At 37.9% G+C, this 144179-nt stretch overlaps 3 protein-coding genes across 6 annotated transcripts; 2 read left to right on the plus strand and 1 right to left on the minus strand.

Moving 5' to 3' along the window:
• Window positions 1-5824: 5824 nt before the first annotated feature.
• VPS50 (VPS50 subunit of EARP/GARPII complex) lies at window positions 5825-90703 on the minus strand. Of its 3 annotated transcripts, XM_048305463.1 has the most exons (29): window positions 90572-90703; window positions 88161-88229; window positions 81881-82003; window positions 81199-81270; window positions 76568-76621; window positions 71068-71138; window positions 70543-70660; window positions 70411-70446; window positions 67927-68009; window positions 66275-66317; window positions 63419-63517; window positions 60292-60432; window positions 57031-57166; window positions 52298-52395; window positions 51508-51602; window positions 50763-50861; window positions 47424-47514; window positions 45729-45905; window positions 40668-40786; window positions 39221-39327; window positions 31818-31939; window positions 30739-30795; window positions 27783-27863; window positions 15762-15910; window positions 13931-14027; window positions 13626-13784; window positions 11092-11213; window positions 7988-8177; window positions 5825-6574 (listed from the first exon to the last, which is right to left on the minus strand). In XM_048305463.1, exons 1-29 carry the CDS (start codon window positions 90602-90604, stop codon window positions 6455-6457), a joined length of 2961 nt encoding a protein of 986 aa, XP_048161420.1. In that variant the 5' UTR covers window positions 90605-90703; the 3' UTR covers window positions 5825-6454. The 3 variants fall into 3 exon arrangements, with proteins under 3 accessions (XP_048161420.1, XP_048161428.1, XP_048161436.1); XM_048305471.1 differs by lacking the exon at window positions 70411-70446; XM_048305479.1 differs by lacking the exon at window positions 30739-30795.
• A 2577-nt stretch (window positions 90704-93280) lies between these two features.
• On the plus strand, window positions 93281-117345 carry HEPACAM2 (HEPACAM family member 2). Of its 2 annotated transcripts, XM_048305493.1 has the most exons (10): window positions 93281-93416; window positions 98929-99279; window positions 100412-100696; window positions 106246-106542; window positions 109419-109544; window positions 109632-109656; window positions 109782-109819; window positions 111101-111174; window positions 113335-113447; window positions 116672-117345. In XM_048305493.1, exons 1-10 carry the CDS (start codon window positions 93347-93349, stop codon window positions 116679-116681), a joined length of 1389 nt encoding a protein of 462 aa, XP_048161450.1. In that variant the 5' UTR covers window positions 93281-93346; the 3' UTR covers window positions 116682-117345. The 2 variants fall into 2 exon arrangements, with proteins under 2 accessions (XP_048161450.1, XP_048161461.1); XM_048305504.1 differs by lacking the exon at window positions 116672-117345 and having other exon boundaries at window positions 113335-113451.
• A 9389-nt stretch (window positions 117346-126734) lies between these two features.
• On the plus strand, window positions 126735-135602 carry LOC125326891 (sterile alpha motif domain-containing protein 9-like). Its single transcript, XM_048305520.1, has 4 exons — window positions 126735-126868; window positions 127053-127153; window positions 129303-133671; window positions 133730-135602. The coding sequence occupies exons 3-4, from the start codon at window positions 129304-129306 to the stop codon at window positions 134087-134089; spliced, it is 4728 nt and encodes a 1575-aa protein (XP_048161477.1). The 5' UTR covers window positions 126735-126868; window positions 127053-127153; window position 129303; the 3' UTR covers window positions 134090-135602.
• The last annotated feature ends 8577 nt before the right edge of the window (window positions 135603-144179 follow it).

A 144179-nucleotide genomic window follows, 5' to 3' on the forward strand; every position in this document is an offset into this window, starting at 1 on the left:
AGCACTTGTGCATCACCCAGAGCCCTGCATCTCACTGCAGATATTTTGAGCAATTGAAGGCAGAAGTAAACACCTCACTAAAAATAAACAGAACTCAGCATAAAGGTCTGAGAAGGAAATGCCTTTTTGAACAGCAGAGACTGCAGCCCAGCACTGGGCTGCATCTGCAAGGGGGAAGGAAGGGCTCATGGCATTACAGCCATGACGCACCACTACTATTCATGGCAAAAATTTTCTCTAGTGAAATGTAGCACGTTATAAACCACCCATGACCACCCAGCTGGTTAGACTATTTGGCTGCTTAAATATTCTAACTGTGCTGGAGGAGACAGCTGAACTAGCTGCTCAGGGCCAGGAATCAGCCCCAGGTCAAATTCATTTACATAAATGACATTTTCCTACACTTCTAGAAATAAATGGTCCTGAAAAATCACAGATGCTTAGTACTGCGCTAATAACTGCATCAGGCATCTAAAGTCCTGCATTTATTGGGGTCTGAGGTTTCAAGAGGACAGCAAGCTGCCCCAGAGCAAGCTACATTTTCACCAGGGTGCCCTTCCACTTGATCCGCCCATGCCCTGACCCAGGAGTGCTGTGCATCTCAAACAAGTATCCTCCCCAAGCAGCCAGGACAGCAAGCATGGCTATCCATGAGCTTTCCTTCAGGGCAGGAGCAACCTGCTCCACCAAGTGTCCAACCTGCTGCTTTCAATGTTTTGGGCTGTGCTGGAGCTCCTCTTCAGCCGGCTCACGCATGGTGCTTCCTGCAGAGCACACAGCAGCAGCACACACAGGCAGTGGCAGTGGGAGCAGAATGGTAACTCAGGTGTACTCAAAGCTCAGAATTCAAACCCAGATTATGACCTTATCCTCAATGAACACCCATTACTCCCACAAAGAAACACTTCTGCTCTACCTACCCAGGCTTTAGGGTCAGTGTCAATGATGGCAGAGAAATCAATAGCATGTGGCCTGTTCAGTTTTGCCATTCTTTTTAGGTAGTTCCTTACATTGCACACAAAGCTCTGTGCGTGTAAATATTTATGCTATACTATATGGATGAATTTCAAGGAACACAATTTTATGGTGCATATCTCACGTGCCATCCCTGCAGCTCTCAGACAGCAGCCCCAGAATGATTATCCTGTACAAGGATTCTTTTTATTTTAAGGCTCAAGTGACATTTCTTTTTTATTGTTTACTGAAATGCAATGAATGGGATGACTTTTTATGTATTAATAAAAATTACTAGTGATATAGGGTAGGAAATACATACAGGTACAAACCAAAAAAAGATATTCAGAAATACCTGCAGTCATTTTGCACATCTGATCATTCATTTTGTGCTTAGTGACAAGAGGTACCTCACTGCCTCTCTTCTCCTAGATCTTCAGCTTGCTCATATACTTTGTTTTTCAAAGCTCAACACATTTAGACAGTTATTTGACAACTTTAAATCTGGCAATATTGAAATCTGTGCAAGATAATCTACAAATGTAACACAGATCTGTACATCTCTGCTCTGAAAGTAGATTTTTTTCACATCCATTTCATATCCAGATCCAGAGTTTCAGACCAAACCAGCACAGCTGAGAGATACTGTAGAGATTTTGTTTAGCAGAATAGCCAAGTAGACTCGAGTTTAGTTCACATGCAACCATTTTTAATTTAGCTTGTACATGTAAACTCTTTGGGACTGGACAGAATACTCCACAAAATTAAGCAGTGGATTCACAACACAAAAACCAAGGTTACTCATGTCATCATTTGTTTCTCAAGCATGTATTTTATCATATGGCATGTGTGCTAGTTTGAAAACAAACCAGTGGGAGGCACCAAGTCAGAATAACAATTTAATGGAAATTAAAGAAAAGGGGAAAAAAAAAAAAAAAAAAAAAGGTAAAAGAAAACACTGTCAAACTGACAGAGTCAAGGTACAACCTGACACCCTGTTAGGCAGGGTGGTGGTAGCAGTCAGGTAGAATGGTGGCTGCAGTCCTCTGAAGCAGTGATCCTGTAGTAAAACAGTCTGCTCTTCCTCAGGAAGTCCGATGGTGGCTGTGTAGCTCCTGTCCTCTGGAAATCCAGTGTCTCTGGTGTTCAGCCTCAGCTTATATCCACGCTGGGATGCTTGGTTCCTCCCTCTGGGTGGAGCATCTCACAATGGGGTAACGAGTCATGAGGCAAAGTGTTGATTAGGCTCATTAACAGAAGATAGTCCGGAGGGAGTTATCTCTGAGTCATGTGGCAGGACAATGATGGGCAATTAACAGAAAGATAGTCTGGGGGGAGGAGGCAAGGAAACACTGCCCCACCTGATTTCAACAGCTGATGGGGATGGTAATAGAATACACTGCAACCCAGGACAGCATGGTACTGACTTCTGCCTACTTCAAAAAAACCAAAACACAACACGTGTTTGTGAAGTCCTGAGTATTACTTAAAGATGCTGCTCCACATAACACTTCATGATCTCATGGATGAGCAGAAGATCCTTAAAAACCAAGTCTCTGCTGTGATGAAAACCAGCTCTGGCAGTGCAAAAACAACACACTCACAAATATCCTTAAATAGCCAGCAAACACAGAAACCTTGCTGCTTGCAAACTGCATTATTTCCATATTTGCACCATAATCCCACTGTCAGTACATTTAGCCTTTATGCTATGCTGTTTCAAGCAGTGGTTATAAAAAAATAGATACCATCAAAACCACAATAAATCTGCAATTTTTGTCCATCTCCATTTGTGTCATTTACAATACAGCAGGTCTTACACAGGGAAAGACCCCAAATAAATCACTTTCATCGTAAGAAGAGGGGATCCTTATAATTTTGTACATTCTGTGACACAATAACAAGCAAAGAGCACAACCCACTCATGCCATGAAGATTTTTTGCCTTTTCTTTTATACCCATTACACCTTTTTTACAACTTCTGTATTCTTAGTGCTTTTTGCCTACATTCTTGGACTTGTTTGTTCAGCTAGGAGACTAAACATTTTAGAAGCTTCGTAGCTAGGGATCAGTGTGCCCCAGACCCCAATGTCCTCTCCAGAACACATTCTGTAAACCAAGATAGAACCATCCAGGGGAAGGTTCCTTGGGGAGGGGGGCTCACTCAAGCCTCTCATTGGGGAATCTTTGATAGATATGCTAATTAGTAAAACCTATAATGTTACACCAGATCTTTTGGGGTGTGCATTGTGGTGTGCATTTTGGTGCATTCGACCTGGACATAGTGCACCTAAGGATCCTTAAAATAAGTACCAAGGTAAAATCCCTTTTCCCCTTCTAACCATGTCTGACTCTTGATTTTAAGACCAGGAAAAGGCATCACCACATCCACAGCTTTGCATTTGGTATCTATCACAAGACATACCTTTATCATTCACATCTGCAAAAAATTAAGAGGGAATGCAAACCTTTCACTGAAGCTTTGAGGCAGCCATTGATCACTTGTCCTCTTTTGTCCCCTAAAGGAGTAAGGGCAAAGAAGGGAGGCTGTTCTTTCAGCGAACACAAGCTATAATCTACACTCCACATCAAGGGCTTGCTAAGCAGATCTGGACAGGGCCTAGTTTTTCCCACTGAAGATCAGAAGCGAGTCAATGGAACCGAGAACAGTCAATTATCTGAAAATGTAGCTACTTGCCTGAAAGCATGGAACATCCATGTGCCTACCCAGATCAGGCATTTGAATTAACACCTCTGGGGGCTGCTCTGTGTACTATCCCTTCAGCTGAAGCACTGCTGATCCAGGATGCTCTTTCTCATTAATGTCGTTCTGCTTTGAATAATTAAACCTATACTGAAGCAAGGACCTCAATCTTACACCAGGGCCATGCAAGCACTCAGTTGGCTTCCCCCTATTTTTGTCCCAGTAGCTGCTTTTTTGAAGAACAGTGTCACCATGAGATATAACTGAGAGAAGCTGACTGTAGAAAAGCCAGTTGTGTGTAAGGATAGGCTTTGCCTAACCAGACTTGAAAACTGCTCATCTGTGCTCCAGCTGAGTTTGACAAGTATCAGAGTACTTCGTGTCTGGGCACCAGGATTTAAAGTCTTCATCAGGCTAAAGAAGGACTGACAAATGCCCACTTCTGCACTGCTGCTCAGTCTTCTTGGAGACTGAAGGAAATTTTCTTCAATTATTAAAGTATTGCAAAACACTCCTCTAAAACATGAAGAATATTTAAGCCATATTCTCTACTGCAGAAAAAGCAGTTATAAGAGGCTTCTTATTGCACAGGAGAACATAGATGCACAGAGATGCTCAAAAATCAATGGTTTATAAAAAATTCTCATTATCAGAGGATGGAAACTACCAAATATATCCTTAATAAGGTAACAGTTCAGCACTCAGCAAGAACTTAGCTTCATTAGTCAGTCAGAACAAAGTAATAAAAAATATTCTGAGTTAGAATGGACCCACAAGGATCACTGAGTCCAACACCTGATTTCAAACAGGGCAACCTAAAAACATGTATCTAAGAGTGTATGTAGGCCCTTTAGCTGTGTGGCTTCCTCCTTGGCATCAATCCTGGACAGCATGGGAAGGTTCTTGTGGAAAATATAATGATTTCTGAGGCATATATGAATGAAGATCAAACACTTGCTGCTTAACACTGCTTCTTGCACATTCTTTTATTTGGGGGCTTGCTTAAAAATAACAAGTCAAACTACAGATATACTACAAAAAAAACCACTCCTGATTGCAGTTCATGCAATTGCTCACCTTGACCTTGCATTCCAATGACTACACCTCTACCTTCTGGTAAGCAATAAAATTACAGTGACCTAAGCAGTTCAGAAGAAATTAAATGTGTTCAGCTCACCAAAGCTCTGGTAAAGATATTTGAATTTCTTATTTCATCCAAGAGAAGAAAATTGAAAGATATTTTACACTAATAGTCCCCAACATGTTTCTGTTTCTTCCAGGAGCTCTCGCTCAGGATTTGACTCCAGGGCAGATACGCTGACGCAAAAGTCCACACTTTCATTTGAATCACCTTTTTAATGAGGGTGAAACTGATTCAGCTTCAACACATATGGTAACAAACCACTAAGCAAGTTTTAAACGGAACTAGGCAAGACAGCATGGTCAATAAAGAACAGTGTTAAATTTTGTTCTAAATCTTATTTCCTTTAAAATACAGATAAACAAGGAAGCTGAATACCATGCAGTCAATATTTAAAATGTAAATTCTATCATTCTTCTAAAACTGTACACAGGCTTTCTCTAAACTCACACAGTGATGCTCAGGACACTTCTGAGGAGGAAATTAGGCCACAGAAAAGAACAATTATGATGACTCCATGGGGCAATTTTCTGTCACTACACTACTGCTGACATTCGCTAAGTCCTGGTTCCCCCACATCTGAATTAAAGTACAATGGCAAGTATGAATCCCAAACTGAGCATTTACCATGTTGTACACATTAGTGGATTGCAGCCTAGGTAATTTATTTTTATTTATAAATTACCTATTAGCTCCATGTTTCCTTTAAAAAGGTCTGAGAGCACTGCAAAAAGTTTATTGTGTAATAAAAAATAAAATTCCTGAAAGTTTACATACTGAAAACAAATGTAAACCTGAAAACTCCAGTGAAGTCAGTGATGCTCTGACAAATTGATTTCTAGGACACATATGCAGTCAAGTCATTTTACTTTCCTCAGGATCATTCAGGATATCTACAGCAGAGCAGGAAACGGGAAGATTATCTTAGTATCAATCCAAAACTTCAGTCAAAAAAACATTCCAGTTCCCTGGCATTATTGCCATTTTGCATTGTTGAATTGGAAAAATAAAGTCTCACAAAGAAATCATATTAGCGTACAATTTTATTACCTTCTATTAATCTGAAGTCAATAATTTTGATATGACTAAATTAATTCTGAAATAAAAAGACATTTTTAAATACATATAAAGATGATGGGCTTTAACATGAGGGTATTTGTTTGATCTGCACTCTTAATCCACATGCAGGATACATCAATCAAATATTATACATATCCTTTCATTTTACACTGGTCCATAATACAGCACAACTTCTGAAGGTGAAAGCAGGGAAGAAAGAAATCATATTTCCAAGTAGCCCTTTTATTTCAAAAGAGCATCAATGATATATTAAGCCAATGTGTTTCTCTCTGATTTTGATTTTACTTACAGTATACACTTTTGCAAAATATACAGCTCATCAATGATACACAAATGGTGGCCCTTTACTAAGGGCAAGTAACCAGAAAAAAAAAAAAAAAGTACAACAGAAAAGAAATCTACAGATTAGAAAACTCATATTTTAGAACATTATGTCACTTCAGAGTGCCTCCAATGTTGGTAAGAAAGGTCATGCACAATGTTTCTAATGTTGTCATTAGTCCACGAGAGAAATGTCCGTGTGCTTCACATGAACAGAAAAAGGTACAAGTCAGAAAGAAAGCAACTTTCGCCAGTTATCTCTTAGGCCTGTCTATGTCATCAATGGTAGCTAACAGCTTCTGTCTTGCCTTTTTGTTGATGTAGGTGCCCAGACAAATATTCACCAGATTGGTCAACTGCTTAGTGGAATATTCCTGGCAAACAAAAGCAGATCATGTTAGAGCAGAATAAAACACCAGACAAAGATAGAAAATTTTAAAAAACGCAGACATACTCAGTGTGGATTTTACAACGGATAGAAGCATCAGTACACAAGGGAGATTTAAAGCTGTAGTTAAGTCATGTCTGGATAGTTTTCATAGTTGAGGCACAGAGAGGACAAGACTGTATTTTGCTACATGGCAGCTTATAATGGAAAATGCTTATGACTTTAAAAGTACTGGACAGAGTTCACAGAAAGTAACTCTGGGAACATGTTTATAAATCAATTTTTAATGTATTTCCCTTTCTTTGGGAGGCTTGGTGGGAAATACGTATGCAAATGGTTAAGCTTTTAACACAAAAACTTTGTTTTAACAATGATAAATGTTGGTGATCTTTTTTATTTTGATTTCCCATTTCCAATAAGCTTCTAAATGCTTCTGTCTGCAGTGTCCAAACAAGTTTGATTTCAGTACATGATAAAGGAAGAAAAAATGTCAAAAATGTGAAGAAAATAATTCTTAGCACCTGTGAAAACACCACATTTGCCAGTATTACCTTTATGTCTAAAACTATCCAAAACATAGCTTCCACCAATGAGTTTAAAAAAGTTTTTCCCTGTAGGTCATCAAACCCCATAGCTCACAATCTCTCTTGGGGCTCCAGGCAATACAAGGAAAATTCTATCAAAGACATACTTTTGCCTCCATTTCTAGTGGGATTTAAAGTAATCCCAAAATACAGATTTCAAGTGCTCCACTTTAAAAGACTTACTTTAAAGATGGGTATCTCCAATAGCATGTGACTATTACTTACACAGACCTGTTATAATTGTTAGTTCATGCTATAGTGAAAGCATCTGAATGTTCTCAAAACACAGACGTCTCAGCAAGAAATGGTGATTAAGCATTATCAAATGAAGAAAAAGCAATAAATCTTCTCCATTGTGCCATACAACTTAGTTTAAGCAATCTACTCCCAAAGGCAATACAAAACCTAATGGTGTGATCCCAAAACATAATTCTTGATGATCAAGCTGTGCATTTTGGCATATTCTGAACAGCTCACAAATGCTTTCGGTTTCCCTTTGCCCTAGTTCTCTGCGCTTTTTGATCCAATAGGCAGGTGTGACTGGCTCAGTCATCCTCCCCAGTCCTCAGATGTTGAACCAGTTCAAGCACATACTAACTTCATATGATAAAAAGGAAAATGTACATGCACACATACGTTTATATTTATACTGCTTCCTACATAGGTTTTACTGTAATAAATGAAAATATACTTATATATGCCTATATTCATTTTTAACATATGGAAGGATTGATTATTTACAGTTGTTAGCATGTTTTTATCATCATGGTGAATTTTCTCAATAGACAGGAAAAGAATGCAAATTTAATTGTTACCCTATGTTCTTTTATCCAGCATTCCATGTCATTTTCTGTCAGGTAGTATGCTTTAATGTAGGTCTCCACAAATTCCTTATCTGGAATAGGCCTAATGTCTGTTAACTTTTCTAGTTTCATTAAGAACTGTTGAAAATCCAGTTGCATCAAGGCACGTCCTTCATTGCTGCACTTCTTTACATTAGCATAACTAAAAAGAGAAACAGTGAAAAGCAAAACTTAGAAGGAAATAAAAATGAATTTTGCTTATCAAAGTTAACTTAGTCTTTTGAACATTGAAGGGGAGCAAAATTATGGTCTTAAGTCAAAAGCAGACAAGAACTTCTCTTAAGATGTCTGCTGCAGAGCTTTATTCGCAGTAGCATAACACATTTTAGCCCAGTCATCGAACAGAAACCCACTGTACCCAGTGATACTTAGAAAAATCACATTCTCCTCTCCCAAAAGCCACTAAAAATCATCCTACATTGAACAACTTACTATAAGTAGGTTAGAGGAAATTAAACCAATGCTCATTAGCACACTGGACAGTGGTTTCAAGTGAGCATGACCACTGGAGTCTGAAAGGTACCATGGCAGCTTTAGGAATGGTCACCAGGAGCTTGCTGAACCAAGTAGGAGCATCAAAGAAAGACACAAAGGTATTTGTTCAAAAACAGCCACAGCAAGCAGACGATAAAGGGTAGTAGCAGCACTGCTCATCTCTGTGAGAAGCTGATGTTCTAATGAGAACAGATTGACAGCAAATTAGTGACAGGTTAGAGGAGACAGCAGATGAGCTTAACAGCAGGGTAATACTAGCAAGGATCACAGTGGAGTGATAGGCAATAAATAAGGAAAATGATCTTTGCAGTTCTTCAAACAGATAAGGGACTGCATTTGTCAAGATCAAAGGAAATGACACTGCAATGGCCTCAAGAATGCCAGTTTCAGCTGTGTACAGGGTCTGAGGCACAGTGTCTTGAGCAACTTAATCCAGCTCATCCACCAGTTGCACCCACAAGTGACAACCCTAACTGTTTCCACTCTTCCCCTCTACCAAATATAAAACAAGCTCAGTTTTTCCATAGATTCATGAAGCTGATCCTAATTATTATACAGTCCCTAGACTATTAGGATTGATGCAAAGGAGGCAGCAGAAACATGCAGCTGGGAACTGGATACACAGCAAGGTCAGGTAAAGAATAAGAAGAAATTTCACACTTAGAGTTGGAACACAGAAAGAATTTGCAGAATGCAAAACTAACAGAGGCAAAAAGAGAGAGGACCAAGGCAAAAGTCCTCCGGAGCTTCATAGAAGACTAGAAGATGATTTTCAATAGGCCCAAGAAGCCAGCAGGGAAACAGGAGAGAACACTGAATGAGGAGATAGGGAAGGACAAAATTTAAAGAAAGATATAGCTGACTGCAGTGGAGGTAATTCTTCATTCAGTGAAGAGCCTGACGAAAGCAATGTCAGTTGACTGCATGACTGGATGAGAAACATCTCCTTCATGGCTTTTAACTCCATACATTCATTGAATTCAGAGATAAAAGAAGTTATGAACGTATTCAGAGAGTCACCTATTCAGAACACCTTCCTTCCCTTTCCACAGTGGGAAAAGAACCTACAAGATATGTAAAAATAACAGAACTGGCCAAGAATAAGAAATTCCAGGCAAATATTTGGGAGAAGATGATAATGAGTAGTTTTTACACCCTCAGAAATGGTACAGGACAAATTATATCAGCAAAGTATTCCTAGTTCACCCTGCTTAGGTGAAAGTAAAGGTCAAAGTTTCATGGTAAGTCACAAGCATGAACCTAAACTGCAGCATGGAGCAAGACATATGAGTGATGATCTTCAGAGCTAAGGATTAAATGGTTCATGTACACTGAAGCCACAAAAGATGAATGAGATGTGATGTAAGAAAAGGAAACAAGTTGAAAACAAACACAAAGGCTGAGGTAGAGGAGGTTGATAGTGACTGACTCTTACCTATTTGAAAGGTAAGAGGAACAGGGGGAGGAGAAGAGATATGCCTTTGTTTCACTTCCTTTTATTTGAGGCATGATAAGTGAAAAATAAAATTTCAAAAAGGAAAGCTAGTTGTATAGGCTATATGTCATATGAAGGAATTGAGAAGCCAGAAGCAGGTCATGGATGGATTTAGTCACCCTGAACATGAACTGATTTCTCTAGAGACTGCAAAAGGATGATGGCATGAAAACAAACAGGCATGAGATAAAAAATGATGGCTTTATGGAAGCAGTGGAAGCTGATGATCCTCAATAGGCAGCCAACACTTGGAGAAGAAGGGTGTTTTGTTGAGGTCCTAATTTAGAGCAGACAGCAGGAGAGTGGGATGGAAAGAAGTAAAATAAGTAGTAGGGAGTGAACAGGGTAAAGATAACCAGGAAAGAAGCATGGAAACATATGTAGAAAGAGTGGAAGACAGCACATATTCTATGATGCAGAAGAAGTTCTGATAAGAGCCCAAACACGTAGCAAGGGGACAAAACCATAAAAATAAATGCAGTGGATGAAAAGTCTGCAACACTCAGGCTACAAAATTGCATCTGAAAAGACTGGGACACTGATTAAAAGAGAGAGGGATGAGCAAGGTGTAGCAGTTCCTGACTAAGGGGCTCGAGCCTCTGTTGATCAAGCCAACTAAGATACCTCTCTGTTCTTGATGAATTTGCAAAAATCATATTCCATGGCTACTTTAAGATAACTGATTTTCTTCCTGGCAAAGATAAATGGCATCATCATAGAAGTACTGACAACTATATTTTAACTTCCTTCTTTGCCCTGCTGGGAAATCATAATTTTCAGACAGAAGTTTCTTTGAAAGAGTAGTGTATTTTCATATGCTTCGGTAAAACATTCATTGTCATTCTTCAGCAGTATCTAGGAACAAGACCACCCCCTTTAGGCTCAATGCTGCACCAGACTCTGTGAAACAACTGCTAAGGAGTATTTTAAGCATTGATAATTTTTAGGGTCCCCAGAAGAACATGAACTCACAAGAACACTATAAAATTAGAATTTTTAACTCTAATAATAAACATTATCATTCTAGACATACTTACCCAAAAGCAAGACTTTCATAAATACTTACCCTTCCACAAGAGTTCTATTGGCCAAGCGTATGCAGTGCTCCCAAAGGATGTTGGAGACTGGCAATGGAATACGGACTCTCTTAGACACATCATTCAACCTCCTGTTAAATTCTTCAAATTCCTGATAAAACATAAAAGATGTTTATTCCTTTAGCATAAAATGGATCATACTCTGTACATCCAACAACAGCAACAACCAATTAGAAATGCACATGAGAGAATACTGAAAAATAAGAGCAAAGCAGAGAGGCTTAATAGGCACAAAACATAGAGAATTTAATGTGTAAAGTAGAAAACATAGCACTTTCTAGTGTATCACTCACAACATTACCTCAGTGACTTTTTTTAAACGAACTGCTGCTCTGTTCTCCAGAGCTGTAGTTCTCTGTGAAACTGACACCTCTGAAAATGAACCAAGTAGCTTATCCTTCAAATGCCATTTTCACTGCCTCACTCCCTACACTTATATTTAGCTTCTTTAAGTCAATATACAGCCACTGAAGAAAATCCAGTGATGATCTCTTTATCCCTCTAAATACCTGCCCCACCAGCTTTCGAAGAGAAGCTCAGAAATATTGTAACCACTTTTCATTCTTCAACCTTCCACATTAGATAATTCCTCAGTGCTTTAGAAGGAGCTGAGAGCACCCAGTGAAAGAGGCCAAATCTAACAGTTTAGGACCACACTGCAGCTTTAGATAACAATTCCAATTACAGGAAGGCACCTCTTTCCACATGGATCATCAATGGACTGGATGGATTTGAGCTGATACTACAAGTGAGAAACTAGTCATAACTAAATGCAATTACTGCTACAATGACTTTGTGACTTAAATAAAGTGAAACGAAGTCCTGTGCCAATGATTAAAGCCTTTATCATTTAAAAAAGTATCAAATGACTTCAATATCAAGCAGACTGGTAATGAACTCCTCTGTATAACTAGCAAAAGCTATTTGATGTGCATTCTTTTAAGATCATATTTGCCCCACAGAGATTTTACTTCCAAGGCTGTTAATCTACGGTTTCTTCCTTTTCCTTTTTTTCTTACACCCCCCCTTAAAAATTCAGTAAGTGAAGAAAATCAGAAGAGATTTTTTCAGTAGAAGAGAATCTCAGTAATCAACTGGCATTTAACACAAATTTTCTGAAAGTTTAATTTGGCAAGAAGATGCAGGGTACTACAATGTCATGCTTTAACAGGCATACAGCTCACTCCTCTGAAGATGAAGATGCCTAATGCTCCAGGATAATAAATTTCTTTAACAATCCTCTTTCCCCACTTTATCTGCTTCCAACATACTATGACTGAATATAAAACTTTGTGTATGTGTGCACATGACTGAAAATAGTTGATTATTACTTTAAACACTGTGCTTACATTTGACGTCCCTGGAGCTCCAGTGTACACAGAAAATCACTCATTGCTTAGCAGTTATCTAAAAGCTTTTGTAGCAACTAGCGCTAGTTATAGAATAGAGAGACCAAAATTGGTTTTAAATGGTATTAGCTCTGATTGTTCTGAAGCAAATTCACCAGCAGTTGCATACTCACAGAAGGAAAAAGTTTTGCCCCAGAGATCAACTATTTTAAGGACAAACTGGTCTCAAAAGGTCACGGCAGCATAAACAAGGATAACCACAAGGATTCCATCAAATTCAGTGCAATGATATATCCTCTGTCAAATTCTTCCTTCTTTGCCTTGATTTTTTTTTTAAGCAGAGAAGAGCTACAAAGTACGAAGGTGTTATCCAAACTGTTATTCCACACAGATGTGTAGCTTATTCTGTGATTCACACTTCACACATCTTTAAAATAAAATTTTCAGTTTCTCTGAAAAGAATTAGTAATTAATATAGTATAATTAATTTGCAGAATTCTACCACTGCCAGAACTTCCCTCTGAAGACTTTTAGAAACATTATTTAGGCATATATAAAAGGATGAGGAAAGGCTTGTCCCAAGAACCAGTTCTGTATGCCATAAGACGTGGCAATTGTATAATGACATCTACGGAATGCAATTGACCAGTTGGCTGAATAGCTTCCCTTCCTTTTCAAATGTTAACTTCTAAATACAGCAACTTCAGTCAGATACTGCATGATCATTTTTGGTGCTCAATTGACCTACAGCTCATATGATACATCTCAAAGACAATCAGCAAAATTATTTGGAAGAGCAAATAGTGTGGTTTGGGTTTTTTTAACTATCTCCAGCTAAAGGCTATCTCTGGCCACTGGATTTCCCTCAGTGTTACTCTGTTTACTACATGTTTCTCTACCATTCAAGACTTAGACATGAGACTCATGAAACTTTTGCGGTCACTTTCACACACCATGTAGTCAAAAAAATCATCACTGAAAACAATGCTTTAGAAGCAAGAATAATGAAACTTCTGGACAGACCTCATAGTAATTTCCCATTTGTCAGGATGATGTATTGTCCTAGCCATGTCACTTTAACAGTTTTAGTGAAGTATTACAGCAATGTAGTGTTTATATAAACTCTAGCACACTATTTCCCATTAACTATTCACCTTTAAAAGAGCATCTACATATACATTGTGCTGTGACATGATTTCCTTCACATCCCATTTCACATTAGCCATGAGAAGCAGCATTTGTTCATAGTCAATGGCTTTAGCAGCAACAATCCAATAAACTGGTTTACGTAGTTCACTGGCAGTTGACACTGTCTGAAAAAGAAAAAAATAAAATTCAATGCTTTAAATTTCTGGCTAGTAGGAGCAATATATAACTATGATGTACAAGTATTTGCACTATAATGTACAAGTTTCAAATCTTCTGTATGAAAATCAGCTGTGAATTACACAATTCTGACCTGAGAATAGAACTGCTGAAGAAAAGGCTTCTTGGCAGCTGGCATCACTGCATCAAGATGAGGCTGAAGAAATTCAAACTGCTCAGCCAGAAACACCCTTTGAAAGCAAAGAAAATTTATTGTGAACTAAGTGCAATGTTTGGCATGTGTCCTTACAATTTTTACTCCACAGTTGACATATTTGGCAAAAACAATACGCAACTTTGGAAAATTTAGTCCCAAGAAGAACTGTATCAGTTGCACGCCAGCATATCAACTAGCATTCTCAATTCTGACAATTTTAAAATGTACTTGCGAACAAGAAAATACTTGAATAAAGAGACTAAGGCTTGAATATCAACAATTCATATTTCTATTTTACTGGATACACTGCAAAAGTCTGAGCCAAGGTCTAGTAAAGTCAGTGTCTTGGGGTGACTTTGTGATGTGTATCCCCTATCGCTGCCCCATGCCCAGAAATTGATTTTGTGTCTTTCTGTGCCTTTAAAATGAGCCTGAGAGGGGAGAGGAAAACCTGAGCAAAACTTCTTCAAAGCAGTTTGCAGCTTGTTCAAGGTCACACAGAGATAGAGGCTTTTTTTTTCAGCTGCAGCAGCAGAGAGAGACTGGGGAAAGCACCCGGCTTGTTTTCAGCCAGTTTTTCAGCTCCTTTTTCTTTCTCCAGAGAGAGACAGAGAGTTGAACTTTTGTTTTCCTGGGACTTTGTCTTTTTTTTTTTTTCCTCTGCTGGACTGTCTTAACATCAGAATACATCAGGAGGAATTTCCACTGAGGCCTTGGCCCTGGAGGTGAGCCCACCATCCCGTCCCAGCTCCAAGGAAGGGGAGAGAGAGATCTATGGAAGGACTCTGAAACTTTCCCAGGTTTCTCTCAGCAGAGCGAGAGGTTTTATTATTTAGCATCATTATCCTTTTTCTGTGTGTTTGTTAAATAAATAGTTTTTATCTCTTTCACTTTCTTTCGAGTAAAATTCAATTTTTCCCAAACCTGGTGGGGGAGGGGTGGTCTGTGGCCTGCCTTCTCTCAGAGAATGTATTTCTAAATTTGGCCAAACCGGAACAGTCAGTGACCAAGAGTCATGCAATTCCCACTGCAGGACAGTCAACATCAATATTAATAAATCCATCTCAGAATTTCAAAATAACATACCTAATTTTATACTAGTGAATCTATAAAATAGAACTTGATCTCATATCCCTTCTCAGGGGTAGAATTTGTTAATAACAACATAAGAAGGAAATACATTTCTATCTAAGCATAAATGGAAAAAAATATTTTTAAAACTAACTTCTAATCTTTAAGTGTCATCTCGTGTGAGGAAAAAATAATTCCCATCTGGCTCTTACTATTACTCTTATCAAATAAAAATAATTTTGTAACACTTGCATTAATTGCTGGTTATAATCTCCTCTTCTCCTGTGCTGTGACATAGGTACACTTCCACCCATTGCAAAGAACATGGTAACTCAAGCCAAACCAACTTAAACTAAGAAGTTCTGAGTCAAGTATTTAATATAAGGTGAAAATGAACCATACAGATTAAATATTCCCATTAGAAACATTGTCCTGTTAGATTTGGCCATGTATTGCCACAAATTACTGGATCATCTGCAGTAAAATTTCATTCCTTGTGCTTGCATGTTGCTAGACCAAAGAATTAAGACTCCTGTACCTTTAATAAAGAAATTACCTTCATCACTCATATTTAAAATCACATTGAGAGATAGGAATTTTTGACCTGTCAAGAAGGCTTTGGATTGTAACCACAATTTCTTAAACAATCAATAGCTTTCAGTGATCACAAATACAACGAGTACAGTAAACAACCTACAAGGATTCTGTGGCCACCACTCTCTCTGCCAAACCATATAGCGAATTGCCAGATGTCAAAACTACGAGGTGACTGAGATGTGGGCTTGGCACCTTCTCTTTTCTCTCTTCAGCAGCTGTGAGAGTTCCTGAAGGATCAGCAGACACCTCCTGAAACAAAGGATCAAACCAATTAAACCCCACAAAACCAGCAAGGATGGCTCCAGCTTCAGATGCCAGATAAGATGAAGGAATATTTCAAATTCTAAGGTGTAATTTAAATCAAGCCTATTTCTATTTGAACATTATAGTAAAATAAGTGAAAAAAAATCATCTCATGTAAATCAGTATCCAAGGAAAAAATAAATTAAAAGAGAAAGGCAGCAAACAATCTTCTCGCTACACCTTAACACCCAAACAGGCTTTACCCCAATTGCCTTTTGGGAGACTGACTTCTCATCCTTGGAGACAGCATCTTCAAGCTGACAGCAACCAAACAGAGAGACGTATCAAAGGAATGTTACTTATGCATGGGCTTTACTGCTTATATGAGCTGTGGCTAACTTAGGTAAAATACAATTGATGTTCTCAATCAAGCTACCATTCCATGGAAACTTCTATCCTGCAGACATCTTGATGCTAGAAAGCAAGGAAATATTCACAGCAAAGGAATAGAATCCGTAGTGAGAAACAGTTTATACCAGTGCCTTGTTGCAAAATTAAAGGAAAAAAATAGAGGAAAAATTCTACCCCCACATTTAAGGAATATAAGTACAAGGTACAGCTAGTAGAGGAATCACAGAAGGAAGAAATTCCTAGAGCAGGCGTACAAAGGGACACCCTCTGAAGCCTGGCTATTTCCCCAAACTGTTTCAGGCATGAAAACATGAAAACATAAAGGTAGTTCTGGCTGGCTTGGATTAATTATTCATACCATGCTTATACACAGCCCACAAGAAGATGAGAAATGCTACAAAGTAAAGGTAATACTGCACCCAGAACAGGTAAGAAGACAGGATTTGGCACTGATTTAATCAGAGCCTTTCAAGACCCTAGGGATAGAAACTGTGGCCATAGTCTACAGTCTATGGATGCTACAACGTTTCAGCCTGTATGTACAGAATGAAAACAAATAACAGTAACACAGTCCCAAAGTAGTGGAAAAAATAACTTTTACAAAAGTAAAATCAGCGGCCTAACATGGCTGCTGCAAACAGCGTAGAAATAACCAACCAAGAGGATAACAATAATGCTTAAACATAATATTTACGGTTGGACTCAAAAAAAAATTAGTGGAATTCTGAAATCACTGTTAAAAAATGGAAAAAGATAAAGCCAAAAACAACATTATGAAAAAAAGCAGCTTTCAAGTTTTTGAATTGTTTGTTTGTTTCAACTAGAGATAGAAATAAAAATAGAAGAAATTGCAGTGAAGTAACTAAGGAAGGAGGGAGAACAATAGACTCAAGCTAACCACAACAGTAGCCATTAATTTCTTCTGGGCTTCACAGCAGAGAACAACTGTGAAGAGTGACCTGAAAGAGCGTACTTGCTATTCAAACAGGTTTTTTTCAGACACTTTTGCTTAAGGAGGAGAGCAGTGAGCACCTGAAGCACTGGTGGAACTTAGTAGTGGTGTCATTCATTCTATATGTCAGGATTCAGACAAAGAGGAATATTTCATTGCAGACCTTGAAATGCCAAGAGAAAAAGTATTGCACATATGATCAGGTGAAAACTGGAAAACCAACAGGGCGGTTATTCTGATAGCAAAAATATCTGACAGACCCATTGCAGTTGTATTGCAGCAATTAAAGGTAAGGCAGGTGAAAATTGATTATGTCAAATGTGTAAGGACCTGGTGAGAATTTAAGTGATACAGGATGAGCAGAAAGATCAAAACTTTGCTGCTATAGACAAAGCAGCACCAGAATGTGTTTACTGCTTGGATGAAAGCCAAACCAAAAGTGACATTAAGAATATACCACAACTGAGAAGATAATAGCATGCAAGCTGTTAAAAGTGGTTTGAGGTGTGGAGGAACAAAAATTCACAAGTTCTACTTTAACTCTCTCGGATTTTATTTGGCAGTTTCCTCCCGTGGTGTGACAGCCCAAGGCAATAGGGAGGTGGATTTGCTAAATCAGAAAGGCTCTTTCAGTTCTGCATCTCCAGAGACGTCAAACACAAGCATAAAAATGGGCTACAGCAGATGGAACAATGCACAGTCTGGGAAGGCAGAGTTCTCACTAATAAGGGTGAGGAAGTACCTTCGGACTTATAAAAAACATATTGTAATAAGGTTACAGACATAAAAAGCAAATAAAGCAGGGAACCTTGATGGTTCCCCACAGAAATTTTGACATTAAAAACAAGGACTGCTGACTGACCAATACCATCAACACATCATTTGTAGCACTAAAAGATCTCACAGAAATACATCAATGAGCAGAAGATAAAACTTCTAAAAGAAGCTTATGGTAAATGCAATCAGATACAGTTGCACTGAGCACAGGAACAATTATAAAGGCTAGCTATAATGTTATGTTATTTGAAAAATTAACTTTCTTTGCTCTGATCTGTGTTCACATTCAGCCGGATAAACTTGGAATTAAACTGACTAGATGCTTCACAACACTATGAAGTTTGCATTCTGTTGAGTCTATCAGAATGGATAAGCAAGCCAAAAGGCCTGGATATTTGCTAAAGCTCATGTAACCTCTTTCAGAGAACTCAAAGGTATTTCCTGAGCACATCCACATGTTTACCGCAGATAGGCAATGACATCTAACCATCTAGCCACAGCAATCAATTCTCTGACAGCATTAACTAAGCCAAAGACCATATTGATTAACTATTAAAATTCCCTCTTTATCTGCCCTCTTTTCTTTTTTCACTTCATTCCATTCTGAAAAACCCAAATCAAAACAAAACAAAACAAAAAAACCAAACCAAAACACAAACAAACAAAGATGTTTTGAAGTGTTTACACAAGACAAAAATAGCCAAACCCACAGCCCACCAAGCAATGCTTATCCTTAGGAGAGACAGCGAGTGACAGAGCTGGGGGAAGAGTATCAGTAGTAAACATTTAAGAAGCTTGCTTTCTTTCAAAGACTAATTACAAATGATGTAAAAACCGAGTATTATGAAGACTTCATTTTGTATTTATCGCACTTCAGAGTTGCCTGCCACTTTGGACACATTTTAAACTTTTTTTTCTTCCTTTCTGCTTCCCATGAAGGTAAGTAACTAATGAATCTTTTAAAACCCAAAATTGTGTTGTATCTGAAGAACACAAAAGGTACATGAGAACTAGCTAAATCAAAGACATGCTAGCTTCAACTAGGGAGTCAAACTCTTGTTCAAATATCATGGCCAAATAGCATGAGCATTTCATTCTCTTAATTTGTTCTAAAAAGCAGGCACTGCAAAAGCATGATGACAGCAAAAAGGAAACAGCCAGTGCGCCAATACCCCAAAAAAGCACAAGATCACTCTGAAAGGGCCTTACTGATGCAGGTGTTTTTTCCTCCTGCCTTCATTAACAGAAGTGATCAAAAGACTGAAAGCAGAAAATAAAGGGGCAAAACATACAGGCTGGAACAGGAAATAAGGCTACAGACTATTTAAAGAAATCAGATGTTTTTCAGCGTAGTGGACTTGTTAAAGTTAACCCTTCCAGTAATGAAGAAAATCTGGAAGAAAATGTCTGCTGCCAGAGTTTCCCTTTGTGTACCACAGAAAACAATTATGAGTCCTGTAAAACTGCCAGCCTCAAGAGGAAGAGGAGAGGAGGGGAGTAGAAGCCAGAAAATTAAATAGCAGCCAGCCAAACTTTAATTTCAAGAAATGTCAAGTTACACTGAGAACATATTGTAGCACCCAGTATTAAGCATGTAGAGAGCAATACTAAAGCAGAATAAACTTGCTTAGCTTTTCCCTGCATCAGACTAGTAGGTCTTGCTGATCCAGCAGAACTGTGATATGTCAAAGACATATCACAGCCCACACAACATCCTTGTAAGAAAACTGGACAAAATAGATTTAATAAAATAATTTCAAAGTATACATGGAACTGATACAAACTACAAGGTGCTCTTTTCCTTCCTTGACAAATAGGAAAAAAACCAAAGTGTTAAAAAAAATTTTTAAAAATTATTAAAAGCGCCAGACTTATCTGAACAATAACCCAATGAACTGTAGCAGGCACAGCAGGACAGGTTAACCAGCATTGCCTGCAGACACCTTACAGCAGGTCTTGCATATTAAATTTTCTCTAGCCTTAGTTTAATTTCCTCATACTGTCATAGGAAAAGAACCGAGTTTTGTAATGCTATACCTGATAGGCATACCCAACTAGCAATTATTTATAAAAGCTGCTTTGCTATAAAGGCCTGAAAATATCAGGATGAAGCGTTAAAGCAGGCTTATGACTGCTTTGCCTATTTAAGGATTGCTAATAACAGTAGTGTGAACTACAGTGTGCGCTTTGCAAAGTATCGTTGTAAGATACCTACAGTTGAATACAACAAAAAGGTACGTGTTAGCAAATAACAGGTATCAGATGAATGGGAGCATGATACTGTTTAATTGCTGGGTATTTCACTTTATCATTTAATTGTTTACTCCCAAGAAGGAAATTTTTAATGAACAGGTAGAAAAATAAAATCTATCTGCTTAAGGAACAAGCCTCTCCTTCAACCCCTTCCTCTAAAAATGTCATCTGTAACAAGAGAACGTTTTCAAGTTTGGCTGAACCCAGTGGTAAATCTCTGTTAAGCCTTCCATCTCAATGGGAAGAGGAGATTATAAAATAATTACCTAAATTAGAAGTATAAACTATATCAGGTAATTATCTGAGTTAAAAATTTGACATTCAGTTTGCAAGAGAGACATTTTTACAGGTCTGATCTCATCATGAGAACAGAAACACTCATTTCAGTTATAAGAAATAAAGAACTTATAACTGAAGTAACTGATTATCTGCCAATTATGGTGAAATAGCTGACAGTTAATTAATCATGCATTTTCACTAACTTTAAACAAAATACTGTAAACTCCACAACCTGTCCCCAGCACACAAAGTGCTGCAGATCACACTCATAACCAATAATCTTTTAAAACTGCACTTTTTCTGGCCTAATACTTTTTGCACAAGATTCCAGTTTTAGAATCATTGTGATTTAATATACATACACAATAGCAAAAATTTTAGGTTTGATTTCATATTAATTCTAAATGTTACTGAAGAAATTCTGATCTTAAAGGAGTCAGTGGTGTCCAAAAAGCATGGACAAAATGGTACTATCTGAAAAGGTTCTGGCAGCAGAACAGTCTACAGCACCTGTGACATACCAACACTGTTACCAAGAACTTGATGTGTGCTGATGGACAAAGAAAAGCATACTAACCCCAAATGTTTACATAGAACAGGCTAGCTCTATCATCTCTGTTTATAAAACTGTAATTAATAGTTTTTGTAATATCACGAGCATAGATTACAAGAAAACAAACTGATCAAAGAAAACATAACGCCTTATTGTATTCAAAAGCTGTCTGAAAATAAGTTCAACTAAATCCAAATAGACGCTTAATATACAAGAATTTTTTATCACAAGAAATGCACTGAAGGCTTTTTTCCTCCCCTTTCAGCTTGCACATCCCTAAGTCTTCTTGAAACTGAATGCTGAAAATTATAGGTAGGGCCAATTGCAAAAGCACACTGCTTTCAAGGTAAAAGTATATCTTGAATATGTTGTAAACGTGTTAAGGTTTTAAAATGGTACTTTACAATACTCCTACTATGTTTTAAGTTGCAAGATTAGTATTTTCTTGCTGAGGGGCACAAAACTTACCAAGAAGGTAATCTTGCCTCAACCTCAGGAAAGTAAATCAAACATAAACAATGTAAGCTACTACAATGATCGCCACTCTACAGACTTTAAGAAAGCAGATCTTTAAAAAACCAAACAACAAACCATCTGGAGAAATAATGCTTCTAATATTCTATTATTTTCAATCCTTTCCATGCCAGTGATATCTTTATAGCATTATTGAAGAGCCATAAAAGGGATCCCCAAGCTTCCCAACACTTACAGCACACACATTTCACACTGTCCCCAGGGTTGAATTGATCAGCATTGCCTCACAGCAGACATGAGTGTGGATCCTCCATGTTCTTTGTCACAAAAAAAGCATGTCCTAAACTTCAGTTGGGTCAGTCCCACTGACTTCAGTAAAAGAGTTCAATAAAGTTTGCACTGAAACTTCTGGGATCTTTGCATTTCTTTTGTTTTTTAATGTTCAAAGTTAAATGGCAGACTTTTTGCATAAAAAATTACAAGAAGCTGGAAAGTTTATTTACTATCTTGCCTCAACCAATGTAACAATGCCTCTATCAGGAACCACTGTGTACTGACAGACAACTGAGAAAATGAGTCATTAACTACACCCTAAAAAATAAATGCCAAATGAGACTCCACAGAAAAGCACACACACAGGCAACCTTAGGAACCTGAACCACAACCTTGCAAAAAACCCACATAAGCTGGTCTGGTCTGCTCATACACATTTTTTACTGCAGACTTTCTTGTCAAAGAAAGTTTCTCAGGAAAAGCTGCTGCTGGTTCCCAGGTGCTCAGCTGTGACTCTGTGGGCACCTGCACTCCTCTGGAACCCGCCCATTTTGGGTGCCCAGCAAGAAGAGTCTGAAGTGACTAAAATGAGATGTCTGCAGAGACTGCTTAAAGAGAGACCAAGCAATTGCCAAAATTCAGAAAATGTATCCAATTAAATAAGCTCAAAAACTTCAGTATATTATTCCAGTCTACTTGGTAATACAGTCAAGTAAACAAAAAAAAGATGTATGAAGAACTCTAAATGAATAATGTGAGGAAGGAAAACACCTGCAGAAGTCCTAGCATAATTTCAAAGTGCTTGTCATGTCAGAATTTTGTATACACAGAGTTCTCTTCCCTTGACAAGCAATTCATACAACACCTTAAAAATTGTCATTATGTACATTTAGAAATCTTTTTTAAATAGAGGAAAGAGAAAACTCACAAATTGCGTTTTCTTCTTTTTTTCTTTAGGTTTTTTTTTTCCTTTTAAGCAGCAGGAGACCAAGTATGGATTAGAAACATTGCACAAGTTATCTTAAGCCAAATAAAACCTCACCAAGAATCACAGCTACGATTTCACTGAGGACCTTAACTACGCCCTTTAGGAGCTGCCTCCTGTGCTAGGCACAGCCATGTCAGGTAAACAATTCCACAGCCAAGACTCTCCAGAGCTTGCCATTAGTATTTTGCCAAACCATATGTAACAGGGCACCCATCCACAGTAAGTAATGCAGGACAGTGATGTGACATTTTAAGTAAAACCAAACGGTTTGTTTCCAGCACTGGGGCTAATGTAACTGAATTGTACCATTTCACAGGATCAAAGAGTCAAAGCCAAAATGGGATGGGAAGTCAGGCATGAAGAAAAAAAATTATTCCTACCAATCTTTATCTTATTTGTACAGCTGAAAAATCTTCATTTTCCATCTCTGCACCATCAATCTCTAACCTGACACTGCCAAAAGACATATACTTTCTGGGGAAAGAGTCCAAAAGGCAAAGACAGGTTCTAAGATACAGTGACCGATGCTATTTTATATCAGCAGTTCCTCCCATCTACTCTTCTATACATTGCATTGCAATGCTTAGATACTTTATTACATTGATTTATTTTCTACTGCTGTAAAACACAGTAACTCTAAGAAACTCCGTTCTAAATTTCAGTTTTGCTTGAGGAAACCTGTTTGCAATGAATTATTTATGAGCATTCCATGGCTATTTGCTCCCCAAATCTCTCTTTGCAGCAATATCACTCAAAGCAGCTATTTACATTCACAGGACATTCACAAACAACATCTAAGCAATGGCAGTATCACAATTACATTACATTTTGTGAAGATAAGGAAGCTGCTTAAAAACCGACAAAGCAAGGAATCAGAAGTAGGCATTTTCCTTCCAAAGCACAAATTACCACAACAAACTGATCACACAACAAACTGACTGATGCCTTGTACCTGGGGGCTCACAGGTCTCAGTGAACTAACATGGACATCACTATTGTGTAAAAACACATTCCTGTTAGAAATGACAAACACAAGGACATAATGTGTGCAGGTACCTCTACATACCTGACTCGGAAACTGCCAGTGAGGAGATATAAGCAACTCAAAACAGGGGCTTGTTTTGGTGTATTTAGCCTAATCTAAACCACATCTGAGTGAGGCTGAAAGAACAGCACTTCTTCGTCCCCTTTTCACTCTTCTCTTTCTGTGTTTTCTTTTTAATGCAATCTGCTTATATGAATGAGTAGAGTGTTTGAAGAGCGCTACTTTTGGAGGATCCAGAAGTAACTATTAAATTAACTCTGAAGCTGCTGCATAGCAGAAATCTGTATGAAAGCTTTGTGCTAGCTGTGGAAAGACCTGACTATGAAGTTCTGATACACATATGAAGTTCAGTACAGTGTAGCCAAATAAATCTTTTAAAGTCATACTGTTCTCTTAACTCTCAGACATTAAACTGGACTCCAAACCGCTTAAAAAAAAATATTCCTAGTGCTTTTATTTTTCATACTCTTGATTTAGCCTAAAGGTATTTCTTTAAGGCAAAGACAAGTAGGTTATACACAGAAAACTGCTTACTCAATCTCTGTAAGCTGTCAGCACCCTTCCACATAACTTACTATAACAAAGCAAATAAAGTTTTGCTAATTCGTAGGCCTGATTTCTTTTTCTTTAAATTAAGCCTGTTTATCTATCAAAAGAAATTTCAGATCATACTTAAACCAGTATCTGTATTAGCCGTGCAGAGATTTTAAAAAGAGCTATAATTGGACTTCATTATTATTAAATTTGTAACACTTTGAAATTGGAAGCATATCTAAAGCAGTAGTGTTTTAAGAACCTGCTTTCTCAATTATGGCCTTTCATCATTGTCTTCATAAAGTCCTTCATAACTGTCATTTTGATTAAATCATACAGAACATCCAAATTTTTTAAAAAGTCCAAATTAAAAATGCTTTTGTATCACAATTACAACCAGCAGGGGCACATTTACTACCAACTGAAGTGGTTTGGTCATTGCTTTTTGTTTGGGGGGTTTTGTTTACTATAATGTGGTTTATCATTTATCAGTGTAGGAGAGACATACTGACATTGAATAGTATGTATCGCAGCTGAGGTGTCACAGTATTGCCTTGCAAAGAAGTTAACAGGACTAAACACGTGTTCACATTTCAGCTATTTCCTGTCCACTGTCTAAAACATTAATCTAAACTGCAGGAGGACTTGCTGCAGTTATTAAAGTACATTTGGTTTTGCTATGGAGTTTTTGCTATGAAGTTTTAGACTGCAAAACAGTGGAGAAGTGATTCAGCTATAGTTGAATACTGCTCAGAAGGGACAAGGACCCCCAGCAGAAGCAGGAGGCACGTGATGCATGGGAAGGGATGGATGGAAGTAGAGGAAGTGCTTTAAATTGCTGCACCCTTTTGCACACTGGCTACAAGTCAGAAATTTGACTTAGTCTCTCAGTGGTCCAAATAAAAACCAGACTTACTTCTTTTCCAAGTACGGTTCGTATGCTGTAAGCACAGTATATGCTAAAGGACAGAAACCTCTTGCACTGTAATAATGGGAAAATAGAGCAGCTCCATAAGGAGTTACAGGGAATGCCTCCAATCGACCTCCATACTCTTCATACTGAACATGCTACAAAAACGCAAGGAAGAACGCTTAGTGCTTTAACTTGCCAGAAGTGGAACTCCTACACCACATCGCTTTTTCCTTCACAAAGGAAGCTTAAAATTCAGCTCAATAACAATAAAATAGTATTCTACAAAAAAGGTATCTGGTATAAACTAGATAGCATTAATTCAATCTCAAACAGAAACTCCCAGAATTCTACACAAAGCTGGAGGGGGTGGCCACTAAATCCTCCAATTATTCCTCTAACTCCTGACAATAAATATTGAGTTAAGAGGCCTTCATCCACTGATATCTCAAAAAAAGGAACGAACAAAGTCCAAGAGGAAAGCTAGAAATGATCCAGTCTAAATTACTGAAGAGTCTGGATACAGATCATGTAGTTCAACCTTCAAAGACACTGACAGATTTGTGAAATTATTCTGATCTACATGCAAGTCTGGCTGAGCTTTGGTCACAGATTCAGTATTGTCAGATTCAGACTATCTTTATGGAAATAAAATATTGGTGCTGCCATCAGGAACTGAAATGTGACAGAAATGAAGCCCTTAATAAAGGTACTATGCATAGAAGACAAGGCAACAACCTTAAATTCCCAATAGGCCAGGGGACTGAATGCTACAACGCAAACATGAATACTTTCAGAAAGCAATTTACAAAAATCTAAAGTAAGATAGGAGAATCCCTTGAGCGGTTCAGAACTGTCCTTACGGTCTTGAGAAATACCCTTTTTATGACACAATGAAAATGAACCTTGACTTCCACAAACTCTTAAAAATAAGCAAACAGTAAACAAAAATACCCAGAACACTTTTACTTCCTCGTAAATCAAAAAGTGAAAAATTTCCATTTATAGTATAAGATTAGCATAATTTCATAAGATATTAATAAATTTCATGGAATGTCTTTAAGTTAATAGCATTTAGCTATGACTTCTTTCTTCTTTCAAATCTCACATTGTATATAGCTATTAATTTCAATTGTCAATAACATTATCTGTTACAGTACTATTAATGATTGAGGAAGAAAACAAACTGCTGTTATTTTTCCATTTCACTCCTAGAAATGTTTCTTTTGTTTTTTAATCATTTTAACTGCTAAAAAAAATGAAGTCTGTAAAGCAGTCAGGAACCATCACTATAGAGAAATTTTAAAAATTAATTCCATAACTTTCCATTTTTCCATAATCTTTAACTGATTCATTTGCAAGTTCTTCCTAGAATTAATTTTTCTTTCTGCATACACTGCCTTTGAGAAGAATATCAAGAAGCAGTTTTCTGTTTTACAGAGGCCTAGGGTTATTAGTTATCTCATGCTCCCTCTACTGACTGTGTAAGAAATGGCCCCCAAACCCTCTAAGATGCTTCTCTGTGGGAACAGTTTAGGACTCGATATAATGCTTCAAGGAATTAAAAAAGCATAAAGTAAATTTCTGTGGAGTGTCAAATCCTTGTGCAAGTCAGAGTAGAACATCTTTTTCTTCCTTCTAAGATAGAAGCCTCAGAAAATAAAACCTCCCTGTAGCATCCATGGTATTAACTGCTATACAAGCCATTTATGATACCCTTAGGAAACTTCTTCACAATGTTTCAAAGGTTTTATATTTAGGTGGAATATAAGAACTTCAAACTTCCACTTCTGGTGTAGTTTTTAGCAATATTTTTTTTTATAATCTGTTGTTCAGTTGAATCCACAAAAACTACCTACAGTCTCCTTTACCATCCTCCTGTGAAGGACAGTAATCTACTGCCAGTGTGACACGAGCACCATATTTACTCCTCACATTCTGAAAATAAATCATGAAATGACTGATAGGATATAATGTAAAAAATACATCTGGGAAAGTTCCCCAAAATTAAGGAAGGACTTAGTATACTACCTCTATTATCTTGAAAAGCAAATAATCTTCAGGATAGCTTACTGTTTTGCTATTCTTTAACTGAAGAAAAATGAGTCATATATTTCTTTTTATAAAATGTGTCTTAGTAGAGATAATAACTGAATGACTCTCTTTATTACATGAACCATAATAGAAGATTTAAATGCAGAATTTCATTGTTACATTTAGCAAAATCTATTTAATTAGTTTTGTTGCACATTAGAAACAAGTGATTTCATACAATAATGACCTCTACATCATGAAACTAAGCCTTTGTTATTAGACACTGAATGTGAAAAGAGAAAAAAAAAAATCAAAAAGCCATGATGAAATATAATTCCTGAATGTTGTACACAGACCTCTATCCCACTGAGCATTAACAAAATCCAGGTACTTACCAGATCAATCAGACTCTCCTGGATTCTGTTCAGTGTGGTGCGTAATCTGCTGCTACTGAGGCCCAGTCCGGTTGATTCAAACTGGAAGACATACATTCTACTTAAGCTGGGAAAGGAAATCTCATTGGTTTAAACTTTAAAGTTGTACAGCAAAACTTAAGTTTGTAAAGACTATCTACAACTTACTTACATTAAAATTTTAGCACAGAATCATAACTGTACAAAATGAAAAGAAAATCCACAGAGGTCACAGCACTCAACATTGCACTGGTGTGAAGAATGACCTAAGTATCCTTCATGAAGATGACAGTGTATCATTCATACCAATAAAACATCCAGTACCTTTTATTGTTGTAATTCTGTATTTGGCTGCAGGACTCTGGATTTTCTCATTTGGGTGATGAGCCTGGAATGGTGCCCCACGATGCCCCCTCCGAGCCTTGCATTCACACCTCACCCAAGTCAAATGGGCTTCACTGCTCTTTCTAGCTATAAAATCTCTTGTATTATCAAATATATATCTTGCATTTATAAAAATTGTAACTACTGATCTTTATAAAACAGTCATTATTACTTAATGCCTATAAAGATCTACCTCAGACATGTGCCATCTTCATGTTCATGGCTCAGGAGTGTATGGGGCAGAATATCAGCTGAGATATATAGTTATATATACACCTGTGCTATATATATGTATTTATTTTATATATATATATATATATACATATACACACACATATATATAGCTACACTAATTTCCTGCTAAGTGCAATGGATTATACCAGCTGAGGGTCTGATGTGACATGCATAATTATTGTAACTACTTGTCTTCTACTGTTAATAAAAAACCCCAACAAACTAACACAGTTAAGAAAGTGGAAACAGGACATGTAAGAAACACACATTTAAGTCAACAACCTGAAAGGATTTGAATACAGTTCTGGTATGTGATTCACACCAAAAGGCAATTTGCTGAACAATATTTAGGGCACTGTTGTTCACTGCATTATTAGACTTCCTTTCAGTGGGCTGAACCAGGCAAGGAAGTATTTGAGCTCACGTGACCTCCTCCTCTCCTTTTGAATACAAACAGGTATAATTTAGGTCCCCATTTACTGCATCTAAAGTTTCTGATTTAAGATGTCCATCTGCCCCAATTCTTCTATATATTAAATGACAATTTACATCTGAGTTGAATTCCCACCAGAAGTATACTCTGATGAAATCTAAAACCTGATCTAGGAGATACATCCACATTTGATAAACTGATAAATAGAAATGTTCATGCCTTTATTTTATTGCAAGTGAAGTAACCTTTTTTACAAAAAAAATTTTTATCTTTCTTCAAATATTTACTGTAGAAGCATCAGTTCTAAACTGTCTTTGATTTTGCAGGTGTATGGGTGAAAAAGAAAATAACTTTTTTTCCTTAAAGAAATCCATCCTTGATTCTCCATGTTATCTTTTTTCCCTTCTTAACATCATATAGTACTTTTTCAAGACATGGACATAAGGACTGCAAATTCAAGACTGACTATTCCCTCTGTTAAGGTAAGAACAAACAGAAAAAAAAGCCCTGCTTAAATGTAAAAAACCCACATATGTTAAAAATATATTTGCAAGTTTCAGCCATTTAAGGAATTTGCATCATCAAATCTACCATTAATTCTTTCTCTTTCTGCCTTTCAATTGCTAACTTCCAATTGCTAACTTTCAATTGCTATCAGTAACTTCTACTTATTTATTCTATAATGATATATTTCTTTCTAAAAACTGGTAATTTTGAATTGGAAACATATCTGAATGAAAAAGAAAGTAAAAACAAACATAAATTTCCATGAAACTTTACATGTTCACAGTACTCCAGATTTACCAGGCAACCAGTTACACCCCGAAATCAGAATTGTTCGTCCATATGTATGAGGGAGGAAAAAAAAACAAGAAGCAAAGTAATTGTTGCTCAGAATTTTTCCACAAGGACAGAACCTCATGGCTTCACAATGAATGTTTCACTCATCAGTACATCCGACTCGCTTCATACAAGATTCTGCTATTTCTATATGCAGAACTACAGATTTCTAAATTCCACAAATTGATGGCCTAGTAAGGCTAGTAAGCAGAGCATTAAACAATTTGAAGAATATTTCTATTCACCACAAATTTTACATATCCCCTTATAGTTATTAAAAAAACATTAAGTTTACAAAGTAGTGCAATGTCCTGTCAAAAAAAATAAAACTCACCTCAATTTTTTTCTGCTAAGGAAGACTATTTTATGGCATGTTCATTAATGTCTTACGTTTTAGTGAATAGATGTTAAATACAAGGAATTCCTTTTAATTTTATTTTTGTTTTGCTCCATAATTTGAGATAAGGCAGGTTTAATTTGCATCCCACAAATAAAGAAAGTTTGGAAAGCCATTCTACTTACAACCATGTTTAATTTTTGGCAGTGAAGAAAGCTAAATACTGACTACATAGGATAATGATTCTAAAGAGGTCTGGAAAGAGCAATGACAGCATCATGAATGGACATAGAACTCAACATGTGTATTTTAAATCCCTGGTTTTCACTGAGTGGGAATGAACTCTGTATAATCAATCACTCCCCTTATGTGTGTACTAACTGACATATACAACATAACCACAAGTATTCACAAATAATTTTAAACATTTAAGGAAGTTATACCAGCATACTCTAAGAATCCCATTTGACATTATTTTCTGAATAAAAATAAAACAGGAACACTCTGAGTGGTCTAAATCACATACCATCACCCACCTCTACTTTCTACTACGGGGAGTGAGGACATTTAAGCAGCATTACAAGAGGATTTATTACAATCATAAACCCTTGTAAGCATTGTGTTTCCCACGGAAAACAATCTGTCAAAACAAATACTAGGCACACTACAAAAACATCACAATTTTACCACTCATCTGCTATAACATTTACCTGCCTAGCACTGTGCTGTTCTCTGTTAGAAGCACAGAGTGAGGAAGTCAGTATGGGCTTTAGAAACACAAAACAGGCGGGGCAAAAAAAACCCAAACAAAACAATAAATGCAACACAATATGATTACCAGAGCAACTAAGCCAATGGAAATCCATTATCTTAACAAAAAAACCTAAAAAACCCCAAACCACAAACAAACAAACAAAAAACCAAAACAAAAAACCCAACAAAACCAAAAAAACTCCCACCCATCTTGTAAACACAAATTGTAAATACATTTGTCCTGCCAAATAGAACAGTTCAAAACCTTTTAGAACCATATGTTGAGTCTGAAAATTCCTTACGATGTGCCAACACACGATGATGGATTTGGAACCCCTAAATTGTGTTACTTGTGGAGTAATTCAGGGGCCAAGAAAGGAGAAAGTTGTTTTTACACGCAGCTATTAAGACAATTCTATTGAAAGTTGATCTACGCTATGTAAAGACATTGCCAACAAGCATTTACTTCAACTACAAGATCACTCAAAAAAACGTTGTTTTCATTAATGCAAGTAGTTTGACAGAAGAATACTAGATCTGAAAAAGTCTCTTTCAAACATCTTAAACTTGAGTTACTGCTTAACTTTCAGGGCCCCCTCCCTTTTCCTACATTTGCTATTCTTATGTAAACTAGAGAAATCCATATAGAAAAATTCAATCACCTTATACTGTCTAGGCTCAAACCACCCTCCTTGTGCAGACTGTTCCTTTGCTTTGCTGCCCACTTTCTACCACTACTTTTAGGTATTTAACATTTTCTTTCCTCCTTTTCAATACTGCTGGAAAAAAGAATAGGGAATCTATCGATTCAAAACATAATATGATTAATGTCTCAGTGACAATAATGCTCCCAATACTTCTTTCCCTTATTGCTGATCTAATCAGCCTTTTCTTTCTCCTACATTCAAATCCATTCTCTTGCCACTAATTTTTCTGTGGATTACATATTAGGTAGTACCTTAAGCAAAGAGATCTCCTCTGTATTTTCATTCTGTGTATACAGTGATACGTAAAAAAGAAAAATGCTTCTACCTACCGTGTCATTTCGGCCAAAAAATGTATAGACTGCATACAGATAGTAATCAAAGAGCTGGGACATGAAGTGGATCACATCAAATGCAATCGGTTTCAGAATATTCATCATCTGCATGTATTTCCCTTAAAAATTAAATATAGAAGATCAGTTTCCTCACCACAAGTGCTAAAAAGACAGTGCCAGTTTTACCAAACTCAAAACCAGCTTTACAAAGTGTATTATTTAGCCTTCAACATTGATTAACAACAACTTAATAATAGTTTACAGATTGGGAGGTTTAAAAACAAACCTAAAATGATGGCTTAGACACCACAATTGTCTCAAGACTTCTCAAAATGTAGATGTTAAACCATACCAAAATGTCTTCAACCATTCTTGGCCTTCTAGTACCAAATTCAAAACATACAACTTTCTGGATCCTCTACAAGTTTCAGCTCCATTTAGCTAAAAAATAATAATCTGCTAAGGTAGTCTCTGGCAAATGCTATATAGAGCCACTGAAGATTTTATGTATTAGTGTGTTTATATATGCACATATGGATCTTTTTCAAGCAACAGAAAAACACAGTATAAAAATTATATGTCCAAGACTGGATTTTACTCAACAACTCCAGGAATTATGTGCTTCACATTGGTGATATAGCATTTTCTGCTCTCCTTCCTTTTTATCGTATGGTAAGAATCCCAAGTAGTTTTAAGATTTAAGTTTGAAATGTTTCCAGGGGGACAGACTGTGAGTAAAGGAGCATGTCAGTACCCTGGCACATCCAGGGAGAAGAATAATTCCTTCTCTTCATTCCTTGTCTCTGTTGTAACACACTTGACTTGGGTAAATAATTTTTTTTTAAAATAACAAAAACACCCCAACCACAGGACCTTCACCTATATGTTATGTGAATCAAATTGATCATAGGATTTGGACACCAAAAGGGATTTTTTCCTACAGACCTAGCTCATAGGGTCAATAGTTTTCAGTCATTTTTATTTTCCAGCATAGGACATGGCTCTTCAAAGGGTCATAAAAGAAGCATACTTAAAGAAAACCCTGATATTGCAGAGACCCCACATTTCCTGCTGGCTACGTCAAAAATGACATCCTACTTGCTCTTTTAGTGTTTTAAAAACATAAAGAACACGTAACAAGCTTTTGGTTACTATAGTAAAAGACAGCAACTTTTGAACCAAAACACAAATGCAGACTACCCAGCATGTAGGATACAGCAGGTCGTTTCACAAAACGTCATATTCGAGATGTGTTTTGATGTGACAGATTGGAAAAATTACAGGAAGGTGCTACAACAATTTATTTTTCTTGTAGTCAGCAACACTCCTTTTCAAGTTAATACTGTGCCCAGTAATAGATAGAGAAAATATTGGTTTAATCAGAGAAACTGGGTAACAAAGAAACAAAAGCTAGCTTTTAGTAATGGGGGAGTTACTTGAATTTTTCAAGCAAGTAATTGAGTAGGTCAGCAAGGATAACTAAGTTGAAAAATACATGATACAGCTACATAACTGATAAAATGGTAGAGCACTAGAGTAAGAATCAAGCAACAGCCTGATATTGCTACCTTCCATGTTTCTATCTAATTTAGACTCCCTATTGAATACTATGTGACTATGCTCCTGTTTGCTAAGACATGCAAGAATACATTTTATTATTTTTGGAGATTTGACACAGGTTGTAATAATTAATATTTGTTAGTTTAGCCCATTTGTTAACTCTATAATACTTAATTATTTATGTTGAGACCCACAGCACTATGAACAAACTGAAAAGTGGACTTAAAAAATTCTATTTGTCTTCTAAAAGGGAAAACCAAATGCACAGTCCAATGTGGAAATTTTTGGATGTGTGTGAAATGATGGTACTGGTACCCTAATTCAAGCGTCACCTTCATCTGTGCTATCTGAATATTCCGTACTGCCACAGGCTGACTTTTTCCACTTACTCTGTGATAAACACATTTTTAAACTTGCCTGCAACCCAAACACAATATAAGAGTGGTAAGTCACATTCTGGACAGTTAAGACTTCCAAGCATCTGTGCAGCTGGCATGAATACTGAAGGTAATCTCTTGGGCAGTGTCTTATGCTTTTCCAAAGGGCTGTGCACTGTACACTGCCCAAGTATTGTCCCTATAAAAATCTTCCAATGCCAAGAACATTTCTCTATTACTACATCACTCAGCATCTTGGCACAACAAGTGTTCCAAGAACATTTCCTCCTCGTTGCTCTCTCTAACAGGACACCAATTTTTAACGTCTACACATTTTTACCTACTTGTGCTAAAGTTACTATTTTGGGTTGAAAAGGGATATGTAAGAACATTTCCAAATAGCACAAACACACTCCAGGATCAATATCAAAATAGAAACTTCCAGAATTACTTGAAAGCAACAATTAAAGTTTCAGCAACTGAAAGTAGCTTGAATTTCTAGAGGCTCTAGATAGCTGAAACTGCTGAACATTTGCCAGATTTCTTTTGAAGTATTTCTTGCAGAACTCCTTCTGTCCTTAGGGATAGCAAGTAGAAAGTATTCTTTAAGACTAATCTATATAGAACTGATGCACCTCACAAATTAGCACACACAAATCTTTGCCAATAAATCTTTAGCAAGTCAACATGGCAAAGTGAGCTTTAAACTAGGAAAGATGGGGTAAGGGGAGAGTTATAGTGACCACACATGCAGCAAAATAAGGTTTAAGTGGGAATACCTCCAGCAAGTACAAGCAGCCAAAGACATGAGTAAAAGACAGGACTATGGGACATCCCCTTGCACTCCCACTGGGATACTCAAACACCTCTGTGAAGTGCCTGTCCACCAAAGTACACAGTGTAGGGAACAAACAGGAGGAATGTTGGGATAGCTTGTGTGACTGGAATATTGTCATGAAGGGCTACATGCTGTTTAGGAAAGACAGACCTGGAAAGCATGATGGTGGAGTTGCCCTATATGTGAGGCAACACTTGGAATGTACCAAGCTGTGTCTTGGGGTGGATGATGAGTCAGTGGAGAGCTTAAATTTTTGGGTAACAGGGCAGACTAGTAAGGGTGACACTGTCAGGGGTGTTTGCTACAGGCCACCTGATCAGGAGAAGGAAGTGGATGAAGTCTTTAACAGACAAGTAGAAGTAGCCTCATGGTCACAGGCCCTGGTTCTCACAGGGGACTTCAATCATCCTGACATCTGCTAGAAGAACAAAACAGCAAAGCACAAACAGTAAAGCATTGACAACTGACAGAGACGGTGAAAGATGCCAATGCAGAATGGTGTGTTGCTCAACCTTATGCTAATGAACAAGGAAGGCCTTGTTAGAGGTGTGAAGGTTGGGGACAGCCTTGGCTACAGTGACTATGAGATTGTGGAGTTCAGCATCCTGCATGAAGGAAGCAGGACAGCAAGCAAAATTGCAACCCTGGACTTCCAGAGAGTTAACTTTAGCTTCTTGGGGATCTTTTTGGAAGAATCCCATGGGGATCGGCCCTGCAGGAAAGAAGTGTCCAAGAGAGATGGTCAGTATTCAAGCACCACTTCCTCCAGGCTCAAGAATGGTGCATCCTGATGAGCAAGAAATTAGGCAGAGAGGGCAAGAGAAGAGCATGGATGAACAAGGAACATGTGACAAAACTCAGTAATAAGCAGGAGATATAAAGGAGGTGGAAGCAAGGACAGGCCACTTGGAACGAATACAGAGATGTTGTCAGAGTGAGTAGTAGTAACATAAGAAAAGCCAAGGCCCACCTGGAATTAAATCTGGTCAAGAACATGAAGGACAACAAGAAGGGCTTCTTCAAATACATCAATGACAAAAGGCCTGCTACTAAATGGAGAAATAATCCTGGTGAGGGGACGCAGAAAGGGCTGACATATCAAATGCCTTCTGTCATCAGTCTTCAATGACAAGACCACCCCTCGGGAGTCTCAGACCCAGGGGACCAGGAAAAAGGAATGGTGGAAGGAAGACATACATTAAGAGCCAAGATGCCACTTTGAAGTGCAAAGTGCAAATTCCATTGTAGCTAAGTCATTCTGAAAGACTATGTGATTTACGGTTTTTTATGTCATGTGAGGATCTGTTATGTGACCAATCACTCACTTCAGCTACCGACTTCTGCTGTGAGAAGCATGTCTGTCATCACCATTATTATCTTCTCAAAAGATAATGGGGTTTAAAGAAAGCAAAATCTAAGAATTTGTCCTCAAAACCCATTCTTAACACATGCAAAAATGAGGCTGAAAAAGCATTAAAACCCTTCAACATAAGAAATACCCACTAACCTATTTCTTAGGTCAGAATGATATTAATTAAGAGATCACTGAATCAATATACATAATGACATAGTCATTAATTATTCTTGTTTATATATAGCGCTTAGTCAAAATATTCCACACAAATTTAACACAAGTTTACTCTTCCTTTACATTTTAAGTCAACATGCAATGGCTTGATAGGAAAAATTAACCTTATAAATTAGTCTAATGGCTACTTCATACTAGAAAGAGAAATAATTACATTGGATTATTAACGCGAGAGAAATCTGATGAATTGTTCACTTGAAATTCAAACACAATTGTATCAGCTCCCACTTAAATTATACATTAGTAACTCATTTATGTAGTTTATAAATATTAAGCTACATTTTTTTTATTCATCTAGCTTACATACAAAGCATACAGCACATAGAAATAGTTCAAAATGGTTAACAAACATTGTCATACTCATTCAGTGGGTACTACTACATTCATAAAAAGTAAGGCAATGATTTCTGTTACTTGACTGGGCAACATAAATCTGCATCTTCATCACTATGACTGAAAAAGAGCAAAGAAAAACATATTCAAGAGGGAAAACAGTCATCCAAATAACTACTGATCTACTGTATTAACTTTTAGGGTGCAGAATTTCAGACTGTTTTGAAGCAAGTATGGAAATTACAGAAACAGAAATACAGAGGCAAAATTAAGATAAATCTAACAGAAGTGAACTGTACCAGACTAAGGTACATGATTTTCTAGACAAAGGACACAGTACATTTCACTATCTGGGATTTAGTGAAAGTATTAATTTAAAAATATTGCACAGTAAATAAGTGAAGCTAGAGTGTGTTGAAAAGGGAAGTAACTGAAAAAGCTACTAGTGGAGCTCCCAGCAATAGGCCATTTCTTTAATATTGTCATTAATTACTCTGGCACAAAAATGAGTGACAATAGAAAAAAATAAAGGGGAACCATCAAAACAGAAAAGAACTGACATATGTACAGGAGTACTTGATGACTGTTGTAATAAAAACTGGATGAAATCCAGTAGCACAAATTGTAAATCTATTCATTTAGGGGACAATTAAAAACACGCATCTTTCTACTATAAGCTAGCAGCTTTTCTCTTGGGAAAAACTGGGAAAGTGAAGGATCTGCTGGTTGTACAAGGTTGTTACACATGAATTGAACTGCCAGTACAAGGAAGCTGTAGGAAATCAAAAGAGGTGCAAAATGGAAGGAGCTTGTGACCATGATGCAATGACAGAAAAATTAGAGAATGCAGGAAGATCTCATCCAAAGTATTGCACATGATTTTGGTAAGATTATAAAAGGAACAGAAAATTTAAGTTTCTAGTGGATAAATACAGAGGATACTAAAAATCTTGGCACATTGTTTAGCAAATCAAAGACTGAGAAGAAATAGGATTGCTTTCTGTAAACAGTACACATCAAAAAACAAGACGATCTGTTAATCCTGAAAGTTTCTTTTGTCATAAGATCAAGTCAGCAGAAAATAGGTGGATTTTTTTTTTAATCTATAGGTTTCTGGAATAGAATTCCTATTAGAATGAGTGGTGGGAACAGAAATATTTTTAAGCTCAAGCTCAAAACAAGCATATTTACAGGCAGTGTTAAATGACATCTTCCTCGTGCACGAGGTCCCTTTCTAATTCCATGCTATAAATAGCACTACTATCACTCATTACAAAAACAACATAAAACACCCCAAACAGCAGAAAAAATGAAAATTAATAATAATTCCAGAAGGAGAAAAAAGCATATATATGAGCTTTTAAAATAATGTTTAATTTTGGGGTTATGAACACAATCCACAAACAGAAAGACTCCTCACATAAAATTGGAAAAGCACAACTACTGCTTCACCTGCTTGTACAATGTTTTATGGCAGGGACAGAGGCTGGAGTTTGTATGGAAGTGCCATGAGCGGTTTCCAGATTCAATCCTAAATTTTCTTAGAGCAAAACCTTATAGTAGAAAGCAGCAAACAAATCTCTCCAACCTAAGTCACAGATCAATGCCAGAAAAGTCACAACAGAATGAACTCTCATTTCAGGTCTCTATGGTAAATGCTCAAGTGAAAAAAAAGGTTTTAGCAAACCTGCAAAAAAGGTTTAGAAAATTAATTCCCAACTCTCATGCTGCCCTCAAAGACAGCAAAAGGTACTAACCAGGTGTTGGAGTAACCTCTTTTAAAAGGGCTTACTCTGAAGTGCAACAATCATTTTCAAGCACACAAACATTGAAGGCAAACCTCATTAATGTAACACATACAGAATTCCTCTCTCTTCTGCCTACTCAGATAAATTTAGCAGTTACTTCCCCTTCTCTATAAATAAAACAGAAGTCAGTAGCAGAAAATTGCTATCGTACAATTATCCAGATCATCACACAGAAGGCATGATCATGAAAAATCAATCCCATCACATCTAGAACTGGAGGCCAGTGTTTACATAGACAAGTTTGGCAAGAAAAGACCTCAAGAAGTGGCCTAGTGCAACCTCCAGCTCAGAGCAGGTCTAAAGAGAGGAGGCTGCTCAACAGCCTGTTCAGTCACATCTTGATCACCTCCAAGGACAGAGATTCCCTAAACTCGCTAGGGATTACTAGGATGTATGAGAGGGCTCTTTTCTTCTAGCTGATTACCATGCAGTAAAAACAGTTATTCTGAGTATGAGGATTTGAGTGATGAAATGGAAAAAAAACCCCCAGTCTTAAAGTTCTTACTTGTGCAACTATTCTACTTTAAAATAAAGCATTTAATAAAACACATTAAGCAACATAGAGCATTCATCTTTTTGCTTGCTATCTCCACTCTTCTAACACATTCAATATTTTAGACAAATAAACTACCATTATAGGTTAAACCCAACATATGCATGCAGATTAATTTTCCAGTTAAAAATAACTCACAAGATATAAGCAAATTTATCTATTTAATTTAAAATATTTGTTTAGTGCTTTATTTCTATTTTATTAACATTTTCAAAGAGTAGAAATAGAGCCCAATTAGGCATATTTTTCAGGGCCTTAAATATCATTCAACATATTTGCTATAATCCATAATTTTGCACAAAAATCAAAAACACTTATAAAAAACTACAATTATTCTACATACCAACAAGCCTTATTACATTCAGTGTAGTGTTTGTTAGAATAGGTGCATTCACTTTATTGAGGTTATAATCTGATCTCTTTCTGCTCCTCAGAGTTTCTCGAGAAACACTTGAAAGAAAACAAAACAAAACACACCAAATGTGAAAACATTCAAAGATATACAAACAAAATTTAGTGGAAAATATATTATTCCTCCCCCCTTCTTTCACATGACAGTATGTCTTCCAGTGCAGTATTTTATTTATGCCAAAGCACAACTGGGTTAGGATTCTAATATTTAGAGAGAAGCCTGATCTAATTTACATAGAATTGCGCTGGAGAAAGGAATTTTTGACTTTTATTTTAATGCTGGAGTTCTGCAGGCTTCTGTCTTGCCTCAACAGTCATTTTAATCACTCTGACCGAAATTCATAATTCATAAAGAGAATAAAAACAACACAAGTCACAACAAAAAGAGGCAGATTAGTCACCTACAGCTGAAAGTTACTATCTAGACACAGAAGTAATATTGAGGAAGGTTAAGCTAAAATAGTCATTAAATTTTTCATAAATGTAATGCCTGAAGGAGGCAGGAAGTTAGACTTGATATTTATCCAACTAGAGACATTTTCATTTTCTACAAGAGAAACCTTCTACCAGCTGCCATACCTCAAAATTATATTCTTAGAAAAATTTCAATTTCGCAGCACAAACCTATGGACAGCAACTCTTGTACATTACTCTGCTCTGACCCAGGTGATGGCATTCTAGTTGTCCTGCAAACCCTACATAAAAAAATGTTAGCCTGCTTCACAAAGTCTGAATGTACATCCAAGTTGTACAGAGTCCTAGACAGAAACTTGTTTTCAGATCCTTTTAAAGGATACGACGTTGGCTTTGCTTATATGAATATATATAAATAAAATACTCTTGTATATACATCAAAATAGAATATGTATATTCATTTATATATCTACGTGTGTGTTCGTAAAGAAAAAGAGAATTTAAAATTCAAAATTACTGCCTTCAAGCTATGGAAGAATCTATTTTTTTTTTCTTAACCTGAAGAAGTTTACTGTTCTGCAGAAGCAGAAGCCCAAAACTCAAACCACTTGTCTGCAAACAACTGCTTTTGACACAACAGAAATTACACATATACACAACAGCTGCTATAGAAGAACCTTCAGTTAACATCTAATCCTCACTAATCAGTTTTCCACTACCTGCTTCAGAGAGCCTTTATATGCTTTCAAAATGTTCCTTTCTTCAGGTTTTGTCTGCAATAATGATGAGAAGTTTAATGCTCCTCCCCATTCTGGAGATCTAAGTGCTGAGCCTTCTAACTATGCAGGCAGCATAATGATTATTTGATTATTATTCCACTGTTGTAGATTACACAAACTGAACTAATTAGAATACTGAGATGAAAAGCAGATAAATTATACCAAGGATGCACATGGCCTCCTTACCTTTTTATCGGGGCATCTCCTGTCTGCTCATCCACATAATCTCTTTTCAACTCTTCAGGAACATCACTGTCGCTATCATACTCCTGATACGCACTTTTTTCTTGTTCATCTGATTCATACTGTTAAGAAAAAAAAAGAAAATAATAAATTGACTACGATTATTTTTCTTATAATATTGTCACTCATTAATGTTGCACTTTTTGCACTTTTTGGCTTTAGCTTGATTGCAATACAAATAACTTTGCTGGTTGAAAGGCTGCTGACATGTTCTTTAAAAATGCAGCAGGCAAATTATATTATGTTGATTGAGTAAATATTTGCATCATTCTATTTCAGCTACCAATAGTTTGCTTTGCTTTCTAGTTGATGTATAAAGTACCCACATATTTGAGCTTTTATAATTTGCTTTATAATCTGAAAAAAAAAGGGTAATAAATCCTCAAAATTCATCTATACAGTGGCAGTAAAACAAACAAACAAAAAAACCCTGGCACTGCATAATACTTAATTATTATTGCAAGAAGAAAAAACTATTGCTTCACAAAAATACTTGTTTATATTGTACACATTTAATTAGAAAAAGAAACCAAAACAAACAAAAAAAAACTTGCAGTCTTTTTGCACAACTCCAGAATGTACCTGCACTTGAAGAGAGACTTGAAGAGAGAGACTTTTCCTTAACACATACATCACTTTGAAGCCACTTTATACAGTCAGTAGTGACACAGGTAACACACTGGCTCCAGGATCCTTAAGAACTGGCAGCCAAAACACACTAGGACATGTATTTTTTCAGTCATGCATGCCCTAGCCCCAAGTTGCTGAGACTTTTAAAGGCTAGCACTATGAAAGCACTATGTTATAAATGCAAGAACCCCCCATTTGTACAAACAAATTAAAAACAAAAACAGCTCCGGTGGAAAAAAAAGAATATAGTATGAGACACTCAAGAGAAATGTTCAGACCATTAGTATTCCCAGGCAAAATATCTGCCTTATGAACATTTTAGACAAAGGAAAGTTGTAATGAAAGCAGCTCAGTTTATTTCAAAAATGAGCCGAGGTCAGCCTTGACTAAGAGCAAAAAGAACCACAGTTTAACTAACTTGGCTGGAACATCAGCACAGAGAATTACCACCACTTATTATGCATTAAAATATAATAAATGATGCGCTGATTCAATTAAAATCCAGTGAGAGTAGAACAATAAATTGACTAAAAACTGTTAACTATAATTCCTATTGATGTAAGAATCTGACAGTTGACATTAATTAACTGTTTTAACATCATAGAATAAGAGCTATTTTGAGAATTTTTTTTTTAACTTGGAAAAATACTTTATTAAGTTTCCTCAATCTAATGCTATTAATGATCTGGAAAAGCTATTTATGAGACAAATGCATCTGTATTTTAAAGTATGCATTAACTCACAAAAATTAAATAGTGACCTCAACCTGAAGAGACCTTATAAATCTATTTTGAACATGCACAGTCTGCAGTAAATTTTAAAGTGCTAAAATGAATTCAGACATCTTGTAGCAATAATCAGTTACAAGTGTTTAGGCAATCCACTCAAACCAACCCATAGGCAGTGGTAAGATTGATCAAAGTTGAAGAGCGTTACAATACTGGAAGTTAACTGTATCACAACAAAGACATTTTAAGAAGCTACAGAAAAGAGACATAAAGCATCTCACTGATGCTCAAGATACATAGCTGAGGTGACTGGGTCCAGGGGCAACAACTAAGCACTTCAAAAGACTTTAAAATTCTCAAAAAAAGTCCTGACAGTTCTTCCCACCCTACAGATAAACTGTCAAGTAAATTAACTGTTTATGTCCCTATCATGCTACTTCTTTCTATATTTGGTAACATGCCTGCATTCTCTGGAAACAAAATTTTGCAACCTCCATTTGAAATAATTCCAATTTTCAGTGCTAAAATGTGCCTCGACCTTAACTGGTCAGCCAAGACACCGAAACACAAAACCTCAGTAAAAATTTTATCCTACATTGTCCTAAGCAGGTTATTTATCTTTCTATGTAAAGAATAACAAAACAGGTGTACCTTCTACTTTTTAAATAGGAGTCCTTTCTGTGTCAGCACTTTGGAACAACAGTCGTGAGAGACTGAAATGTTACAGGTTAATGGCTCGAACAATCCGCAATTTGCAAGAACAGCAGGTGCTCTGCTGAGGCCAGGTTTGCACACCCCAGCTGTGTGGTGACAAAACCCCTCATGTACATAAGACAGAGGGGGTGCACACCCACCACCAGAGCATGACCACAACAAACCAGCCTTTGTTTAGCAACAAGCCGTTTTTTGAGCCAGATAAGGGAAAAGGCCAAGAATAAGCAGATCCTGTGAGATAGGATAATGCTTTTTATCATGCCAATGTCCTTCCCATGAGGAGGTATCACATAAGCCTTAAGGTATTCACCCCTTCTGATAAGGCATAGCTGGCTCAACTAAGCAGGGCCAAATAGCAGTCAGGTCATTTAGAAGGGGCCACAAACCATCGAAGACCCCCAAAGTGCCCCCAGACTCATTTCTGGGGCCTTCCACCGAAGAACTGCATATGATCCAGAGTGCTGTAGCAGACAGTGTAAAACACCCCCCCAGGGGAGGTACCTGGGTGCTCCTCCCTGAATGTGAATGTCTATTAACCCAGTGAACTTTATGTTTGGTGGGTTTCACTCAACCCCAGCAGATCAAGACTGTGACCATCACTTTGACCAATGGACACTGAAATTGCAAAAATCAAGTCTCGGTTGGATCCACAAGTGATGTTATCTTTCCACTATCTACTCTTATCCTTTCCTTCTTTCTTTTCATTGTATGTTTTCTTAAATTATAACTTGATACTTTTATATATTTATATTAGTATAGATAATAACATGCTAGATAAAACTGCTACATACCTCATTTCCACTGAAACCAAATTGTTCTAAAATAAACCTGCCATGTATATGTATGTATAAACACCAATCATTCAGTGGTGTTTCACTCTAATCCATCCCAAGGGATCTATTAACAAGAACCTCAGTTACCCTGCCTCTGGAATAGTAACAGAGAGAGAAGATTAAAAATGTCAAAATGGAAAGTAGGATGGTCATCTGTGGAGTATAGTCACCTCAGTCACAAAATACCTTCATTCCAGTACCAGCCCTGGTAGATGTCCTGTACACCTACTGACAAGTTAATTAACCTGTCCTGTGCCTCCATTCACAGAGATAAATTTCTGTCTGATTTACATTTATGTTTTGTAACTCATGAAGGTTACAAAGAGTGCCAGAAAGACCTGCAGGACCACTACCTCTCATAAGCCTGCAGTGTCTGTGCCAGATGGTACCAGAAGTGGGATGCCGTAAGAGACTTCAAGCACTACTACTTCTGAAAAAAGGTTCATCTTTGGAGGAAAGAGGGAAAAGATAATATTCAGCTGAAGTCAGAAGAAGGTATTACAAGGAGCTACTGGAGAGAGTCCAGTGGAGGGCCACAAACATGATTAGGGGGTCTCTCTTATGAGGAGATACGGCAGGAACTGGGCCTGTTTAGTCTGGAGAAGACAGAGAGGGGATCTCATGAATGCATATAAACATCTCAAAGGCAGATGCCAAGAGGATGGTGCCAGGCTCTTTTCAGTGGTGCCCAGCAACAGGATGAGGGGCAATGGCCATAAACTAAAACACAGGAAGTTCTACCTCAACATGAGGAAGTGTCAGAGAACTGGATCAGGCTGCCCAGGGAAGTCATGGAGTCTCCTTCTCAGGGACATTCAAAACCCACCAGGACACATTCCTGCTCCAGGTACCCTGCCTTGGCAAGGAGGCTGGACTAGATGATCTCCAGAGGTCCCTTCCAACACTAACAATTCACTGATTCTGCGATTCTTTTTTACTGATAGAAGACTGCTTGGCAGCAATGTGACACTTCATGCTGGCGAAAGCCAACAAAACAGTGTCTCCAACATATTCATCAGCATTTGCTATTTAGTTTTTTCATCAAATGATTTCATGCTTGTAAAAACAAAAGCTTAGCACAGAGTAAGACAATGTCTTTTAAATTTTTCTTGAAGCTAGGAGAAACAGATTTCTGCAGCATAAAATGTTAGAAATGGAAAAACCGAAGGTCTGTTCTAACTTGTTTGCAGAGTTTTCATACCTCATACAAATGTGCAGATAGAAATAAAAATACCTCAACATATCCACAGTCAAGAAATGAAGACAATTCTAGCCTTCTACAAGTGTAAGTATGTGCTTACAAGTCACTAAACAAAAAATATGGGAACAATGTAGGCTCTCATTCACTAGCAGCAACCTGCAAGGTACCAGAGGAGTTTGAAATCACTAACCAGCAATTATTCTTTTTTGTTCTTGAGATGTTATCCAGTCTCAGTAGCACAAGTTAAGAAAACATTATTCATCAAAGGGATAAACAAGAACAAAAGCTTTAACAAAAACATGCTAAAGTAGTGTTTAACAGAATGGTACAAAGCTTTACATTAAAACACGTTTGATCACTGCTAGATTTTGGCAGACTTCTGAAAAAACCCACACAGTTGTTGTTCAGTTTTATAGAAGAACTCACAATAAAGAGAGTGTCCTGAGCATTTAAATTACAACTAAAAATGACGTAACAAACATCAGAAAATCCATGGCAAATCACATAGGTGTGAACAAGCACAACAAAAGGAGCAACCCACAATGATTCTTTCCTATGAAGCCAGAAAGCAAGTCCTAAAATGATAAAATTATCTCCACAAAGAAAGCTAACTTAAACCCCTGGAAAAATACTAATTTAGGTGGAACATGTCTTGCTAACCTTCAGGAACACTTGACTTCAGTGGAAAAAAAGTGCTGATTCAGTGCAAAACAAACTGAACTTTAAACAGGATGCCTGGCTTTCTGGCACGTGTAAAAGCAAAGCAGCACAGTACTGCAGGCAACAGATTCTTGTACTAAGACACTTTGCCATCATTGCTACACAAAATAAATCGTAATTTACTGAAAGCACCATTTGCTTTTATTTTTTTTTTCTATTTTCCTGAAACACTCCATACCCCATTGGAAGCTAACACGTCTTCTGTCTCATCATCTTTGCTGTCGGCCTGAATTTCAAAGGGGTTTCCTCCGTTACAGTACTGCTCAAACAACGTTACCGTTGATGAAATTGCTGAGGCAGGTTGCTTACTCGGTGACACGGATGGGGACCGTGACTGCTCCATGAACTTAAATTCCTAGCAATAGAAATAAATTACAATTTTAATCAGGCATTTTCAATATTATTCTGACTCCAGTTCCATAAAAACAGAGGATAACAACAAACCTGTGGACAATTAACTTTTAGCCAAAGTTTGCTGCTTATTTTGCTTTTCAAGCTGGCTCAAGCTAATCTTGAAAGTGGCAACCTTACACTGCTTGTCTTTGTAATTTTAGCAGTTTTCTGCTACAACATGCAATACATCTGCATTCTGAAAGTATTCACTGTCTAAAACTAGGTGAAAACTAATTGGGTTCTTTATTTCACAGAAATAAGGAGATAGAAAAAGACTTAAATTCTACCAAAAATGCAGTTTGCTTTACACAAGTTACCTAGTAATTTACTAAAGCTGAAATTTTCTTGTTGATACTTTATTTTTAAAAAGTTCTCAAAATTTTTTACTTCCCAAATGCACTGCAGAGTTTCTGATCACCGGGTGAGTGCACAAACTTTTGCAAGTATATGGACCAACCAGGATCCATGAGGCATGATTTTTGACTTTTTTTTTCTAAAAAACACAATTTATCTCAGATGACATACCATTTTTATCTGTTAAACTCTAGCTATTGATATTCATAAGGGCAAAATGTATATTTTCAATTTACTAAAGGTTTAAAGATCAAAACACACACAGCTAAAAGGACTACAATGTTAGATTTCTGTTTGCTTAAACAAATCAGTAACTTCCTGCCATTTCTGGCTGCTCCAGTCCCTTGAGCAGTATGTATGGATTTATGATCCCATTTCTTTATTAAAAATATTATTTCTTTTGCTGCTAGATGCTGCTGAGGGTCCTCCCTTCCTTTCCCTCTGTACTTTTAGTGATCCAGTAGCCTATTGCTTACTTCTACTGTTAACTCCACAGAAGCTGCAGAATGATCTTGCTTAACATTGCTGTGCTAAAAGATTTTTGAACTTTAGTCATAGTTTTAATCACAGGCACCATGTTTTATTTGGCAAAACAAGTTAATTTCATCTACCACATGCTAAAAATCAAAAAAATCACTTCAGGTGATTAGAAGGTGAGTACACTGATTACTTGTTTGGCTTCACCACAGAAGAATTTTTTCCTTTCCAAATGAGCCCATATGACCTATGTTTTCAGAAACAGATGCCAAATTGGTACAAGCTAGTGAGTGCTCATGCAACTACTTTTAAGCACCCATCTTTTAGCATCTTACTGTCAGATAAATAATTTAGAAAATAAAACCGGACATATTAACAGTACATTGAAACATGAAAAATAAAGGCTAACATTATGCTTACAACTCTAGCATCTTCCATAAAAACCTCTGCCTGCCTGAAACAGAAACACTACTGTTTCAAAACCATTTGACCCTAAGTTTCTAATACCATAGAAGTAAAATTGAGGAGCTTTTAGAAGCCATTAAAAACATTTGTACAGTAGTTCATGGATCTTACTGCTTCTTAGAACACCTGGACTCTTAGTTATTCAAGTATTAATACATTTGTATGTTTTATTCATAGAACGTACATGAAGCTGCAAAATACTAAAGCTTGATTTAACAGGACAAAGTTCCCAGGTCTCATTCTCCAAAAACATTCTTAGTTCTTCAAGACGGGTTCTGAAACACAAATGAATACTCTTAATTGGCAGAAAGAGTAAATCACAAAGTTGTCAATTACTTCACTTCTGCAGTGAAAAACTCCTTCTAAAACTGTACAAAAAGTTACACCTTAAAACAAGTATTTAAGTAATTCTTCCAACCAACAAACCACCCAGAAGCTGTGCATACTAAAACAGTGTATTTTTTATGACACCTCTGAGAAAGATATTCTTTGAGACTATCTCCAAAATTTGTAAACAAATTTTTTTGGTTGAAACCATTACAAATTATAGACACCTACAATTATGCAGAAATACTGGACTTTTTTTCCTCTGTAAACTGTAGAAAGCAATATAATACATACAAACCCTCTACTAGCAGCACAACAGCTTTCAAGAGCTCACATAGGACAGATGCTTTTTTTCAAACACACTGAAGCCAACAGAGAGCAAAGGGAATTGGACAGAACTAATATTCTACAGACGTCTCAGCTTGTCAGAGAAAAAAAAAAGTTAAATGGCTATAAATCTCTAATTTTCTTCATAGCTTAATTTTACTTTGGTATCAATACAGTAATAAGGAAAAGTAATCAAGCCATTACATCTCTGCATTTTTTGTACTCTGTTTTTAATCACTAGAAAAGCCTCCACTCTGTCATAAGCAGAAATATCTTTAATAATGAAAAAATTTTGCCACATAAGTGGAACACACATAGGAAAAGACAGCAATGAGTGCTTTTTGGGATCATATTGCTCTATCTTTTCTTCTTAATATAGGGCATATTGTTTCGTTTAACAAGGAACAGTTGGTAAATTATGCACTGGGTTTCTAATCAGGCAATAAAATATTCTAGCAATACCACAACTTCAATAATGAACTACAACCACCACTAAAATTAAAATTTGCTTGCCACAATGAGATAAGCAATGTGTTGAATTGTGCTGCATCTATTTAAATTCACCAGCTAAATACAAATAGACTACAAGTGCTATTTTCAGGGCATTGAGAACCCATAGCTTGCAGATCTTCTCACAGTAAAGCCAACAGAAACAGTAGATAGAGATGCTGTGAAAACCAGCATTACAGATTAAAATTCTTTGTGAGGGAGACTAAGGCAAAAGAGTCATAGAAAAGCAAACATTTAAAAGCCACACAACAACAGGTTTTGTAGCATTTCAAATCTGAAACTGAGGTTCTGACAGTATTTGAATAAATGCTCTAAATTTTCACCAGCATATACGTCTAGAAAGGGGAATGCATGAAGACCTGATGCATTCATTCCCTGAAAAGCTTTAGTGATCAGACACACCTTTTTACAAGTGTATCAGTACAAAAAGTAAATTGCATTTCAAAAATCACCTTACTGATGCTCTTTGCCAAAAGCCCATTCTGATTTATCAGAACAATCAATTTCCATCCAAAAAGAAAAGCCTTTATGTATGCTCTAGTACTATGTTCCCTTCTATGTTTTTTGAAACACATGGCCAATTCTTTTCAATATTTTCTCCATGTTGGCCGTTCTCTATAACACCACACTGGCTCAGGAGGCCACGTATGTCAAATTACAAAAACAAAGAACTGATTACTCCTGGACTCTAAGCATTTCAGCTCTGTGTAGCTTTCATGTACTAATGAATCCTTAAAAGCACTACTGCTTTTTTTTTTCCCCTCCAATTAAATACCCAAGAGGAGTGAAAGCCACATCGGCTTGATCTGAAAAGGCAAGATGCTTAAAGCTTTTTTTTAATACAACCTAGGGGATACAGCTCTGAGACAGGGGTTTTTTATATTTTTCATTCTGAGGATGAAAACATCATTCAATTAATCTTCACAATACCCATGCAGCATAAAACATGTAGAAATTATTAAAAGGTCTCACATAACTTAAGTCATGTCAATAAATATTTCATGTTCTTTTCACAAGAACTACATTATCCTAAAAAACACAAGTTATTTCAAAAAATTATTATTTTTATACATATTCCATCAATGCTCCTTAACCTTTATTTTACTCAAAGATAATTCAGAAAATTAGTCTATGAGTCCTTAAGCTGTTAAGCAAAACCGTAACAGTAAAAATGATATTTACTTAACCCAATAAGGCATTAAGTGGTAAGTCAGTGTAGGAAAAGATGGTTAGGTAGACCAAAATCAGTTCATGAAATTCAGTTCAGGATTCAGAAAAGTTTCAAGAAATAAAAATAGGTGCTATCTCTTGACAAGACATAATGTGGATCTGACTAAGGCTCAAGTTTTTCAGACAACTCAAACTGAGGTCTTCATCAAATGTCCAGAAAGAATTCCTAGCTACAAACTACAAAAGCTGGAAGAAATTCCAAACCACATTCTGATCTTCTGAATTTAGACACTGCTTCATGTTCTCCTGCCCTAATTTTCATACTTTATACATTTTAGGCAGAAAGTCTCAGACTTTTCAAATGGGTCTGGATGTATTAGTTGTGTGACAGCTCCCAAAAAACAGAGGACAACAGATCAAGACTAGGAAAATAAGCATTTCTTAGAGCATGGAGTGCTGTATTTCTTCTCATATCTTCCTAGCTTTTTACATGCAGAAAGAACATAATGCTAGACAACTAGAATTAAAAAGTTATCAATGACACAAACCAAAACATTTGGAAAATCAAGACAACTAAAACAAACAAATAAAAAGACAAGTCTTGAAGCTTTCATAGCCATATACATATCTGAGTCCAGAGAATGCCTGTCCACAACAACACATGACTGGCCTCAGATATGACAAGAGCTGACTGAAATGTAATTTAATCCTGCCAATGAAAAAGCTGTGAAAACACAACTCAAAAGGATGGACTCAGTTCTAAATACCTTATTTGATGCAAGACAGAACTGCATATTGAAAAAAAGTATTTCATAGTCATACATGATGAGTCTCCTTAAGCAATAGCATAGAAAAGGAAGTCACAATTTTGCTACAAGGTATGGACTTCAGAGGCATTCCTCCTCAGGATGCCAGGAGACAAGAGGCAACCTAAAAAACTACTGAAGTTCTACATAAAAAAGCTTTTCACCTTCATCTGGCTTGCCTGCTTCAGAGCTATGGTTTCCCACAAACACGGTGGAAGCAAATGCTTCTCTATCCTCTTCCCTTCTGCAGGCTTCAGAGCCTTATTCTCATCATGAAACATACTCTGTCATCCCACATTATGCAGTGGAATTCCTTTGGAAAGCGTTTACCCAACAATAATAAACGTCATTAGAATCATTCACTGCACATGTAATTGTCTCACCTGTGGTATGTTTTGAAATAATTAACGCTTTGTTTTCTGATAGATTCTTGCAAAACTTCAGACTTACTGCCACAAAATTCTTCTCCAACCTGCATCAGCCTAGAGTAATAAAACAGAGTTTAGAAATATTTATTGATTTCTTAATACTGGTGTTCCAACTGTGAGTGTACAGGTATCTTCATAAACGGAGAGCATCAGTGTTACATTGTAATGTTAAGGTTGCATTCCACAAAAGTCCATGTCTCATTTTCCTTCAAATCCTATCATTGTGTATCATACAGAGAGAGACAAAGAGCCATAGCAAAATAAACGTATTTCTGAGAGCCCACTACACAGGGAAAGCTGTCAGTTCACAGTCTCAATCTGTCATTTTATTACCAAAATAGAAGGCTATAATATTGTACAGGTTGGCAGTACCACAGTATTTTTCTGCTCAACTGAGACTCCTTCTAAAAGCTCTTAGAAAAACAATCATTAGACCTGTGCATCCCAAACCTTAAAGGGAGACAGTACTGAAATCGTATCATGCTTAAGCACTACTTGGGAGCAAAGCAGTTTATGCTACCTCTCCCAAATACATCCTCATAAACTCTCACAATAAAAAAGAATTGCTCTTCAAGCTACCAGCACATTTGAATGAAACTGGCATCAAAATGCAAGTATCAGCCTTAATCAACAGTGCTATCTTATCAGAGCTCAAGTTTGCAGACATGTACTGAAAGGTCTTACGACCACACCAGCATACCTGCTGATAATATCAAGTACAAATATGAAGTCGTCGTATTTGAAGTTAGACAGATCTGTTCCCAGAAGATACGTTTTCACTTTCAATTGAACATCCTGCAAAACACAAACAAGTGTTTGTATACTTAATACACTGAAGACAAAAAGTGAAGGTTTGGATATCTGGTTTATTAACACTTTTTGGTTTCTTGCACTTATAAATTCTTTTTTCGAGATTTAGCGTAGAATTCTATTTTCTATAACATGGGTAATTTCTCTAAAATAATTTTATAATCAGTGTCTTTAGCACTCTATAACACAGAGTCAATCCTAGATGCTTTATTGTCAACACAAAAACAGAACTCAGCTTTTTCATCATACATTTTGGGTGACACTGCACATCAAACTGATCCAGCAGTCACACCAGGAAAACTGTGAAACCAGGCAGGTTCACAAGGCTTCAGGTTCTTCATAGCTATGGTTATACCAGAAATATAAAGCAGTATACAGAGAAAAGCACATGATAAGAAAATAGATTGTGTGGCAGCACAAAGGTTGAAAGAAATAGAATCAGACTGAAAGTCCTGTTACTGTGTTTTGGTATCTTGACTGAGTTTGGAAGCATTGCAACCACTGAGTCATAGAAATTGCATTTCCATGGTCTTGATACATGCAAATCAAAACAAATCACTTTAAAAAAAACCTGGAGAAATTTCTTAAGAACATTAGTATAAATATAACTGTAATTAATACCTGAGAGCTGGAAGGGAGGGAATAAATATTTAGGGGGAAACAAAATTCAAAACTCATACCTGCCATATTCGTGAAAGCCCATGTTCCAATTTCTTTTTTACATAGTTGCGGTCAAAACTGTTCTCTTCAGTCCCAATCACATTGTTGCCATCTGAAACTTCAAGTTAAAGGCATTGTAAATATTTCCAAAAGCTTTGAAAGTTATCCTACACAGAATCAAATTCCTTAGCTACTACCATATTATCAATTATGCAAACTCCAGAAGAGCTACTTTGCTCTAAACTTTTGAATGGAAATGAATAATGCACATATAAGCATTATATACTAATGCAGACCAGGAGAGTTTCATCACCTGCATACCAAATACCTGTCCCAATACTGTTCCTTAGGTAGCAATGTGCTACAAGGATCACACTGAGAGCTAACTCTGACTGACCTTTGCAGTTCTTCATTACTAGGCTTCACAGCTTTTTCCAGAAAAACTCCTGGTTTAGTTTCACCTTCCTTAGAGAAAAGAGCAATTTTTCATGTCTAATTTTGTTGTCTACTGAAGAAGAGTCCAGAAACATAAAGAATGTACATCTGTCCTCAATTTGTCAGCACTCAGAAATTTTCATCAACAAAGTAAATGCTCTTTCCTTGTCATGCCTTGCCCTGAATCCAGAACTGGCAGTCTAGGTGAATATCATGTAAATATTGTGTGCACCTTACTAAAGAGGCCAGTAAGGAATGGGATGCTGGATACAAGATTTTGACCAACCTTTCAGATGTGTGCAGAACAGACCCTGCAACATTGCCTGGACTACCACATATTTAAGAGAAGGAAAGAAAAAACATTCACTAACGGGAATTGTTAAGACTTGTATCAGACACTGACAATTCAATTAAACCAAAATACACAAGAGCACAGCAGTCTGACCATGTTTTGATTGTATCTTCTTCAGATCATCCAGTGCTCACTGTCAAGTGAGCAGAGTTTCCTTCTGCAACAATCACCAATTACAAACAGCACTTAGCAGTGACTCATTCTCCCAGTCCTAGGCCAGACTCTTTTTAAGTAAAAGAGTATCATTTACATTGTCCTTCTCCCCATCAACCATCTGGTTTCTGATTCGAACCTTTCCAGCGTATGTTTCTCAGAACAAGAACTATTGCCTATTATGTTTATGTAAGTTTAACAGGAACGACAAAAATATGGTATCTTCTACATCTGCACCTCCATTTAAATTATGTGGGGAATATGAATACTGAGAAGGATGCTGGCCTTGCTTGATTTCTTGCAGATGGAGCCATAAGGTGTGTCTGGACATGTTATTAAATTATGAACTTTATCAAACACTGAGAAAGCTTTACCTGCAAGCTAGGGATTACAGTAGTGAACATACAAACACTACCAGAACAACTGGCAAGCCAGTTGAGTTAAAGTGTCTGCCCACTCAGCTGGAACTCAAGAACACAGAACCAGCATAAAAACCAGCCAGAATGTAAAAGCTCCAGTACTGTCAATTGAATAACTCCTCATCAAAATTAAAAACATAATAAAATACAGTTGGGAATTTGGGTTTATATTAGGGATATTAATTTCTTCCAAGGCTGCAAAGCTGTGTTCAATTTTTTCCTGTGTAAAGATATTGAGACTGCTTTTGCAGGTTAACTGAGAATTTACCCTAATAAGTCAAAATGAGATGATGAATGTCTTGTTTGCACATAAAACAGCCTTAAACATAATTCCGTACTACATCTACTGTTGGAGGGCATGCAAAAAAGATTTTACTTATGAAAGAAAAATCATAAAACAAATATTACCTACTGCCTACATAAATTATAATTTAGTAACTGTACCTAAATATGCTCATCTTCTGAAAACAATAATTCTGACAAATGCATTTTCCTGATCTTCCACAGAAGATTAAATGAAACATAAACAGAAAGAATAACCCAAACAGAAAACCTCTAAGTGGATTTAACCTTTCTCAGACTGTCCCAGGAAACAAAACCAGCAATCCTAGCAACAGCACACTCTTCATACATTTCTGCAACCTCCTCTCTTCTAAACTCCTGCAGACTGAAGCCAATCCTAAACAAGTCAGTGCCTTTGACCAGTTCTCTAGATTAAGACCATAGTACCTGTACTCACAAGCTGCCGTTCATGAAGGAATGGTTGGACAGACACTGCAACATAAATGTTATTGTTCACTAAAAAAATCATGGAATATTCTCTCTCTGTCAGTCTCCCAATGCTCCTGGTTTATGGCCAGTCATGCTAGAATGTCTTGTTTCCAGTCTTTGAATGAACTGCACTGCAGCTAATTTCACACATGCAAACACATTAATTTAGGATAACTTCCTTGAAAATCAAGGACTGGACAAGCATTTACACATTCTGCATTGAGGAATTTGGAACAGGTAGAGAACATATAAATATTCATAACTACACATAAAAATAAGGAACAAAACCACCCAGGAGTTATTATTCTAGATGCCTGATTTAAATACAGTAATTCTTCAGGTTTTTCAGTATTTCTCAAAAATTCAAAAAGGCAGCTTTCACCCATAACAAAACGTTTTTGTTTAATCCTTGTATGGTAGAGGAAAGCCAAAAAAAGGAATCAATCAAATCTCTGTCCTCTAGCTTCACTCTTTGAATACTAAGCAGGTCTTGCACAGAATTTACACAGTACTACAAATAAAACATTTTGAAAATTAAAATGGTTGAAATTCAATTTACATCCTACATCATTTTCTTCTTGCTTTTCTTTGAATCTTTTACAGATACTAGAGTTGTTACCAACTTTTACCCCTAGGATTACACTTGTGAAATCAGGAGTTTAAATGCCATAGTGATCATTTTACCACTCACTTTCAGGTCTTCTGTTAAATCATTGTCTCATGAATACATGTAAATTGCATCAACATGATAGTAAATTTCATGGTATGTGAAAATCCAACTGAACCAGGCATGCCCTCACACAAACCAGTGACTTCGAAGTTAACTTTAATTCGAGCAGGAAAGACAAAAATGATCTGCATAGGTCCCATTAAAACTCATTTTCTGTTTGACTTTTTACTAAAAACATAAACAGTGCTCTGACTACAACAAACAGTGTAATGGAAAATTTTCTAGTAAGTAGTTTATTTTCAGGGATGAAACCCCAAATTACAACAATCTGCCGTTTACTGTACAAACAACAAAATCACAGAATAAGTAGCAGCTCATTGAATATGACGTAGAAATAATTTCATGTTATGTTGATAATTTTAGTTTAATCTTACTGAAGAGAAAATTAGTGAAAAAGTTCTACATACAAATACTTAATTCTGTCTTTCTAAGGACTTCTTTTGGATAAGTTTCACTATTAAAATACAAAGAGCTATATAAATAATGTCTTTGAAGTCCAACTTCTACAGTTGTGCCTGTGCCCTAAGATCAAGAGTCCCTTGACACATTTAAGGTACTTTCTCAGAGCGCTGACATTAACTGGGACAATACTGGGACAGCCTTGAGTTCCCAAAATTATAAAAGCCAGACATAGTGGTACAACTATTGCTCCAGTCTATGAGGCTTATTTGAGGAAAAACTTTAGCATAGTCTCTTGAACTGCCTCCCTGCTTCCTTCTGACACACATGCCTTTTTTACAGGAATTTTGCTTTGGCTTTACCACATATCACAGCCATTAAATCAACAAGTATGAAATGAGAATTCCATGTACAGGTTTAATAATTACCGCAGAATGAGCAATGAGTTTTAGAAAAAAAACCAACCAGTAGATATTTACAGTCCCTCTGAAATTATACTGTACTTGTAAAATTCCCTTCTGTGTGCTTTATCATTGCCGAGGTATTTGAAATGTGATTCAGTAGACCTACATTTCAGTTGTACATTATGGCTAAGCCACATCTCCTCCAGAAAATTAAAAACTGAGTGACAGAAGATTAGTAATAGACATACCAAAACACTCCGGCATGCATTTAAAAGCACCGCATTTAAAATTATGCATGTGACTGTATATATCACTTTATTAGGGATATATAGATATATACTATATATATATATATATATATATATTAGGCTGAATAGTTTCTGTAAAAGGCTTTAGAGTGCCAATTATTTTCTTTCCTCAGGGCAGCGCAAGTAACAACACTAAGTGGAACTAGTTTTATAAGTACATATGTGGCTGAATAAGGAGTCTACTGTGGTAATTTTTCCATGAAATAAGTACTTTATGGTACCTGCTTGGTTTTACATCAGCAAAAACCACAGCAAAATGGAAACGAGAGAAGAAAATGTAACTATCTTTTTTAAAATGTAAATGTAAATATTATTGACAATGGGCAATTCAATCAAAACTTTAGAATCTTTCTTCACATAGTGCATCTCAAAAGCAAATATTTCAACTCTGAATTTTACGTCTGATATAGTTATAAAAATTTTCATCTCAAGTAATGGCCTCAAATCAAAAAACAGCTTCAGCAAAAACACATTTTAAAATTTTTTTATTAGCTGCTTTTAAGATTCCACACAATAGGGGAAGGACGTTTAGCTTAAGCACTGTTTAAAATAAAATACTTTATATCTGCTAGACTGGCACATACAAATATTCATTAAAAAATTAACCTTACACTGAAGAGCAAAAAAATCCAGTGAGTGTTTCAGTCTTTACTGCACACTATAAGGAAAAATGCTGAAGGCACTGAGCCAAGACCTCAAAGATACCAACACACAGACTAATAACTTGAGCACAAGAAAAGTTATTTCCAAATATCCAAGTTTTGCTTCCAGAAGTTTCTTACCAGAAGACACAACTGCTGCCTCATCTTGGTCATGGTTCTCATGCCACTGCATCGTTCGGTAGTAACTGAGCATGACTTCCCAGAGGGCTTTGCAGAGATCAGCAAGGCATGGGATGTAGCTGTCTGATGTAATATGCTACAGAAAAACAAAACAGCATTGTGAAACTTCAAAATTGTGTTCATTTTTTGCTGCAGTGACACAAACCATACAAAACTCTCCAAATTCATACAGCTGAGCTGACATACATCAATTTCATTTTTAAACGTATTTTAAGAGGTGACAGATTCCTGATTTTGGTCAACTGATCAAATGCTGTTCAAAAGTACAAAGCGCTTTTGTTAGTGTTTTTTTTTTTTTCCTTTTCTCAATTGGCCTGTATGTTAACTACCTCCTACATTTATTCTGCAGTGACACAGAGAGAGAAGTAAAGCCATGAAGTCTAATGGTCAGCACATCTCACTATCAGAAGGATGCAGCCACCCCAGTGAGTCAGTTCAGTGATACAGACTTTTGTATTTCAGTGCTACAGAGAAGCCCTCCTGGCAAATACCCCACTGGGTTGAATGAGCTCTAAAGAAGTAGTCTAAAAACAAACAAACTTGCTGATTCAGCAATTTTCACTACTACCTTATCAGGAAATGTTACTCTTGCTGTATTTCAGGGCTTTTAGTATGTAAAATCGAAAGTTTGTGCAGATCACTATACTTGAAGACATACTGACTTTCAGGTGGACAGGAAGAAAGGATTACTTACTAAATACCAAGATAATTCAATACAGACTAAGGAAACAACTGAATTTCTTTAAGCTTATACTAGAATAAAGAAAATCAAATCTTGAGACTGAAGCAGCCAAGCTTTGCCCTGCTCCAGCAATATTCAAAAAGAGAAAAGATGTAAAAGCATGGCATATTGCTAAGAAAAGAAACACTCAACAATGAAACAGCAACTCTGAATGTATAAGCACTAACTTTGATAAATGCTTAAGAATTTCTGAAAATATTATTCTTTTTTAAAAGACTCACATTATTACAATATCCAGTATTCAACTTCCAAAAAGATGCAAACAAAACAAAGAAAAAAGCCACTTTAGTCCCCCACTAACCATATACAATGGAAATAAGCTAGATGAATTCATTTTGACAGATTTTGAGAAACACACAGCAGACTATCTGCCTCAAAAGGAATACTCAATTTTATATTATTTCCCTTATTTAATTAGAGTAAGTACTCCATAACCCTTTATATGTTAAGGGCATCCTGGCTTAACAGCATAGATAGCCTGAAGAGGGCTCTCACTAGAACTAAACAAAGGGAAAGAAGGCTCATATTTCAGTCTTAAACAATTTATTCCCCAACAACCGAATGCATGAGATGAAAACCTGCTGTTTTTTCTACAGGAAGTTAGAAATTGAATTGCTATGATAGTTCATCTTATTCAGCATCCTGATTTCACAAATGCATTGCAATAGGTAACAACCAACACCGAACAGCATGGTTTGTAAGAGACCAAAATTTCCCATCTGCAGCCTGTCCCTAAATATCTAATGGTTACCAAGATAGTAAAGAAAAATTTAAAAAGCAAATTTCAATGCAATTACAGCAACATTCATAGTACATTAAAGTCCCAAAGTCTGAGTACCTTCCTTTATACAGAATGCCAGCTATTGAAGGGTCACATAACTTAAGCATCATCTCATTAAGGTTTTGCATAAGTAAAAACAAATAAAAATAATGAGGTAATAATTTTGTAACCATGCAGTTAAAACCACACTCTTTCTGTGTAATACAAAATGTGATATTTCCAAGCACCTGAAAGATTCCTCCACACGCTCAAATATAAGGATAAACAGTAATACACAAACTGTATTTTAGAAGTGGTCAGAAGCAGCTCAGTAGTAGTTTGTAAGTGTAAATAAATGGGCTTAGTATCATTAGCATTATCAAGGAATTATCTGAAGGGCATACAGAATTATAAACCAAAAAAAGAAGAGAAACTTAAAAGAAAAGTTCATTAGAAACTAAGAAATGAAAATAAAACCACTCTGAAGGCTCATAGCAAAAAATGGAAGACTGCAGTCCAAACAACAAAGATCAGGGTTTGCTGGCTTTCTGCAGCTAGAATGCATCTCAGTGAAGTGGAAATACCACCTATCCAGAATCTTACTCATTATGTTCATGAACACTTAAGTCAATTATTTCCAATAAATCTATTTTGCATATCACACTTTCATTTATATGAAGGCTCTTAGATTATGTAAGCTTTTTAAGTCAAAGCGGCACCTCTTTACAATGAAATGTTTTTCAATGCAGATGTGTTGTTTACTAGTGGAATCTACATGATCCCAGGAGATAAGAGAAGTGAAAGAACAGAAAATAGATCAGAATATTAATTTCAATGTCCTTGTGACTGTATTTTAATTTAATAAATTGGAACTGATGGGATGGGTCCTTAAGTTGATGAAGTATGATGAGGGCTTAATCTGTGACTAAAATAAACATCCTAAAGAACATTTACGATACCAAATTGTAAATCAATGTTAGAACCACCTAAAATATCTCGCATTCTTCTTCCCCATAACTGAAGTTTTAGAAAATTTCTCAAAGTGTAACAGTAAAATCACAAGTGAAAATATTAAAGAGTGAACTAAAAATGCTACCCAAACTACAGTAATTCATTCTAACAACATTACAAACTACGCAAGAAGCTGCACTTAAAATTTATACTAGAAGAAAATACATGGATATTTCCAGTCCGTGATCTGCCTATCATCAGGCTTTTGAATCTCAATATTACAGCTGCCCCTTACCCCGATATCAAAAGAGTGAAATTAAATGTGAGGATGAAAAGTGAATGATACAAAGTCAGGAAAAATGGGAAGACTCCAGTTAAATTAGCATCTTTACAAAAATTCTTACTGAAATGCAGTATCAGAGAAATTGTGAATACTACCTAAATGCACTGGAATAAAGTTCAAAGATAATAGTTATTCCAATAACTAGCATATCATACTGAAGAGACACATTTTGAAATGTTGCTCTTTGTTTGTTAGATGGAGTGCAAGTAACTCCAAGGTCCTAAGATTTAGTGCAATCAAAATCAACATTAAGTTGTGAGTAACAAATATCTCAAGTGGCCATAAGTTGTATTAAGAAACTAGAGTAGCTGCAGGGTTAACAACTGAGTGTACTGACATAAGGTACACTTACAACAGTGAAAAAAATCAGATTAAAAACCATACATATATGCAAGAATTACATACTGTACAGAGGTCTTTGTACTGTAACTTCTGAAACTTGGTGTCTGTGTTTCCTGCACACAGCTCCACATATCCAAGGACTACTTGAAACACGGTGTTGTGAATGGCTTGAGTGAAGTGCATATGTAACTGGTCCATTGCTGTCTGAAAGAAATGGAGTAACATAAAATCAAATAGTAAAATTCAATTTGTCATATACCATCACCTTTTAGCCACCATCTTTTAACATAAGTCTGTTTCAGTACTGAACACTTGTAAGCATGTCCTCCAATCTCTGTCTCAAAAATACCTAACACAGATCTTGGCGATATTACAATATGGTCACATAAAAGAGTTCAGGTATTACAAGTAAAACCAGTTTCCTCTGCCATCTTCCCTCTATAATTTCTTTTTTTTGTACATTGTCACTAATAAATATTAATTTTACAGCTATATAATATAGCTAATTATAGAATTTATTCACTTATTTATTTACCCTCCCAAATACTGATAATGTGTCAAAAAAAAATTAGTTGAGATTCATGCTCTTTCTCCCAGTGGAAACACTTCCAACTAAATAAAAAGTATTTCCTTTGCAATCATTAAAATTAAAAGCATGATTACAAAGTCTTCATCCACTTGCCAGACCGAAGAACCCAAAGTAGAATTAAGTATCACAGAAAGGCATGCACATCTTATAAATAAATTTCCTATAAAACTCCTCTTTTTGACAGAAAAAAAAGACATTTGTTTTTAAAAAAAAGACTACTTTTTCCAGCAAAAAGTTACATATACGTACTAAGGACTAATGACTACATAACATATTAGTTTTGCCATAATCATGTCTGAGTTTCAGGTCAGGGTGTTTCCCAAGTGTCCCTGTTGTTAATAAACTGTAACATTATTCCATTTCAGAAACTGAATTTTCTCACTGTTTCAGGACATACATATAATCAGCACATGGTATACAGGAACTGATAAAAATAGTCTTTCATATGCAAGAATAAAGTTATCAGATCCTGCAGATTTGAAAATGTTCAGTTTCACTACTTCATATTTGACATTTTTACCTACTGACAAGAGCTGAGAACTCAATTACTCCATAAGAAATGAAGAAGAATTCTGCTTAAATTCTATTGAAAACAGCCCATCTTCTACAGCTAGTCCTGACTTGAATTAGCCAAAGAAAACAGAATGACAAATGAAATAATGAAAAGTACTGAAGATACCGAAGGATCTTGACATTTTGTTTACTGCAAAGAGGTCAGTATGGGAGATATTTCAATAACAATGCAACTAAATTATTTTCAGGACAAGTTCAAAATACTTACTTTAATAAAAAGAATGTCAAAAACAAGTCACTCTAAATGGAACAAAGCAGGCAAAACCATGCAGTAACAAGTAACACTTCAGTTTTGTCAGAAACTTCACTCCTTTCCAACAAAAAATCTGCCTTTCTCAACATGCCATGCACTTGACTTGGAGCAGTGAATGAATTGTATCCATTTTTGCTCAGTTAATAAGAAATTGCATACAATGCACTAAAAGAAGAAAAAGTCTAATTAATCTTCTTCTCTGATTTTAAGTTGCATTCCAATAGTTCTGCACATTAACAAAGTATGGGAAGATAAATCCATTTCTATCCTATTGCAGAGCTACACTGCCAAGCCAGGAAAAAAAGAACCCAACTTTGCTAGAAAGGTTCTAATTAGAAAGAAGCAAAACAAACAAACAAAAATTTAAAACAAACCCAAGAAAGGCAATCTTATATCAGATATGCTTCTGACATTTGGAAATACCATTAAAAAAAACAAGAATAATAAAACATTAATGGGGTTCTTGTCCTGTGCTCATCAGGGGACAGGTTCTTTGACTTGATCTTTAGCAACTAAATCTTTCTGGGAGAATCTCTTGCCTAAGTAAATCATCACTGTTACACTGGCACCACCACGTGCAGCCTCACTGTGCTATGAACACTGATCACTGACAAAACATGCCTCCAAGACTTTCAAGTCTCCTTACCCTTTCTCTTTACTTCACAGGACCTTGATATTATCTCCCATACTTCAGACCTGCTGCAGAAGGAAACTGGTTGACTGCCTTCTCAGAAAAACAAGCCAGTATGAAGCCTCAAGGCAGTGCACCAAACAGAAGAGAACTCCATCCTATGGGAGAACTTGGGTCTTCTCTTATTTACACAGAAAATGCTCTAAGCGCACACAGATGTAACTTTCAGGACACGTTCACAGTATGTGTCTGACGTGCCATGGGATGTATTTTACTGCAAAAAAACTACCTCCTCACATGTACCATTCCCACCATGTTAAGAGTGCAATATAAAATGGAAATACTCAAGGCAGAGGTTGTGCACAACCCAGAAACACAGACCTAGCTATAAAAAAATAGCATTCACATGACCAAATAGAATGAATAGTGCCAAGAGTAGTACAAACAGAGCTGAAATATGCAACAGTTACAGTTCTAACCTGTCCAAAAGCTACATGTTGCAGTAACACACAGCTTATCTTTAGCAAGTACTGCTAAATTATCTGAGCATTATAAAAACCTCTGTATACTCAGCAAGATCCATCAGCATTCGTGCGCTGGTTTTGGCTGGGATAGAGTTAATTTTCTTTACAGTAGCTATTATGGGGCATGGGGCTGTGTTTTTGATTTGTGCTGGCAACAGTGTTGATAACTTAGGGAAGTTTTAGCCATTGCTGAGCAGTGCTTACACAGGGTCAAGGCCTTTTGTGCTTCTCACCCCAACCCTCCACGTTGGGCTGGGGGTGCACCAGGAGTTGGGAGGAGACACGGCCAGGAAAGCTGACCAAAGGGATATTCCATTACATGTGGTGTCATCCTTAGCAGTAAAAGCTGGGGCAAGAAGACAGAACAGGGGGATGTTTGGAGTGATGAAGTTTGTCTTCACAAGTCACTGTTAACACATGATGGAGTCCTGCTGTCCTGGGGATGGCTGAACACCATCTGACTTTGCCTTCCTACCAAGGGGGAGGAAGCATCCTGCTGTGGGGGGCTAAACTGCCACCTGGGATTAAACCACAACAATTAGGAAAATAAGTTTCCATCACAGTACTCAAAGCTTCATGCTGAATATTCTCTGTAACTTCCTCAGAAGATAAGTACTAACCTGTGTTTTTCCAAGCAGCCTGTAAGCCTGCTGAACCTTTGTATAATGATTGATATCAAAATTCTTGCATATTTTGGAAAGTGCTACATCCAATTGTTCCTATAAAAATGGAAGAAAAAAAGGGTTAAACACTAAATAAAAACAGGCCAAGTAATACATTACTTAAACAACAGCAAGTGAGGATGACATTTATTTAAACAGTCTGATAATTATAGTTGTAAAGTAACCAAGACTGTATGGGACTTGACTGTTTTGAGGTGCTTAAATGTTACTTCTTGCAGTTCTAAGTACTTCAGTGTCAGCCAAAAAGTTCCAGCACTCCCAAGAACAAGCAAGAAAAAGAACATTATTTCACTGAAGTCTAATTTGAAGTGATGTTTACTTTTAGAAGGCCTAGCACCTCAATAAAGAAGTTGGTCTACTTCCACCCCTTAAAAAACCCAGATCTGGGGGTTTCAGCTCAAGCAATTCAGTTATAGACCTCTTAACCCTCTGACTGCATCTCTTAGATGGAACTAACACTATTTGAATTAAAAATTCATTGGCAAGACAGCCATTTATACAACAATCAGTACCTGAGAGAGTCAAAAAAGAAAGTAGACACACAACTACTGGTTTTGCCAGCAGAGCTGTGTCTGAGCATACTGAACAGCTCTGCAATAAACGAAGTTCAGCTATTATGTAAACTAAGTGAAAAAAACTTCCATAGGGTCATGTATTTAATGACTAATAAAGCTTTCAAGAATTTGACTATGTAGCTTAAAAACATAATTCTCACTTAGACGCTGTAATATATTCAGATACACAGCCTAACTCTAGCTATTTTCAACCAACAATGTAAAAAATAAAAGCAGGATGAATCAATAACATACAATAACATACACAGCTAGCAAGTATTTTCTTTCCTTGCTAGATACTAAAGCCATTTCAATTATTATTTAATGATCTTGCAGTACAGTCTTGCTCTTAAAAATAGAAACCACAGTAGATGGGTGTTTAGTCCCCCATGTACTTTTACTTACTCCATTGGAAAATTTTCATGAATTACATCATTAGTCACAAAATATTTTTGGTTTTAATCCTAGAGATTTGGTGGGGGTTGTTTGTTTTACTTTCTTCCCTAAGCCAAATGGTAAAAGGACAAGCAACCTAAAGATTCAGAACTTCTCTAAAACATTACTCAGCAATTTGAATTTCAGCCACATACTGATTTAAAAAAAAAAAAAAATTCCTTCTCTTGTTTCTTGCAGAACAGCTGTACAAAGAGAAAAACTGGGATATCAAACTGCCCATGAACAGAGCTCTTAAACACAGAGAACATTAATCTTTTCAGTTACATTTTTCAATAGTTCCTTCCACTAGCCATCTTGTATTTTATTTGTAACATAGTATAAAAGTAAGTTCTATATTAAAACCTAAATTAAAATAAGACAAAACAAGGAAAAAGGAATGGACTTAAGTAAAGACACTCAACTATTTAAAAGACTCATTATTGAAATCTTAACTAGCAGAATATTATTCTATATTAATATCAGCAATACTCCATGGACCCAAGGATGACTTATGTTTTTCTCCCATATGCACAGGCATAATTCCAGTAGAAAATAAGATACTTTCACAAAAGAAAATAAGATATTTTTATAAATTCACAAGTAATAAAAATCTTGAATGTGATTATTTATCTAGCTGTGAATTGCCCTCACCAACCAATATGGCACATGTTATCATATTTTGGTAAGACCAGAATTTGCTCTTCAAAGCTGTTACTAGAAGGAAGTAAAGATGCATGTCTCCTTTCAAGCAATATCAGTATTTGCCCACAAGGAGAAAATGAGCGTGCTCACTCTCACAAGGCCTGTGTGAGAGTGAGAAGAAAACAGTCAGTCCATCAACTCTTTTGAACCAGACATGCTCTGAATAAAGCACTATCAGAGAAAGACTAAAGGAACAAAAAAAGCTTTGCATAAAAGCTGAAATACAAAGACATAACTGAAGGAAATATACAAAGTTCTAATTTTACAGGGAATTGAATAACAAGGTACAATAAAACATGTCTGACTTTTAGCGAGCATATGACAACAGGTGTAGACAGATGCTGAAGTAGCTAATTCAGGTTCCTGCTAAACATTACATGTGTGTGCATTACATGCATCACAAACATTATACATACCTACATTGCTAGACTTCTTACAAAAAGCTTGCCAAGTTCCAGCTCAAAATTGCTTAGTAGTGGAGTTTAAATTTGAATTCCTCTTTTTGCACCAATTTCCAGCAAGACACTTAACATTTTATATTCATTTGCTTTTGTGATACTATCTACCAACTTAAACTGACCTTAGTTGCACCCTTCACAGCTATTCAAGTCTTATTTCCTACAGCTTAGCACAGACCCTATTCAGCACTTTCCAGTCTGCTGAGCTCTAAAATTTCCTGTGAAATTGTGATCTCTCGTATATCTCATCCAAACCTACTGGCTTGCTGTTAATTTATTTTTCATAACTACTTAGAGAAGTAGTCTAAAGAATTCACAGAAGTTCAGTACTTCAAATGTTATGTGACTTTTTAAATTTGACTGCTCTACCATTTATAGTGGGCACAACTAGTGAACTGGGTCATAACAGGATAATATATTAAAGAGCATTTAGGTTGATTACAGCACTAAATTCTACATGAACAGCAATGGCTACAGCATGCAAAGAGAGTATTTGAAAGAAATGTACACATTCTGTAATTGCTAACTAACAAAATTGCTTTTCTAACTGTATTAGAAAGCTCTATTACTTAGAGATTAAATACTAACACATACTTAGAGGTTAAATATTAACATATACTAAACATCAGTATATTAATTCTTACCTCTATTTGTTCCAAGGTGTCCTGCAGTTTTGAATTTAATTCACTATTGATGAAAGAAAAAAAATGTTTAGAATAAATTATATATATACTGATTATATAAACATTTCAGACCATTTCTTATTTCCAAAAACCCTGCTACTGAGCCACAACATAGTAATTTATCATAAACCATTAAGCTGCTGTTGCTGTGTCAGACTAGCACCATCACACCACTGCTATGTGGAAAAGCACATTATTCTAGGTTTATAATGCAACAGTGTTAAGAGGGCCTAGACAAGACCCCATCCTGCTAGGATTTAACCAAGTATTCAAAGACATTCCCAACCCCGAAGAAACTTCCTTTAAATGCTTTGGTGTGGCACTGTGGTCTACAGCAGAACATACCCAGAAGGGTCAGGACTGTCAAGTCTTTGCAAACTACAGTAATTTTTATTTGCTGCTCAGGACCCCCTTACAGAAATGCTATAGGGAAAAGAGAACTTAAGCTTTCTCAGAAAAAAATTAAAGGTTGGTATAAAAGATTAACAAAAATATCTACCAGAAGAGAAACTATTTAGGACAAAGAAAGGCACCACTGCACCTTTGCAACAATCAGCTTTAAAAATTTCAGAACAGCAGCAATTTAAAAAAAAGACAAAAAATACGACTAGTATGCTTTTGTTTGGAAGGGTCAAAGCAACAAAGAAATAGGCAGGATATTCTCTTCAAGCACAGAAAGCACAGTTTGCCTTAAATAATCACCATATCTAATTTTAAACAACTTCCTTCTGTACTCCTCTCCATGCTTCTCTTCTCCTAAGAGGCCTACCGACGTTAATTATCAAAAGACAGATTCTAGCTTCTCTACTTAGCTCTCTATGCTTAAATGAAAGGCCCATCACCCTCCTTTTTTGTTTCTATTAGATAAATTGGGTACAACACCCTCCAAAGAAAAGTTCAAATAGAAAAAAAAACTGCATCAAAAAGAGCTGCCAATAAATACCAAAGAGAGTACCCAATATTTCCTTATTGTTTCTCCACGTGCAATGAGCCTTCAAACAGAAGGACCTCCATAATAATCTGATGTTACTACATCTCCTGCTGGAGTTTATGAGCATTTCCTCCAATTTCCTTTTTTTTTTAAGGCAATGGAAACATCAAGTCTTTCTAAGTTAGAAGCTGCAGATATTTAGATTAGTTTTGGTTCTGAAAGCAATTTCTTCATGTCAGCATGAAACTCTGCACTTGCTAATTTCACTGCCAAGAATCAGGGCAAGTTATCTTGCAGAAGCCATCTTGCTATAGGCAAATTAATTCGAGAATAAAAACTTCGCATTAAAAACTCAGCTCAGGTATCTCTAGGCTGGAGGCTGTAGCACAGTTATAATTCACTTTAAATTGAAACTTTACCTGCCAACATATTACAACAATTATATAGTCCAAACATTGATTATATACTGTTATGATTGTGAAGCCTGGTTAGTCATGGTAGAGGGAGGTGGGAAACCACTGAGAATACTTATGCTTTTATAACTGCCTCAATTTTACTTTTCTAAGCTGAAAATTACTTTTCAATTAAACTTTCTTTAGAGAATGAGAATTAATGACTACTGTTTTATACTATTTACAAATAAAATAATACAGAAGCTGAAACCTGCACAATGTCACCCTACCTTATACAACTGTAGTGTTTGAAAGTGCTGGCAGCTTTCTGGCATTCCAAGCACAGCTGAATAGCTCCTGGATAATCCTCTTCCTTAGGATAAAATACAATTGAAAGTTCACGTGAAGCAACAGTGCAATACCCATTTTTGCATGCATGCTTATGTATAAATATTAAGAATAAAATATTTTGCCTTTTCTGTCTATACAGTAAAGTTAAAGAGTGAGCATCTACTGCAGCATTTAATGTGCAAGTAGTTCAGAATTAGAAGCAGATGTTAGCAACATCAAAAAACACTATGTATTACATTACCTTATGCAAACAACTTGCTGTATAGTTTCCTTATGCATACATAAAAAGTACATCACTAAGTTTTTATTACAGAACAACTAACATCTTCTCAGTTATCTATCTATTCATGAACATGGAAAGAGGTTAGTTCAGGCACTGGCAGGCTGTTCCCATAGTTTATAAAACCTAAAAGGAAACAAGGAAGACACTCCCAACAGTACACCCAAATAAACACTATCTAAATTGACACATTCTATAGCACATTAGAAATTAACTTAAATACAACTGACTCACAGAAGGCCTCAGGAAACAAAGAACACACTATGGACGCATTGTCCTAATATGTAAGAAGAATATCCAACAGGTAGACAGCTCAATCAGGAAGTATACGATGATGCCAGGACAAAACAAAAACATACAAAAATGTAAAACCCAAGGATCTTACCAACAAAACATGGGCATTGCCTCAGATATACGTGTTATTTTTTATTCTATTAGGCATGAGACCAGAAAGGGAAGGAGGAAGGAAAACCCTCTTTAATAGCTAAGAGCTTCCATTTTTTGTCGTAATTACATCTGTTATATTACGTGCTTTAGAGAGCTCAAACGCAGTGCTGTTACTGGAATTTCAGTCATTGATTGAATAGTAAAAATTCAAGGGTAATTTATATTCAGCTATTATCATAGAGGAGTTTCTGAAATGAAATTTGTTTTAGCAGCAATGTTCTAATGCAGATCAAATTTAGCAAAAAAAAAAAAAAACATTAAAAAAACCCAAATACATTATCCATTAGATGAAAACAGAACAGTACACTGGTCTAAAATGAGGGTTGTGTTTACAGCTCTTTACATCTTCCTCCACTGGAAACCTGGTACTTGCTCCATTAAGTCTAACAGAACTCAAATCAGAAAGCCTGCTTGCACAAAACATGTTACTAATATATTCCAGATGCAGCTCAGCCCTGTAAGATACTGTAGCTTCATTCTTGTTCTTTTTTTAATTGAGAACCCTTTCAAAATGTTCTTCTGTGAGTGGCTGCTAACAGCTCTCCTGCATATTCCAACCTATATTAACTCCTCTGAGTACAGAAAATAATACAGCTCTAAAACTGCACTCAGCCAAAAACTGAGTTCCAGCCCTTAAAAAGCACTGACCAATTACAATAAACAGACATTAGGGTCTGTGTGTAGATGTAACACCCACACCTCCTCAGGACAACTCCTGCCAGTAGATAGTGAAGAGTTGATTTCTTGTGTAGCAAAATACAGCACAGAAATTAAAAGCTCATCATTGTACAGGGATTACTGAGCAGAAAGCAGCACTTACGCCACCTGAAAATGGGTGTAGTTTTGCTTGGTAAAGAATAAGAAAGTTTGCTGGCACAAGGTGACTTACTCAATGGAATTAAATTCACAAAATCTTTTAAGCTAAAACTATTAAGATTCAATTTCCAAATTTAATAACTGAGGATTGTCATCATGACATTTCATCCAGTATTAGCTGTAAATACTTGGCAAACTAGCAAGTTGAAATTGTTACACTACATGTACTATAGCTGTCAATAAAATCCTGAGGCTGTCTTTCAGACAATTAATTACCTTAAGACAAGATCTTATTTTGCTCTGTGCAGTATCTACTGCATGTTTAGGCAGTATACATAACAGTATCAGAATTTTCAGTGTCATGGCCTGCATGCTGCAATGTTTTCTACAATTGAATTAAAAAGCCAATCCAATGAATAAGGAGAGAAGGCTACTACATTTACAAATAAAATACTAATCAGGGAGCCCATCTATAAATTTGTACAGGAATATACCAATAGATATTCTTTATCCAGACCCAGCATATCAACAAACAGCTAAATCTCATCTGGTTTTTTTTCCCTAAATATCAAGCTAAAGAAAAGAGGTATAAGTTGAGAGCAGGGACAAGTGAAGACTCCACAGCATTTTTACTGAAGTTATTCAAGCTTCAGTGCCCAGATCTAAAGGCAGGAATGAGTTTTTGATAAAAAATACTCTCCCCCGGCAGCGGGGCTCTCTAATTCGATATGAAGCTTTTCTCAATTTAAAAGAATAAAAATATAATTTCATCCCATGCAGACACCCTGTCTGCAAGAGGAAAGGAATGGACAAAATTAAGATGACTGACAAATGTAAACTTAGAATAGGTTCAAATTATACCAGTCTGGTAGGGACTTACCTCCAACATCTCACTCAAACGCACATCAGTTCTTTGCTAAAATAAACAAAAAAAAGCCAAAAAAAAATCCAGTCATTACTACACAGAAATGAAGAAAAATATTTGTCACTGAACAAAAACAACTGTACATACCAGTGTTTTTATTGTTCTCAGAGACTTTAGCAGTCCAATAAGCAGCTGTCGTTTCCTCTGATTTGCAAGTAGCCCCAAACTAGTTTGTGTGAAGCCTTCCTTTGCTATATTCAGGTGTCTGCAAAAGTTAAAAATCAACATAATCTTCAACAATTCATAAAATAAAACTTACTTCTAATCAATTCTAACAAGTCCAACAAAATACATGGTAGAAATGAGATTGTCAGCATTGTTAGGGAAACTCAGATAACAAGATTATACCAACAGACTACTAAGAAGGTACATCCTCCCTTCTGCATTTGTCTGTGGACCAGTGATGTATCTCAAAAGCTTTCTGTTTCAAAGAGAACTCCCAATTGCAAGAGTGAGAGCTGCAAGAGTTTGCAATTGTTTGAGTATGTCTAACTACTACCGTTAATAGCATTCAGCACATAAACAGGAAATATCAGCAAGCAAACATCCTGCGTTTACGGATTTCTTCTTAAATACTTCCCCACTTCCAATCTCTGCAGTTACTTAAGATACCTTCTTCCATTTGTGCAAATAACCGCTGCTAACTGAAGGCCAGTCTGCAGTGATGTAACACGTTCAAGTTCCTACAGAGAGACAACGGGTTAAACAAACATACAAGTTACACACCAGTGAGGACTGATTAGTAGATTTCTCTTGAGATGTTATAATGACTTTGTAAAGTTACTTTATATATTATTTGTTTCATCACACTAAGCACTGCAATGTAACATTAATATAAATGATATTTTAAAATACAGTTCTCTTTTGAAGATATTTGAAATCTGTTTTCATTGCAGTGGGACCCTCTACATTTATATTGCACATTTAGCCTAAGAATTTCTGTACCATTAATGTATTACAACATAATGATCAAAGCTTCAGGGATAGAAGCACAGGGCTTAATTTGCATTAATATGCCAGAGAACAGCAAAACAAAAAAAGCATATTGTGTTTCACACAGCATTTTCTTTTTCAGAAGCACTTGTGTTCTACCAACTTAATAGATGTCACATCATAATGAATGTTAATTGTATCCTGTTGACTTTCAGCTGAAAACTCTTCAGCAGAGGTGACCTGAATTTAGCTTGATTTTGACTAGTGAAGTGCCTAGCATAATCTCAACTCCTTGAAAAAAATAAATGTTTAATATAAGTATTAGGATTTCTTTTATTAGGAACAGCACTGCAGAAAAGTGTATTCTTTCCCCAGGCTACAGGAAAAAAGATTTTTTATATCTATATATATATATATATATTTTTTTTTTTTTTTTTAAATTCTGCTCATAATTTCAAAACTTATGAAGTGCTTTCCATGAGAAGGGAAATTTTCACTTTGAAAACTAATCTAATTCTAAAAATATGACAAGCAAAAACAAGTTCAAAGTTCAGTTCAGTTTCAGAGCAGCTCCTGGTCAGCCCCCAAATCACTAAGCTGCATCTTCCACCAAAACCTTCTCCTTTATGTTACCAACGTTGCTTTTGTAAAAATGACAGCTTAGTTGCTGATATGCAAAATATCTTAACAAACCAAATTCAAAGATTACTTTCCTCAATACCTACTTCTCTCTAAAAACATACTTATCAAATATCAGAGCTATTCAAAAAGCCATTGTTCCCTTGTTCATGAGGAATTGCATGCAGTAAGGAGCAACTCCACTCCAGTCTTGCCTCTTGCAAAGACTGTAAAATCTCTCCTTTAAACATGACTGGATGGAATGGGAAGAGAGTGCAGTCTAAAGATCCCCAAAGAGGGAGTCCTCTGCCCAGCATTTAGGGCTAAATACAGTTTTTCTGTTCTCAAAAACAATCTTCCACCCACTGGGTGTTCCTAAAGCATGTCTTTCCTCCAAGAACAGAAAACTGTAAATCCCTTATGACGCGTCTGTGCCATGCCTCTTGTGACCACAGGAGTGTATGGTAGACCAGTACTTCATACTAGGCATGGGGTTCAAACCATGATATCCCTAAACTACACTTTGCACAGTGAAAATGGGTCCAGAAGATGTGTTCAGCTGCATTTTTGATTCTTCTAATGATCTGTTAGTGTAGCTGAACACTGAACTGGAGCTGCCATTACAAGTTCACAAAGCACATCAGGAGGTTCATTTCATGAATCAGTGGGAAAGTGAGTCCTATAATGCCCACCAGAAATCTCCAATAAGTCTCCTGACAAGAATAACTCTGTGCAGGCCTGTGCCCGTAAGTAACACTGAAGAATTACTGACATCAGGCACAGATGCATTTAATAAAAGTTTTTATAAGATTTTTACTGGCACAATGGATTTTTAACTGTCCCTTTGGAACATCTGAAAGCACTTCTAGGTATAAAACAGATGTGGCTCACTAAGATGTTGCTGCAGTAAGAATGTTGGAACCCTGGGTTCTGAGAATTTCAGCCTTTCAGTGCTGACAGACAGTGATCCTCAGAAGTACACTGTATTTGACCCGAAACCTTGGGAAAAGCTCCCTAAATTGTGTGATAACTCTGAGGTTGTTGCTGTGTAATTAAAACTTATATCACTGGGTGGAATATGTAGAGACGTAAAAAATTAGATTTAGGGGATATAGGTAATATTAGGTTACAATATGGAGGAATTTGGGTGTGGATCTTCTTCCTTTCTCCTTTCTCCTCCTTCTTCACAAATCTAGGGGTTATGCTATTGGGTCAAAAGTCCCTCACTGCAGGACATGAAAAGTTAGTAATTGGATTATAAATAAAAACAAGTTACTTGGTATTTCATAATTGGTTGATTTAGACCTTAAAAAGCCTTGAAAGTTAGAACTCATGGCCATTTTCCACCCTGTTACCTGGGAGGCATACTCCCGTGCAGCTGTATTATAGATAAGCTATAATAAACAACTAAGTCCAAACAAGAATTCTCGGTCTCCTGCATTTTAATTCAAACTCTGAGTAAAAGAACTTGTGAAACAGAAGCAAAGAAGAGAAAAGCAAAAAACAGGAAAATTCATAACTGGTGCCCCATGTGAGGATCGAACTCACGACCTTCAGATTATGAAACTGAACATTACACAGGAAAATGCAAGAACATGTGCCGCAGTTCCACTATGCAGTGAGAGGTTTTCAAACAGAAGCTGCCGGATTCCAAAAAAGCAGCACTCACTCAAAAACATCAACTTCAAACCTGCACAACAGTGAAAAAATACCAGAAGATTTTTATACCATACAATTACCCTTTCTGCCCCTTCTCCACTATCTTGTGAAGACTCAACCAGAGTAGCACTTAGCAGCCTCCTTCTGCAATAGCCTCCCACTTGACTCCTTTAACTAAAACTGAAACAACATTACTGTTACAGCCTTTTTCTTCCACCTGCTATTGCAGGATATGACGCAAGCAACGGTAACTTCTCCCCTCTCCATTTTTCTTTAAACAGCAGCACTCCTTTTACCAGGCAATGTGCCAGAACACAGATGGCAACTTCTCTAAGGCTGGTTGAGCTGGCCATAAGAACAAGAGAACAGAAGAGGACATTGTGACCTCTGGATAAAAGAGGAAAATATTTGCAGCTCCTTGATATCTACCACAGGTTAATAGCCAGAAAGCCATCTTTTTTCTTCCACACTCTCTCCAGCTTCTTGCCAAAATGAGAACTGCCATAACCACCAGTTTAACAGTGGTGACACATGGTGCTGTACCAACAAAAGTATTCACCACATGATCATTCTCGGACTTTAATCACCATTTTCACTTTGCAGAATTCTCCATGTCGTTTCATGTAATGATCAGATAAGATAAAATCAGGAAGTCCTGACCAAATGTTATAGGGACAGTATGAAGACAAAATGAGTAGGAAAAAAAGCACCTTCCCTTAGAGAACTGTTACAACACCTGTTGCAAATACATTTTGGGAGAAAGAAGAGAAGCCATGCCAATACTCTACAGCAAGCAGCTAAACCAGTTTTGCTTTGTTTTGCTCTTGGAGATCTTTGACATGTTGAGACTCTATTCATTTTCATCTTCAACATGGATGACAGATCAAAGGGGTCTGAGTCGGAGGATCACGACAGCAAGAATGATCAACTCCTAGTCAACCCTCAAATTTTGTAGGATCTGCTCCAGCTGGATCTCTACAAATCTATTTGGCCTGATGGGATTCATTCAAGAATCCTCAAAGAGCTGGCTGAAGTCATTGTAAAACCTCTCTCAATGATTTTTGAGCAGTCTCGGGAATCCAGAGAGGTCCCAGCTGACTGGAAGCTGACAAACATTGTCCCAATTTTCAAGAAGGACAAGGAGAACCCCAAAAACTATGGGCCTGTCAGTCTCACTTCAGTGCCTGGTAAAGTTACGGAGATTATTCTGGGAGGTATTGAAAAACACCTGAAAGACAACGCAGTTACTGGTCACAGCCAGCATGGCTTCATGAGAGCAAAATCCTGCTTGTCAAACCTGATTTCCTTTTATGACAAGGTACTTCACCCAGTTGATCAAGGGAAGCCAGTTGATGTAACCTTTTTGGATTTCAGCAAAGCTTTCAATACTGTCTCATAGTATCCTTCCAGAAAAAATATCCAGCACACAGCTGGATAAACACATCACGTGATGGGTGAGCAACAGGCTCACAGTTCAGGCACAAAGGGTTTAGTCAATGGGGGGACATCAGGCTGGTGACCTGTCACTAGCGGGGTTCCGCAGGGCTCCATCTTAGGCCCTCGGCTCTTCCACGTCTTCATTAATGACTTGGACACAGGACTGGAAGGGATAGTCAGCAAGTTTGCAGACAACGTAAAATTGGGAGGAGCTGCTGACTCCCTTGAAGGCAGGGAGGCCCTGCAGAGAGACCGTAGAGGACTGGGCAATCACAAACAGGATGAAGTTCAACAAGAGAAAGCACCAGATTCTGCACCTAGGAGGGAGCAACCCTGGATGTAGAGACAGACTGGGGAATGAGAGGCTGGAAAGCAGCCTTGTGGAAAGGGACCTGGGAGTCCTGGTCGATGGCAAGTTGAACGTGAGTCAGCAGTGCCCTGGCAGCCAGGAGGGCCACCCGTGTCCTGGGGGGCATCAGGCACAGCATCACCAGTCGGGCAAGGGAGGGGATTGTCCAGCTCTGCTCTGCACTGGGGCAGCCTCACCTTGAGTGCTGGGGGCAGTTTTGGGAGCCACAATATGAGAAAGACATTAAGAAGTTAAAGAGCATCCAAAGGAGGGCAATGAAGATGGTGAAGAGCCTTGTGGGGAAACTGTATGAGGAGTGGCTGAGGTCACTTGGTCTTTTTAGCCCAGAGGAGACTGAGGAGAGACCTCACTGCAGCCTACAACTTCATCATGAGGGGGAGGAGGGCAGGCACTGATCTCTTCTCTGTGGGGCACAGTGACAGGACCCAAGGGAATGGCCTGAAGTTGTAGCAGGGGAGGTTTAGGTTGGGTATCAGTAAAAGGTTCGTCACCCACAGGGTGGTTGGGCTCTGGAACAGGCTCCCCAGGGAAGTGGTCACAGCACCAAGCCTGCCAGAGTTCAGGAAGCATTTGGACAATGCTCTCAGGCACATGGTGTGACTCTTGGGGACAGTTCTGTGCAGGGCCAGGAGCTGGGCTTGGATGATCCTAGTGGGTCCCTTCCAACACAACACATTCTGTGATTCTGTGACTCTCACAACTGCCTGAGATTAGTGGCAGTTAAGTGATCTTACGAAAGGTCACTGCTGCTTTCTCTTATGGACTAAGATGTGAAACCACTCCTAAGCACAGGCACTAAAGCAGCTCCTGTTCCAAGTCCATTATAGGTATTAGCCAAGCCTATGAATTCAAGTCTTCAGAAAGCCTTCTTAAAATGAACATATGCCAAAACCTTTATCATGTTAAGGACCTTCAACTCAATACACCCTTGGTTTCCACTACAGAGATAGAGCTTTAGCATACCAAAATAGCTGGTTCCAACCAGGCACTAGCATCCCTACTACAAATAGTACTACCATAACAACACAACTGCAGCATTATAACAGCACAAAATTGAGCAGTTTATTCTTGAAAAGTAACTGTTAGTTATCTTACCTCAACATATGCAGGCTGTTTTTCAAGGATTAAATCTGCAACTTTCTTAGATACCTTAAAAAGAAGAATATTCCATGTGATACATAGCAATCTCAAGTAGGTTATCCCCATACTAAAGTTCTACACGTTTGTGATTATCATTAAATTCTGCATTTTTCAAATGTATTAATAAATATTCCACAACACATTAAAAAAAATCATAAAAATTATGATCAGCTTTCCTTAGAGCCAAGATAAGAAAAATGTTCACAATTCCATCTAGGGATTAGTGGGCATTTTTAGACTACTCACTTAACTCTCTACTTGTTGAGCAATATGCTAGAATAGCAAATAGAAATAATTGGGGACACTGCAAATGTTTACATTCTGCTCATGCTATTGCTAGAGTACAAATTTAAGTTAACCATACAGCATGGTGTGCTGGCTTGGGCTGGGGTAGTTAATTTTCTCCAAAGAACCTGGTATGGGGCTGTTTTGGACTTGGGCTGAAACCAGTTTTGATAACACAGAGGTGTTTCAGTTGAGCAGCGCCTGCAGAGGATCAATGCCTTTTCTACTCCTCGAACCACCTCGCCTGCAAGTGGGCTGGGGGTGCACAAACTACTGAGAGGGGACATAGCTGAGACAGCTGACCCCAACTGACCCATGGGATACTCCAAACATATGGTGTCATGCTCAGCATATACAGCCAGGAGGAGAAGAAGGAAAGGGAATAATGCTCAGAGTGATGGCATTTGTCTTCACAAATTACTGCTATACAATAGAGCCCCGCTCTCCTGGAGAAGGCTTAACAGCTGCCTGCTCATGAAAAGCAGTGAATTAATTCCTTGTTTTGCTTCACTTGCTTATGTTTCACCTATTTTTCAGCTATTTCTTTTGCATTATCTACCTTTATGTCAACCCATGAGCTTTTCCACTTTTACTCTTCCCATTCTCACCCCTCCCTCCCCCCCATGGGGAAGTGAGTGAGAGACTGAGTGATACTCCATTGCCATCTAGAGTTAAACCACAACACGTGGAGATCTAAGAGAGCCATGAGGACACCTACCTTTCAGACTGATACTGCATTAAATTAAAACTATGTCAAAATTAATATTCACCCTCTACACATTATACCCTTTCTTTAGAACACAGAATATGTATATTTTAAAATTTTCTCCATTGCTCTGAGTAGAATTCTAAGTAGAATGCTCCTGAAATCTGCTGTCTGTATTGAACTTAAAAACTGGGCATTGCCACCTTAATCAAGCTCTTCTGCACAAACACAGAAGCTTAAAAAGAAAACCAACACTACCAGTCTTATAAATGCAAGCTTGAAAATAGTGTATCTAGTTTTGTTTTTCAGCAGGGACTAAAAATACTTAAGAAACAGTTTCAAACATAACAAAGGAATTATCAGTATTGCTCTATATTCTTTTGGGGGAACAATACTCCCAGAAATGAAAATAAAATAAAACTGGCTATGACAGCCAGCCCACAATGCACTACTGGCAAAGAGAAACAAAGAGGTTTTTCTAAACTTGACTATTTAGTCAAACATAGCACAAAGTTGAGCTCTTCAATCAGCATTTCTGTAACAAACTCATATTGGCTCCACCAGCTCCGTTCCCATCCTCTGGAAGAGCACTTGCACATAAATGGTCTTCAAAATATTCTGATGTCATCGGCTGGCAATCTTGACAAGGAGCATATAACCAGCTACGCTTTCCTCCTTCCCTAGCAAAAGCAGGCCAGAATCACAAAGCAATTTTAAAACTTTTCAGTTGTTCTTAACCTCATAGGTGTTCTATAACTACTATAGCTTTCCTCTGCAGGACAGCAAAAGAACCACTCCAGAGGGAGGTGGGGTCAGGATAGGATACTATCAGGCCAAATGCTACACAAGCCTACATGACCTTGTGGCTCTTAAGAAATTTTGTTCACTCCGCAGTCTATGCACTGTGAAATTTTCACCTTCTTTTTTTCAACATATTCTTCATTCTAGTCCTGTACCTATAAAAAACTTTAGGACATGGATATATCTGCTAGTTATTCAATGCTCTAGTACAAACTTAACTGTTTGATTCTTCACTGTTAAACAATGTTCAAGCAGTACACGTGAATAAAAGATACATTTCATTTTCAGTTCTTACACTCTTTTTGTTTTGCAAGTCCTCAGTTACCCTTAACTAATAACAACCTCAACACTGTCAAGCACTTGCCACAGCCACTTTTTTCCTTTCCCTTAGTGATGCTACTTTTCTTTCTGAGCTTCCAAGCTATCCTCTCAAATATTTTTTCAGATGAGCAATATTATCCCAAATTACTTCAGTCATCTCCAAACTGTCACACCCCTTTTGGCATCTTCCATACAATTGTGCTAAGTCTTGGAATCCTGAATTGCAACTGCTAGCCAGCACTGAAGGTGACTGTGGTTATCAATGCCTGCCAACAACATTTGCTGAAGAGACAACATATCTTCTCTTTCCTAATCACATCAGTAAAAAATATTTCATCTCCTGATGAAAAAGAAAAAACAATATAGCTAAGGATATTAGATTACTAATTAAAATGAAGTCTAGCAGACATACAACTAAAAAGCCTTTCTAATCCAAATAGTCTGTACCAAGACAATTACAAATTAAAGTTGTCATGATACATACATTTAAAAAGTTTGAGCAAGTTGGGATCCTTCCAGTGGAATGGAAAACTAATGAGCAAACTACAGAAAATAAGAAGTCTATAGTGACCCTGAAAACGAAGGGATGACCAAGATCAGCTGGGCAAAAACAGATGGTAAAAGTCAGCAAGAAGTGGAAGATCAGAGCTCTAGTACCTGTAATTCATGCTCATATAAGTGCTTTGCATTCGAGAAATTTAGAAGTTGCTGTTATCTCCAAACTACTATTGTAAATCCCTATGCCAGCTGTAGATACAGACACTGAAGCGAAAAAGGCAGTATTTAGTTTTTTGCAGAAAGAGAGGTACTGTGTGATATGTCAATAGGCTTCTTGAATCCTCTATCTAATAATCTATTCACCATCAAAATATTTTTAGGACTGAAATAACAACATATAACATCCTGCAGTTTTGTCTTCCAAGAAAGACACTAATGTCCTTTATAGCAGACAGTTTTCTAAATGATCCATCACAAGATAAATGGATAATAACTGAGACAGAAGAACAAAATATGCAACAGTCTCTCACACTCTACCTGAAAATATGACATAAGAATATGAAATACAGCATATCATAAATTTTAGCACCTTGGCACATGCCCAAGGAGGAAATAATTCCTCCCTTACCAGAAACACATTTTGGTGAGATTAAGAAAGAAACAACCAAGGACCAATCCTGACTGGGGGGGATGGTGAGGGAAGAACCAGGCACACGTTTCTTGTCAAGAGTTTTGGCTTTGAGAGTTTTTACCTGTTTTTATTCTAAAAGAAAGACACATCTGGTCACATTTACTGGAAACCTTGTGCTCAGTTCTCTCCCCTATTATTCATTAGCTGCACGCACTTTCCAGTTCAAATGTTTGCAGCCATGCCCTGAAACTGCTCCTCCAGTGGCAGCCAGTTTCCGTTCTGCAAGCAAAAACGGCCATGACATTGATAACACGTATTGGGATTATGTAGCATATCTCAGGGAAGTCGTCTCAGTCTTGAGAGCACTTCCTTGCAAAACAAGGTGACCAGCAGATGTCCTCTTAAACTTAAAAAAACATCACCAACACCACACAAACAAACACAAAAAAACTACTACCTCTCACTCACTTCCAACTTCTTTCCTTATAAATCTTGGTGAGAAACATGGAGTATTCATTTCCTCAACTTCTCATTAATCTTCCACAAAACTTCATAGGTATATTATGGGGAAAGCAGTCTAAGGCAGAAGGCACTTGCTTTCTATGTATTGTTAACAATGCAACATTCTGGGTTGAACTCATTTCATTTATTTAAAGACATGAATTAGGATTATTACTTCTATTTTACTTGCAGATACTCTCCAAATTCCACAGTTAATAGATTTGTTTCCCATATCATGTTATTCATCTCAAAAGAGCAATGGAACAACAATTAATACATGAATAGAAAATTTTAAAGTCTGCAATGTAACAAGCACCTTTCAAAAGCTGCAACTCTGATTTCTCTTCATTCCTCATAGTGACTACTCGTTACATTTCATTTGGTTTATTACATAGTAACTGTGTATCAATGTTCACTAAAAACCCTTGTAAACAATTAACATATTGGCAAATGAAATGTAAGAGAAAATAGCATCTTCAAAGAGAGAGTATTTAAAACATTTTATGTCTTACGTTGCCAGAAATCCCTCAAAGAAATACTACTGAACTATTCAGCACCGTGTTGAACACTGAAAGACAAACATTCAAAAAGTCAAGTTTCTAAAGAAATAGCACATTTGCTCCTTGTTACAATACTTAACACTAAGATTTACTTCCATGATTTCATATGATTATATGATTTGGTGATGATTTTCCACTATAAAGGCACACAACATAATATTAAAAAAACTACTTAATATCTAATGCATTTAAGAAATCAAAACTTTTTCAGTTACACTTCTTGCTAGACTTACAGACAAGACAACAAATTGTGTGAGGGTATGGAGGAAAAAACTTTACTTACAGCAGCTTGCTGTTGTTTTAGTTTGTCTCTGTACTCTTCCAGTTCTTGAAGACTAAGTACCGGAGGAAGCCTCTGCATTTAAACAATAAATTAAAATCAGGGATAAATTAAAGAATGTTAACTCACTCAATGTATAAGCTAGGCAATCAGTTTCATTAAAGAAACATTCTTATGGCTTCTGCAATCTAATTTACAGAATTAATCCATTTTTTCAAATGATGGATACTGAAATCAATTAGTGTTGTTATACAACATATGATCATAATTGCCTCATTAAATAATGTCATTACCTCAAAGTTACTTTATTTTATGCCATATATGTATACACACAACCACCCAATCACAGAAATTAGTCTCAGGCAGTTTGCTAAAAAAATACACAAAATATAGAACAGATTTTTTCCTCAGTTCTCTTGACTTTTTCACTATAGTTTAAATTATGAAATGCCTGTTAGCACATCTGATATTAATTCTACCACATTAAAAGAAGAGATGATATACTATATATATATACACCAATACTCTATGCTAGAAGCTCCGTACAACTACAAGATGATGTAGGGGAATACAGTGTTGTATTAATGCAAGATCTAAGAAACAAAAAACGGCTCATTAAAACAAGCATACTTTAGGTCTTCATTTCTGTTAAGCTACCATTTTTTCTTTTAAGATGACAGCTTACCTCTAACTCATACTTCACAATATCAAAGGAGTCATTGGAAAAATAAACTTCTTCAATGCTGTTAATTATTTCCTGTTGTGCCTGAGGATCAGTTGGTTCTTCATGCAGTTCTCTGAGCTCCTCCTGCACAAAACAAAAAAGAACTTCCATAATGTAACAACATTACATCCTAGAAAGAACAATGTTTCAACAAAACAAGCATCTTTCAAAAGCTACTTCCAACATTAGCACAAGAAGCAATGGCAAAAAACCAGAAAGATCAGTACACTGTGGCTTGTACTTCCCATTAGGCAGAGAAAGACATTAAAAACTTTTCAAAAAACATAGTGTAGACTTCAATGTTGCAGCCCACGTAAACACTTCTTCCTCGATACATTTACGGCACCAAGTGCATGTTGAGTCCACAGTTTTTTCCTCCTTAACTTTAGAAATTCTCATAATAAACTAAACTGGCAGACTATTTCTCCAGAAGGAGAAAAAAATTGCAAAAAACAAAGCTAATAAAACTTGAACTTTCAAAAACAGAAGAACCCTCTTTGTAAGTGACAAGTAGATAGTGTCACTACAAATGCATAACTTTTCAGCTCAGCCCTCACAATTCACTGAAATACAAGTCATGCCATTAAACACTCGAATTTCTACAGGTAAAACCAGAACAGACCTGCCTTCTTTGAACAAGATTAACAGCTCTCAGATTTTAGCACAGCGGTCTAAGCAGAGATGTGTTGTCAGCTTTCTGAAAGCTAATATTCAAGAGATAAGCATCCCCATCCTTGCTGTCACTATCTCCTCTGCAAGGTCTCCGCAACAATCCAGATGCTTCTGGTGGTTGAAGCAATCCAAGGACTCAGCCTGAACCTCCTATTCCCCTGCTGCACTGCACATTGCAACTAATACTGGCCCTCCCCTGGATGCTGTTCCCTCAAAAAGAATGAAAAATCCTTTATCAAAGACTCGAAAGGGAGAAGTGTTAGAATATTCTTTCATCAAAAAAAAAATTACACGGATCAAATTGCTTGATAATGAAATTAAACTGTGGTGAAGCAATCCAGCAGATTGAAGAGCCCCATAATGACCCTGAGCCTCCCAACAGCGCTGAGTTGTTACTGCGAGGCAAGGCGCTGGTATTTTCACCACAAAGAGGTCAAAGGTTTATTTCACCAGCTAGTGGTATCCGATTTTAGATTAAATGACTGAACAACCACTGACTTGCTTATTTCGCATGTCAGCCGAGGTAAGGTCAATGTGTACGCGTTCCGAGGCAAAGCAACACTTACAATACACAGCAAGGGGCTGTTTCTCTATGCAGTTAGAGGCAGCCAAGGGGTCACAAGTGGACGGTTTGCAAGAACATCAGAGGAGCTGCTGCTCCTCTGAAATACCTCTCACAAGAAAATAAAAGAGGGGGGGAAAAAGGGGAAAAAAATAAAGGCGGGGCGGTGAGGAAATAAAAAGCAATGGCTCTGATACAGAGGAAAACGAGTTTCAAGCGTATTTAGCGTCCCCGAGCACCCGCTAGCGACGCCGAAGGAAGGCCTCAGGCGGTGCTCGGGCGCCCCCCGCTGGGCCGCGGGCCAGCCCGCAGCCGGGAAGCTCCGTGCCGCCATGGGGCAGCAAGGAACGGGAGAAAAACCATCGAGGAAGCAGCCGGGAACCGGAGAAAAGCCTCGAGCAGCCACCTTCTCCCTCCCCGTGAAGTTCCAGGCGCCTCCGACCTCCATCTGAAACGCCTGATGCAGTCACTGCCACCAACGCAATGAGCGCAGCAACCCACCCGCAGCCAGAGGAAGGGCATGGACTGCACCGACAGACCGAGAGAAAGAAGGAAATAATAGTTATATCGTTATATATCTGTATAACTACATATATAACAAAAATAAATAACAATATCAAAGGAAACTGATGCAGTTCTTTAGACAAACTCTTCAAAGGCACGTTTGGATGTGGCCCCGCTCTCAAGCGAGCACACGTCCCCAGCACCAGAGCCACAACGTGGCCCTGCTGAGACCGGGCCAAAGGCTGGGTCAGCTCCGTACCACTGGCGACAGAAGGTGCCAACACAAGTTTGCAGGAAGCTGGCAGGGAAGAGCCTGCAGCTCCACACCGGGACCAAAGAGACACACAGGACTCCAGGCAGGCAGGACTGTCCTGTCAGCTCCAGCCACCCAGCTCACCAGCAGTGACACCTTTCCACCTCACATTTTATTGCAATCATGAGGAACAGAGGAGAGGAGGGCTAGTTAGGGATGAGAGCAAAAAGATTTTTGAAAAATAGTCCCTTCAGAGTCTGTTTCAATTTTTTAACGTATGGTTTTGCGGTTTCCCACATGAGGGTGCATGCACTGGCCAAGGATGCACACATTCAGATTCAATGGCATGCTGCTCTTTCATTAATTTAATTTAAAAAGCAATGGAGCTATTAACTAGCCATATGCATTCCTGCCCTTTAAAACAGAAAAAAAATTATTTCCCTCTAGACTGCTTAACAAATGGTAGCTTTATATTGTACATCCTTCTGTAAATTAGTTTCACATCTTACAGTACATTGAGTTTTAGCTATATGAAACTAAAATTAAAAATTATCCAAGAGAGGCAACAGGGTCCACTGAACCATTGCAAATGGAATAACTGAATTTATCATCTGATATTTGCCTACAAGTTCCTGCATGGCTGTTTCCTGAAAGTAAAAAAGAAAAAAAAACTAACCAGAGAAGAAATGCCTAGGATCATTTGAAATTCTGGACTACTGATATCTTGTCATATTGGTGAAATAATATCTCAGTGCGATAGGTCAGTCGTGATTTACATCTGCTAAAAATGCATTAAGAAAGCCATTATGGACATATATTCTGGATTTGATGTTGAAGTGACTAGGAAAATTACTAAGAAACTGTTTTATCCTGTCCTGTCTCAGTGTTTCTTGCTAAAACACTACCCAGGAAAATATTTATTAAATATTTATTAAATATTTATTAAATATTTAAGGTTTTTCTTTACCTTGTTCATTTTCTTCTAGAAAAGCAGTCTAGTTAGAACAACTCTCCGGGATAAATTTTAGCTGCCACATGAATTACAATATCTGACACCAGACTTTTTGCCATGATAACCGGCAGCTTTCAGCACATCATGCTCCAGTAGTTTGAAGTAACCAACATAGGGAAGGCCAATCTATTGAGTCACCACTAAAGGAGGCAACAATTCCTAGCTAAAGTTTATTTGCTGATTCCTTTTCATTTTCCTCATCCTTTCAATTAGATACACAAAAACGATTTTACTATATAGAAATAAGCTCATCGTTTCAGGGGTCTTGGCGAAGGGCCGGGTTAGCTCTGTCTATTTGTACTCAGACACTTTGTAGAAGGAAAGAGAGAAGTTCTATTAAATCCCTCAAGGTATTTTTCCACCTCAAAACCTTTCTAGCTATTGCCATATAAGTATCTTCCTTAAAAAAAAAAAAAAGCATTAAAACACATTTAACATTTTATGTTAATTCAGCAATTCCAAGTGCTATTCTGAATAAAAAAACCTATAAAAAATTGCCACAGAGGGAATCTCATGATAATACCCCTGCAGAGAACTTTGCCATTGCTAAACTGAATCAATTAGATACATAGGAGGCCAAGTAGAGCAGCATACTGGCAAGGTGGACCCCACAGTACTCACTTCAATCCACATGTCTAGGTTAATCCACACATTCCGCAGCAGGAACTCTCCAAGCAATAATGGGCCAACAGCCTTCTAAGATACTGTTTCACAGGCTACTCATTTTTCCAAAGTTTTATTCAACAAGAGGCTTCACCTCCTACCTAAAACTTGTGTCACTTGTGGTACCAATTGTACTTTTTTTTCCCAGTACTTTGGGATCATACTTTCATGGAAAGACACTTTATCCCATCAGGTTACCATTAGTGAAACCCACAGCAGCAGGTCTCTCTCATAATGCCACCTAAATAAATCAGTGAAAGACAGCTTCTGGGAAGGAAAAGAAAGAAGGAAAAAGAAGTCTGACAGCTTTGCGTACTCAAAGCCATTGCTAAATAAAACACAGTGCTTGCATCCACACACTTCTCGCATCATTTTGTCTCTCTGTTCTATGGAAAAAGGAGTTTACAGTCTAGAAGCCTGTGGCAATTCCTTGAAATATATTTCAGAAGAGTCATCTCATTGCAGACTCATCTGAAATGTAGTTCAGCAAGTTTTAAATGTCTACCCAGCTATTTCCCAGTGTGTCACACTCCCACACTCTTTGTATGCTGTGTAGCCTGTAGCAGCAAAACCAATATTGCTCTGTTGAATGAAGCATTACTGGTAAGGAGTAGAAGCAAACATCTTGTGCATTCTAGTCACTACCATATAAAAGACTGAGAAGTGAAGACATTGAAAAAAGCTAACTGATACTACACAGAGAAAAAAAAATTAAACAGTTTCTAATCTAGTTAAAAGCTGAAGTTCAGCAACAGCCTGTGCGTTTCTATCCAGAGATTTCCAGGGGCCAAGTCTGTGCTATACTCATTTGGACACAGCCTCCCTCTTTGTCATGAGCCAAAAACACACAAACAAATATGCTGCTGATTTATATCCCTCCATTCTGAAAGTGGATAACACCTGTGTTAAAAGCTAATCCTAAATACCAGGATGAGGGCCCTGCTCAACAGATTCAATCAGCAGGTATAGTGCAACATTGTACCACTGTGAAATAAAAGAAGTAGTAAAGCATTTATATATGTATCTGTATACACACATGCAAACACAATCCTTTAATTTTATCTGTATACAAAGATATAGATTATATTTGTCTTATAATCACAGAATATACAGAGTTGGAAGGGACCCACAAGGATCATTAAATCTAACTCCTGGCCCTGCACAGGACCATCCTCAAAATTCACACCATGTGCCTGAGAGCACTGTCCAAACACTTCCTGAGCTCTGCCAGGCTTGGTGCTGTGACCTTTACTCTGGGGAGCTGTTCCAGTGCCCAGCCACCCTTGGGTGAAGAGCCTTTCTCTAGTATCTAACCTAACGTATATATTATATTGTTATGTATTATACTATATTATAACAGTATATATTTAATATAACGATATACACATATATTATATAACTATATATATTTTATACGGCAATATAATATATCTCTATGTATTTTATATAACAATTAATGTATATAAAATCGTATCATATAATGTATAACTATATCTATAAACTTTGCTTTTCCGCCCCACCCCTCCCTCCCCCTTCCCCAGCTAGGAAAGGCAATACCACAGAGAAGTTTGTGGTATTCCTTGTCTTTGATACAAAATACCCAGAACCTCCTTTTGATCTTTCCTTGTTCAGTATGTATAGAGAGTACTAATTAAAAAGCCCTCACTCTACCAAAACAAACATTATACTTCGAAAACAACTCTCCTGATGGAGAGAACAACAAAGCTTATCCATAGAACACAGCCACACCACCACTTAATGCCCTCCTGAAGAGCACTCAGCTACTGCTGGGGAAATAGAAACCCACACAAACTAACAAAGCCACACTTCTATAGCTATTCAAAAAGCATTAAAAAAAGTAAAATTTCAGTGTTATTTACCATGATAAGCTACAAAGTCAAATAATATCTGTATATTGCACATGAGTTGATTATCATCAGAATAAACATAACCTAATTCGAAGTCAACTCACCATTAACCCAACACACTTTAATTCAAGCATGCAAAATACCTACCTCAGCCTTTTGTTACAGAATCTGCTAAACAAAACTGTTACCAGCTTGGGAAACAACAATAACAGAGTGGTTGAAAAAGAATTACAGTTTCCCTGGGCAATCAGGGTATGCCAATAAAGTAAGGTATCTCAGTCAAAAAAGGTATTATGTCCTTCTACAGACAACTTCCTCTTCTAGGTATCATAGAATCATCAAAGAATCATCAAAGAATCATCAAAGAATGATGGAAGGGACCTTAAAGATCATCTAGTTCCAACTCCCCCGTCACAGACACCTTTCACCAGACCCAGGTTGCTCAGAGCTCCATCCAAGCTGGCCTTGAACACAGCCAGGGATGTGGCATCCACAGCTTCTCTGGGAAACCTGTTATATCCAGCCTTGCAGTTCTGATTTGGCTTCTCTACAGACTTTATCACAGACTCAAACTATTATACACTTACTTCCTACTGAGATACCTCCCAATGTGAGTTGGCTGCATGAGACACAACTAAGTGTCATTTAATTATAAAATGAAAAACTAAACCCAAAGAGAGTGGGAGGGAAGGGATGTTGTATCATACCTTAGTAGGAATCCGAAAGCTTTCAATAGGACTGAGGTCATTAACGCTCTCCTGAGGACTTCTTAGACCCTTTAAAAGAATTTTAATAATCAGTCAAGTTTGATTCCTTTATGTATCTTGCAATCAAGTTTTATCTGATGTTGAATAGATATCTACAGGTCCCTTAACACTCTGACATGTAGCTGGAAGGTTAAGACCTCATTCTAGAAACATTTCAGCAGGACCATTGGTATATAAATTATGCTCCTCAAACATCTAAGCATTTCCAGTTTTATGCTGGAATGTGTACCTTTTCAGTACAGTTCACTAACATTTTCTTTATAAAATTCACTCGCATCCTCCTCTCAATGTCCAGATGTTATCTTAAATTTTAGAATGAGCATGTGTCCAAAAACCATAGCATACTTTGTTCCACTAACTTAATGGTTTAATGGAATCAAATAAATGAATGTCATCTAGTCTATAGCAAGATTATTTTTGCTTGATGGCATATTTTTGTACTTACCATACTCTAGGACTGGCTTTTCCTATACGTAACTGAACTGAAAAGGTTGCATAATCCACATTAGCTGCTTTATATAATTATTACTCCTTAAAGCACAAATAGCCACACAAATAGCATGTATGTTTGTTGAATATCAAATGTATTCACAATTTTCATAGAAAGGTTTGCATTAGAAGGAATCTAGAGATCATCTAGTTCCAAGCCCTGCCATGGGTAGGGACACCTTCCACTAGATCAGGTTGCCCAGGGCCCCATCCAACCTGGCCTTGGAAACTTCCAGGGACGGGGCATCCATAACTTCTCTTGACAACCTGAAACAGCATCTCACCATTTCATGAAGCAATACCACAGAACATCCTGCTGAGCATATTTTCTACCAGCTCCCTAGGCAGAAATGAATCTATACATTCAAGTTTCAGATATGGTTCTGACTGCAGCTTCCCTTGAGACTTCTGGGTGTTCCTGTGAGTCACGAGTTTCAGGCAGACTTCCCTCCTGCTCTTGTGATTGACGTTAACAGTATTTTTCCCAAGCCCCTTTCTGGCCCTTGGTACCTGAATTTCTAAAAGGACCTATGCAAGTACTATGTTAATTTATGGTGAGAAAGTTTGTATTTGTTCTTTGAAACTGACAAAGTGCTGTACATCAGTTTGGTGGTAACTACATCATTTTACAATTGTTTCATCTTCCCAAGATGCAAAACCTCTCCATTTTGGTTTTGATTCTCAGATTTTTTTGCACATCATTTCAAAACATCCTCCCTTTGCAGTTGCCACCATCAAAGGTGACTCACCTCTACACATCACAAATTCAAGGTAAGGAACAAGCAAAGCAACTGCTGCAGCTCCTCATACTTCACACAAAATCTTCCCCAAGTCCTCTCAAAAATATACAGTTCTAGTGGCTTATCTCCAGAAGAAATAAAAGGTTTCACTTAGCAAATGGTAAATGGAACCTTCCCAAGGCCTGAAAATTGCCTAAGTTATATCATTTGCAGACAACATCATCTCCACACTGGGCAGGCTTCCCAGCACTCCTTTTAGTCAAGCTGAAAACGAATCATGTACCCCTCTACTGAAGTGGAACAGAGCATTATTTTGGCAATTTCATTTCCATGTCAGTGTTCATTTTTAAGCCCTGTCTCCTGCATATGCATCACAACTCTGAGGGCATAGTTTTAGAAAATAAAAGTTTCTGACTTTCCCATGTTTTCCTACAACTATCTAGAATATCTGATGCAGTGGGTGACACAAGTGATTTTTTAAGTTCTCCAATTAGACACACAGATAAGCAGGCTTCTTTTCAAAGGTATTTGATATATGTGAATGACTGGAGTATTCTGCTGATACACTTCCTTAAAAAGAGTCTCAACCTTAGAAGTACTGGTCCAAACGTAGGCTTAGATCTACATAATCGTGCAGACAACTGGTACAAGTGGCATACAGCAGCGGGCTGAAAGACACACACCGAGTGCTCTGGCACACACTCACTATGTGCCCAGCCAAATATGCCCCTGACATCTCCACAGCCTCGCCTTCCTTTGGACCAAAAGCATTTGCTGCCAGACAAAGCCATGTTACAGAACCACAGTCCAGCGCTCAAAATTACATGTCAAAAAAGCAAACTGACACAGGCCGGCCCTGCCATCTTCAACAACGATTTCTCTGTTGTGACACGAGCTACGCGTTGGCACCTGCGCACGCTTCCATTTCTCGGCGTAATGGGAAAAACAAGGTGGATGCGTGTGCAGCAAGAGCTCGCACGCCCCAAGCCTTCCCTCCCCGGGCAGGGCAGAGGGCGATGGCCGCGCACCGGCGGCTCCCCGGAGTGCCCGGGCACGGCGGCCCCGAGGAGAGCCCGGGACCGCCGCGGCGGGACCCCGCCGCCCCCGAGAAGAGCCGCTCACCTGGCGGGTCATCAGCGACTTGATCTTCTGCATGATGGCCCCGCCGCCGCCCCGACTGCGCTCAGCGGCCGCGCAAGACGCCTGGGCACGGCGGAGCCATGTTGGGCGCCACCTGACCGCGCCCGCCCGCGGCTCCCTGGGAGCGGTAGTTCCGGCCGGCCGGCCCGACTACAAGTCCCGGCAGCGCGGCCGGGAGGGCGCCGGGCGGGGCGGGCCCGGGTGCTGCGGCTGAGGGGCCGTGCTGGCCGCGGGGAAGCGGGAGCCGCCGCGGCTGCGTGGGGTGTTTGAACATTGCAGTTCGCCTGTGTGGCTTTCGAAAGCGGTTGCCTGAGAGGGAAAAACGAGACTCTGTCTATGGAGACAAGTTGAAGCATACACGTAGACAAGGAGCATTTCCCGTTGTCCCGGGTTATTACGGGCGTTACGCACAAAGCGCGCCTGGCCTGTTCACGAGTGACGGAGGTAATTTTGCGTCGCCAAAACAGACTTGTGTAACAGACTTGTGTCGCTCTATTTAGTTGTACAGATAGCAATTAAAAAAAAAAAAAAAAAAAAAAGCCACAAACCCTACACCAAAACCCACCAGATAGCTTTTTTAAATCTACTTTATATCAGTGCAACAAAAGAAAGAATTTATCCTGCAGTCTTTACTTAAGTGGAGACAGCATTCGACGATAAGACTACCGGCACATCCACTGTGGCACGGTTGTACCTGTAGAAAAAGGGGGTTTTTTTTTCCTTCTAGAGTGCACATGGGTCAGCTCAGCGTGTTTCCTGATCCTGCTGTTGCTCAGCGCCCCAGCTGCTGGTTGTGTTGTTGCAGGGTAGGGCAGCTAAGAGCAGGTGGCTTTGAAACGACACACTGACAAAGGGAGGGTCAGGACCGATGGTCCCTCCCTGCTTTCTTTAGTAGGAGCTCATTACTTCTGGCTACCGTTGGGAATAACGTGTAATTGTTTTGTGGAAAACTTCTAACAAGTTTAGCACATAACAAAGTTATTTCTCATTAATAAAATAACTAAAATTTTCAGATTGTTGGTGCTGCAGATAGTGTTGCTTTAATGTAGTTGCTTCTATTCAAAAGGAGGGAGGTTTGATTTGTATTAAGTCTAAATGCCATTTAACAGCTAGCACAAGCTACAGTTCTACAGAAAAAATACCCATTTTTCACATGCACTAAATTTGTGTGAGTTTGTGTAAAAACTTGCAGTATATTAATGACATCAAGAATATATTCAAATGCTGGAATTTGAAATTGAAAAACGTAACTGTGCTAATCTGTTCCTTTTTTTATTATTATTTTCTTTGCCCATATGGGGCATTTAAAGTACCAACCCAGGCTTTATTCCAATGCAAAAGGTCCCATTATTTCAGTTAGAACTTAGTTAGAACCTATGACCAATATTTTCTTACACGGTGAAATCAAGTAGATAATAATTTCTAACCTAGGTTTTATAAAAGGTTGCAATTTGATATATCTAGCCTACAGTTAAGTGGATGAAGCCGATTATAAACAACAACATTCAGGTGGGCAGGACAATGGAGCCAGAAAGCCTTTGGGAATATGTGAAATACCCTAATCATCTCCTGACATATGTCGGGTGGTGATATTATTTCTGGTGGGACCACTGTACTTCTGCTTTATTAACCTGAAATAACCCTTGTGTTTCTTAAATTGGACCTGGAAGCATCTGGGTGCTTTCACCTCTCTTTAACTGAGGTAAAAATTGAGTGTTCAGCCCTTCTGATGGGGACTTAGCACCTTGCTGGACCCCTGCTCCTAGCACACAGTGACAGGGAGGCAATACCTTGCTGCCAGTCCCTCCTGCACAAAGCAGGATACAAGTCTAGCCTGATATTTGTTAATCTGTAATAGTCTGCCTAAGTGCTGTTTAGTGAAAAATATTGTGTGGTTTTGTATGGATAAACCATCTCTGTCACCGCTAACATTTGCTGCTGCAAACTGTTGCTGCACAGCTCTGGGAAGGTTTGTCCTGTTTGCTGCTGATTTGTATGGTGAGTGACAGCTTTGGACAAAATCCAAACCCTACATTAATATTAATTTAAACTGATGTAAGTTAATGGAGAAGAAGCAATAATCAGCAGTTAACAATTGTAGTAAGCTCACCACTCCAGCCATAGGATTTTCATTTCAAAGATGTCTCAGAGGCACTTGGCATCACATGTTGTTTAGAGAAAGGGAATTCATTCTTTGCTGAGTTATGTTAAGGAAAAAAATACAGAAAAGTTATGGGTTTGAAAGTGCAAGGAAAAAAATTAGTAAGGCTCTTTAATAGCTGTTTAATGGGGTTTTTTTAAGAGAAAATGAGAGGTTGTCATTAGAAAAGATCTGAAAAAATATTCTGAATACCAATTTTAGTTTGAAATAAGCAGAAGCATGTAGCATCATGGTATTTTTTATGAAACTGTAACTAAAGGAAGTTAATAACTGTATAACCTGTTCACTTGGTGCGTTTACTTACTTCTATTAATTAAATGTACTTTGTATTGTGTGCCCCATTTATTACATTCTGTGTCATATTTGCTGTGACCGTCGGGGCAGGGTTATGATAAAGTCAGAGGCAATGAAGATGGGTGCTCATCTAACAGGTGCTCCACTCCCTTTGTTCTTTGTATACACATATTCAAATCACGTAAGGCAGGGGACAGGATAGGACCTGTTAACTCATTGCTGATTTCCCTAGCAAATAAACCAGCAGCTGCAGGTCCAAGCCCTGGCTTAGTGCTGAGAAGGTGGCATTTGTGTGGGACAGGATGCTTCCATGGAGCCCTTTAGCAAACTTTTTTTGGGACTTACAGTGCAAAATATATTTTCTGCTTGTAGGTAAGATAAGATATGAATTATATTTGATTGCCATTGTGGAAATGTGAATTGATTATATAAGATTTATCTTTATAAATTTAAAGATATTTCTGTTGTATTGTCAGATGTTTTATTTCAGGAAGGTAGCCTAAAAGCTTTTCATCAGATAGTGGCAACTTGTTTTGTAGTTGAAGCTAAAGTTTTAGCAGCTGAACAAAAATGAATGCTATACATAATCTCTATGTAAAACGTGGGTATTGATTAAATATATATAATCTACATTTAAAACTTGAGTATTGATTAAATATATATCATTACATTTTATTGAGTAATATATACATTGTGCATTCTTTTTGACAAATCAGGCTGGACAGGTTCTGAACCAAGGATTATACAGAAGCTGTTACACTTCTTTAAAAGTTTATTGAGACAACACTGATAACATTATTTTTCACTTCTTTATGATTGATTAATTTATATGTAATACCTAAATGTAATTGGTATTGAAACTAAGTTAAGCTTTTAGTCAACTGAAGAATGTCTCCCCGTTAATAGTGCATTTGTTTGGTGTCTGGGTGCAGTTCTCATTAGGGTGCATTTGTTATCCGTGCAATGGATAAAAAATAGATGTTCTATGTACTTTGGCAGAAATATCCTGTGATCAAATGTTAGATAAACTTATTTCTACAAACTACTGTAACAATCTTTTTTTATATTTAATTGTTTCTGTAAATGTCAACAGAGGAAATATATATTACAAATGCAGTGCTTCCTCTAATCATTCACGTATAAGAACAATTTTTCTTTTATCATCTTTGTGAACGTCACAGTTCTAGCTTATTATAGAGTCACTTAGTTTCCTTGATTTTGAGCTCAATACTTTTTCAAGACTTTTGGCTTTGTAATAATTGATGGTTTATATGACGAATATTGGATCTCTTCTTTAAAAATGAAAAATATTTGGTTGATAAAAACCAGTGACTTTGTTCTTTACCTACTTGATCACTTTATTGGCTATTTCTCATTAAAATCCTACAAGAGCTATTGTCATGCAAGCAGAGTGCTTTAGAGTACATCTTTGTTCACCAGGAAGTCTCACACCCTTACCCATACTCATTTTCTAGTAAGGGAAATTGCTGCTCATACTTTATATCATGATGAGAATCAGGTGCGTTGGAGACATGACACAAAGGCCACTGAAGACATTGACCTCAGCAAATAAAACTGAGTCCTGTAACAAAGCTCACTGGAACTTTTTCTTGGGCAAAAATCCCAATCCAGGGAAGAGTATGCCTGAGTTTTCCATGATATAAATGGAGGTATAGAAATTGCAGCTTTCCTGGACCTTTACACCTGGGTTGTTTGGGGTTTTTTTTCATAAATGAACATACCTGTAAAAAGGGGGGAAAAAATATTATCACTGATCTAGAAACATTTTCATTTCTCACATTTCAGGAGAGCTGAAAGGGTAAATGAACACTCTGGTGAAAAGCCGTTGAGAATCCAAACTCACTTAGATAAGGAGATGTGCATGTTAAATTCAGAGAATGCTAAAACCTCGCTAGGCAGGTTTCAGTTTATGCCATAAACTCAAAAGTTATGTCATAGTTTTTTATTTAAACTAAAACTGCAGCTCTTGTTTTATGTCAACAACAATTCTGTTGTGCTTGCTAATACTGGTGATAGCAAAGTGAGATGGAAGCAAAGCACAGATCACTGAGCTCCAAATGGAGGTCGTTGTGGTACAGCCCTTACGATCATTTTACAAAAACTAGGTTTTGGAATTCCGTTGTCTTGGAAAAAAGTGTATTATATTTGGGAAGCTGTAGGGATAGGCTTAAATTTTATGGAATTTTTGCCTGATAAATACGAATTTAGTTTGACACATTGACTTGATTTTGCTATTAACATTAATTCAAGGATTAGTCATAACAGTCTTCAGTTTAAATTAAAAATTAAAATTAGTCTAATACAAGTGAATCATAGAACCTTTTAGGTTGGAGAAGACTCTTAAGAGCATCAAGTCCAGCCATAAACCTAACACTGCCATTTCCACCATTAAAGCATGTTCCTGAGCACCACATCTGCACATCTTTTAGGTACCCCCAGGGAGGGTGACTCTTCCTCTTCCCTGGGCATCCCATTCCAATGCCTGACAACACTTTTGGTGAAGAGCATAACCCTCTCAATAAAGAATATTCCAGACTGAAGAAGACATGATCTCTGCGAAGACCAGAATTCTGCCATCGCTGCTCCTGTAAAACCCGTGCTTTTGACAGAACACCATTATTTAATAACTTGCCCCACTCTCAGCCTGCCTTCTCCCTTGCCCTGCCAACCATGGAGAAGCTCCTGTGTGATGTTGGCACTCCACAAAATCACCCCAGCAAAGCCAGAGAGAGCAACAAGAACTGGAGTTATCCAAAGCCACTCCTGAAGGGACTGAGGGGAAAATGGGGTTTCTGCCCTCACCCCTCTGGTCCTAGCTAAAACAGTTTCCTTAACTGCAGATCAAAATCTCTTTCCAAGACATTACACAGAGCCAATTTTCTCTGTGAATCAAGTGGGACAAAGTTAATTTGCAGTTTCTATTCCCACAGTTTTTTAACTGCAGAGAAAATAGATTTTCCAGCCCCTATTCTCTTTTCTTTACTCTTATGCTGTTACCTTCCATACTGGTGGTCCCAGTTATCCTGGTGCTCACAAGATCTGCTTAGGTTTTGTGCTAATTTTTTGCACAAACAGATCTGTGAGAAATATTATTTGTTTTCCATATTTTGTGACTGCACTGCTTCTGTTACTGGCATGTTGTCCAACAGCACAATCACCTATTTACAGCTAAATAAACCCAAAAATTGAACAGCATTGTGCATAAAGAATGAGTAAGTTTATGGACAGATCTTTTAGTTACAGATCTCTCTGTGTTTGAGAGATGTGTTTGTTTCAGTTGATCTAAAAATTGAAATGGGTGGTTATATAACTGGTGGGTTATGTGAAATAGATCTCCAGCATTAAATATTTTGTGAAGGATTCTCCCAAGGAGTCTCTCTTTTTCAAGTGGACAACAGCAGTTTAAATCTGATTTGTACTGTAAGGTTGTCAGGGAGCATATTAACGTCTGAGAAGTGTTAGAACAACAAAATACTTAATCTCCTGTTAACCAGAGTCTAGCAATCCTCAAAGAGTTGTGCAGTGTTAGAAAACTGCGAGAACAGCAGGCTACAAATAGTGTTAAAAAGGGCTAGGGGAGCAGCCTTCAATTTGATGTGCATCATCCGTTTTAGGTTTTTCATCTAGAAAGTTAAGTATGTAAACATCTCTGTCCTATGTACCCCCACTTAAGCCATTTCACATTTTTTCTACACTCTTTTTTTACCCTGTTCTCCTCCTGTCTCAGCTGAACCCCAGCCAGTTCTTTGCAAGTCAAAGTCCATGCAGCCTGAAGCCCTCTGCCTGCTTCCTCTTTAGCCCCCATTAGTGAGGGCTTGCCAGATACTCTGTCAAGGGATTTCACTTTCTGTATATTTCCCTGTTAGTATTCTGCAGCATTTCCTTTGGTTTTCATGTCATGCCCTCAGAAATGCTGTGAGCTATCTTTAGCTGAGTGTAATACTGCTCTGCTTTATGAAAAGTGAAGCCAGCCACAAAATTATTTTCTTGGGGTAGATTCTGTACAGCATTGCTGGCAACCCATGAGCCAGTCCCCTCACACACCATCTCTGCTCTGCTACTTTGCATGCCCTTCCAGAGTACCTCTGACAATAATTACTGGCACTACTGCTGCATCTGTAGCCATCGCCCCCTTTTTGTGTCCCCACCCTGATCCCCAACAGGTTTTCCTTGCAATTAAGTCGTGGCAAACCGTGCACTAAAATTTGATCATTCTAACCCAAAAGGTATGTGCAGATACCATATTATGCTACTGAGTTGATATTTTTATCTTTTTCTGTCACATAACCTAGGAAATTAGACAAAAATGAACCTTTGACAATTTCTGTCATAAAGAATAATGATATGAAAGTAGGAATTTAAGAAATAAAGTTACCTCTGCATCATATTAATGAACACAGTCACATATTTTTCATACATAGCTCCCTCTGCCCTTCCCTACCCACCCTCCTCTCTCCAGGTAGAAATTGATTCCATGTACATCAGCTGGGAAGTTACTTTTTGATTACAGGTATTTGTGAGCATGTCAAGAATCACAAAATCTCAGATTAGAGGGACGTCAAGGATCATAAGGTCCAACCAAAAATGATCATTAGCAGGACGAGAATAGATGGTGAATGGTGGAAAGTGTTGCATGTTGTCCTGGGCAGTGTGTTCTCAGTCTCCAGTGTGTTCTTATGCAGTAGCAGATGGATTACTTAAATCACAGTTTTTACATTTCTTACTTGTAAGGGGTTTCTTTTTCCTAGGGTTTTTTAGCACTTGCAGCATGCTTTTCAGCAAGATTGAACACAAATCTGAGCAATCAAACCTGCAACTAGAGTCAATTGGAGTTGCATCTTGAACGTACTAAAATGTCTTTATAAGTATTTTGAAAAATCTTGTCTTTAATATTTCAAATTGATCATCCAAAATGAGTCTGTATGTTTGCTGTTAATTTTCTCTGGGCTTAAATTCTTCATCTGTAAAGTTCTATCAGTTAAAATGGTGTTGTGAGATCAGTTCATTGCTATTCTCGTGAGTGCCATGGAAAAGTTAATGTGAAAATCAATCGCTTAGTCCCAAGACTAAAGTTTTAATGGTGTTCTATAAATATGTCTTAAGCCAGCACAAGAAAAATTATTTAAAAAATATATGGGAAAGGCAATGATTAACTGAGGAGTGAACTTTTTGCACCATAACAGAGACAGAATTCTTGGAATACAGAATTAACCATGTGGCTGAATATTTCACTTTTGTGTGTATCAACAGCAAGCCTTAATTCTGCCAATTTCTTAAGACTGGAATGCTTGACTTTTGCAAGCTTAGTATTGTTTCTGGAATTTAGTCTTACAGGTACAGAGCAGTCAGCAATAATAACAGCAACAATAATAATATGTAGTTTTAGTCAGACATCTGTGAAAGTGCTGCTTGTCAGATTTTCAGTCAGTTTCTCAGTATAACTGGCAGAGTACCTAAGAAGCTCCTTTGTAGCTGAACCAACCCCGAAAAAATCCTAAAAACTGAGTGATCAATCCAAGATTGTTAGTGTAAGACCTAGAAATATGAAATATTTTGAAGGGAAAATATTTTATACATTAAGGTAAATGTACATTATCTCATTTTTGTCAAACTTTCAACAGTAAAAGATCCTTCCCTTGGCTTTTTGTATAGTTTGAGGCTAGAGCTCTGTGGCTAGATCCAGCTTCAAGGTCAGTGAGCTCTTGCCCCTTTCTTACTTAAAATCTGAGTTATAACCATGCAAAAAAATGTAAGTTTTAGCCTTGAGAGTTTTTCCACAGTGAGGATTTCTCATTTGAATTTTCCAGGTTTTCCATTTGTGTTTTGGGTTTGTTTATTTGTTTGTTCTTTCATTTTTATGCAGGTATTTGTTCTGCCTTAAAATTGACAGTACCATCTCATACCATCCATGGTATTGAGGGGCAACCACTTCATCTTACTGTTGACTACAATTTCAATGCTACAGCTTCTGAAATCCAGATAATTTGGCTTTTTGAGAAGTCTCAAAGTAATCCAAAATACTTGCTTGGCTCTGTAAATCAAAGAGTAGTTCCAGACTTGGAATACCAGCATAAATTTACCCTTATACCACCGAATGCATCTTTGAGGATTAATCCATTGCATATCAGTGATGAAGGCAATTACATTGTAAAAGTCAATGTCCGTGGAAATGGGACCATAGCTGCAAGTCAAAAGATTCAAGTAGCTGTTGATGGTAAGTCAGTGACAGATAGTATCTTCATTTCGAAAATAAAATTACAATAGTTTTGAAGTACTGGTTCTTAGTATCCGGTTATGATACTGTCTCATTTAATGCAACCATACATGAATAAATGCTAACAATTAAGTGATGTTGTTTTCTACTGCTGCTGGAGGGAATACTAAAATATATCTTTAAGCAAAATTAATATATTCACTGATGTTTCTATATCATAAGGAAAAAAACTGAAGAGGTATAGAAACACTTAAGACTAAATTAGACAGACTTCTAAAAAATATGATTTGATAAGTTTCTGCTGTGCTATCACGAGGATGCATTGAATTTCAAATAGTCTTTTTCTCTGAACAGCTTTACCTCCTGTAACAAAGAGAAGTCATTGACTTTTGCTGGTGACTGTAGCCCTGTGTCTGTAAAAGAAGCCCAGATCTGAATTCATGAAGTACTGACATTTTCTCTTTAGACTCTGCTTTCTGTATTGGGGACTTAAAAGAAAGTGGAAATGGGAAAGAATTATCTAAAAGGATGACAAGAGGCTTCTGTAATGTATGGATTATACAGAGGTATATATACAGAGGATTATACAGCCCTGTAGCTGTTGGGCTTGAAAGGAATGAGATGAATGACGTCTTGAGGTGACAAAGTTGTAGCTGCCATTTTACTCCCAAACCCATCCCAGTTTGCAGACATCTTCATGACCGGAGCACCCATATTTCAGTGGTGCCCAGTGTGGGCAAAGCTGTGGGCAGTCGTGCTGAGAAGTCACACACAGTGGGCAATGTCATACTTTGCGCTCTTTTCATTTCTGTGGACTCAGTGATTTGTATACAAGAGGCAAGAGGCCGTGGTACACCTGACTGCAGCCTTTATCCTATTACCAGTAATATAAACAGTCTGGTTTTATTTATGCACCATAACAATTCTTACAGTCACCAGCTGAGAATATGGCCTTCTTTTTTTAACCTTTAACTACATTTAAGAGATAAAACTTGAAATATGAGTAATTTCCAGAGAGAATGATGATTGCTATTTGAACTATCTTGACCATGATGACTGTAATATAATCATGTAATCATGAATGTAATATAATTATCACTTTAACAACTCTTCATATCTCTTTATTTTACAGTTCCAGTCACAAAGCCAACTGTACATACTGAACCATCTTCAGGGGTAGTGGAGTTTGTAGGGAATATTACCCTAAAATGTACTGTGGATAGAGGTACAAGGGTAGCTTACCAGTGGATGAAAAATGGGAAGCATCTCCATGCTGGCCCTAATTATATCTTTTCATCAAACAATGCTACACTTCTAATTGTTCCTGTTGTAAAAGAAGATATTGGAAATTACAGCTGTCTGGTATCTAACCCTGTCAGTGCAATGGAAAGTGAGATAATTGCACCAATCATATATTGTGAGTATATGAAATATTCATTATTATCTTTGTATGAATAATTTCTCTGGAAGGAGTGCCTCCAAATATGAAAACAGGCAGAAAACAGTTGAGCTTGTTTGTAATAGCTCTAACTTAAAATGGGATAATAAAATTATTCAGTGTTGTGTAGTTGTGAAGATCAGTCTCAACTGCGGAATTCAAATAGGAACTTCAAGATTTTCACAGATGTCTTCAGATGTTACTCAAAGGAAAAAAATAATTAAATTGGTCTACATAAAAATATTGTTCAAAATGGAAACAACAAACAGTATCAAAAAGCCAAGCACAGGAAGTACCAGGCTGAAGGACTGCTATTAATGGGTTTCTTCAAAATCATTTCAAGTCCAGTCCTTTTTAATATTTCCATTAATGGCACCAGAAAAAAGATAGGGAGCATCTCAATGAACTTCATTTATGACACTAAATAGGAGGGCTGAATGACAGTGACAAAATAATAGAGCTGGGATGAAATTTGCTAGTAGAAAAGGAAATGGATATGCCCTTTCAGAGAATAAAAAACATGAACTTCTGCTGATAAGATTGAGATTGATTGGAAAGTAATCAAGGCAGTGAGTCTGGGGGATTGAGCTATCACAAGATATCTATGAACTGATAGCATGATTCAGCCATGTATTTTGACTGGAAATGAAGGCACCTGAAAAACCAATTGAGTTGCAGGAAACAAGATTGATTTAATCAGCATTCAACAATTATACTATAAATCTTAGGGCATTCTCATTTTGGTCCATGTCAGGCATTCCCAGTGCCTCCTCAATTTTCAAGTAGCACATGCTACACATATGTGACCCTGCTATGCTCTAATCCTCATGTCCTCAGGGGTCGAATTATCCTTCTCAGAGGAGAGCTGAAATTAGGTTAGGACTTACTTTGCCACCAGTCCTATTCATATATAGCCTGTTTACCCAGGGGCCAGTGTGGAAGGCACAGTGCAAGGACTGGAACTGGATTCCTGTCCAGCCAAGGAGTGGTGCTCATTCCTGCTTTCACCAGGCTCTGTCATCTGGCAGCTGGTAGGCAGCCCATGTTCAACTTGTTATGATTGCACTCCCAATATATTCAAAACCTACGTCTCTTACATCTCTAGCTCTCATATTTTCCTCCTCCTCCTTTTATCTCCTTTCATCTCTGATTATCTATTTTGCTACCCTTTTTTAATTGTAACTTGGAAGAATTGGATAAGGGGGTGACTTGCATCTAAACTATGAGGGAAATCTCCACACTGCACCAGAAGAGAAAAAGACTGCCTAAATTACCAGAGGTGAACAAGGATATTGTTAGATATGAGCTGATGTAAGCTTATAAGATTGACAGCAGTGCAGACTTGAAGAAGCAGTTTCAAAGAGTCCTAAACAGGGCAAATATTAATGGACCTTTCATCTCATTATACAGAGGAATCATGATACTCTGATCTACAAGGAAATAACCAGTACTGATGGAGCTTTTACTTATCACTACTGTAATTAAAAAAAAAAAAATCACATTCTTTCCTCAAGGTAGCACATTTTTATATGCCTGCTTTTGTAGAGAACAGTCTCAGCTCACTTATGTGCTTAAAGTGCTAAGAAAGAAAGCTGAAGGTGTATGAATGCAGTTCCTCTACTGTGTTTCTCACTTTAATGAGCTGTGAATCAACCTTATACAGGTCTCTCTTCAAACTTGAGACACTGTATCCAGCCTGACAGCCTTCTTCCAATGCAATAAAGTCAGGTCAGGCTAGAAAAACATCTGCCACTCTTGCTGCCTTTCTGACAGCTCTGTTTGTTGCACAGCCCGTATGAGATTTGAATTTCTGACCTGTTGCACACAGGATTGTCTCCAAAGCACTGATCACGCTGACAGGTGCCTGGGACACTTGCTCTGACAACGTGTGTGCCCTTCAGTCCCAGCTCTGGTACTGCTTCTTCCCGTCTTCCTCACTCAATTACATGCATTTGTCAGCAAATTTGTAGAATCTTTCCAAGTTCTAAATTGGAAACCTGGTTTTGACCTGTTGTTTACCAGAATTTTAAAATCGCAAAGTTACTTAAGTGTCCACATTTCTTGAATCTTCTGCTGTTTGAGTGGTTGTGCTATACATCTCTATCAAAAACCTTGAGATTCACTTTTTCTCCATGTGTGTAAATATTATTGTGTATGCATTTTCAGAATGTCCTTTGTAATTCATCAGAACTGAGGGTTTGCTTTGTGCATAATGTAAAATCTGAAAAAAAAAGTATTAAGAGCAAACAATGCAATGCTGAAAGGCTGCAAATATATATGGTATTCTCTATATCCAAGTCAGTGATGGGAATTGGGGTCTTACTTCCTGAGCTATATGAAGTCACCTAATTTGGTTCAACCTCTGCCTGCAGAAGTAGTTTGTCTCCCAGCTCCCAGTTGTCAATAACAATCCAGAACAGGCCCCGGGATCTCTGTCTGCCATATGTCAGTGCTGTGGGGGAGTTACTGGAGGTGATAAAGAAAAGGTCACTCATGGTAAATACCTGCCATCTGCTTGGAAACTGTAAGAGTCTCGTAGTGATAGGAGCAATTGGAAATATTCCCACAGAGCAGTAAATTGTTACTCAGAAAGATTGATTTATTATTTTACACATCATTTAGTTAACTGGTTTTACTGAGACAAGAGGCAGTTTTCTGTAGAGAACAATACTGGGAAGGGAAAATAGAGCTGAGGGATCCATGAAGGCTGTAATTGTGGGTTTTTACTGAGTATGAGAAGTGTTTTTTAATTCGCATTTTATTAATATTATCCTGCTTCTCCATTAGTTATGATGATAATGCAGCCTGGAACATGGCTATTGCAGCCGTGTGACTCAGAAACAAGTTATTTCAAGACTGGAAGAAGCTGCTGTCCTGTAGGCTGCAGCAGACACTGTTGTACTGTGTTGATAGAGTTGAATTTAGCAGACCAAGTGGGATTCTCTTCCTCAAGTCTTCCAAAAGATAGAGTATCCTTAGTACTAGAGAGGTAATGGTTCATTGCCTGCTTTTTAGAATCATCCTTGAAGCTGTGTATATCTGTCAGTTACACCGTGTTTGGGGACCTTGATGTACACAATGCCCAGGAGAGGCAAAAGATTGCTCCAGGCAAAGCAGAAGGGTAACCCGATCCTTGTGTTAACTTCAGCAAGGAATGCCACTTTTCAGATTTTGCCAAAATTTGGCTACTTCTTAAGATAATCTCTCTTTGATTTTTTCAAAGTTACTTCCCCAGCCAGTGTGTGTCAGTGTTTGTATAATGATTTTTTTCAACTTGCAGCTTTCGTTAAAATCTAGTTCTCCATGTTATCTCTTTATGCTGCACTGTTATGATACTGACAAAAAAAGCAGAACTCAGTTCTGATTCTTTTGAAGGCTGTGGCAAACCACCCACTACAGTGAGGGGGCATGGGAACCAGTCAGCTATTCTTACCATTAATCTCTGTTAACACATATCAAAGCCATATTATCAGTGAAAATAAAAGCTAATTTTCTTAAGAAGGGCGAATTGGATTGGAAGAACCATGGAATGCTCTGAAAAGTAAAAAAAGTATGTTCCTGCCTATAAATAGTGTGTGAGGGGCTTTATTTCATTTATGAAAGTGTCAAAGATCAGTACATCTCTTCTCCTTTTGGATCTGAAAAAAAAGGGAAGTAAATACCTGTATGAGGTGAGCCCCTGTGAAAACCTCCCCTTCCACAGAAACATGCAGCCCAAGTGAGGTCAGCCAAGCCAAAACAGTGGGGTATAGGTCTGTACTTCACAGAAATGGTCATTACAGAGTCAGCTGGCTCTTGGAGACAATAAAGCAAGTGGCTCAGGAACTGCAGAGCCTGTGAGGAAGCAGCCCAGCATCTAGAACTTTAAGAAATGCTTTGATTCTTCAGAGTGGCTGCTGCAATGTAGGTGGGAGCAACACTAATTCATGCTGAAGTGAATTTGTATTTCATTTCCCAAGAAAATATTATGCGTGATGTTGGCCATTCCTTAAAATGAGACTGCAAAAAGCTTACCACTAGGAAGTAAGTAGAGAAAACGGAAAGGTTGACAAGTTTATGTTGTGAAATATGGACATTTACTTAAATGTGGACTAAACTGAGGTCATACGTGGTGATCTATATTCTCTTGTCTAAGACTTAAACAGAAAAAACCACAAAATGGCCTGGTTTGTGCTGTGTGCTGGTGGCTTAGGTGTTCTTGAGAATAAATGAGTCTTATAAAAAAAAGACAGTAAATAGAAGTGTATATTAGAGGAAGTTCTAACAGCATCCTGAATTTGCTGGTGGGAGATAGAGTCTGAAATGTACCAGTGTGCAGCTTCATGTAACAGGGACTTTCCCATTCAAACCCAGCAACATTATCTTAATTCTTCCAGACAGCCATAGGAAGGTGGAGATATTACTCAATTCCACTGTACTGTCCGCATTTTGTGCTACACCACTCTGTGTGAGGCAGCTTTATTGATCTTCAGAGATCCTACCAAAAAGATACTCTGCATATTTTCTTCTTTGGCTCTCTCAGTATTAGGTCTGTACATTTTTGGTTATCCATGTAAGTCCTCAGGGAATTAGCAACATTGAAATCATTAGGTTGTTTTGGGGCTTTTTAAACTAGAAAAAGTGATTTAATAAGGCACACTTCAAATATTATATGCTCTACATTAATTTACTTTGATAACTGTAAAAATAATTTTAATGTGTAAAGATATAAAAGCCCCAATGATCTGAAATGTTCTAGTAAAAATAGCATGAGAAATATTCCTTTAACATTTAAGTATATTGTTTCCCTTTTTATTTTCCTATGCAGGTTACACTAATAATACTGATCTGCTAAATTTTTTGAGTAATGAACACATGACTATGGAACAACATATGCTTCTTCTAAGTATATTCAGGAAAACAACTTTTCTTTCAGCAGAAGGGCTTACTCTTGAAAAAAACACAGTTGTTGGAATAGTACAAGCCTACTAAAGTGGAGGGAAAGTTAAAGTTTATTCTAGCAGTTATTTATGGAAACATTTTTCTGAACTTATCTAAGGTACATCCCACTCAATATTATACCTGTAAGGTAGTTCCCTAAATAATTATTATACTGTAAATTATTGCAGTGAATGTAATATTCCAAGGCTAATTTGTACACTTTTAAATGTGCAGAGAAATCACTTCTGCCAGTAAGTTTGACATTGAAGTAGAAATCAAATTATGTCCCTGAAGATGTGCTCCTTTACTTCATAGAAATACAACTGATTTCAGTTTTCATTCTTTTTATCATACTGAGAAATACATAATCGTGCTTTTTCCCTAAACAGCAATTAGACCAGTATTAAATGGGTTAGCCTGAGCTAAGCCTGGCACAAATCCAGTTATTGAACAGAAAGCCTTTTAATTGAAATGACTGAATGCCAGCCATTCTAAAGGCTAGTTTAATTTAAATATTCTGACTTCAGAGATACACTTCTGATTAAAGTTTAATTATGTGATTTGATTTTCATCTTCTCACTATATTTCCCTTTTTTTTTCCAATGCAGATGGACCTTATGGACTTAGAGTCAAATCAGACAAAGGTCTGAATATAGGGGCAGTGTTTACCGTTGACATGGGGGAAGTTGTACTGTTTGACTGCTCGGCAGATTCAAATCCACCAAATATCTATTCATGGATTCAGAGGGATGACAATACCACTCAAGTAATCAAATATGGACCCCATCTGGAAGTTGTATCTGATAAGGTGGCCCAGAAGACAATCGATTACATGTGCTGTGCTTTCAACAATGTGACTGGAAAACGAGATGAAACTCATTTCACAGTTGTGGTTACTTCTGTAGGTAAGAATGTAACTTCATTGCTGTCAGCATACGTGTGAGTGGAGCGTCAGCCCCAGAAAAAGGAAGTCATTCTTAGAATATGTATCAAAATTGAGGTCTTGCTAAGTATATAGTAAAGGGGCTTTTGGACATTCTGTGAGATACAGGTTTTACTTGCAGTATGACACTGCTCAGAACACAACCCACTAAGACACTGAAGTTTTGTGGGATTTTGTTACAATGTTCATGCAAATGATTTCCCTGTCATATTTATGAATCTCTGGATTGATTGCTGGGTTCTGAAGAACACATGCCTTTATTTCTCATACACTATAATCTCAGCTCCTGTACAATTGTGTTCGACAGCAACAAAGCAGTTTTTCAGAAAATCTCCAGAAGCATAGAGCGAAGAACAAGATATTGAGGAAGTCTGATATGTCTTCTCAGTACAGGTGGATACAAGTATTTCCAAATAAGGAATTTATGCTATTGATGTTCAACAAGATAGACTAAGATTGCCTATTGGAAAATTTAACAAAGCAATTTCACTTGTGCTGAGCAAAGAGGTCAACCATTTGTTAGTCTGGTAAACAAGAAGAGGAGATGTCCATCTTTCAGGCTGACTTACTGATTCATCATAAATCCAGGGCTTTCAATATGCTGGAAGGAAGATGTGTTGCAATTTCGTAGTAAGAATACTGCACTCAAAAACTAAATATTGTGGTTAGTAGTGAAAGCAAATGCAGCCAGAACTGTGTTGATAGAAATAAACATGACATTTCTCCAGGAAGTTCATGTAAGCTATGATACTCAGCTGAGCTTTCCTTTCAGAGGCCAAAAAGAAGGAAAGACTCCACAGATTCATGTTTAGTTGCACTTAAAATAATAGATTTGTTAATTTCAAATATTTTACTTAAATCTTATTAAAACATTTTATCCTGTGTATGTAAAAATATAAAAAAGATAATTTCCCCCCTCTATAGCCATTTTCTTTTTGATGAGTGTTTATTCAAATAGCACTAAACCCAGATGTCAAGGCTATACTTTGCAGAGCAGCACTGACTGATTGTAGGAGGTGTGAATTCACACATAATTCATTCTCAGTGATGCTGCTCAGGCTAAATTCTGATTGCAACTGAATAAACCTACTAAGCAAAGACTGTGAAAATTGTCTATATTTCTTTTCTTTATCCCCATAATCCTAGATACAGAGCCTGGACCATGGCATTCAAAATAGTGGAAACCCTACTTTCAGTAGCGACAGGAACTCTGATGTTTCAGAAGATCTTACACAACTTCCCCATGGGACAGAAACTCACCTATATGGTGCTATAGACAGCTGCCTAATTAACCCTAAAAATTATCAATGAAACAATGATTTTAGTAAGTTACAATGATATGAATAATTGCAGTAAGTTGTTACCCAGTTTTAGCCAACATTCTAAAATAAAATGCGGTATCTCATGTACACAAGTCATTGCTCAGTTTTCAAGTTTAGTCAGCTTGAGTGTGTTAAATGCATGCAAAGAGCATGTCTTTGTTTTCTGCACTGATATATCTGTGGAGATGTGATTTATTGAGTCTCCGTTTGAAATGACTCACTTTAAAGAACAATTTGAAGGACTCATATGATTCTCCAGCATTTGGACTTTTCCTTTCTAAGGAAAGCAGTACACTGAAGGACTACAAAATAATTGGTGAAATTGCAGTGATTTATTTTCCCATGTCTTTAGGACACATCTGGCTAGAAAGCCTCATATTTAATCTTCATGAAAACCACTGCACATTTAGCCAGCACAATGCCAGTGAATTACATGGAGATGTAAGTAGATGTAAGCAATTCTAGCTCTCTGCACAGGAGCTCATCTACTACTGGAAACATATCCAGCTAAATAATATACATTTTAATTGTACTAATAAATCTGGCACTAGCAAATATGCAACATTAATTCACCTGTATGGATTGTGACACGTCCTCTAATTACATTAATTCTGCGCAGTTCAGAGCAAAAGGAGGAAATTAAGAGTGCACAAGCAACTATGTCTGGCGTTTCCTAACTTTCACATTCTTGTCTTTGCAAACTCACTGCAGATGTTTTCCATGTGCTTTTAAGTATGTAATCTATGCAATTTGTGTTTGTGTTGTATCAGAAAATCCTGCTGGAAAACTGCTGCTAATGCATACCTTAGCAAAAGGCCTGAGCAAAGGAAAGACATATTTTGAATATGTTTAGATATGAATACAAACAAACATAACATGGTGGAGTCACCATCCTTGGAGGTGTTTAAGGCAAGACTGTGCATGGAACTTAGTGCAATGGTGGTCTTTGGCCATAGGTTGGACTCAATGGTCTCAGAGGTTTTTTCCAACCTAATTAATTCTGTGATTCTGTGATAATTTATTGGTTTCTGATGTGGTTTGATAAACAACCAGACTGTCAGTGATCTGAAAATCTTTAGAAAAAGCCTAATGGATCTTTCGTCCTCTCCTCCTTCATAGATCCTACTGCTAGGAGGATTTCCCTCCAATCTAGCACAAGCTGCTCTCTCACCCTATTTTTTGGTAGTACAGTGTCTTTATGCCTCAAGTTATAATATGCATCTTTTTCTGGTGCTGTAATTTGTGGATTACATTTACTTACTTTCATTTAGCTCTAGGCACTAATTTGCTCTGGAGTCTTATCTGATATGCATATCATTGCTTTTTCAGTTCAGGAGATTTGTGGGGAAAAATAGATATTACCCATTCACAAGACCCCACATTTTGTATCTGTTTTGTATCCCTATGCAGGTTTACTAGCTTCAGATTAATTTAAAAAAGATGAATTTTTCTGTGTCATTGTAGCACATTGTAAAGAACAAGAAATTAAATACAATACTCATCTTTTTTGTCACAGGGTTGGAAAAGCTGGCCCAGAAAGGAAAATCTTTGTCTTCTCTTGCAGTAATAACAGGAATTTCATTATTTTTGATCCTAGCTATGGCCTTTTTATTCCTATGGAAAAGCTATCAGCCACATAAAGGTATGTAAAAGTTAAGCACAGTCCAGCTCTTCTTTTGGACCATTGGAGCAAAAAGAATAATTTTTCTTTTTTTCTTCTTCTTTTCAGTGATACAACAGAAGCTACAGAGGAGGTACAAAAATAATTCATTCTTAGGTCTACAAGTCCTTTCCATCCAGAGAATTGCATTTTTATTAATATTAATTTTCTTTCTTTGGCTTATGATGTCAAACTGAGAAACATGTTTATGTTTTCTAGGGCAGAGGCTGACTACAGAAAGGCACAGGCCTTTTCAGGTAATGGTAATGAAATAAGTGTGAGCATAAGGTCAAAATCCATTCCTGAAAAAGAAAAATAGCATCCCCACATAGAGGAAAAAAAAAGAAGAAAAGGAATAAAAGTGTGTTTTTATGTTGGGTTGCACGCCTCTATAATCACTTAATTAAGATAAGACCTAAATGAGAAGTCAGCATGGGTTTAGCTCATGTCTGGAGCTCATAGCAGTATGTACTGTTGCCTTGAATTCTACCTGTTAGTCCCAGTATTCTGGGATTGGAATACCTGTATTCCGCTGTTGTGACCAAAATGACTTAAATCAATGTTATTCTGGGATAGCAGTGAGAGGTGATACGCTGTGGGAGGATTACAATTGAAAATGTTTGTGGCATCAACTGTTACCAAAATCATGAGACAATGACATTGCAGTATACATACCTTCTACCATATTCTGTACTATTTTCTGTGTCATCAGGACCCAGAGTGGTTTTTTCACTGCCTCTTTTCCCTCCACAATCCTTCCCACATGATCCTAGGCAGGAGATGCTAGAGACTAGCCATCCTTTGGAAGGATATCACTTTTATTCCCATTCCTTTCTACCAAAGCATCAGAGCAGACCATAAACATGCACAAGGATAGGGAAGTATATGAAGCTTAGGAAGGTAAGAAATTCACTTGAGCACAGAGGGCCCATCACCCTGGCAAGTCATATCAAAGGCTGGAATCTTAACCCTGTTGTTAGTGCTGCAACCTTTGCTGTGGAGTAATGCCCAAGAGACAACCAAGAGCCTCAGATCTCCTGGACAGTACGAGGGTAGATAAAGAGACTAACTACACCTAAATACACGCTGTATCTGAAGACCCAAATAATACTGTGGCACCTATTAGTACCATGTTCCCTTTTATTATTCTCAGCATTATAAAACATTCAGGTGCTACTGCTTCACTACACTATAGTTGTGCTGAATTTATGAATTCAGCCTCTTTTCTATGGGAAATGAAAGTAAATTGGTCATTTTAGCCTTCCAGAATAGAGAGTTTGAATGTCTCTATCAAAATTGTTGATTTTGAGGTTAGGAAGAGGCTCCTCACTTGGTCCAAGGTGTGGGAAATCACCAAGCAGCTCTGCAGCTGTTCTGCCTTGCTCCACACCAGTTTAGGAGTTTGGCAGGGAAGTGGTTTAAAGCAGATCACATAACCAGTATTTGGGTGTTTTAAAAATTAGGGCAAAATACATTGCCAGTCATTATTTTCCAGGTTCATATTGCGTATCTTTTTTTAATCACTGTTCTAACTTCAGGACATGAAAGTGCTTCAGATGATTTTGGGATATATGAGTTCATCACATTTCCAGATCTTACCAGTGGTTCTAGGGTATGTGGTTTTATATCATAAACAGACAGTTTAGTTTCTCTTCTATTTCTCTAAGTATACTAAAATCTGTACTAGAATCCTTCTGTAGGTTTGCTTCTGTTGCTTTTTATGGATGTCTGTATGACACCATATTCATGGCTATTGTTCACCCAGTACTTGCTCTTTCCTTCCTGTGTTAGTAGTTCAGTACTTTGTAATCGACATAGTGCAGTAAGGAATAACCAAGCTCTAAAGACAGCAATCTCCATTCAACTACCCTATATTAAAAGGCTGTTTGCAGTGTTGAGTAGTCGGGTAGCACTGAAGCACTTGTGTCACACAGACAAGAGTACTATTGTGACGCCATTTTCTCCCTTGACCCTAATATTTCTGCTCATGCAGCATTCAACCATGGCAGTGCAGAAAAGGCTCAGGGGGAGTATTTAAAGTTTGAATGTAAGCTAAGTCTCAGCTATATTTCACAAAAATTATTTTGTTAGCTTTATGTATTGTGGGGGAGGAATTAAGCAAAGGAATTTTCCTTGCAGATAAAAAAATCCTGCAACATTTGCTGCTTCCTTGCATTGTGTCTTTGCTGACATTACTGTATAGGAGTTGGAGATCATTCTGATGTGATTTAAAAGGACAAAGAAAAAAATTAGAAACAGCCACAAAATTTAGGGACAACGGTAAAACTTGGAGGAAGTAGAAGAAAGACTTTCCCTTTGCTGGGGAAAATTGCCAGCAATGTAATCTTGTTCCTTCGGAGAGCATCAATTTGGTCAGGTAAGGGAGAGCTCTTAAAGCATGGTCACATTGTCACACCTAATTTTTTTTATGATTAGTACTCAAAATACATGATGTCAAAAACCAGTCATATATTAATTAATTATCTTCTCTGATGGAGTTAGATGTTTGAAAGATACATTTATAGGGCTAAAGTGCTACCACAAATGTTAGTGGAGAGGACAGACTTTTACAGCAGCAGAGATAAAAGACTTTTAGAAAACAGAGGAGCTGAACTGTATCTGTTATAATTTGTGCCAGTAAGAGTCTAATTAAGTTTAGAGATCAGGCCCTAAATCATTACAGCCTTAAGCACACTAAGTGATAATCACACGTAAGTGATATTATGCTGAAGAGGGTATATTTAGATTACATATTAGGAACAGATTCTTTACTGTGAGGATGATGAGGCACTGGGACAAGTTGCCTCAGTTGCGGATGTCCCATCCCTGGAAGTGTTCAGAGTCAGACTGGACTTCAAGCAACCTGGTCTAGTGAAAGATGTCCCTGTCCATGGCAGACAGGTTGGACCTGGATGATCTTTAAGGTCTTCCAGCCCAAACCTTCTATGATTCTATATCCCTTAAGCTGATCCTATCACAGTATCACATTCTTGCAGGATCAGGGCCTACGTAGGTCAGGAGGGAGAGAGCAGTGTAAAGAACAACAGGATGGATGAACAAGCCATGAAATCTACTATAATTTCCAGTAAAATTTCAAGAAAGAGGAGAAACTCCACTGGTTTATGTTCAGCTACTCAAATTTATAGCATTGTAGGTTAAGTCCACATCTGATCCACTGCTTCATTTTAGTCCGCAGAGAAAGGGGAAAATAAGAAAGTGGTGATAATGAAGAACTGGAGGTTGGGTATAGGCAGAAAGATTGGTATTTCCTTATGGATGCAGAGTCTAGGTAAATCTGTCTTGACATAAGAGGAAATTAATATACTTAACATATTGAACAGTCAGTATTACTTGACTTATGAAAATTACTTGCATTTCTCTCTCTTTGACCGGCCAGTAGGAGCTTTATGCTGAGCCCATGCCCTGAATATTTCCTGCTTTTTTACTGTCTATTCTCCTGCTTTGCTCTTTATTAAAAGTTTCTTTCTTGACTTGTGGTATGTTAATATAAAGTATTTGCTGTATTAAATGCAAAAGCTGCATCCTAAATCTTTTAAGGGGCTAAATGTATTTAAAACTATTACTTGCCTTACTATTAATGTGATGAGAACTTACCCAAAATGAAATGTAAACTAGCAGAGATTACCTGTTCAATCCACAAGCAAAACTGTGATGAAAAGTTAAAAAAATTACAAGTTACATTATCTGTTTAATTTCTGTTGAATCTTTTCCTATTTGTACTTATAGTAGGAATACACTTTGCTGCTTTCAGGTTTCAAGTCAATCTGTTCCTGGCTCTGACTTTGTCGCAGGCCAGGATATGCTAAGTACGGTTTATGAAGTTATTCAGCACATTCCTGAGCAGCCGCAACAAGACCACCAACAGTAAGTTACAGACTGTGTTCACTCACGTGGTAGCTCAAAGACAAATACTTTTGCACCCAGAACAATTTACATATTGGTAGATGTTTTTTTATTCCACTGAGAGCGTTATGGAAGGAAAGATATAAGCTACCTTAATTCCTCCACTATTTCCTATCCAATCCCCCACTTTTCTTCAAGACTCCAGTCTGTTGTTTCATCATGCCAGTTTTGTTAAAGTGTGAAAAACAAAAGGTAAGATCTTTGAACACAGCTTCAAATGAAAATTCCCACTTAATTTAATAGGGCACCAAAACATCAGCACTTCCTACTGAGCAGGTTAAATATTCAGTCAAGGCAGTTTAATTGGCACATAGCTTCCAGACCTGTCAGCCATGTGCCAAGTAGAGTTAGGGTGGGGTTTTTTGCAATGTTGAAACTGGTCAGCTGTATAATAATCAGTGGTTGTTGAAATAGTCACTGAAATATTAACAGACTAGTACTTGAGTAAGCAGTGTCTCCATAGCAAAAGAATTCTTGTTCTGTGCTACCCTGGCTGGGAACTCCACAGAAACACTTTTGCTGAGTTAAATACCAGGAAGGCCCCAGCACATTGTGCTTATGTCTCATAGACCTGGTTTTGTTCAAATCACCTACTGAGTATCACTTACTGGCATAAGAAGGGTGAATACACTAAAGTTTCTGTAGTTGTGGTATAGCTGCCATAAATCTGTTGTGAATATTGAACATATTTCTTACAAATTAAGAACAGCACACAAGACTTTATTTGGTAACAAGCCTATTATATCACGTTTTCTATGATTTTTTAATGTGTTTTGTTTCTTTTATACTTGAAAAGAAAAGTACACGCTCTTAACAATATGCTAATCAGTTGCCTGAGTAATCACAATGTTTATGTGACTACATTAGTATGCAGTACTTAAAGTACAAAAAATTTTGTGCAGGTTATATCTTCAACTGTGTGTCCAAGTTATGTATGAAAACATGCAGCCATGCTTGTCAAAACAAGCTGGTCAGTGAGAAAACAACACTGAATTGCTAATGATGTTTTTGTTCTGCTTGGGATTTTTCACTTTGAACCCTAAGATTTTTAAAGCCAGATGTAAAAAAATACCATTCATAAAGTACGTGTTTTCTTACTCTTCCTCTTACATGCCTTCCTTCTCAACTTTCTCACTGATACATGACCTCTCTGAAAAAAGGAATAAATGCAACAACAACGTAACTTGAACTTTGTGACAATTCAGAGTTCAACTAAAACTTTGCAAAGCATATTCTGTAGTTGTAAAGGACTCATTTGCATAAACCAATTTTTTCTGCTCTTTTCATATTTCATATTTTGAAAAGGAAACATAGGAAAAATTTTCACTAATAGCACAAAATCTGCTAAGCATGATGCTGAGTAAAGTACTCAGATTAGAAAGACCACATTCATGAATTTTCCAGTTCCCTGATCTGCTGAGAAGGAGCACTCTGAGTGGTAAATAAATAAGGATAACTAAGTCAATTCTGATGCTTACAGCAGGATGCTTCAGCTTTCAGTATAAGGGAGAAACAAAACACCACAGAACAGAGAATGAAGCTGGGAAAGTAATTGCAGACTCCTGTAGTGCAAAGTAATGATTGCTTATGGATGAATCCCACAGACTTGGTATGCAATCATCTGTACAATAATCAGCAATATTCATGGGAAAAATGATACAAAACTTGTCTGCACTCTGTTTATGGCAGGAATCTCTCCTTGTAAAAAGCAAGAGAACAGATTTTATGGGAGCCAAACAGATTTGTTGGTTAAGTGGTCACTTTATTCTTATTCCAAGTGCTTCTGACTGGAACTGCTGTGATTTCACTGATTTCTTAAAATAAATATGTAAAGAAAAATCAGTCAAAAGCAATGTTTAATTCTCAGATTTACAGTTTGAGAATCTTTCAAATCCTCACTTTGAATGTAACTTCACCAGAATTAGCTGGTGTTTTCTCTCCTGCTCTTAGAAATCCCAGTGACAGTATCAGAAAATTTGCAGACTAGTCAATGCCTAACACCTGGGAATAGCCATTTCCACTTTTCGTCATGCTTTTTGCAGTCTTTTTATCCTTTCATTCACAAATGCACTTTTGCCTTTGACACTAAATAATTACAAAATTTTTGATGCACACCAGCTCTTGAAAGGTAGAAATACTACTGGAAAATAATTAAATTCTTTAACCCTCTTGGGTTTGGACTGACAGACTTACAACTTAATTGCAGTCAGAACAGGAGGTGAGATGATAGCTGGCTTTGCACTTTTACATTCATGTGCTTCCATTAGTTGCTTTTCACAACAGTCCTTTGTAGATTCACCTCCTCTGCTCCTCCAGAGAATCAAAGGGAAAACATGAAGTCAGATTTTGAGGAAATTGTTCTGCTCCATCTCTGGACTCCATAGTCACAGGGAGTTACGGGATAGTCACATACTCAAGTATTTCATTAAACAGATTCTTTTAAGCCATTTTGGTTTGATTCTTTTCTCATCCTTGGACATTTTTTTACACTAAATATAAATCCTGTGACAAACTGAACAACAGGTTCTTCCTCATATGGAAGAAATCCAAAAACGACTGCCAAAGCTAATGAGCAAGAGGTTTAGCCAGCTTTCACAGATAAGCACTGACAGCTCATAACTGTATTGCTTACAAAAACTGTTTGTAACTTAAGTTTCATTTTCACTCCAAATGAAGATAATTTTACATCATCTTCCTCTCCTCTGATCCTTACTGTTTCTCTCATATCTAGCATTAACCATTTCACAACTTTCTGCTCTGCCAGCTGTTGAAGAGCAGTAAGGATGCAAAGCCTTGCCAGGCATTCGGTACAAGGTTGTACTGTGGACTGCACTGGCTCAGTTCATGGTTACCACCACCCTTTGGCAGGTACACTATTGTTGTACAATATGAGCAGCTTGAAATCGCTGTACAGAAAGAGCAGCAATGCAGGATGCCATATTAAGCATTATGTTATTTATGGCTCAAACCTCTGTTGTCTTTTAAAAACTAGACATACTATGCATACTAAAAATTTAGTCAAAATCAGTGTGTTGCAAATATGTCCCCAGAGATCTTATTCAGGCTGAAGAACTGCTTTGTGTTTAGAACTACTGGTTTGTTTACATGTTTGCAATTGTTCTTTTAAAGAACAGAAAAACAGTATTGTGGACAATTGTCATATATATATGTATGTTCTTTCCTAGATGTATATGAAGATACGGGAACAGGAAATCAAAGCATCTGAAAATACCAAAGTTACTTCTCTTTCTTTATGATATATTGAAAGGAAATGCCAACAACTCCAAGAGTAGCAAAGGCTTATGCCACCTTTTCTTGAAATAGCAACTTCTCTTCAGACTGACAATCCCTTTCCTTGGGGTGCTCCAAATTGCCCATTTCTTAATTCTTTTTTTCTTTTTTTTACATAATAATTCCTTGGAAAGTATGGATATTTTTAATTCTTTTTTTTTTCTTATCAGTGAATACAAAAGACAAAGGGATAGCTTAAAAAATGCACTATAAAACATGCATCTTTTTTTTAAAAACAATTGGCAGAGGCACAAGTAGGAATCAGGCCCAAGATGCCATCCATGCTTGTTTTATTTAAAAAATTGCAAAAAATAGCATACAGGAGGTTTTTGTATTTGGGTTGGCTTTCACAGGAGAAGACCTCCATACTGGCCTGAAAAATAATAAATGCAGTATGTCAGACTGCAAAATACATTTGGGATTTAAAGTAAAGTCAGTCTTTTAACTCATTTAATGTGACATAATTTACAAGCATAGATACTGATCTGTCAGGCAGTTACAGTTTTAAAATGTACATACATATATTGTTCAGAATAATGTGTTCTCATTAAATTCTGTTTCCTTTGCATTTTAACTGGTTTTCTATTTGCTGATGAAGAGCCTGTTTCTCATTGACTAGGAGAGCAAGTAATATTCAAGTTATTTCCAAAAGCCGCAGAAAGTTCAGGGTATTTGTACATTAAGATAATTCTCCAGTGCAAATGAAACCAATATTACTCTGTTTAAACAGTGTGCTACAAGTCCCTTTGCAAATAGAGGAACACTCTTCCAGAAGCTTCTGTTAGCTGACTTCTGAATCCTGCAGGAAAATTCACTATTATTTCCACAAGGTCAGCTATTAGTTGGTGTCAGTTAGATGCAGTCAGGGAAAAGAAGAAATATGAACAGAATTAATCTACAGGAAAAAAAAGATACTTCAGGAACGGTTAATTGTGCAGAAAATGAGAAAGCATACAGTGTGTCCACGCTTTAAGATGGGCTGTATGGTACTATTTAGAGCACTCTGTATTATGAAAAATAATTTGCACTTATTTAAAGTATCTCCTTAATCCATATTTACTAAATATTCTTCCGGTCTCCATCTTTCAAAGACAAGGAAAAATAACATGGTTTTCAGTGAGCATTCTGATCTTGTGAGGCTGAAAAAAAAGGGAAAAAACAATTGCACCATTGTGCATGAGAAAAATAGGATTTGGCATTTCACAGAGGCAGCAGGTGAAGCCCAAATATGCAAGAAGTAGTGACATGATCTCAAAGATAACGTAGTCACCAGATTTGCTCCCTAAGAAATAGCCATCTGACATGAAGGCATCTAAGGCAGAGGCTCTAAGTAGGAACATTTGGGCAGAACTCTGAAAGACTGAGAAACTTAGAGAGTTCCCCATAAATTCCTCCGTTGTTCAGTCAAAGCTGATTTCATGTGTGTTTCAAATTGGGACAGCTCTTTGGGATTTGCAAAGTCTGATTTTCACGCTCTTTTTTCCTCCTCTTCTTGGTGGAGCAATAATTTTAATTGCTCTGAAGGGAGCATGCTGATTTCTGAAGTGCTTGAGACCATTCCATCTTACCACACTGCATGTCACTGCAGGCCACAGGGCAGGAAATGCAGATAAATTGAGAAAAAGTAGTTTCTCCACCTCTGGACCCTCTGTATTCAAAACTGACAATCATATATATTTTTCTAAGGTTTTGTGGGGGGAAAAAAAGAAATCAGGTCAATTTCAGTTCCAGTCTACATTCTTTTAAGCTCACCTATATATATATGCCTAAGTGCATTTTAAGGGTCCCAAAAGATTTTGTTTCAGAATCTGTGCTCATGTCCCAGTAAAAGATGAGCAGAGTGTTTTGGATTAAGCCATTCATCAATAGTGTGAGATGACTTCAGCAGTCCAATACAAAAGTCCACCATAACAGTCTTTTAAACTTCTGAAAAGTGCCTGTAAAAATACCTGTAAATTTAATAAAACAATTTTGTTTATGCATCACGTAATGTCTAACAGTTCTGTGTGTCCATGCATTTTCACTGGAAAGGACACCTATCATTAGGTTGGAAATAAGAAACAAAAACCTGCCTGTTGCAAGTAAAATGTTCCTTGGATGCCCCGTATGCTGGTCGTGGCTGCCACATTCCTACTCTCCACTTACAACAAAAATTCACAGCGAAAAACTGAACTGGTAGGGAAATTTATTTTACTACAGAAAGAAGCAAAACTGTCTTAAATAATTCTTCTAGCTATGGCAGCAGAACCAGCTCTGCAAATAGGAATATGTTATTGAAACAGACAGAGAGCAAACACAAGCAAGTCATCTTCTGCTTATAATATATTGTTCTCATCTGTTTTTGTTTCATTGTGTCTTGTGTATTACTGACTGTTAGCCAAAAATAGACTGGCATAAATTCCTATTCAAACTGTGCTCATTCTTTACAGTTCTTCCAAAATTTGCACAGTGCATTGAGCTACTTTTGGTGGAGAAATCCATTTGGTGGAGGTATAAAAACAATAAACTGTGAGGAAAAAACCAATTCTGAAATGTCACAGAATCTTAATGGATGACAAAGAAAACCTTTACATATTGTACGCTTGCCCCTTTTTCACTGCTACCACAACATTCAAAAGAGATTGATAAGCTTTTATTTATTGATGTAAAATCTATTCCAAATTTTACCAAAGCAAATGGAGTGTGTGTCCATTGAACTAGATGATGTATACACTGGGAAGTTCAAATATGAGATGGGGATAATGAGAAAGCAATGTGAAATGGGACAGGGGGAATTAAAAAAATCCTCTCTTGTTTTTTTTCCCCCATTCCTTTTGGTGGAGGCTTTTGCCATTTCATTTGCCTGCTGATGAGGGTCAAGAACATCTTTCTTTGATGAAGTAAGGCTGTGGTGTGGACTTGAGATCAAAGGTAGGGCAGATAAGCCATAATTCTGAGATTCTGAAGTGTAGGAACAGCAACAGAAGTCACAGCACCTTCAGGCACTTGTATCATATCACAAGGTGGTGTGTAGTACTTGGTCTTTCTTACTACACATCTTAAAAGCAATTTGTAAGTATACTGAAGAGTATCAGCTTTCACCACTGCTCGTATGGGAATGTTCCATCTTGCACTTTGTTATGGCTTTGAAATATTAACCCCTTACAGGCCACCAGACTATATTCCACAGTCCTTTTAAGACTGCAGCAAAATCAAGGAGGCCAACAGTATCCTTGGCAGCATTAGGAGAAGCACTACCAGCAGGTTGAGGGAGGTGACCCTTCCCCTCAGCACTGCTGAAGCCACGCCAGGATTGCTGAGTCCAGTCAGTGCTAGGCTCTCCAGTACAAGACATGGACACACCAGAGCAATTCAGCAAAGACCCACAATGATGATGAGGATCATCTGACATACAGTGGTGAGTTGAGAGAGCTGGGACCTGAAGAAGAGATGCCTCAGGGAGATCTTACCAATGTTCATAATACATGAAAAACTTTTTATACTGTCGAGGTGGTCACAGACCAGAGAAGCTTTGGAGTCTTCATACTTGGAGATACTATAAACCCAACTGGATGCAGTCCCAGGCAACCTGCTGTAGTTGACCTTTGTACTAAAATTTGCACTGGACCATGCCATATAAGGAGACCAGCTGTGATGCAAAGCATAGAATTACGAGAGTAGTTCTTTTATTCATGCACAGGAGGTGTCCCATTCAAAGCAGTGCAGGCATTCAGGTGCATATTTCACTTACTGCTGATTAAAAAACACACACTAATATTTACTAATCATAATAAAACTTTGCAAAGCAACTACATTTTGATGATGTCTTCATCCTCCTGCTTCTCTATTGATGAGATGCACCCAGAGTCAGTCTTGCTATACTTACTTATCTATAGTGACAGACAGTGAGAGGGTTTCAAATACATGTTAGAGGGGCTAGAATGCTAGCATTATCTTGGTTGCCCAGGAGTATCTTTTATTCTTCGTGGACAGGTATTAAAATTCCAAGAAGCAAAGTCCTTATCTTGGGAACCAGGTTGTCCTTCTTACAATGAGCTGGGTTTCTTTAGTTTGCTTGCTTAAGCATGACTATTCAGTATCCAAGGTAAACTATACATATGGTTTAAAGAAAGTTATATATATTTTATACTACAAAGATTAATTGGTATAATAGTTAGGGAATGAGATTTTCCTGAGACCCTGCTTTGAGCAGGAGTTGGACCAGATGATCTCTAGAGGTGCTTTCCAGCCTCAGTCACACTGATTCTGTGAGCTCAGGGAGGGAGATGATTAGTAGGTAGATCTCAGCAAAAATGACAGCAGCAGTTACAACACAGTGAGTTCATGTTAATGTAAAGGGAATGTATGCTTCCATTAAACACTTCCTTAAATATGCATGACCAGCTAAGCAAGATATGATGGCAAAATACAAGCACAATACTGTGCATGTACCTCCATGCTTTACCTGTAGAAAGCTTAGCCTTGAAAAGGAGACACCTCATTGTTTTATGATCTCAGGTTAAAACTTTTTAAAGTAGCTTTATTCTTTTTTATTACTTTTTGCTTTACTCAGACAAAATATAATTTTCTAAAACACAATATTTTCTATGGACTTTCTTCAGTGTTAGCACGATTCCTTTGGAAATCTGTCACCAGTGTGGTGCTATCAATGCATTTATATCGTACATCTTTCTGGGAGCTAGAGGGCAACAGCTTCCCACAGGACATGGCAGGAGCTTATGGGAACTATGCTTGGGACAGTGAGAAGGACAAAGGGAAAGGAGCTAATACTAGTAAACATTAACTTTCTGACAGATGTGCAAATTGATCATGTCCCATGTGACTTGTACATTTGAAGGGGGACTGTTTCCTCAATGCTGTGTCCTGTAAGAGGCTTCCTGATTAATAGAAGCTACTTTCTAGGTAGCTTAATGTCTGTATTGAGAATACTTTTGCATCCAGCCAAGAATGTTTTTTAATGCCATTATATTAGAACACATTAGTCAGTCATGATGTATTTTTGAGTATATTCTCTACTCACACACAAAAATGTACACACTTCAAAATGTTCATAAGCATCTTTTAAAAACAATGTGCAGTACCCAAAATTTATCACTGGCTGACAATATAAAAGTCCATGTCAGTTTGTACGGAAATGTTTTTCTCAACAAGTAGTTCTTTGTAAAAACTCCTGAATGTACGAAATGAGCCCAGTTCTTACAGAGGAGTCTAGCTCTGTCACTGCCTTTCTGTGGAAACCACAAGGCTTTTGTAGAAAGAGACGGAACTGTGGCAAAAGTTTCCAAACACATCACAGACAGATTTAAAGGGATCCCATTGTAAGCAATGAAACTGATGCAGCCTTGCAATGGAAAGTGACAGTTGTGCTGTGTCATTAAATATCGAGGAAAAAAAGCAAAGGATCATTTCTTGGTTAGAATCTGTGGTAAATATACAACAGACAAGGAGCAAAGAAGACAAATAAAAGATTAGACATCTAAGGAGCCCATTCAAGTATAAATCTGTATCCCAGTTCAGTTAAACATGAAATGCAAATACCAGCATGTTGGAAATCCTGCTCCACCTAAAAAGATAATATGTATGTATCTCCTCAGGCTATGTGCTGTGTTCCAGGGCAAAGTCCAAAGTGCTGGTCACAGAGCATCTCATGACTCAGATACAATTAAATGTATGAATATTAGGGCAGGGCTTCTGAACTAGAGTACCTCATTACAATAGCATACCACAACCAAATATAACATATGTTCTTATTTAGGAAAGTACTGTCCAATGTCAACACTGATATCTTCGTCAAGCTACAAATTTTATATTTCTTGTAGGGCTAAAAAGTAGCTTCTATATAACTTTTTTTCATCCTAATAGTAATGGAATAAGGATGTCTTGAAAAGTCAAGACAAACGTTTATCTGGGAGAAAACAAAAATTGTGTTGGGCATCTTTCATATGTTTTCCTTAGAACTACACTTTCTTCTTTAACTTCAGCTTGCTGATTTTTGGTATGCTGATTTATCAAACCATATTAAAATCAAAACTTGACTTTCAATCACTTTTCAAGTCCTTTAAGTCCATCATGCTTAGTCCCATCCACAAGTTGTATCTAAAAGTACAGAAAATTCCAAGTACCTTCGAATATTCAGGACCCCTTTCTAAACAGCAGGCTGGAACACTGAGAAAAGTAGATTCTATTTGAAATTCTTTTGAAGTGTGTCTGAAAAATACAGCCAAATGTGGAAAGCCTTTGAGAAGCAAAATAAATGAGGAAAAAAGTTTAGAATAAGCCTAAAAAATATTTTATCTTGGAGTAAAAAGGTACAAAGAAAGATGAAGTCCTCCAGTATGTAGAAAGATTTATGCTAACAAAAGGAGCTGTGATCATTTTTCTCTATCTTTAATAAGACATGGAAAAGGACTCCTTCCACTGGCATGGTCTGCTCCATGCTAGTAAGGAGCTCAAGCAGCCTCAGAGAAAGCTGACCAGATCTGACCTGTCCATAGACTAAGCTGACCTGTAACATTGCTGCAGTTCCTTGGACCAGCTTGTCCCACAGTCATCCAGTGCAAAGGAAGAGGCCAGAACTGGGGGAAGGAATGATTGTCACATCAGCCCATACAACACAGCTCAGGGAAACACAGTATGACACCATACAATCAGAAAACAGCTGCAATTTAAGAAAATGATACTAACACCCACAGACGGGCTCAACAGATAACAGGCCTGCAAAAATCAAAGGAGTACAGCTGCTCTTTGCCTGAGCACTGAGATCATGTAGATGCAGGCTAGTGCCTGTGGGATTCCCTGAGGCTGTGAGCTCATCAAAGTGCACAACCAAGAAAGGCTGGTGTGAGTCTCAATCTGAACATCAATTCTGCTGGCTGATAAATCGAAAACTACAGAGAAAGTATCCACACCAACCTGATTACTGCTCCTAGCAAGTTCTGCTGTCTCTGGACTGGTTTCTATTATCATTACAGTGCTTGCAGGACTCATTCCCAGGGAAAAGGATCATTTTCAGTTCATTGAACTTTTCCTATTTGGAAACTGAGTATTTAAGTTAAGGCCAGGGAATATATCTTCCTGTGGGCAAGGCCAGTGGCAGCAGGCAAGAGAACATGAAGAATGCAATGCAATGATCACTGTATTTGTATTTGTGGGTATTTCTGACTGCAATTGAAATTTCATTCTCATTTCCTTTCTTTAAAGAGAAGTCTTGGGAAGTGCAATCCTACATGGAAGAGTAACATGCAGGAAGTTTTGAGAGAGGATGATAGGCAAACAGGAAATTACGACAGACATGGACACAGAGTCACATCAGCATCAGGGAAATACAGACCTATGTGACTAGTAAGATTTGTTAAAGAAAGGTTCATAGACTATTGCCAGAGTGGACACAGAAGTTATTTTCCTCTGAAGACAAAAAGCCCTGGAGGCCTCTCTGTGACCCCCACATATAAGAAATAGAGCAGAGGCTGGAACTGATAAATATCAGTGAGTACCAGTTGGAGAGCAATGAGAAACAACATAATAGAAGATATGTAATAACTTAGGAAACAAAGTAAGGAAAAGAGGTTGGTTTTTAATTTTTTTTTTTTTTTTTTTTTTTTTTAAGGGAAGAAGAAGCAAGTTTTGTAAAAGATCAGGCAAACGTGGTGCTTTTTCACTAACGAGAAGAGCTCAAGGAGCTGACTGGATTATTTCAGGTGCCGATGCACAACATGATAGGAGGAATTATTAAGGTAACAGAAATACAGTGAGGTAATAATCATGAATTAGAGGTGTCAAAAGATAGAGTAAAGGCTGTAATCACAGAATAATATTGTACATGTAATGATTTGTCAAATATGACGAAATTAGAGGAAATAGCAGCAATAAAAATAACTCTGGAAATCTTTATAACTGGAAACTGGAGAACTGCTGGCAGTCAGATCTACAGATCACACTGGAAATAACTAGTGATCTCTAATTTCAGTGGGTAAAGAAATGCAGAAAGAACAGTAACATTACAGGAATTACTGATATACATTAGAGAACAAATTCTGTGAGTTGCAGTGGACAATAGGATTTCAATGGTGGGTTTCCACACCAGTCACTGAGAAACAAGACAGTATTTCTGATTCAGTTTTGCTGAATAATGAGATTACAGGGTAGACCTGATGCACAATAAGAATTTTTACTTTAATGAAGTCATTCCAGAAGAATTGATTTTATGCTAGAGAACCACATAAATAAACTCCATGCTTTAATGTCTGCAAATAGCATCTGAAGGAACAAAATTTGCGGGGAAGGGATGCTGCTGATGGCCAAATAAGCAAAACATACCATACCAAAACAGCAGACCTGGTTATCTGATTAATGGAAAGAGCTAACACATACACAGATACAGATGAAAAAACTGCAGATATCCATGTGTAGCAACAATGATGTGGTTAATATCAGGATATATTGTCTGCACAACCTCCCAGCCAGCCACCTCAAATATGGGATAGGCAACCTGGACACTGAGCAAGCCTCCCTAGCTGGCAGCAGAGCTGTCACCCTATGAACTGGGATGAAGATGGGGAAACTCAACAGTCCCTCTGGGACAACAGCTCGGTTTGGGCATCACTTGGATTCCTATAGATGAGAAGTAGCCAGCTGCCTCAGCAAGCACACTCAACTACAGAAAGAAAATCTGAATGATCTCCAGGGATGCAGGCTATGCCTCTGTAAACAAAGGCCCCTGCCAGAGAAAGCAGTCTCTCTCCCCCAAACAAAAAGGGTGCAGCAGTGTTCACATACAAAGTGCTCAGGGTCAGCAGCATCTAAAGCAGATGCTGCACTTCAAGGTTCTTAGGGTTCTCTGAGTCCCACATGCTAAGTCAATGACAGTATTATTATTTCTTATAATTTTTCATAGCAGAATGATTAGAATAATGACAGAGCTGTACCATATCCTGGGAAGGTGACATATTTGTTACATCATATCAAGCATTGTTTGTCTCCTTTGGCCTTGACATGAGAATATACAGGATTGTTGAATGTACAGCCATACCATTCAATCTATTGAGGATGCATTCCAGACAAGTGCAGCAATTAGAGATTCAATGTGTAAGAATTTTCCTAGTAAGAATCTGTGCAATAGCAGATGGGTGCGTGCCAGAACTTCAGAAACACCCATAGCTAAAGTACACAGGAAAGCATATAAGGATAGGAAGCAACAGTAGCATTAACAGCATCAACAACTGAAAGAGATGCTGGCTTCTCCACAGCTGGCTTTGTGGTGGCTGGAGATGCTCTTTGCTGTCTAAAATGTGCGGTGTTCTGATGACCTCACCCAATTTTTCTCAGAGCAGGTATCATTCTGATGGATTGTGGTGAGTTGACCTTGGCTGGCTGCCAGCTACCCATGCAGCCACCCTCCCATTCTGCCTTCTCAGCAGAATAGGGGAGAAAATAAGATGCTAAATCTCTGGGTCAAAAAAAAAAGACAGGGACATGACTTACCAGTTACCATTATGGACAAAATGGACCTGACTTGGGAAAAATTAATTTAATTAGTTGTCAAATAAAATAGAGTTGAATGGTGAAAAACAAGGTAAAAACCAAAAACATCTTCCTCCATCCTACTCCATTTTCCCAGCCTCAACTTCACTCCTTTCCCAACTCTCCTACCTCCTTCATCTGCCACCCCAAGCAGCCCAGTGGCATGGAGAATGGGGGACTGTGGTCAGTTCATAACAGTTGGGTCAGTGTATAGCTGTTTCTCTCTGCATTTTATTAGCCAAGTATTACTCAGATGGTGTTTCCTAATTTCTCAAATTTCTGGATAACAGCTCAAGACAGTGCTGTGTAAGTGTTTTTAAAAAGACATACCACAATAGGATTCTGACCTTAATTTCCTAAGAGAACAATGATTTCCCAAACAGGAAGTTAGAAAGAGGCAGACCGGAAGAAACTTTGTTTGGTAAGAGAGGAAGTAATAGGAGCAGAAGGACCTCCCATACACCCTGCTCCTATATCCTCCCATTTCTCTGCAACACCCAGCTTGACTTGCCCAGTTGACAGCATTTAGACACAGTGTTGGAAGGGTGAAGGTCCATTTTGCCAAGGGAAAGGTAAGGAATAATAAATATTCTCTATCAGGCACTGTTCTTTGTCTCCTCTAGAGATGAATGTTTGCCACGGGGAAAACTGATCATACATCTATGAAAACTCTTTTCCTTCCTTCTCTTTCTGACCTTATGCTTATGTTAGAAGTTTACAAGGTGATTTTAAAGGGTTTTCTCTCCCATACTCTAGAAGAGCAGTTCAGCTGAATTTTAGCTGTTGGGCTTCCTGTTTGAAGAAAATATGTGTGTTGAACAACTATAGGAAAAAGCCTGCAGAACAGAACAGTTACAGTAAGTACATGCATATTTACTTCTAGGATTAAAAGTTTTATGAAGATCTGATGGCTTATTTTGATACCATGTGTTTTGGTTGAGGTTTGCAGTTTGAGTTTTTAGGTTTCTTGGGACATAAATTTTATATATAAAATTACCCATAATCTACTAAGATAAAGTCTTCCAAATCTGCTGAATGTCTGCACATAAAAAATTTTTGTTATGAGATTACAGTGAAATAATCCTAAAGAATATGACCTCAAAGAAACTATTCTGCAGATATTATGTGATACAGTTTTTCCATGTTGGAAAAAGGTCATCTTTCAACTATTTCATTTGGCCAGAATCATTAACTAGCACGTACCATGAAAGATACAAACACTGCATTATGTCTGTGGAATGAAAGTATCCTGTTCTCTCCAGCGCAGGAGAGATCTCATCAGGGGGATCCCAAACACTAAAACATGGAAAAACTGTTATATGGACATAACAATGTTTGCTTTTATGTTAGGATTAAATTGTACCTCTATGAGAAGGTATGGATTGGGTGGGAATTCAAATCACTCTTTTACGTTGCTGGGTTTAAGTCTGTCTCCACGAAAAGCTTTAGTTTCAGTTTCTTTTCTCAGCTTTCAAATACCGTGGGTGGAGTTACCAGTGAATAGCAACAGTTACTTCAGCCGCAGAATAAAAACATGGAGCTTCTTTCCCCCTGCACCCTCAATTTTTGACAATATGTGCTTACCACAGTAGAATTTTAAGGAACTAGAAACTAGTTTTTCTGAGCAAGAGCAAGACTCCATAAGCGAAAAAGCAACTGTAGTCTACCATAGCTCACAGCCCCACTTTTTTCTCTGCTCTCATCATTTGTTAATACAGGAGGCAGCTTGGCCAAAAGTAGGACAGCTGCTTTCCCCTACCAGGTATAATAAATCTTTACTATTGCATCTCAATAAAGTTTACAGTTTAGGAAATCAAATAGTAATTTAAGGAAAGCATGTCACTAGAGTGGCCTAGATAACCAAGTGTACTTTCAGAAAACAAAGTTTTGCTGAAAAAATCTAAGAAGTCATTTGGTATAGGAGAAAGGCTCACGAAGGATGTCTGGACTTCAGGCGGCTCTCTTGAAAGCTGTTTATTGCATAGGCGAAGTTACAGCATTTCAGGGAGTGGGTATCCAGAGCCAGCCCTACAGCTGCCAGCTCCAGCTGTAGGCATACCTGAAGCCCCTTTCTGTTCAAGTTACAAAGCATTTTATACTTTTCTTTGCAGAGTATCTTAATGCATAACAACCAATAAGCACCATACACAATACCTTTACATTTGCCTATAGCCTATCATAACTACTACCATCACCATATTATAGTCATTATTATCCAATCACAAGAGTAAGTAAGTTACAATTTAAGCTTACAGTGGAAAATTCTCAGACCTTTCTTCTTGCTACATCAACACTTCTTGTTTTTTGCCTGCTATATCTCTCTTTTTGGTAAAGACATGTTTTCTATTTACTTATGCTCTTCTTGAGATTTATTTAGTTGGTGAAAAACATGTCTTTGTTTGTAGTCACATACCTTTGTCCTACTCTTAAAAATCTCCTTCCAACTCATCTCCAACCTTTGCCTTCTCAGTTACTCATCAATCACTGTTTCAGCAAAACATCTTTTATTCTATATCAAAACTTGCTTTCATTTCTATCTCATCCCCAGTTTCTACATTCAGAGATCTTTCTGCCAAGCCTAAATACCTGTGAAACTTTCTTACCAAACTTTCATCCTCCCCAGCAATTTGGTTTCAGGAACACTGAGCTATGAACAGGAAAAGGTGCCTGACACCTAGGGGCAATTACTACTAATGCTACAACTATAGGTGGGTGCAATTCCATAAGCTTAAAATTCCAGAAGAATGAATATAATTCTCCCAGAGGAAATGAAAGGATAAAGTAAAATTAGATGCTATTAAGGGGAATTTTTTTCTCTTTCTTTAAATTTTCTGCAAAAGTCCACATTCACTAAGACCAATTAGAATGTAAGATGCTGTTCTTCCTGTCACATCCTAAAATGAAGAAATTAATGGTTAATAACAGCAAGGAAATATGTGTTAGTCAGCTATTAGGCAACTGTTTCACTCATTTGTTTACTAATTTTGTGATTTTTTTCCCTTAAAGAATGGAAAAGGCAACCACTAAAAAAAATGAGGAATCATATTCGTATCAGCATATTGAACAGTGGACAAAAGAACAAGTCAAACAATGGGCAACTGAAGTAGCTAAGATTGACCAGGAACATGCAGAAATCCTGTTTCACCAAGCTGTGACTGGCTTTGCTTTGAAGAGGATGACTAAAGCAGATCTTGTGGAAATGGGTATGCCTCATGGGCCTGCTTTTCAGATCATGTGCGTCCTGAAAGAGCTTGACATTCTAGGTAAGGGTTCAAACCAGGCTGTGGAACAAGAAGGCACTGAAGAGAGTTTTGATGGAGGAGGAAAAGATGGAGAAATGGCAAAGAAAGAGTGCAAGAAGAACTGTGAATCACTTAATTCCAGTATACTGAAGGATTCTAAGATGAAGCCCATAGAAGACACAAAAGCAAGCAAAGCTGGCAAAAAGAATGAAACAGATGAGCCACTGTCAAGCAGCCAGCAGCCAGCTGGAAAGATGTGTATGCCACATCCTTTTGATAATTTCAGTGATGGTAGTCGATATAAGCAGTATAATATTCTTAATGTCCCTGAAACAGGGGCATCCAATCTCATGGATCCAGCACACGAATTCAAATTATTTACCAACACTGAGAATGCACAGGAAGATGAAATCTTGATGAAATTTAGCAATGAAGCATTTCGATTTGCTGCAGCCTGCATGAACTCCCGCACAAATGGCACTATTCATTTTGGAGTACATGACAATCCACATGGGAAAATAGAAGGAATAAAAGTTACCAACAAAGAAGTATACATTAAGCATTTTAATATACACATCAAAAAGTACTTTAATGACCCCTACACCATCATTGCAAAATATTGCATTAGACCACCTAGATTTGTGGAAGTATTATTACAAAATGGAACTTCAGCAGATCTCTTTGTCATTGAAATAGATGTGGTTCCCCAACACAGCTTCTGTGATACAAAATATTTCTGCACCAACACATATGAATATAAGAGTAAGAGTTGGAAAAAAGCTATTTTCATCCGGGATGGAGCTAGTTCCACAAATATTTACAATACAAAAGAATGCGAAAAATTTAAAGGTTCCTTGACAACTTTAGCAGAACGTCGTAGAAGAGCAGAAGAAGAGCATAACTTTAAGCCAAAGAAGTCACCAAAGGAAGGACTAAAGCTAGTTAGTCTGCTCACGGGTAACAGGGACTCACTAGAGAACTCTTATTATAACTACTACATTTTGGTAACAAACAAGTGCCTCCCAAATCAAACTTCAGACTTAGACTTTTTACATGAAATAAAATGGTTTGCTGTGCTTGACTTTGATTCTGAATCAGAAATGAATGGTGTGTTTAAGACTTACCAAAAACATCGAAATGCCAAACTTTACTTCCCAGATTACTATGAACACATGGGGGGTTCCGTTTCTGAACAAGCTAAAAGGCTAAAACTACGTCAGGAGACCAACTGGATTTTATGCAATGGTGGATCAGACTTCAAAGGCAATAATGAGCTACCACTGGATTCGACTTTATGGCAACGAGACAGAGCTGCTGGTGTCAGAAAAATGATTTCCTTTCTTTCACACAAAGATGTAAAGCAGAATGAAAAGTTTTTAATAGTGTTTCTTTTGCTTTCCATAGTAGAAGATTCAGTAGATCCCCTTACTGAAACTTTTATGACATTTTACCAAGAATTAAAGGGACTACAAGATATGGTCTGCATTTGCATAGGTACAGGTACACACCAGCGATGGAAAGATCTTCTTCAAGCTAGAGGCATCCATGAGGAAGCACTCTCAAAGAAATGTATTTCTACTCTAACCCTGGAAATGGTAAATGGTACCATCATAAAACTAGCGTCAGACATGCAATCTTCTGAAAGACTTCTGCCCTCTGTTGATCATTCTACTGTTCGTCTTCTAAAGAGCAAAGAAGATTCCATGGCAGGATTAGAAATACTTTGTGAAAATGAATGCAAAGACACAGAAATAGAAAAGGATACAGATAGATTTCAAAATTTCCTGAAAGAGCGGGAAGAAGAATTTTATCGAGGTGGTAAAGTATCGTGGTGGAATTTCTACTTTTCAGAAGAAAACTATACTTCAGATTTTATCAGAAGGGACAGTTATGAAAAGCTTGAAGGCCTAATCATGTCTTCATCTGACAGTGCTAATGACTCACCTGTAAAAATTATCAACATTTACCACCACCCAGGATGTGGTGGGACAACATTATCTATGCATATCCTTTGGAATTTACGGAAGCAATTCAGATGTGCTGTTCTGAAAAGTAAACCACATGATATTGGAACACAGGTGACAACTTTACTCACCTGTGGAGCAAATGACAACACAGGTTATTTACCAGTGTTACTTCTTGTGGATGATTTTGAAGAGCAAGAAAATGTCAATGTTCTGCAGAAAGAAATTCAGACAGCTATAACAGAAAAAGGCATTCGGTATGTAAAACCTTTAGTGGTAATTCTAAACTGTATGAGATCTCAAAATCCTGATGAAAGTTCGACCATCAATTTCTTGAACAGTGTTTCTTTAAAACAAATGCTTTCTGAAAAAGAGCAAAGGGCCTTTGACCAGAAACTAGAATATATTGAAAAGGTGCATTCAAATTCTGCCAATTTCTATTCATTTATGATTATGAAGAAAAACTTTGATCCACAGTATATAGAAAAAGTGGTAAAAAATACCTTGCATGACTTAGATACTGCCTCTAAACCAGCACAACTTGTTTGCTATCTAACTCTGTTAAACTCGTATTTAACAACATCTATGATTTCACTATCACTATGCGAAGAATACTTAGGAATTAATTCTCGAGACACAGGCTGCAATAAACTAATAGAAAAGATGGGAATTTGTTCCAATATCCTAATATCTGATCAGGCACATAAACATATGAGATACAAAGGTCTTCGTATCGTTCATCCGTTGATAGCATCTCACTGCCTAACAGAATTGAAACTAACCTATGGCTTGTCTAAAAGTGAAATTACATCAAAGCTGTTGAAAGAAGATTTATTGTTAAAGGAAGACAAACTTGTTCGTGATATACAAACCCTGCTGATTACTAGGCAGCGCAAAGAGCATGGTGATGAGTCTGACACATCATTTTCCCCCTTAATTGAAGCCATTCATAAGGAGGAAAAGCGTGGTGATGTGGAACGTGTGTTAGAACAAGCATCTGCTAGATTTGAGCAAAATGTTTACATTTGCCAAGCCCTAGCAAGGTTCTACATTAAAGAAAGGAAATTTGACCTTGCATTGCACTGGGCCAAAGCAGCCAAAGAAAGAGCACAACACAATTCATACATATCAGACACACTAGGTCAAGTGTTTAAAGGTGAGCTAAGAGACTGGGTAGAGTGCAAAGAAAAGAGTGCAGCCCTGACAGCTGGGAAACTGGACAACCTGCTAGAGCTTGCTGAGAATGCTTCACAGGCTTTCCAAGAATCTCAGAGGCAAGCTGAAAATGCAGTCAATGAACAATATTTGCAGAATCAAAAACTTAAAAGGAAGTTTCAAGTATACAATACTGCTGGCTATCAGGGAGAAATAGAAACTGGTCTTTATGTTATTGATGTCCTTTGGCATGTTCCTTTTTTCAGCAAAAAAGACTCACACTGTAGAAAAAGCATGACAAATTATCTGTCAGGAAATAGTGTTTTGAATGTAGAAAACTCCAGTGAAGACAGTGAAATGTTCAAGGTTCTTAGACGTTATTCCAGCTTTTTGTGTCATTTGCGATCAAGGTTGAAAAGGGCATTTGACTTTTTTGAAGACTACTTTGTGCTTTTCAAAACACAGACCAGAGAAAAAGAAATGGTAGAAGCAAAGTTGTATGGGAAGGTTCAAGAATGTTTTACCAAATACACAGAAATATTTTGTGATTTCAGTTTTGAACAACTGAAAAATAAACAGGACTCAGAGTGGTCCATTTCTCAGTATATAGAAGCATACAGGGATGCTGTGGAAGCTTCCAAAGCACACTCATTTTCCGGCATTTTGAATTACCTTCACAGAAACCACAGAAATGCTGACAGAGAAATAGAAGACATAGTAGGAGCATATGCAATTTTGTGTGAGAAGGATAAACAAGCAACTCAGAAAGACAAACAGAATTTGATTTTGGCAAATATTGTTCTTAACTGCATTAAACCTAAATCTGCCAAGTTACGTGGTCCTAAGGAGTTGAAGAGTCTGCTTCTAAGCATTCTGCAGGAAGTGAAACAAACGTGTGTAGAGCCTTTCTTCCTAGCCTCCTTGTTGTTCTGGCCCCAAAATAAAAAACAACTAAATGAAGATTCCGGGAAAATGCAAACTTTTGTTCAACGCTTAAGTGAGTCTTTCAAAGAGGTCTATGGAACTGTGCATCATTCAAGGCAGCCTCTGGCTCTTTTTTATCTGGCAAAAGGCAAAGGCTCTTTTTTATCTGGCAAAAGGCAAAGGTTTGAACAGATTTGTTCACAAAGGAAAAATAGATCAGCTTTTTAGTTCACTTCCAGAACAGGAACTGAATTCCCTTTGGCAGAGTGGAAATATCTGGAAGAATCAGGCTGTTCAAGATCTTTTGCTTCTTTTGGTTGGAAAAGTTGAGGATAACCTTATCTACATAGACTGTGGTAGAAATGAAAACGTCAGGATACCAGTGCAACCTGTTCCCTCAGGCCTAGTGAAAAATGACCCAAACATAGAAAGAGTGTCTTTTTACCTTGCGTTTTCTGTTGCTGGTCTCCTGGCATACAACATACAAAGCCTGTCATTAAAACAATAAGTATTTCAGTTTCTTAGTCATAAGACTTTTTCAGTAAAAATTATCCTTTAACTAGTGTTTGGGTTGGGGTTTTTTGGCTTTTTTTTTTTTTTTTTGGTCAGTAATCACAAATCACAACCTCTCTGTTGTATTTCCTTCCTCACTATGTTAGTCTTCCAGTTCCATGCAGAATTATCTCTACTGTCATAACTGCTGTTCAGACAGTCAATCAAATGGAAGTGTTGGTGCAGTTAGTTCTGCAGACTGGTCACTATTGCTCAAAGTTCTTCAGTTGATAACAACATGAAAAATCATAAGGGGAAGAAAAAGGGAATTCTGAATAAAATAATATTCTGGAAATGTTATTTTTAAATGCTATTACTTTTGAGAACCTTACTGCTTTGCTAACTTTTTTGCCGTTGCTTGCAGGTGTCTCAACACGATTTTCATACTCTTGTATAAGTAATGTAAGAGCAAGGCATATATGTTAGAAACCACATATCATGTAACATTTCCTGATGTTCCATTTTATCTGTTGTTATTTTGGCACAAGGGTAATGTGAAAGGCCATTCAATTGCAAAGCAGTGGGATTTTTTCTGTTGTTTATGTACATGCTTGACTGTAATGCTTTTGTATATGAGACTGTATGAAGAGCCAAAACATACATCTTGTGGGAGGACAGAAGCTTTGGTCTCCAACTTACCCAGAGCATTTCTAAATATGTGATTATTAAAGATACCGCTACTTTCTGCTGTATTACAAAAACACCTACCATTTGGAATCTGATGTCCATATTAAGTAGATTTTATTCTGTTACAGTGGGTCTGTTTCTGCTCTATATAAAATTGATCCAGTTTGGTCATTCCTTTACTTACAAGTTTCATTAGTTTCTTCAGGTGATAGATTTCACATCAACTTTGATCTTTGCAAAAACCAGGAAATTTAAATGCTTAAATTGGCCATTGATTGCATTGCCTTCCTCATATGTATAAAACTGCCTGCTATGTTTAGACACAAGTAACTTTAAAAAAAAAAATTAAAATATATTGGTGTGAAGCACCAGAACCAAGAAGTTACTACTGCTACTTCTACTGTCTATGTGCATATGATTCATGAAAATCAGTGGAGTTCAATGCAATTAACTGCCTGAAACAGGTCTGCAGGACAACTCTTTCTTCACCCCACAAGTCTTCTTTGCTCTTCGGGAGCCAGACAAAAACAAGTGACATCTTGATAGACTCGTAAAAACAATTTGACAAATAGAATAAAGCAGCAGACCACTCTGCACTATTGCAATTGGCAATAAACTGTCAAACTCCCCAGGTCAAGACTGTTCTGCCTGCAAGATTTGTACATCTACTAATAACCCTTGGGATCTAGTACAGTATATTACATGCTAAACACTGCACTCTATACCTATCTTAGTTTACAGAACTAGAGATTTTATTATTTGTATACAGTAGTCTGCTTGTTATAAAATTGTATTTTTAGCAGTAGTCCAATAATAAATGCAGATGTTTGATAGCAATCTTATTTGCCCAGTGTGGAACTCTATTTGATTATGTATCACAGAAAAAGACTGACAGAATTGCTTTTTACAAGAATTTCCTATTTTCCACTACTTTGTAAGACATTTTTTTACATGGCTTGTGAATTGATCAATCTTTGTGTTTTGAAAACTAGGCTTTCCCACACAAAATAACTACCTCAGATGTGTTTTGTGTTAATTAAGGCCAAAAGCCTCAGTAGCCTCCAAATGTGAGGTCAAGGAAAAAAATATATTGTATTGCCTAAGTTAAACACCTCTACCAGCTTTTCCCAGTATGCTCAGGAATTTTTTTGGAGCATGTTCAAATAAGGCTTTACTCTGCTAGAAGGAAAATGGTATATGAGAGGGGAAATTTGTATGCACAGGCCTAATTTTGCCAAGTTGCAAGGCCTGAAAAGACTGCCAATCACATGTGGGCTAGGTGGGCATATGCAAACTTGGGATTTAACAGCAGAGTCTATACACAGGTGGCAACCCCAGAAGTTGCAGATCTGGGCTGTGATGGGCCAGTTGAGTGTGAAGAGCTCAGCCCCACACTGACAGTCCTGAGGCTAGAAACCTGGAGGAGACAACCTGATACAGCCTGGTTGTACAGGAGCCAAAGGCAGATCTGCAGGAAGGAGGAGAGACAGGGAGGCCCAAGGAGCTGTGTGGTTTTCACAAACCACTGTGATGCTCTCTCAGCAGCTCCCTCTACTGTGCTGGAGGAGCAGTCAGGTTTCCCATCATGCTCAAGTAGCATTTGTGGACTGCGAACTCCTGCATAGGAACAGAGGCTGAGGAATCCTCTCTTGGAAGAGTGTATTTAGGGGGTGGAAGTTAAGAGTACTGAGGAACCTTCCCTGTCTAAAAAGAGCTAGAAGTGCACAACATGGAGTGGGCTTCACAACCAGTAACAGAAAGGGAAATTTTCACTAAGGAGAACTTAGGGAAACAGAATGGAGCATGGCTGGTAAGATTTAGGAGAGGAACTGTGGCAGAGTCTAGACTAGGCAAGAAGGGAAAAGAGCTGAGAAACAGGTACCAAAAGGTGATGAAACAAGAGGCAGATATGGAGAGCTATGATGCTCAAGGGAAAGAAGCTAAATGGATCACAAGGGAAAAGGGAAAGAAAAAGGGAAGGGGGAAGGGAAAAGGGAAGGGAAAAGGGAAGGGAAAAGGGAAGGGAAGGGAAGGGAAGGGAAGGGAAGGGAAGGGAAGGGAAGGGAAGGGAAGGGAAGGGAAGGGAAGGGAAGGGAAGGGAAGGGAAGGGAAGGGAAGGGAAGGGAAGGGAAGGGAAGGGAAGGGAAGGGAAGGGAAGGGAAGGGAAGGGAAGGGAAGGGAAGGGAAGGGAAGGGAAGGGAAGGGAAGGGAAGGGAAGGGAAGGGGGAAGGGAAAAGGGAAGGGAAGGGAAGGGAAAAGGGAAGGGAAGGGAAAAGGGAAGGGAAGGGAAAAGGGAAGGGAAGGGAAAAGGGAAGGGAAGGGAAAAGGGAAGGGAAGGGAAAAGGGAAGGGAAGGGAAAAGGGAAGGGAAGGGAAAAGGGAAGGGAAGGGAAAAGGGAAGGGAAGGGAAAAGGGAAGGGAAGGGAAAAGGGAAGGGAAGGGAAAAGGGAAGGGAAGGGAAAAGGGAAGGGAAGGGAAAAGGGAAGGGAAGGGAAAAGGGAAGGGAAGGGAAAAGGGAAGGGAAGGGAAAAGGGAAGGGAAGGGAAAAGGGAAGGGAAGGGAAAAGGGAAGGGAAGGGAAAAGGGAAGGGAAGGGAAAAGGGAAGGGAAGGGAAAAGGGAAGGGAAGGGAAAAGGGAAGGGAAGGGAAAAGGGAAGGGAAGGGAAAAGGGAAGGGAAGGGAAAAGGGAAGGGAAGGAAAAAGGGAAGGGAAGGAAAAAGGGAAGGGAAGGAAAAAGGGAAGGGAAGGAAAAAGGGAAGGGAAGGGAAGGGAAGGGAAGGGAAGGGAAGGGAAGGGAAGGGAAGGGAAGGGAAGGGAAGGGAAGGGAAGGGAAGGGAAGGGAAGGGAAGGGAAGGGAAGGGAAGGGAAGGGAAGGGAAGGGAAGGGAAGGGAAGGGAAGGGAAGGGAAGGGAAGGGAAGGGAAGGGAAGGGAAGGGAAGGGAAGGGAAGGGAAGGGAAGGGAAAGGAAGGGAAGGGAAGGGAAGGGAATACTTCTTGGGCTGAATATTCTCTAGATTGTGGCCAGAGCAGGAACAGTAGGATTCATGAGGTAAGACAGAACGAGGAGATTTTCTAGAAAAGAAAAATAGAGGAGGATACAGTCTTCTAACAGATAAAGGGCTTCTGCAAAGGAGTGGATAAAAAGGAAGGTAGAAAAATATTCTACATGCCCAAGGTGGCCATGGAGTGAGAGTAAAAACATACCATAGGAAAGATTCAAGCTATACCACAATAATAGTTTTTTAGAAGTGTATCAGTAAAAGTGATAGACTGGGATATGCTGGATATTCCTAGGGAATAAAAGGACATCCCCTAGCTGTTCAACACCAGAGGATATTCTCTTAGAGGCAGAGATAAAAATTATGCCAAGAATGTGCCTATGAAAATGTGAGTAATTCAATGGGAAGAGCATGTCCTTTTTCTTCAGAAGCTGTTGTGATTACAGACTGTGACAGTCTTGTCACCAGAACCTCTATAAGTCCAGCTATCCACTTCAAGATTTGAGCATAGCTCTGCAAAAGTATGAGATTTGAGTAAAGCATGTTAATCCTTTTATGGCTATTTCTTTATAATGACTATCTACACAATAGGAAAAACCGTCTTTTCCTAAATTTTAGGTGGGTAGCCACATGCACCACATGTGTTATCTGGTAATGCCTGAACTGAAACCTTAGGTCTGTCATTTAGTCTCCATGGGATATAAGGGAAGCAATTTTATGCCAGTGTTTCTATCTGTGAAATGAAACATATTAATACTTACTCATACTACAGATGTAAGAATAACTTACTTGGTATTTTTATGTTAAAATAACATAGGACTGCTGCTGCCTAGTCCTCCCCTCACCTCTGCCTGGTGCAATGAGTAGTGTTTCTAGCTCTCACACTTCACTTTCCTATTTCAAACCAAAATTGCGTGGCCCAAGTTTGTCTGCAGAACAAGTGTACTTCTGCTTATTTATGGGTTCTCGGGGCTTTTTCTCACACAAATGTGTACGGGACGTAAAAGATTTGGGGCTGAAATAAACTAATACATCCATGGAACGAGAAAATAAGGCAGGAGGGATTTTATCAAAAATGAGCGCTGGGTTTATCTCACGGGCAGTGATGCACGGCAGCAGCGACGGAGACGATTCACACACTTGACCCGCACGGGCGCTGCATGAGAGGCGACCCTGGCGCTCCCGGGCCGCGCTTCCACAGCCGCAGCCGCGAAACCCGGGATGCCGAGCTGCCGGCGCGGCCCGGCACGGGGCGCTGCTGCTCCGCGCCATGGCGGGGCCGCGGCAGCGGGGCGGGGACAGCGGGGCGCGGCGGTCATCGCAGCCTGTGCGAAGGAATACCAGGGACAAGCGTCGCGGGCTGGACTCAAGGCTTACACCCTTGCAGAGATGTGCTCCGAGTGTACGCCTGAAGGGGTGGTGGTGGCGAGACTGTCACAGTCTGTAGTCACAATGGCCTCTGGAAAGACACGCTCCTGCCACGTGCTTTGGTCGCTGCAGCAAGAGACCCCCTCGCCCTGCGTGAGGCAGATACGGAGAACGCCATCCCCACGGATGAGGTGGGGAAATCGCTCCAGAGCTGCACAAGGACAACCGCGAGCGAAATCCATCCTGGGCGGGACAGGGCCTTCCCGCCTGCATCGCGAACCCATGTGAGAGGAATTAGCGGTGGTACCGAGAGGGGACTGGGCGTGGACCTGTGTGAGGGTGTCATCTGTGCCAGGGCCGTGGCAAATGTCCCTCTCCATCGCTGCCACTGTTTGGGCAGATGCTGAGCAGGAGGACTAGAGACCGACTGGGCTGCAATAAGTGACATGGACTTTGTCTAAACACAAACACCCGTGTTGGGAAGTTTCACACGGGCCCGACCCACGTGTCAAGTGTGGCAAGGGTTAATGCATCCTGAGCGATGAGAGTGGCTGGGCTCAGCTGGAGAGACTTACCTTGTCCGAAGAGAATGAGGAGAGCCAGCACACCACAAGGAGTTCTCACTCGGCTGATTCAGGCTAGAAGCACAACCCACCTTTCAGTGAAAGGAGTGTTGGCTGTGACAAATCCGTATTGCTTATTTGAGGAGTCTGCTGCAGAAATCTTCTTCTGGTTTCCCTTTGGCTATTGGAACCACAAATCTTCACTTTATGTAACCTGTCACAAGATGACTTCTGACTTCCTCTTTGTAGGCCCTTGCTTGTTCCTCACTGTTGCTTAAAAGCTCAGAATGAAATCCATTCCCTTTCCTACTCAGCAGTTGTGTTCCCTGAGAGCATCTTAGGGCTCCACCACTTCTGGCTGAGTAAACTGGAGCACCAGCTTCAGTGCAGCTATGGTCATGTTGGGAGAGGTTTGGCTTCACAGCATGTGGAAGACTAAAGGAGAAAATTGCAATAGCAAAGAATATAGAAACATTTATGAATTAATAATGGTAATAAGAAGAAGTGAGGAAGAAGGGAAAAAAGGAGACCTGGTTTTGTGCTAACTTCCACTGTCTTCAATGATAACTCCTGTGTGTAAGTCTTGTAACTAAGGGAAATGAGTAAAGAATACAAACTGACTGGTTTCTTACAAGCAGTCAAGATGGATCCAGTTTATGCACATGATGGAATGTGTGTGCTCCAATGAAACAAAACCTAGGAAGAGTTACAAAGCATACCTCAGACATGAGTTACCACCTCATGATAGACTGCCCAATGGACTGCACAGAACAGAAACAAGAAAAAACAGCTGAGATCCTTTGTAAAACTCCTATTTGCATCAATGTATAGATTTCAAGATAGTGATGATGATCATTTGTGAGTTACATGTTAGTATGTGGACCTGCTCTCCCAAAAGGCCACGTAGAAGGCAAAGATAGAGCAGGAATGAGAGTCTTGTTAAAAGGAGAAACAAAATGGTGTTTTAAAGTCCTATCTAGCAAAGCTGTTTATAACTAGTCTTTCAAGTAGGGTTTTTATATTATAACAACTAATCTTTATAGTTAAATTTCTTCAGTCTGCACTTCCCCTGAAAAGGCCAGCAGCAAAAGAAACAAAGTAAGGATAATAGCAAAGAGAAATCATCTTTCTTGAGAGCAAGCTGAACTGTCAGATACTTAGGGTCTACAGTGTGCTGATAAGATATACTGTTGTGTGAACTTTCCCTCCCAGAGCCATCCATCTCTATTATCACAGCCTGGAGATGGTTCTGTGTCAACTTTGCATCTGCATCAGTAACTCATTCTGTTCAGCCATCTGTTCCACAGACATCAAACTGTTAAGAAGCCCCAGTACAGCACAATCCAGTCCAGTAACACAGAAACAGAAAAGAAAAGATCTCATTACCATTTGAATTCATGGGCTCTCCTGTGATACACATACAATATTTTTTTATATTGACATGAACATGGTAATTTGGTGAGTAAATTCCCAGTTATAACAAAGAGATTAAAATCAAACACTTAATATGCAATAGCTTTATTCAGAGGCAAAATAGTTATTGAGTTAAACTAGGATTTAAGGTAGTTGTTTCTCATTTTGCAGACTTTAACAGAGTTAAGAAAACATTCATGTTAACTAGGTGACTATTACATATTGCCCATTTTAACTTCTGAAGATTTCACCACTAATTTGTAGTCAAAATGAAATAGGCATTTAAAAGCTAAGGTCTCCAAAGAAAATTATGACAGTAGATTGTTGATAGTGCAATTTGAGATTTCGTGTTTTGTTTCTATTTATTCAAGTCCATATATGATTGAAACTTAGGATTTTTTTTATTTTGATTTGCTATGTTGTCTTTAGAAATTAGTATGTCCCAAGAACTTGTAAAGTTATGTCTGCCTAATTCCGTGGCTTTTGATATTTTTTTCCTAGGCTTTTTAGCAGTATAGAGCTAGGATAATTAAAGGCCAGAGAGCTGGATTCCATTCTGGCCTATAAATCTTCAACAGAACTGGTGCTGGAGTTTCAATAACAAAATCATTATTGTGAATGATTACTGAGCCAGAGAAAACCATTGATTGACATTCAGATTCTTAACTGAATTTGCAGATGTTGCAAACTGAGATTTGGTGGGAGGTCTGTGAGTCATTGAGACAGGATCTCAGTCTCACAGTTTTAGAGAGCTCTCCTTCAGAGACACACTGCACTCCAGCATTGCTTTTGGGTTTGGGGAGACAGGGACTGAAGAGCTGTGCAGGAGCAACGTGCTCAAGCCTTGTTCAAAGGAACATGAATGCTGTGTTTAAAACAGTAATCCCTTTTGCTAATTAACATGTGATCTGATTGGTAAATTAGCCTCTATGAAGTTTTTGCTACCACAGCTCAAGTATTTTGAGAACCTAAGGGCTTTTATTTTTAAAAGGAACTCTTCCAGGAGAGGGGCAAAGATTCCTCTTATACATTGACCCCCTTTTACTCTTCACAACTTATGAAATGTATTCATCTGTTGTGACATGGTCTCCACTGAAGAGCTGGATATACAGCCTGATACAACTTGGGACTGTGCAGCACGCATGCCATTAGATATACTATACTCTTGGCCATGTGTTAGATTCTATTATGTTCTAAAGATTTAATACAACCTTTTTGTTTTTACACGACACTCTGATCTAGGCACATATTTTTAGTGCACAGAGCCTGTCTTTGGAGCTGAAACTTGCTCAGCCTTCTGATACATCTCTCATTTCAGCTCTATCTTTGTTTTATATATCTCTCCCTACACTGTCTCTGGGGAAGAAATACACCAGACTTGTGTCCCCCAACAGAGCTGTGGTCTCTAAGGAAACTCCTGCATTAATTAAGGAACGGTATAATGGGTATGGTTTTGTTTTGTTAACCAGTGCCCCAAGGAGCATCGTTTCACTTACATGAGTATTTTACGCCCTCCCCCCACTAGCAAATATCAGCATATTTCTGTTAGCTGTTCTGTGCGTATGTTCAAAACAATACTTATGAGATAAAATTTTGTCTTCTGAAATAGCAAGCAAATTGGCACATGAATTTAATTTCTGTAGTAACTTGGCACTGTCTTCTCTGGTTACTGGTTGTTGGCCTCCCCCTCAAAATGTTCTAGTATTGAAGCCAACACCCATGGCCACACACTGGGTGTGCTTGGCAGCTGCAGGGCCCAGATGCCAACCACTGGAATGCATTTTACGTACCAGTGTCTCTGCCTGTGGCTTGGTTTCCTGGCCAGCCTTTAGCAAAGTCTCTTCTCTGGACTCATCTGGCTCCAGTGCCTGCAGCTCTTGCAGCTGTGGAACTGAAGCAAAAGCAATTTACAGAAGATCTGTCTCACCGTTCCAGGAGCCGCTTGCCTGCACCATCTCCCAGCAAGATACATACACTGAGTCCTTTTAGCATGTGAAAGGAAGATGTCCCACTTGCCTGTATTTGTTGTGGAGGACCAAGTGTATGGAATGACAGGGGTCTGACAGGACAGAGCACCCTGGTAAACCTGACAGACATCACTGAAAGCTACTTTTTAATGTCTCAAAATTTCTCTATCAAATGTCTGTTTCATGTTTCTTCTAGCTAAAGCCTCTGAAAAGTACAGTATTGGCTCAGCATCGGGTATTTTGCACATACGATTTGCATCACTTTCTCCAGCTATTAGTGGTGATCTAGGCATGGATTTATTTCTACTGTTCAACAAGATAGGAGGGAGGAAGGGAGGGAGGGAGGAAGGAAATGAAGGGAAGGAAGGAAAGGAAGGGAAGGAAAGGAAAGGAAGGAAAGGGAGGGAGGGAGGGAGGGAGGAGACAGATCCATCTGGCAAGCAAGAGTAAACTGTCTTGTTGTCTGGATATATTTAACAAGTGTCAGAGAAGATTATCTTTCCACAGAAGATCAGTTAGTGTAGTAAAAATTAAAAATACAGCTTATTTCCGTAAGTTATTTACTGAGTAGAATTTTGTAGAATAATTATTAATGGTTTATATTTTGTAGTATTTCCAATCTTAATGCTTTCTTTATTTCTAATCTTAATGTAGCATTCCACTGTGGTTTCTCTGTTGCCATCTAGGCTTCCACACTTGCCTGGAAAGCTGGCAGCTCACTAAAGACATGCCAAGCCGAACACTGGAGGTGTGTATTGCTACACACCCACAATACAGAAATTGCCTTAGCTGGATTACATACCTCTGATTGCACTAGAGAAACACACAGCTTCTGCTAAGAAGCTGCAGTAAGAAAATGTGGATTTATCAAATACAGAAACACTCACTAAGTTGATACTGAATTTCAACCATTGACTGAGTTACTTTTAAGTATCTACAACACGACAGAAATTGATTTTACACCCCTAATTTGCACATGCTTTGGTGTGTACAAGGGTAAATTCATTGAAGGATAATCTCAGCTCCCCAGGTTGTATTTAAGAATGGCTGTAACATGAAAAAGTGGACAATTAGTTTACCATCTCATCCATTTAAGAACAATTATGTTGAC

Source organism: Corvus hawaiiensis, chromosome 1 (genome assembly GCF_020740725.1).
Source record: "Corvus hawaiiensis isolate bCorHaw1 chromosome 1, bCorHaw1.pri.cur, whole genome shotgun sequence".
Lineage (NCBI taxonomy): Eukaryota > Metazoa > Chordata > Aves > Passeriformes > Corvidae > Corvus > Corvus hawaiiensis.

Coding starts and splice junctions, on each gene's coding strand:
- VPS50 (XM_048305463.1), bottom strand. CDS start 90,604: ATGCAGAAGATCAAGTCGCTGATGACCCGCCAG. Junction 88,230..90,571: donor AGTCGCTGATGACCCGCCAG/GTGAGCGGCTCT, acceptor ATTCTTTTAAAG/GGTCTAAGAAGTCCTCAGGA. Junction 39,328..40,667: donor GGAGATGCCCCGATAAAAAG/GTAAGGAGGCCA, acceptor TTTTCTTTCAAG/TGTTTCTCGAGAAACTCTGA.
- HEPACAM2 (XM_048305493.1), top strand. CDS start 93,347: ATGCTTCCATGGAGCCCTTTAGCAAACTTTTTTTGGGACTTACAGTGC. Junction 99,280..100,411: donor GATTCAAGTAGCTGTTGATG/GTAAGTCAGTGA, acceptor TTTATTTTACAG/TTCCAGTCACAAAGCCAACT. Junction 109,545..109,631: donor AAGCTATCAGCCACATAAAG/GTATGTAAAAGT, acceptor TCTTCTTTTCAG/TGATACAACAGAAGCTACAG.
- LOC125326891 (XM_048305520.1), top strand. CDS start 129,304: ATGGAAAAGGCAACCACTAAAAAAAATGAGGAATCATATTCGTATCAG. Junction 133,672..133,729: donor TAAGTGAGTCTTTCAAAGAG/GTCTATGGAACT, acceptor ATCTGGCAAAAG/GCAAAGGCTCTTTTTTATCT.